At 40.2% G+C, this 144179-nt stretch overlaps 3 protein-coding genes and 2 long non-coding RNA genes across 5 annotated transcripts; 3 read left to right on the top strand and 2 right to left on the bottom strand.

Annotated features, from left to right (window-relative positions):
• The first annotated feature begins 14898 nt into the window (after nt 1-14898).
• LOC119905994 lies at nt 14899-16561 on the top strand. Its single transcript, XR_005444914.1, has 2 exons — nt 14899-15094; nt 16417-16561. It is a non-coding gene; the product is annotated as an uncharacterized LOC119905994 (long non-coding RNA).
• A 17449-nt stretch (nt 16562-34010) lies between these two features.
• Nucleotides 34011-64335, bottom strand: slc9a8 (solute carrier family 9 member 8). Its single transcript, XM_038722416.1, has 16 exons — nt 63988-64335; nt 63174-63355; nt 61718-61798; nt 60771-60829; nt 55619-55702; nt 54835-54936; nt 53726-53760; nt 52144-52287; nt 41332-41470; nt 41142-41247; nt 40909-41025; nt 40738-40820; nt 40515-40626; nt 37298-37518; nt 36415-36561; nt 34011-35287 (listed from the first exon to the last, which is right to left on the bottom strand). The coding sequence occupies exons 1-16, from the start codon at nt 64311-64313 to the stop codon at nt 35174-35176; spliced, it is 2052 nt and encodes a 683-aa protein (XP_038578344.1). The 5' UTR covers nt 64314-64335; the 3' UTR covers nt 34011-35173.
• Nucleotides 64336-66951: 2616 nt separating this feature from the next.
• Nucleotides 66952-103339, top strand: b4galt5 (UDP-Gal:betaGlcNAc beta 1,4- galactosyltransferase, polypeptide 5). The gene is made up of 9 exons (XM_038722415.1): nt 66952-67506; nt 91040-91159; nt 91502-91615; nt 95598-95725; nt 97062-97178; nt 97359-97546; nt 97635-97757; nt 98305-98406; nt 98885-103339. Exons 1-9 carry the CDS (start codon nt 67401-67403, stop codon nt 99030-99032), a joined length of 1146 nt encoding a protein of 381 aa, XP_038578343.1. The 5' UTR covers nt 66952-67400; the 3' UTR covers nt 99033-103339.
• A 6230-nt stretch (nt 103340-109569) lies between these two features.
• Nucleotides 109570-126201, bottom strand: LOC119906200 (EMILIN-3). The gene is made up of 6 exons (XM_038723755.1): nt 125514-126201; nt 114601-114723; nt 113101-113423; nt 112527-112873; nt 112062-112412; nt 109570-111407 (listed from the first exon to the last, which is right to left on the bottom strand). The coding sequence occupies exons 1-6, from the start codon at nt 125696-125698 to the stop codon at nt 110262-110264; spliced, it is 2475 nt and encodes an 824-aa protein (XP_038579683.1). The 5' UTR covers nt 125699-126201; the 3' UTR covers nt 109570-110261.
• Nucleotides 126202-127709: 1508 nt separating this feature from the next.
• Nucleotides 127710-128370, top strand: LOC119904931. Its single transcript, XR_005444758.1, has 2 exons — nt 127710-127815; nt 127976-128370. It is a non-coding gene; the product is annotated as an uncharacterized LOC119904931 (long non-coding RNA).
• The last annotated feature ends 15809 nt before the right edge of the window (nt 128371-144179 follow it).

Here is a 144179-nt window from a genome sequence, read left to right as displayed (position 1 = left end):
TAAAAAAAACATTTGTGTTGTTTTGTCCAAAAAATGAGTAACGGTCATCAAAGGAAATATGGCTAATAATAAAGAAGTCTGATTCATTTGTAAGCAAAAGCCCATAAGGCTTTTATCATCAAACAACATTTACAAACCACACTTTCTTTTACTTTGTGTGTTAATTGGTGTGATTTACAGTTCATGGTCAAGAGGTGCCAACAAACACAAAAATGTGAATATGTATGTATAGTTGTGCTCATACTATGAGTTAAAAATTCTGAAAGAGTGGGCGGCATGATGGGGATTTCTGGAACATCACTTACTTTCAGGGTGCATTTAAGTCAAAACCTTTTGCAATATTGCATGATAAATGTCCCTATGATGAACATGACCAAGTCCAAAAGATGAATTGCTTTGGTCTCACAATTAAGTCATTCCTTATACTACAATTGTTACTGGAGTTTTGTCCTCACAAGAACAGGAAAGCTCTCAGTCATGATAGTCTAAATGTGTTCATTTCAGCATTTACTTCAATCATGCTTCATAAGCTATAGCCTCACAGCAATTCAATTTTATTTATATAGCGCCAAATCACAATAACAGTAATTTCATAGCGCTTTTCATAAAAGAGCAGGTCTAGACTGTGAGACTCTGTGATATTATTTACAGAAACCCAACAATTCCCACCAAGAGCAAGCACTAGGCGACAGAGGCAAGATAATGTTAATGTTAATAAAAACAATAAAAATAACAATAGGACTAGTAATAATAATTGTAGCAGAGGGAGTCGAGCAGGAACATGGGGGGTAGCAGGTGACTTGCAACGACAGATCCAGACTCCACAGCTCCAGAAAGTGATATGAGGAGAGAGGAGAGGGACGAGAAAGCACAAGACTATGGGAAGGGAAGAGGTCAAGTTAGTAACATGTATTAATGGGATAAGTTTGCATACAGAGGGACATAAAAGAAGACATAAAGGGAAGGAAATATTTAATTTACATTCATGAGGTGGCGAAGAACCCAACTGCTGGATGATGATTGTTTGCTAACATTGTAGCCATCAGCACTTGGTAAAAAGCATACCCTGCATTTGTTGTGGAGATTTTTTTGTATGTGTAACAATGTATATGGAGAATCTCAGTCATCGAGGTCATAGTTATCCACTTGGTTGAAGATAACAGAAGACGTGCCAAAAGTCTTCTTCAGTTCTGACTGACTGGTAGGGAAACTCAGCTATTTAATCTCTGTGGAGTTGTTTGCCAAGATGATTGATACCGCTGGTTCGTTAGTGCTCCTGGCTGTTGTAATGACAGTCCTTATGATCATTAGAGCCTCAGCTCTAACAACCATAACAACTGTCATTTCAACTGTGTTGAGTTTCAGAACTGAAGAATTATATGGGATGAGGGAAAAAACTTCTTCTAGTACCTTCAACCAGGCTGCCACCAATGCAGCTTCACATTCCTTCTCTGATGCAATGCCCTGCTTGTTGACTGCACAGCATCTCTGCTCGTCTGTGCATGACTTATGACCATTCTCACAGCTGTCAATGTGAGCAAGAATATTAACTCCTACTTATCGTCACTTTGATTATGTTATTTGTCAGACACTGTAAAAAGACTATGCAATACCACAAAGTCCTGCCTCATGACGCTTGTCTTCTTGTATTAATGCCATCATTAGTTGTTGTGGCAGTGGCAGATACTGTATTAACAGTGACCATGCACGACAGTAAGCATGATCGGTACACGTAAAGTAAAGGCAATGAGGTACTTTATGAACGAAATCTATGCATTTTCTTGTTATTTCTGGCCATTTGAATATATTTACAGGTTACACTTTATTTGGATAATCTGCTTAGTCTATAGTTTATATAGTATATGTAACATTTAAACAGCTTATTAGTTAAAATTTCACAAATAAAACGTTTTTCTGATTTTACACCCCTGTGATTAAGCTTTGATTAGGGTTAATGTTAGTGTGTTTATTAGAATTTCAGATCATAGTATAGGCTACTATATAACTTACCACTACTATAATATTAATTCCAGTTGGGAAAAACAGCAGTTTCATTTTTGTGCATGAAAAATGCTCCACACGATGGTTAGTCTCTAATTTGTTAACGCTAAGTGCTAACTTATCAATAATCATAACCATTCATGCAGAACAACACGTTTGAAAGGTTTGATGTAGCACGTCAACTTTTGTTAATGTCCCGCCCCATCTCCGCTGTGATTAGTCGGTTCACAAAAAGTGACATTGACAAGCTACTTTATGCACACAGCAGCATGAAAGGCACCCCAGCCTCTCCCTCGTCTGTCTCCCCCGACAGAGTTTAGGTGCATTTTACTTCATGCGGCGCTACACAGTACTGACTTAACATGATGCATGCTGGACTTAAAATAAGGCATGCTGGTTAGAAATTGTGTCCGACTTTTGCTGGCGCTGCAAAACTTCACCATGTCACATGACATTAAAACCTCGCAGTTGCTTTTGCCTGATCTTGCAACATTTTTATTTGCCAGTGCCACTACAAGTAAATACATAAATAAATAAATGCTCAGTCTGAAGCAGTGGGTGGCTGTGGCTCAGGAGATAGAGCGGGTTGTCCATTAATCGGAAGGTCGGTGGTTCAGGCTGCATGTCGAAGTGTCCTTGGGCAAGATACTGAACCCTGTATTGCCCCTGGTGTATGAATGTGTGTGAATGTTAGTTTCTGTATAAGCACTTGTGAATGGTGTATGCAGATGTAGTGTAAAAGCGCTTTGAGTGGTTGAAAAGACTAGAAAGGCGCTATACAAATACGGAGCATTTACATTTCAATAAATAAATAGGCATCTGATGAAAAAATACAGTACAAAAATTAATGTAGGCAGTAATTAAATTATACAATGAGACATAAATGTATATCTCTCTTTTCTCTCTCTGTAATAATTACCTTAATTATTTATTGTCTGTTATAAATTTGCTAAACTTTGTTAATTAATTGCTTGTTTTGTTAATGTGTTTTCTTATGTGTGTTTTAATATTTTTGTTTTAGTTTTATTCTTCCTTTGCATTTCTACCCTATTTATTTCCACAATGGTTATATATTTCTGCCTCCTGTTTTTACATTTCTATGCATTTCTGCCTCACTATGCAAATGAGGAGGGGCTGTGTCTCAAGGGGTGAACTTCTCCCCTGTTGGTGGACCAGTCAGAGAGAGAGGTCAACCTTAAACTCACACATCAACAAGCCTTGCTCCTCACACAGTCACAAGAGATGGCTTCCTTTAGTGAATTGATGTGATTAGCAACTCTATCTGAGGACAATTCTACCAGCTATGTCTTCCTTCTTTTTTGTGTGGACGCTCTGACAGACAGTGTTTTCAGTTTGTGGCATGCACTGACACAGAACTGCGATAAATGGAACCGTTGGTCAACTAGTAGCAGCTAAATCTGGAATGCACACGTATTCGACTCTGTATGGTAAATTCAGTTTTAACGGAGCAGAGCGAGCTGACAGGCAGGTTAGAGACTTTGTTGTGTTAGTTTCTCTCTTTACAAAGACAAGTTACAAAGACAAGTGTTGCAGTCTGAGAGTCTTATCTGAAGAGACGCTATCAAATCTATAGTTTACTATAATAGTTTGCGATGCGTGCACCACATGCAACATAATTTATCAAATTACGTCGGACTTTGTGAAATTAGCACGAAGACACACATGTCACAACATCCGGCTTTCAAAATAAGGTGTTAACACAATGTATATAAAGTATGAAAATATGATTAACTGGATTATATTCACAGGAAGTATACTAAAAGTGAAATAACACTAAAATATCAGGGAAATTACTTTACTTAGATTGAAGTACTGCAGTTGTACACTGAAATACCTTTCTTTCTGATAGGAAGTGTTCTTGAGGTGGTATAAAACACATTTCTCCTTAAATTCTGATTTTAGTTGTGGACAACTAGGACCACATGAATTAAAAAATTAAACATTTCAATGCCCAAGTCATCTATAACACAAGGATTGTTCATTAGGCTACATACTGTACAGTATTTGTGGACAGTAAACAATGACATCATCTGGCAGGTATTAATTCATCATAGTGTTTTTCTAAATTGTTATGTGCTTCCAATAAATCCAAATGATTTTGTCCCAGGATTTATTATGCTTTTCTTCTACTTCATTGCATGATTTAGAATAATAAATTGAGACACAGGTCTATTTGTTATGAGTTAAGGATTCTGGTCTTGTTTTGGTTCCATATCTTGCACTCTACTGTTTTGCCCATGTTTGCTCTTTGTTCAGTTCAACTAAATATTTAATTAAACAAAAACTTAGTTGCACAGGCTTCCATTGCCATTGTGCCATTTTTTAAAAATTAGATTTTATGTGTGTATATAGATAATATACAATACAGGTAAACATATATTAATTATATTTATATATCCTGGTTGTATATATTATTGTGTCTCTATTTTTATGAGAACATTGTTTGTTTTAACCTGTTTTTGTCTTTTTTGTTCTTTCTTTTCTTGTTTTTATGGTGCAAGGGTGGCTCCGTGGGAGCACCCTAAATTTCGTTATACCTTCACAGTGCAATGACAATAAAGCCTATTCTATTCTCTATTCTATTCTATTTTTCTATTGAGCACAAGGCAAAGTTCAATCCAAAGTAAATCCAAATGAAAGGTAATCCAAAGTAACTGGTTAATCCAAAACACGGAACAATGAGCTGTGAACAAAGCAAGTCAGAACACTCAACATCAAACGAGGACGTCACAAAGACTGAACAGACCAAGCCAATATTTAACCAAACCAAACAAGGGGAACAGACAGGACCAAACCAAAATGCAGAAACATAACTGAACAACACAAGACAAACTAAACATAACAGGAAACAAGCACACAAGACTAAACACTGTCAAATAATCAATCACCAGACAGAGAACACAAACCAACAATTAGCAGACAGAAAACTTAAAGGGGCACTATGGAGTTTTCAGCGGCCACTAGTGGTGCGGTTCTAAGATTGCAACCAGCTGGTTGCACTCTACTCTTATTCCTAGTTTAATGTGACCCCCCCCCCTCCCGTTTCTGTATTTTTGAGAGGAATAAGGAGTGGGCTGTAGCCTTACCAATTCAAAATAATAGCCACATAATGACAAGACATCAAACTACTGTCATATTCTTTAATTATAATAAAAATATCAGAACTGCCGCTTCATAACATCATCCTATTATTGTGACAAACTTAATCTCAGATGTTTAGCGAAGTTTGCGGTGTTGCCAAAGTCTTTCACTGTCTTTGCACACACATCACACAGAGCAACATTATTACCTTCACAGCTAAAATACAGCCAGACGTCACTGTTTTTACAGTCAGCCAGTGTCAGTATTCAATCGCAGGAAATGTAAAGGGCTGCAGCGGCTCACTTCAAAGAAGCTCCGTCACAGAATGTAGCGCAAGCATGACTTTGACAGGCGGAAGGAAAAGTAGTTCCTATCAACCGAGTATAATTAGACCATCCTGGTGACAGTAAGATACTTATAATAAAACACACACTCACTCCAAATGACTGAGTTTAGATATCGATCCTTATATATGTATATCGATCCTAGAGCAGGAAACATTGGTATCAGAAATTTCGATACTTTAGGATCGATCCGCACATCACTAGCATGCAGTCTGTGGTTTTTCACAGACATATTCAGGTTCTTTTACTTCAACATTCTCGGCTCAGAGGCAGCTTAACGCCAGTTCTGTACCTTTCATACAGCACATCGAACAGCATATTGGCATAATACTCCCAGAAAAAAGGCAGTGTGACAGCAGCTAGAGACAAACGGAGAACAGATCAGAGTTGGAAACTCAGGTAAACTCCTACTTCAATTTTACAGAAATAGTTTTATCACCTGCAGGTTGAACTAATCCATGCTTGTTACATGATAATGGTACAATTACTGCATTTAGCCGATGTGCTACAGCGTTAGCTCGCATGCTGCTTTTCAGTAACTATCTTTACTGTCTGTGTATCTTTCACCGGAGGCTCAGCAATGTCTCAGCTACATGTATTGGATGATAATGAAATGGTTAGTGAGCTGGACTGAATATTATAATGAGATTGTGTCACAATTTCTAACAGTTAGACCGCATTAAGTAACTTTACTGTAGTGTTAGTGGATGGCTCTTCCTCTGTATTGTTGTCACCATGGTTCGAAGTAAGGGGGGGAATTTTTCATCAATAAAGAGTTTATTATTTCATTTGAAGTCTTTCGTGAATCCTTTCACAATAAACATGGCATTTGTTTAACTTTGGAATTCCCAAAAAAATTCCCCAACAACAGTGTATGACTACTGCTTTATTGGATGCAGATTACATTATTCAGTCAACATGAGCAAGAGGAGCGGACATATTTGATAAAAAAGATTAAGTTGAAACTTTAAACTTGATGGGAATGATAAGAATTAGGAATTAGAGATGATAATGCAGACTGTATTTTATGATAGTGTCTTTGGTTCTGGTTCAGCATTGTATGGGTCTGGTTTGAGCGGACATGATGGTCTATTGTTGTGTGTCTGACTTGCTGGCAGTTTTGCTCTTGAATACTTGGTGACCCCTAACTACAAAAGTTGTCATGTGTTATGGGGCACCCCTGAACTGGTGTAATGAATTTGATTTATCATCATCTACACACTGCAGACATAGTTAAATAAGCAAGGATATTGTAAGCTTTGTAAGATTTTAGTTCACTGAAGCATGCGCCTGCGCTGTACTAGGCTTCCTTTTTTGGCCTGGAAAAAAAGTTGAGTCACTGTGTTATTCGCATCCTGGTTGTTGCCGTTTTGTTGCAGTGTTGTAAATTATGTGGATCAAGTTACTTACAGAGACTGAGAGGTGGAGAAGCTGTGTACCTGAGTATTGGTGCAATAAATCTAAATTGAACGCTACGAAGCAAACAGCTGTGGATCTGTGTTAATGATAGCTGTCTGCCTCTGACCTGTATCACTATCACCTATATATATCACTACTGTACATTCATTCTTGCAAGCAAAAATCAACACTTTGACATAATACCGGTGGTACACAGGATAGTAATATGGTTCGTGTTAGCTGGTGAAGTTATGCGGAAAGTGATACATCTTTGCATGGGCTAGCAACTGCTCTGCTTAAGCTGGCGAGCTAACGTGACTCGTGACTTTCTGGTGTGACTATTTTTACCCAACATCATCTGAATCTTATTTGGCCAGACAGACTTCATCACATAAACCTTTGTTGTTTATGTTGGAGATAATGTTTTATGGTGTTAGTGGACTGCATGTCGTTAGCTGCAGTGTTGTTGCTGTAGTCAGAAAGAGGCTCGGGAGTGTGCACAGGGCTGAATCCGACCTGGTGTCCTCACATTAAAAGCAGAATAGTGGCTGATGTAAGCAACAGAGTAAACAGGCGTTTGCTTCATTTCTAAGTGAGTTTTGAGCCCATTGTCAATAAGGCAATGAAAATTTGATTCATTAATGAAGTTATTTCATTGAAAAACTTACATATAGCCCCCTTAATACAAATAAACTACAACCTAACAGACTAAGACTTAGGATAAACAGAACACAAAGCCAACAAGACCAAAATAATAAAACACCAAAGTACACAGACCAGGGCCCTGTTTCAGAAAGCAGGTTCAACAAACTCTTGAGTATAAACCTGAACTCTGGGTTGACGAACTCTGAGCTGTCAAACTCCGAGTTTTCGGTTTCAGAAAGGCCGATCAGAATAAGTTCAGTCAACTCTGAGTATGTTGAGCCTGATTGAAGCGTATGCGTGGGGATGAAGAAAAGCCATCATCAATGGAGCTCTGATACTACGATTCACCATGGCAACGGGTAAATGAAGACCTCCATTTTAATCGGGTGGAGCTAGAAATATGAATGCATGCCAACACAGACCATGATTGGCTCTAATACGCAGGAGTGGAGGATCAATACTTTAACGTTATTACTTTTATATAGCGCTGCTCATTCGTCATTTACCAGACTGGAATTTCCTTAATGAATGATAAAGTGCTGGGATTCTCCTACAGCCTGTTATTCATTTTAAATAGCTACAGGCCTGTTTATTCAGCTGTAACCTGACGGGACTAAATGCCGTTGGCAATAACAGATTAGTCACAGCCTGTGTCAGATTAGACACAGTTTAGGCTGCTCATGGACCTGTGATTGTAAAGTGACAGTCTGACTCAGTAGGCCTATGCCTCTTAATGATTTTTGCAATTTAAAATGTGTCTAGGTTCAAACTGACTGTGAAGTTTTAGACCATTTGCATTTTGCGCGAAAATCGCGTGCTGCTCCCAGTACCGGGGGCGTCGCTGCTCTGTCCAGCATGATTCTGACAGTGTTATATGAGTGTAATGTGAAACTGGCGGAGTACTCTTTTCATGTATACTAATAGTTCAGTATTCACAAAATATGTTTATATATAGCTATAGCTAATATGAGAAAGTATGCATTCTATACTAATCAAGCAGTGTTAATTCAGGCTGGCAACAAATTAAAGCTCACAAACCCAGCACATCAGCTGATAGCAACCATCTGAAAGCCAGCTATATCAGCTGACAGCTCACTTGAGTCCTCTCTTAGCATGCATTGACAAATTCCATAGAAGCTACCTTATTTAAGCTGCTATAGCCTGCCTGCCCTTGCTGCTTTCTCTGCAAGCAGCTTGTAACCTGCCGCCACCCCAGATCCTCCTGTCAGGCTGAATCTGATTAATCATGTCATTCTGTTATTAATACCTTCTCTGTTTTGTACTCGTTCGGTGTCTTTACTGCTGCTCTCTGCCTTGGGTGTTCCATGCATGCACATGGATGGGCAGGGAGGTGCTCTTCCTGCCTTATGGCGGGGAGATCCCAGAACAGAGATATACCACCAAACTTAACTTACTGCAGCATAAATATCAGTTTCTTTGAAGAAAGTTGCCTTGACTGAACTGTTACTTTTACATTTGTGTATATAAAAGAGCTTTGCATAGTAACATCACAACCTATTCTTCTACATCCTATGCTTACTCTCAGCATGGACCATATGTGACTTGAATTTAAACTATTCAATCACTCTCTGTGACAAACCCTTTTTAATGTAGGTCACTGGAGATAGAGGGAGGTAGTAATTAAGTGTGTGTATGATTTAGCCTAAGGTTTCAGCTTGGGCCAGTTTAATGAAATATGGTAATTTGATTAAAGGACAAAGGTGTTACTTTTAACCTTAACTCCAAACCTGAGGTTATTCACTTCCACTTTAAGCTGCAGATTTAATTTCAACAGTGAAGGTAGAGCAAATCTGCAGTCTTTGTGCTGGTGTTGGACCAAAAGACGTGAGGCATTTTAGCAGTCTTTGAAAGCTCTTTAGTGAGAGGAGAAACTGAATCAATCATGGAACCATATAGTAGGTGTCGGCTGGGGAATGCGTTTATGTGATAGGGACATATTTCATAGGCTTTGTCTTTCTCCATTAAAATAACTCCTTCAAATTCAAAACATACATACAAATGCATACAAATACAGGATACATGTTTATCACATGCATCTCCAGATGAATTCTGTTATGCAGACATAGCTTGGTGACATATCGCTGTAGGGCACCAGCTGCTGAAAAGTGTGCTTGAATTGCACCACAACCCCCTTGCAGCTCACAGACTTTTCACAGAGGATTTAATTATTGCATATTTTCCATAGTAACCCAACTAGCTGCATTATAGGAAAGTCACATATACATATACCACCACCACACCAACTCTGTATAGATACGTGAAAATGTGTGTTCATGTGGACTACTGTTTATTATTATTCAGTAAATGTATTGGTCTTTATTATTATTATTATTATAGTCTTTAATATTATTATGGCTGATTGAAGTGACAGACATTGTGACGTATCAGTAACCAGGCAACTCCTAGTATGTGATGATCTTTAATGCAATACAACAGACACACTATAAACCACAGATTGTGGGACTTTAATCAAAATGCAAGATGTTTAAACTGCTTTGGAGAATAATGTGCAATAATCCCTATCTCAATTGCCTCAATCACCTACCTACTGCTACGTAAAGCTGGTGTTGCGCTCCCAAAAAGTCAAAAAGCTTAAGGGATACAGGTTGAATGTTTGTGGTCATACTTAGTGTGTGCAAGAGTGTATACACAAGTGTATGTTTCAGTGTGTGTGTGTGTGTGTGTTTTCTGCTTGACTTGGAGATGAATTGCATGAATTGCATTATACGATACATTGCGTCGATGGGTCAGGTTTTGTGCCTGTTACTGGGATGAATATGATATAAATAGGCTTGATGACTGCACTGGAGTGTATTCAAAACAACCTTTGTCAGCTTGTAAATTGGTTCTGCTATTGCTGAAAGAATCCTGCAATCCTCTTCATATTTTGTGTGGAAATGTGCACATCTGTGAGTGTGCAAGATGGAGAGGTGCTTTGGTTGCAGACATTAAAATAGACATTTTATTTAGCATTTAATAAAGATTGCCTACGCCCGACACCACATTAATGGGCAGGGGCATCAACTTCATGCTGGCAGGTTGACAATCATACAGGCACCCAGAACTCAAATTTTAGAGTTCTATTACACAGGAAATTGAAATCTATTCCTCACAGTCAAACTCTTCTCTGGCCAATATAAATGCAGATGTATGCACATGTGCAAGAATAAGAAAAGATGGTAGCCTCAGTGTTGCACTCTCTGGTACTTTTTCGGTTTTTATTTATGTGTTCAGTTGCCAGCTCTCACTTTACAGAGCACTGTACCCCCAAGCAACCAGTCTCTCTGTTCATCGCTCTGATGTTTTAGCATCCTTATTCTTTTAGTGCTAATTTTAAAATTTGTTACTTTTAAAGCCAGACATGAGCACCTTTGTATATCTCTTTTATCCCCCTATGAGCCATGACACTGACTGAGATACTCTGGTAGGGCGTTGTTAACTGTTCTAAGGTCTAGGCTAAAAACCAAAGGAGACAGGGCCTTTGTTGTCAGGGCCCCTACACTTTGGAACAGACTACCAGAGGAGATCAGGCTCGCAGAGTCTGTTCCTAGTTTCATCTCACTTCTTAAGACTCATTTAGACAAAATAGCTTTCAGTGTGTGATGTGTAACACATTTCTCCATTATTTGTATTCTGACTTGTTTATGTTTTATTTGTTGAATTCAAGCCACTACTTGATGTGTAATTCATTTTTCCTTTATTGTACATTGACCTGTTTTATGTTTTATTCATTGCACACCACTGTGTGACAGAGTTTTTATTTGACTTGTGTTTTACTTGTGTTTTACATTGATTGCTGTAAAGCACTTTGTTACCTGTATTAAAAAGTGCTATACAAATAAAGCTGTTATTATGTATATGTTGTTTTTACACTTGCTGTTATCTATTCTGCAACAGCTCAGGGGCCATTTTTCTGCCTTATGCATATGTTTTACTTTTAATACTTTATGTACATTTTGTTCATAAATCTTTTACTTTAATTAACATTTTCAATGTAGGTTAAGTATTTTTATATTGTATTGGTACTTTTAATTAAGTGAAAGTTCTCAGTACTTTTGTCATCACTGGGAACCACTGAAGACTATGTGTTAAATATGCGTTTTTGCGTGTGGGTGTGAGTATGCTTACTTTACAGCAGGGGTATTCAATTAGAATTCCAGAGGTCCAGTTAGAGAAAATTTCCCGAAGCAAAGGTCCAGAACATCAAAATGACTAACTTGCGTTATCATTCAGTATCATAACTTATAGTTGTATCAACATATGTTTTTAGTCAACAACGGACTGTCAAATCAAATAATATTTCACATCAAACTGGAGGGATAATAAATAACTCCTCTAATAATAAATTCTAAATTTAAGTAAACTAAAATAAAGTGCCTAATTTTTTTAGAAAAAATGAAATAAAAAGTGTAGCTTGAAGTGATGAAGTGTAGTCTTAACCAATTTTTTAATAAACACTCAACACATCATAACAAATGAATAGCTGTAATGCCTCTTCTTCTTCTTCTCTTTCATTCCCTCTTACAGAGCTACCAATTTCTCGTGTTCAGTGAGAAACGTGAGCTCTAGTTTGTCCTCCCAGCTAGCATTGGAGTTCTATGAGATATTCTGGTATTGGACTGCCCGTGGGAGGAATGTACATGTCTGTACATTCTTGATTAAAAGCCATGTAAAATCTCTTTTCCCTTTCCTCTCCTCAATTCGTGTGTGTTTCCAAAACTTCTCTGGTGAATCTCGCGGACTGGACTCGCGAGCATCGGAATGCAACCGTTTCAACAAGATGTGAAATGAAAGCAGTCCTTATGATGCCAGACAGACATTAAAATATAGAAATTTGGTCAGCTGGTATGTAATGTAACGGAGTACTAAATAAAAAAATACATATTATTATAATACAATTATTATTTGTTGCCTATCTTTGTTATCTTTGTATAATGCCTGCAATGGTCTGTAGGTTTTTAACTTAATCCTTAAGCCTGCACCCCACCCACATAGCATATATTGTCAATGTGCCATGGCACAAGTTACGTTTTTCTGCAAGGGCAGACGGGCAATAGTTAGTACATGGAGTTTTCACAGTAGGCCGCTTGACAATTGGGCCGATAAATCATATAGTATTAAAACGGAGACAAAAAACTGCAGTTGAAAATCCATCAGCATGTGGCTTGCTCGACTGGCTCACAGTGTGTGGTTACTGGCCTAGAGGGGGTTAGGGCGGGGCTGTTGTAATGTGATAGGCCATGTCAATCAATCACACACAGTCCTGCTATTTGTGCTTCAAAAATCATGGATAAAGACATGCGACAAAATGCAAAGGTGGTGCTGAAAAGTTGAGGGAGAAAAAAAGAAGTCGCTCAAGTGCCTCAAAATGAAAGACTTTGTTTTTGGTGCTGCTGCCACTTCTACCGTTATGCCAGTCACAAATGAGGTGGCTAACAGTTATAGACACAAGTTTTGAAAATGCATTTTAATGGCTCATTTTGTGATGTGCTGTATTTAATTCTCAAGAATGTAGGAACAAAGGTCTCTAAAGACCCCGAGCACCCGACAAATGCTTTGTCTGACTAACACCTAAGTATCTTCTCTTGCCAGGTGTTGAAAGACAGGTAATATTTACGTATTTCATCTTTAATAATTTGTCTCTAATTCCAGACTGTCAGAGATCAATCTGCACTGTATTGCATTAGATAAGGCTGCAATTTAACAGTGACCTTATAATTATGATTTATAATCTTGTGCTTTCAACACATTACTGTAATTTTGTCATTCACAATAACAGTTTGATATTGATAAGATTAGCATGTGCCACAGAGGACTGTTTGTTTTGTTTTGTTTTAAGTTTATTTAAATAGGGACAGATACAAAAACAAAGATAAACTTTGACAGACATCTGATGTGTGTATCATAGTGTTTTTAGCTGAAGCTAATTCACGTCACTTGTCCCTAGTAGGGCTTTTTGATTAAAAAATACAGCTTAACAAAACAAAAAACAAAAATGAAGTACAATGGAAGAAAATAAAAAAGGATAAAATATATACAGATTGGGCAACGTGTAAAGACTAAATATGAGAGCAGTGTTTTTTTTGAAGGAGGCTAATGTCGGGATACATTTCAAGTGATCTGGTAGAGAGTTCCATAATTTTGCCCCTTTTACCGAAAAAGAAGCCTGGGCAAATGATGTTCTTCGAAAAGGGATACTACAATTGCCTTTTGTAGGACAACTTAATTGTAAGAACAGATTTCAGACAGAAAGGTTGCAACAACAAATTAGTATAGTATTCCATAGACGATATGTGTGCGATATTATGATATTAGATCGTGGACGATTATAATGTCTCAACAATCTGCCTTTTCGGAGAGATTGTTAGTATCGTGCTACAATGCACATCTGTCAGTTTAGTTCTGTGGCTCAAACACGCAGTTGACAGCTGCTCTGTCAACATCACAAGTAAGCTGTCCTCCGCTGTCTACAACAGAAACATTGTAACTGTTGGGCCTCATGACATTAGCATTTAAGTTTCCCATGTCCCCCGGCTGCTCTGCTCAACACTCTGTGATTTACAGAGGTTGCTGATGAACTGAAAGTGTTACTTCTTGCAGCCTCTATACATTAGTCACTGCAACTTAAACTGTACATTTAACATTACAGATAAACTGAGGCTAATTGTTGATCATTTCCTCTCTGATCTGCTCGTCTGCCATTCACGGTCTTCTGCAGAGTTTTGCGTGCTGCCGTTCGGCCGACAAATGCATGTCATGGTTCCTTGCGGGTCTATTTCAAGTACTATTTAAAAATAATATAATATTCTTTGTCTGGTTTATCAATGGTGATAAATAATACAAATGTTCCGCGAGGTGCGGACAACTCGGCACAACAGCAGTGAGGCTGGGGCTCCATCTCTCTGCCACTAGGCTACATCATAGACTGCAGGGCTAAACACATACATGCTACGCCTACACAAGCGCACTGACCCGCCCTCTTTAAGGGTCATTTTGGATTTATTCACACACTCAGGATTGTATTGTCTTTTAACTTGTCAGAACCAGACCAATACTGGAGATTATGAGGGCTGATACTGATCAAGGTTATTATTGTTAACGAAGACAAACGAAATAATGAAAATTAGATGTGAAAAAACAATGTCGTTAACTGAAATAAAACGATAACTAACTAAAACTGTAGTGAAGGTTTGCAAAACTAAAATGAAAGAGTAAATGTCCTTAATTTTCATTTATTTATTTATTTATTTATTTCATAGGACCTAAATAAGCCTACATTTTGGGTGGATATGAAGCCGAGGGAAGGGGCGTTGCAGGGCAGTTGGTCTGGCCAGACGAAGTTCAGTGGCGCGCGTGGTGATTAGCCGATAGGCACCTGTTGGTGAGTCATGGGTGTCTTATGCTTTTGTCCTCCACACGAAGAGCTGGCGTGCTGCGTTTCATGTAGCTGTCCTGCCACAATTGCTTTGTCCATCAGGACAACCCGGGTCAGGGCGGTGTCTGGCTGCAGCATAGCAGGTGGCGATCGCTGTCACGAGGAGAGCCCTGTGTAACGTTAGGGGTAGGCTAACTGGGAGACTCAGGTAGGGATCGGCTTAGTTGGTGGGGTTTGAACAAGTTTTCTATTATCTTTTATACATACATATGTACAAAATAATATGAATGCAACAACTGTATAGAGTTGTGTTTTGTTTAGTTTGGGTTGCAGATATTGAGTCACTGTCTTGGTGCTTTTCTTTTCCTTGTTTCGTTTTGTACTGTTCTGATGGTCTGGCTTAGTGCTCATCCTGCGTGTGGGATAAACTTGCCCCTTATCCATTGATTGTGAGCTCCCCTTGCACTGGGTTAACATGTCTGCTGGTCATTACATTTAGTGCATATAAGTTAGTGTGTGTTTTGTGGGGTCATTGATATCTCATTGATATCTATTTTTGATTAATAAAGGTTTAGATTTTAACATAACTTCTTACTTGCCTTCAGGGTGCTAGGGACCTGTTATTTGTGGCTCCAAGGTGACACTATCTTCAAATGTCTTAGCTGTCCATCAATTGTATTTCACCTCCATTTATTGTATTTCACATATTTAACCAAGAATGATAGAGTTAGAGACTGATGTAATTAATGTCTTGGGACCACTGGGTAGTAGGATTAGGATAGTTTGCTCTTTGGGTTTTCTGTATGTAGGATAGAAATTATACTGTAGATTGCATCTGCTTCATTTATTAAAGTGTTTATTTAGACAATGTGTTAGTACTTCAAATATATATATTTCCTTATTGTTTGGGCCCCTACGCACAAGCTTCACACAGCTTAAAAAATCACACATATCTGCATTATTTCTAATGATTGTACTTGTATTTTAATGTTTTGTGAAAAAACTAAACTGGACTGAATTAAACTGAACTGAACTTGGCATCCTGCAGCAATGAAGACTAAAACTAACACTAACACTAATAAAAACTAAACAAAAAGTCATAACGAATAATGCGCTCCATTATTGGAAGTCAGAGCTTAGGACTCGACAAGGAAACCCAAGTTGGATGCGTTTCATTTGCCACACAACACACAAGTCAAGGCAATATCAAACAGCGTTTGTAGCATCAGAAAACACTGTTGTTGTTAACATCAACCTAGCAAATTTTAGTAGCACCAGTTGATATACAACACATTACATGGTATTTCACGTGGTATGCAAGGCCAATCAGTGATTGTTTCTTTCTCACCTGTAGCCAATTCCACAATCAACCTTTACAGATAAAAACCCCGGCTCTTCACTTTAGTCCTTGCCAGATAGTCTTTTTAAACTCAGTGGTACATGTGTAATAGCTTCAGGTCTAAGATAAGTCTTGTGTAATTTTTTGATTGCTGCGCCTTTCTAACGTCCTGTATTTTTCTTGTGTCTCAGATTTTTGGTCCTCGAGTCTGGAGAGCTCTGCCTGACCTGCCTCATTTTGTTTTGTCCTGTTTCCCTCTGCCTGCCCTGCTTTCGTTGCCTGCCCCCTTGCATGTTCACAATTGTTATAAAAATAAAACCATTGTGATTCAATGGCTTTCGCTTCTGCATCTCTATCCAATAGTTGTTGAGACATTCTACTGGAGGAAAATTCAGGGGATCACCGAAATCAGTAGGATTCATCCTCTCAGAATCATGAATGTCAATACAAGATCTCATGACAAACCACCCAATAGTTAAGATATTACAGTCTAAACCAAAGTGGGAGATTTATCGTTAGCATGGCTAAACATTTTAAACATTGATGTTTCCCAGAGTAAGTACTGAAAAAAGTATAATTTTGGTTGGCCTATTGGTTCTTTCAATTCAAATTATTATCATTAGCGCCTGTATTGAAGAATTTTAAATATAAATTGCTCAGCCCTAAATATATATGGGATGAAAAATACTGTAAATCAATGGAATTAATGTGTGAGGCCAGTACTGGGGCACAGGAATAAACGGTATAGCCACAGACAGGAGAGAGGAATCACAGAGCAGAGCAGTCCTTGTTCTGCCTGATATCTTCCTCTGTGACACCTTCTCCCTCAGGGTATTGTGACATCCAGAGGACACGTCTAAGCAATTCTTATCAGGCTTTGCAACAAATACATTCACAGGATGATTCCCACTCAGGTCCCAGCTTGAGGAGAGTGTGCACTGTGTAGGTGTGTGATGACAAAACTGTTCTGAGTGATTTATTTTATGTTTTACCCTTTCAGTACTTTTCCATTACTATTATGGTCGTTGACACAAGCTCATGGTCCTTCAATTCCAACAGACAATTAAGTAAGAGAGATAATGACTTTGATGTGAGCCTTATACAATCCCTGTAGAATGCATATGTGCACTGCACCATAAGGAGGCCTCTCTATCTTCAGACCTCCAGTATGCCAGTCATAGCCCATTGTTCATTTAAAGAGGGACTATTTATGTCCTGCACACCATGCTGAAAGCCATTCACTACCATGTGCTCAATACATATGACACTTACAGAGCATGACACCATGGGGACTATAAGTGGCTGAAGCTGAAGTGCAGCAGAGTTTTAGGGTATGGGGCATGTAAGAGGTGAAGATGAGGTGATAAGTAATAGGAGGTGGGGTATTTTTTTTTCTTTGTCATTGAGTCATTGGACTGTTTTCGGTGCTAATCTGTGAGACCTTTAGCAGTAAGATGTTATTGCTGTGGTGCAAATAAGACGATTGCATTCTTCTGCCATGGCGAGCCTGATTCATGGTGGTTAGGTTAAGTACCCACTTGAGGCTATGGGGAGAAAAAAGAAGACTTGTCAAAAAAGTTGTCCATTGTCGCACCATCTCACCCTGTCCCAGTGCTTACACAGACAGGCTGGTTTAGGGTGAGGACTAGACAGGCTGGGTGCTGCAGGAGGCCAGGTCCCAGAAACCCGCTCAGCACGGACACTAATTAACACTGTGAGAAGTACTGCCGCCTACTGTGACTCCAGCTTACCTCACTAAAAATGTCCAGATCCTATGTCCTGTCTTGCTCCCTTGTGCTTTGTCTTTTTGATTTTTCCTCACCTCTATAATTATTTGCTCTGTCCATTGTTTGCGCAGGCGGAGGGGATGACCACAGGAATTTTCAACAGACTATTGATTTCTTTTCATCACACAACTTAACTATTGTCAAAGGCCAACTGTTCACAACCACTTTGAAGACACCATATGTCTAATCCATCATATACTCAAAAATATATATAATCTGCCAATGTTTTTCCCATTGCAAGTTGCCATCTTGTAGAGATGGGCGGAGCCATCTAACCTGATGTGCTAAATCTGGGCAGGACAGGCCTGGATTATTTAGGCTTCACCACATGTACATATAACAGTGTTGCAGGATTGGCGGTTCGCTCCTATAGTCTGCATGCCAAGGTGTAAGATACTGAGCCTCTGCCGTTGGTGTATATACATACAGTATATATGGGTGAATGTGAGGTAGTGTAAAAGCGCTTTCATCCGAATACTAGAAAGGCGCTACGCAAGTGCAGACCATTTACATACATTAAACATTGCAACCACCAGTGATTTGCAGATTCAATTATTACATTTATTTTGTCTTGGTTGTAAATATTGTTTAAATAACTTTAAACCTCATGTGGCCTTGCTCACTTAGCCTGGGCTATTCACAAATGTCTTTTCCAGGTTTTTGCATCCTGTGAGATCCAACGTTGCAACCACCTGACTTGTATCTCATTGTATGTCATGTCACACCTCATGGTACTTTAGACAGCCAACCCACTGCACTCATGGTCAATTATGATTCCTCTGTCGCTTTATGGCGTGCTGCTTGGTAGGAATGCAATGGATTTTAATGTTCAAGGGCAAGTCCCCATAGAGTAAATGACCACCCCACAAACACCACTACCCCCACTCATCCTTCCCTCTTTTAACTTCATTGATCCAGAGTGGAGACAGTAAATAGCCTTAACAATTTATCTGTGCAACATCACAGTATAATAAATCCCATGGAGAAAAATCTGACTTCAGTGCACATTTCTCATTTATTTTCTCATTTATTTATTTAAGGACAGTGCACATTAATCAACATTTCTGTAAATGTGCCAGTGTTAGCCAGCAGGCTAATTTTCAACTGTAGTCCATACATATGGGCTACTTCTAAACTGCCAGGGAAATTCGTGGCTCAGAACCCAGATGCAGACAAGAACACAGCTCAGGAGGATTTTCACACAGCTAATTAACACAAGATATGGGGAGATAGGCTTGATGCTGGAGGTAAGGTTCCTCAGGTGTGGTATGGTGTAGCAGGGAAGTGCGAGGCCTGGCAAGGCAGGTAAACAGGGCTGACGGTGAGTCTGCAATGGGGAAATCTCCAGCCAGGCATTCTCCGTAACAGAGCGGCATGAGAGCAGAGCAGGGGTCTTGAAGAACACTAAGCAGGGCACAGGAAAACAGAGTCAAAAACAGGCACAGAAGTAACAGGAGACAGGATTAAGTTGGTCATCGTATCACTCACAAACTAGACTTAATAATCCAGCAGGGAACTGAAGAGATGGCAGGGTATAAAAGCTAGTCCTGATGATGACAGGAGACAGGTGTGTGAGCAGCAGATTGCCTGCAGCTGGGGAGAACTGCCCAATGGTGCAGCCCACAAGTCCGCCCTGAGGGAGAGGGAGGAAAGGACAGGCTAGAGGGAGCGAGAGAGACAGAAACCACACACAGATGGACAAAACCAAAACCCACCCAGCGCCTCTCACAGCTCAAACACAAACACACAACACACCAACTGTCACCTCCCTGCTTGTGGCAGTGTGACATAAACAAGCTAAACAGTATATGGGTGATCCTTTCATTTCATTCAGAGCCCTTATGTTATGGAAACATTTCTGCCCCAAACTGTTACGGCTGGTCATTGTACATTTTTGTGTGAAACTGTCTGAACACAGCATCTGCTGACAAGAAATTTCCAAATGGAAGAGAGCAAGACGGACACATAATAGTGTGGTTTTAGGAAAGAGATGACAAAAACATAAACATTTCATGAGGGATATATATAAGCTGTGATAAATATTTTTTTTATGCCTTAAAGGATAACTGGCATATTGCAACCTGCGACTAATTGGTTTTAAATTGGTCCAGTATTGAGCGAGTGCGCTGCAGTCAGCAGCAGTGATATAGGCCTACTGAATACTTGTGGGCAATTGCACCCCGTCAAAGTATGTCCACTAAAGTGTTTTTCCACTGACAGGTACAGATTGTTATTACAAGTGTCTGACAACATTATGCAAATGATCCATGTTGACAGACCATTTTTAATAGAGTTAGATTCTGTTTGTTTAACCACAATCAGTCACTACTTGTTAAAGCCACTAGACTCTATTGATAAATCAATAATTTTAGTCTGGTGGCTTTGTGTTGGATTACACACCAACTCTGAAACTTTTGTCCGTCATTATAGTTTTCGGAACAGGTTCTATTTTCTGTGTTTTTTGCATCAAAGCACAGCATCATTTCATAACTCAGATAGCCTACTTTCAACAGGTCAGATAGTAATATTCGAGTGGATGGTGACGACAAGGAGGAGGATGAAGACAGCACAGATACAGAGAGGGAGAGCAACAGTGTGGAGATAGAGAGGCAGGACAGCGCAGCCCCTTCAGGTAGCCGTCATCCCAAATGCAAGACGCAGGCGGGGAGTGGCGAGAGCCTCGGGAGGTACCTCCAGTGGAGAGAAGCAAGGAAGGACATAAGAGAGGAGTGGGAGACAGAGCAAGAAACAGAGCGTGAGACAGAGCGACAGCAGCATCCTGACTTAAGGAAATGCTGACGGATGAGGTGTCCACATAATCATCCTCACAACTTGACGACTCCATTTTCTCTCATATTTTGAAAAACTGAATAAAAAAACAAAACCCATCAGACTCAGTGTGTTACGGAAGAGGATTAGGACCACAACTGAAAAATGTATTTGAGTTGTGAGTTTAAACTGATCTCGATAGCTGTGATCAATAGTGATAATTGATCGGATGGCAGTGATAGCTATTTGGGTTAGTGGCTGGCTTGACTTGTTTCCTTAGAGAAAATTCCTCTTCATTTTAGGGTCCCCTTGAGCGTTTTCTCTCCTCTTATCAGCAGACTGCCTGCCAGATAGATCCCTTCTCCGTGTGTCATCCAACATCAGGGAACAGGGCAGCAACAGCCGTGGGTGTTACCTCCTTCTTTCAAAAGAAAGTTTTTTCCAGAGTGTTTCAAGTGACCATATAACATGACATCATACAGTATGTATGTAACACTTATGTGAATTATAAAAGACAAGGGGCCATGACCTCAATTCAGTCTCAAATGCCTGATTTAGCTGCAGGATGATGGGGATAGGATTTATTCCTGATGACATGTGCACTGTATGCCACATGACCGTAAAAGAAAACACTAGCAGCTAATGTGGATCCCTAAATCATTGTTCAAAAAGAACAGCTTTATCTCAATAATGTATGCTGCAAATATGACCATGATGGCATGTGACATGTGGCCTTCGGATGGAGAATAAATCTCTCTCACACTTTCTCTCTCAATCTCATTGTGCTTTTCTTTATTCCTCATTCTGACACTCCTCATTCTGTCACTCCTCTCTTCACCACCTCTGCCTCCGACCGACTCAAATAGCTGTTCTGTGATGCACGCCATAGCACTTTGTCATCGTGTTAGGTAAACGCAGTTTGTTGATAACGCAATTTCCAAAGTTACTTTACCTCTGTGTACGCTTGTCAGAGGACATTTAAATATTCACCGGGGACATTGTTGTGGGACAAAGCCAAGGATGCACATACTGTATGTCTTAATTCACATGCAATCCCCAGCACTGTGAAACACTATCTCAGGGGTAAAGTTTAGCATGTATTGTAAATGTGTGTGTGTTGATTACAAATCTATGCTCAACCATACATGTATGGCACAGAAATTGACTCACTGCTGAAATTGTGCTCATTTATTTATGTGCAACCAAGTGAGCTGTGCAGCTTTTAGTCAGAAATAGGGGACACTGACCTTAGGCAAAACTATGCATGCCAATCATGGATAAAATTGCTGCCTTATAGTGTCTTACATGTCATGCTCTATACTCACAGAAGGTCACATTAAGGGAATTATAGTTGAGGCTGGAAATTATGTGGAAGCTGGATTTCAAAATAGGGAACTGATGAATATTGTATCACGATTTCTGTCTGTCTATATTGTTACAGCACCCCCCAGCACTTACCGTCTCTTACTGCTGACATGTGTTACTGTATCCATTCAGGTTTGTTGTACATGTTCTGGTTGACAATGCTAGTTAAGTCACACTGAAAGCAATGTGTCTCACATCATGTTTTTATTTTCATTAGTTACTCAGCTTAAGGGTCAGAATCCCATGAAGGCGTCACCTGGTAAGCAGATGTGGCGACAGGCACTTAAAATAGAGATGTATTTATGTTTATGATATGTAAGAATGAATCAAACACATTTAAAACATGGTCAATTCTATATAATCCCCCTGGAGTTCTTTCACTATTCCCAGCCAAAATAAAATACAAAACTATGGTTAAAAAACAACAATAACAAAAAACAAAACGCTGTCAGGATCATGAGAATTTTAGAACATAATAATTGGGCTCTGAGCCATAAAAGGTTTAGCTGGGACACAATTTTGCAATGGCGGGTTGAAATAAACTGTAGTTGTGTTCCAGTTATGCACTATCTTAAGATTCTTAACCATGTTGTATGTGTTGCAATCACTTACAAACATTCTTAGTAAAATTGCATTGCTTCGTTTTCTTTAATGCAAATGCAACACATTGTGTAAAATGGAGGAGATACTTATAGTAGTATCAGAATTTAGCTATATTTTCCTGTATAAGAAATATTTTAATGAATACACTATAGCTGTCAAGACAGTGTAGTGTATGCACTGTACGTACATACTGTGGTTTAAGACTGTGTATAAATGTGCTAGAGGATATTATCTTTCAGTATAAAGTGACAGACTAGGTTTAGCTGGCAAGAAGTGTGGTGACACTATGGCACTAAATATCTACCGTCCTACATCATAGTATCCCTGTATTGTTATTTTAAAGGTGCCATTGTAGTTTTCAGTGCCTCTAATGCTGACGTTTCAGATTGCAACCACTACCCTTTCAAGCCTGTTATTGTGCGCATGCTCGAACTAATGAGCAACGTTACAGTAATATATTTTATCAGCTTGACATTGAACTAATCCATGCTCATTACATGATGATGCTACACTGACTGCATTTAGCCAAAATGATATATGTGCATTACCTGCTTTTCAATAACTATTTGTGTGTCTTTCACTGAAAGGGCTCAGCAATGTCCCAGTGGAGCGCCGCACTTTGGGGCTGATGTAACTATATATATATATATATATATAGAACTGTTGTTTGTGATTCATTTTTATTATAAAACCACATATAGCCTCTTTAACATTAATATAACAGTGAGTTATTTTAGCATTTAACAAATTCATTTCCCATGAGCACATTGCCAGAAGCTGCCAGAAGCTGCCAGATTCTGTAATTGGACTGTGACAGCTCTCTTTATAGATTCATGTGTGGCATGTGTCATGTCTTACTGTATATACCGTAAAACTTTGATTAATAATAGCTCAGGCTTTTATTTGCTATAATCACTGAATTGACCCTGCCTATATTTGGGACAGACTTCCAATATGGGACAGGCCTTTAATTCCTTTTGCACAAAACTTAAACAACAGTGCAGGATGAGAGAAGTGTGGCAGAAGTTAGCAGACAGAGAGCAATGAACTTCATATGACAGGATTCAAAATTTGGATAAATTTTTATGAAAAGCTGTTTTGATTCTTTTAATCACTGGACCCTTACAGACTAAAGGAATGGACACATTCGGACTTAATGAGTGGACAAAGGTAATGGGAGTTGGCACTTTTTTCTCTTGCACCATGCCGCTTACACCGGTAAATCTATATGAATTAGACTTTGGGGCTTGTTGTTTCCATTAAATTAACTGAACAGTTGAATAGTTGAATTGTGGAGAATCTAACCGATCTAACAATGCGTAGCATGTCAATACTGACATATTGACCATATGTTTAAACATTAATATTTGTTTTAACGATCTAAGCAGCTTAGAAGCAGCTAACGCAGGTGACCCGGTGTGTTTTGAGAGGTTTTATACATTCAAAGAACCTCTATAAAAACCAGACCAGGCATCTAATGGAGACCTGCGTTTATTTGTCAAAATGTTTTCCCACACCAGGCCAGTAAACAGGGTAGGCAGCTATTTGGACTCAGCTAATAAGTTTTATGGTATACTTACATTGTTGCTAACAATATGCAGAACAGTCATTTGTGGCACTGTCCACCTTCCATCTCAATTCCCATTTTGTCTCCCATGAACATACATTATATTAAGTAAGCTACTGATTAGATAGCAGATTTATATATGAATGGGGTATGTGACCCCTACCTGTGAACGTGTACTTAAGAGACGAGCATCACATGTCTTATGCTTATGAGAAGGACATTTGTGCCTTATCTTATCCACATAAAACAAGCTTTTTTTTTTTTACTGTTTCTCTGTTGTTGAGTTCCTACTTTCTCTCTCCCACTCACCTTTCTGTCAAGTCTTCATTTATATATTTCATGTGATCAATCAACTCTCTTAACACCTACCAGTCAGTTGGCAAATGTTGTCTTTATATCATTGCAATTATGTCCCTTTTTTCAGACTCTCTGTCTCCTTTATACTCACCATGATCTTTTGATTGTCTCCGGAGATTTAATCAAAGTGGTTCCATCATTCATCCAATGTCTCTTCGAGACCAACAGCACAGTACATTGCGTGCTTTGAGTGTTCCAGCCTTAATGGGCCTGCATTATATGAAGACACTACATTCTCATCGCCAAATCTTGTCTCTGTATCTTGTCACAACCCAGCTCTTAAGTTATCACAAAATGAGGGAAATGCACACAGATGTACTAAGAAGAACAAACAATAATATTTAAATACAGAAATTGCAACAGAAAACATTAACTAAATGTATGAAGTGGGCAATAAGTAGTGTTAGTGAGCGGATGTGTGAAAGTGCAGTATTGTATGATGAAGGATACAGATAAGTACAACTTAACCAAACCAAACAAAAGAGACAATGTGGTGCAGGGGGGTGTACCAGCAATGGAGTGAGAGCCCAGAAGAATGAGGATGGCTCATACTTAATGCCTTCTGGATGGATTGGCCAGTTACCCTAATGTAAACTCCACCTACCAGGACCTGAAAGAGAGACACAAAACACAAGCAGCACCAAGGGCAATACACAACCCTACAGGCCATGGCAAAGCCAAAAGGCTGTCACAATCTCAATTGAGGTATTGTAATTACTTTCAATTTGACTAAAGTGGGTATTTAATGACATACTATGGCGCTCTCGCTCAGTCTGTCTCTTTGTGTCTCACCAGTAGGCCGAACCTACATAAATAAAAAATAATGTAAAAGGGTAGAAAATATCAGCAAATGGTTTTAGTTACTAAAACAGTCATTACACAGCACGCCGTGCAATACTGTTAACTGCATGGAATAGATAACTGTGAGAGTTTGAAATCAGACTGCTTAGAGGAAAGTACTCAGTATAAAGGCTGCCACACGTCATGATAGATGCAGATGCTCATAAGAATAAATCAGCTAAGAATTAATGAAAGGTGTGTTCGGAAGGGTCCTATTTTTTGCCTCTCATTTTTCTGTTTTTTCACCACAAGCATAAGGCAAAGGAAAGCAAAGTTAAATTGCGGGGTGGTTTAACCGACCACAACATGTCTTTTGTGCATTTCTCATGCTTAGTTAATTATGCAGACCTCACTCCAGGGAATGTGAGAGGCCCAGTTGAGCCTGTTGGTATATCATTCTGCTATTCAAACCAAAAAAGAAAGAAAGAAAATATCTTAGATGTCACTGCTGCTGCCTGCAACTCTGTTGGGTTAAGTAATGAATGAGTTACGACCTGCACTTCCTAGGCGGTGTCAACTAAATCCATGACATTTTAAAAAGGTATCAATGGTGTCCAAGGGATAAATCCTCTGGCGACCCCCTGACTTTTCTGGTAGTGACACCAGCAGGTCAATGGTTTTACTTATTCTGTGAAATATGTCAACATCCACTTCATAGATTGTCAAAAAATCTTTAAAGACACATTAATGGTTCCCAGACAATGAATAATGACTTTGGTGATCTGCTGACTTATCATCTAGCACCATCATCAGGTTTAAATTACAATTTATACCTGCAAAACTAGACATTCCCATCAGCCACAGCTGTACTTTGTGCTTAATAAGCATGTGCAAGCATACACAATACACTGTATGGACAGCCCTTTATTTTTCTTCCATATAGATAGATGTCTAATGAAATGTCAATGAAGCCTCTTAATCCTATCATCTAATTGCCACCAAATCGTTAATTATCCATCTGTGTATTATTGATTGCTTTCATTGTCACAATTGACTTTATGCCTCTTTCTCATGAGTGGTCAATTCAACCTGCTCACATCCACTCCACTCCACTCTCTCTCTCTCTCTCTCTCTCGCTCTCTCTCTCCAGAACACATCTGCAAACATGCTGACAGTTACACACTTGACAGGCTGTATCAGAAAAATGGCTGGTTGACAGAACAAACGTTCACACGTCACAAATGTGTCACCTCCAAGCCAAGGGGAATTACACTGCCACTCAGCAGTCTTATCAAGGTTTGTGTGAGACCCCTGTCTTACAATAATGCAATACATGTGTGTACAGTACATATACCTATCCCATTTACAACTGAACGTTTAGTGCGGAATTAAAATGCATTTATACTGCACCTTTTCATAACAAAGGTAAAAGGTCCATTAGTACCAGAAACACCCTTTAACATCAACAATTGAAACAATTTAAACACTACATCCACGCCAAAATGAAGCAGCACTAAAGAGTGGTTTGTCTGGCCTAAAGTTGTATGAAGCTGCTTCAGACCTACATGTATTGAAGACACTTTATAACAGGTCCGACCGGCTCTTTTATATGTTTGTATGTGTCTCTGTGTTCTGATGCTCCTGCAATGGCTTACTTCTAGCATTTAACTTGAATTTATCATATCACATCTTAGAAACACTGCTGAAACAGACAGATAGAGATAGTTTTCTGGTTAGCTGCAGTAGCTTATATTTGTAGGTACCAAATTCGTGCTGCCTGCCTGATCCTTATCTGCACATGCGCTAAAGTGGTCCTGTCTGTCAAAGAAGGTTACCACAGATGTGCCTTTTCATAATTACTTGTGTGTTGTTGTCTGTTCTCATACTGACTGCTTTCAGAAAGGCTGACAAAGCGTTATTTGATCATAGTATTTGATTCCAAAAGTACCCTTCAGCGTGTGTATGAGGCGCCCGCGGGCGCGTCTGCATGAGATGCCCTGTCTAGACCGGAAGCGCTAGTAGCTAACTAGATAGCTAGCTATGTTAGTATAAAGGGCGCTAACAGCTTCCCAAAGCCCCTTACCCCTACCCTAACCATCACAATGGTGTGTGCCTAAACCAAAGTCCACGACTGTATGCATGTCCACTGGCTAACCCTACAGCTGCTAGGGATAGCCTCCTTTGTGTTGCTACTTTGTTAGATTGTTGTCATTATTAGAAATTAAAAATGTACAGTTGAAGAAGGTTTTTCATATCTTAAGTATATTCCTATTACATCGTAGTAAACAGTTTAATCTCCAGTGATTAAAAAACATTTTGTTAACTTGATTTGAAAGATTTAGTTGGATCATTGTGAATAGGCAGATTTGCGGTAACCTTCTTTGACTGACAGAACCACTTTTCCGCATGTGCAGAACGTATCTGGCAAGCGGTACGGATTTGGCACTGACAATGTTTTCTGAACTGTTGAATAAGAGATTAACTGAAGATTTAAGCTGGCAAAGAGATGATAAAACAAACACCAGGTAGGTTTGTTTACCAAGCATGCATCTCTCTGCAGGGTAAAGGCAGTGAGAAAGACCCACTGTGGGGAAGTTTTTTAAAGACCTTTTTACTGTGACCTGAAGGTTGAATATGTAATTTCAGAAAATATTTCATGCATATATTTTGGGCTAATGTGAATTTATGTGTCAAAAATTGCTACATAATTTGACATTTTCAATTACATACATCAGTGTCCCCCAAGCAGTAAACATGGATCAAGCGTCGACCTTGCTGTCAGTCTGTACATTACTTATTTTTTGTAAATATATATATATTTTCTTAAGTTTGTTTATTGACGTTGAGGCCCTCTCATGCTGTACAATCTGTACCCTTAGGCTAAGCTAAGGTAAGACTGTCTGTGTTTAAATCAAAATCTCTCTGGGTTCTAATCGAGCAACACAGGGGTTCTGCCTTGGCTTCCCAGCTCCCTGGCTGTGCAGCCAGCCCCCTCTATCCTCTAAGAACATTCATTCAGCACTCCTCTGCCACAAACACTCTATGCCTCTATAGCTGTGATTATGGATACTTCTAACCAATATGCACATTTGGGAATATTATACTGTGACAACAGCATGTCTTAGCCCCACAAAGCACACATTATAGCATCACAAAACCCTGCTTGCTCCCCACAAAGCCTAGTGTAGAAAAATACACAATATTGTGAATGAAAGTGAGAACTCAACAATTCTGCCATTTGTCTGCTCTTTCTGGCTGTAGTTCTACTCTCCTCCACACTGAGAGAGTGGGAAAAGAGGATCACAGGAGGTAGCTAGAAACAGTGGGACGTTGGCTTTGCCCCATTAAGTTGAGTTTATTGTACCTTAGTGGAGAGGTAAAGGCCCAGCATTACTATGTTTTATAACTTTTGTTCTCACAGTAGAGATGACTTTTGTGCTCCAAAGGTGAGAAGTCTTACTGGAAAGCAATTGCTGTCTCTGAATAACTGCTAGCCTTATTACTGTCATGTTTTTCTTTAAAGGTGAACACTGATGAAACCTCTCCCCTTGAATTCCAGTGTATTACATAACATGGCACAAATCAAGGCACCAGTGGTAACCAATCTATTTAACAGAACTGCTTCAGTACAGTAGGTCAATTAGACTGAATCCAAAATGACTGGAAGTCTATGATCACTGCTCCCCAAGTTTACCCCCGGCATTCAGTTTTCCCATTTTACTTCCCTGTAATTAGTTCCCATTTAGCTTCAATGTAGAAAAAATCTGTTTATTCTATACTGCCTTACATTATTACATAATATATTCTTGCATCAGTGAATTCACATTTCTACACAATTCAGCCTGACATATTTGGTTTCTGTGGAAATTTTGGGATCTTCAGTAGAATTTGCAGTACAGCTGTTTGACTTGAAGCAAAGTTTGGCCACACAACGTGAATTTGTGTTGACTGAACCACTGGCAGGACAGAGGTGTTTCAGAGGTTAATGACAAATCAACATAAAGTATAAAAAGTAAGAAGAAGAAATGTTGTCATTATAAAAATAATCAGATGCATGCTTTGGCTAACTGTATTTCCAGAATTTTTCCTTTGATTTAAACACAAAGGGCCCCAGGTAGATACTTCTCTATTACACTGAACAAAATTATAAACGCAACACTTCTGTTTTTGCCCCCATTCATCATGAGCTGAACTCAAAGATCTAAGACTTTCTCTATGTACACAAAAGGCCTATTTCTCTCAAATATTGTTCACAAATCTGTCAAAATTGTTAGTGAGCACTTCTCCTTTGCTGAGATAATCCATCTAGCTCACAGGTGTGGCATATCAAGATTCTGGTCAGACAGCATTGGTATTGCACAGGTGTGCCTTAGGCTGGCCACAATGAAAGGCCACTAGACCATAGAGAAAGTCTTTGAGTTCAGCTCATGATGGATGAGGGCAAAAACAAAAGTGTTATAATTTTGTTCTGTGTAGAATGAGCAGTCATAATGACTGCTACTTTCTGCATATTTCACACAGCTTCAGGTTACAGCCAGCAAAGCAGCTTCAAATAACTTCCCAAACAAGGGATTGTACTAAAATCCTCCTCCAGTGCCTCAAGAGGAAATGGCGGTCGATGGTATGCCACTCAAAAAACTGACCCTAAGTCAGTTCCCATGGCAACCCACTGGACTGGAAGTGAAGTCTTTCACATCCCAAGTCTCTGTTGCCTGCTAGATATATAACTGCCTGCATCTGTCTGTGGACATGGTTTGTCCACAGACAGACACAGACACATTTGCAAAGACACATACAGCCTTATCAGATATACATACACTTAGGTGCTGTTCCTATGTTCCTCACTACTGATAATGAATACTTTAGCTGAGACACGTTGTGTTCTTTGTTTTGTGGAAGTACAGAAGAACAACTGAATAAGTGCGTACAAATGTCCGAAAGATGTTACTTCCTTAATGCTTAATAACTGCAAGTTTAGTAAAAACTCTTTAATCTCTTTATTTGGTTTGCGTCATAGACTCTAGTTCTTACAAATGATGATACACCCCCCTCACACAAACTACACACCCTTAAAAGAACATGCATTCCCACACCCTCTCACAATGGGCACAAGTTGAACAATCAGTAAAGGCATATTGTTCTCAGAAAGCCCTCCATCCCTCAGTGCTAACTTGATGCATTGTAGCTAAATACATTGTACAGATTAGATGGATTTCTTGAAGCATAGTCTTCAAAGGAAAACTTAAGACATTTTAGGAAATGCTCTTATTCTTATCGAGATTTCGATGAGAAGCTTAATACCACTTTCCTGTCTGTATGGTAAATATGAACCTACTATGAGCGACTGGTTTACTCAGCTTAGCGCAAAGATTGGAACCAGCTAGCCTGGCTCTGCTCAATGATAACAAAACATAACAAGAAATAGTCAGACTCATTATGTTCCCAGAGGTCCTATGTTACCCAGATTTATAAAGGGAACATGACAAAGGGTCCCATGTTCGCCAATTCTATGATAGAGATAGGGGTGAGGAGGGTTAGGGAATTTAGGGACATAGATATTTTCCTGTGACAATCCCTTGTTACCACATGCATGGAGGTCAAGCTTGTTTTCTCCATATTTAAACTCCTGCCGACAGAGCATTCACGAGAACATTAATGGAGTGAATCACTCAATCAGTAGCTAAAAGCAGAGCCTTTGGGAGGAGTGTGTAAAATAAAGACAGATGGCTTATAGAGAATAAAGAAATGTTGTTAGGAGGCGAGCAACTAAGTGAAAAAGAAAGAGAAAGAACTGGTATGGGCTGCCTACTCTGTTTTGTTGACTTATCCGGTGACAGTACTGGGTATGTCAATGGTCAAAGCAAACCACCCCAAGAAGACAGAAAAACGACTTACTTTTTGATTGAATGTTTGAAAGTCATCATGTCACACTGTGAGTCTGTGTGTGGTTGTTGTAGTTCTCTGACCCTCTCATCTCTCCTGCTGGGTGTTTCAGAAGGACACCTGGAGAGGAGGGAGAGCTGTTATATGTACAGTGTTTTTTTCTTTCCTAGAGTCTACACGCTGCCATTAAGACAAATATATTTGTATGGTTTGAGGTGCAGAACTACCACAGTAAATTAGTGTATGTCAACAAACAATGTGCCAAATGAATTCTCACCTTTTGGGATGAAGACGGATGTGCCATAGAGGGCAGAGAGTCTACAGGTGTTTTCATTTCAACTGATCAATAGCTTCTGATTTCACAGAGGAGTTACGAATCTCAGATTCAAGGCGTGTTAACCAGTGAAATCCCTTGCTGTCGTCCACAGGCCTGTAAAAATACACGATCAGAAGCTGTCAGAGTGCCGGTGTGAGATATTCATTCATCACCTGTGCAAACCAGGATGTTAATTACATTCTCTCATTAATCAACCAACATATTTTCATTTGCTATTTGGCAGGGGATTTGAGTAGATTCACTCACTATGTGCTTCTTAATTTATCTATCTAATCGAAAAAAGAACATTATAATTGTAGAACAAGCAATAGTATATTGAGTGATGATACTTATTCCATCCAGATTTGGATGATTTGGCTCAGGCGAAGGATAGTGGATGGATAGTTTAGGGGACTGGAAGAATTCCAAGCTAATATCCCAAGAACATGATTGTATATCTATACTGCTAAGGCCTCTTGACACTGATATGTCTGTATTTAAACAGAGAAAGAATAGATTTCTACACTCTGTACCTTGTGACACACTCTGTGAAAAGTGCTATAATAAACAAATTTTACTTACTTACTTACTTACTTACAGGGAGGACCATATTAACATGCCGTTGCTACAAGACAAAAAGCATTTCCATATTAAGCGTAAATTATTTTCATTTCCTCTTAATATGGAAATGCTGGGAGAGTGTGGAAGTGTAAGTAAGTAATGTATGTTTCATTAAAAAAGGTAATGATGATACACCACAGTATACTACGATGGCATATTAGGGCCATTGTAGATAAATATAATAAAATAAAAAGAACTTACGGAGCCGGATGAGGACGGTAATATTCTGAGGGGGAAAAAGTCGTACATTTACTAGAAAAAAACTCAAGAGAAAAAATGGAGTTTGTAGAGAGCTGACAGACTTCAAGTCAATTGAAAGCATGCATCATATTTTAGTCATTAATAAATCTGCAGTTTTTTTATGCTTTTGGTCTTTGAACAGAAGAAGAATCTCATAATACTGGTTAGTGAAAGTAGCTTATGTCGAAGTACATAGCCTTTTATAACACAAACACATCTGAAAAGTAGTATTTTTTTGTAAATTTTGAATACGTCTTTTGAATCTTGGAAATATTACCCCCCTCCCCGTGCTCTGTAATTTTTTAAAATCTACAATAGCACTAATACACCGTCATGCAATTTACTGATGAAGAAATATTTGTTTTAAAAGTGTATTACTAGGTGCCCATTTTATTAGAAACTCCAGATTGGGAAACAATACTTTCAGGAAAATTTTCAAGCTATATTGTTTGATGGAGGTACCACATAATATAAATTTATGTACAGTTACAAGTGAATGAAGGCTGAGCTATTAATATTTTATACAGAGTAGGTTGAGTTATGTTGCAGAGAATGCAACAGTGTCACATGCAGAAAATGACTGGAAAATGTAATTCCTCATTTACATGTATTTCAATCACTTACAGTGGAATTATATATAATGCACAGCAGAGGATTTATTGGGTCTAATTGGGTAATGAAAAGTAAATAATGAAGCACTGTTCTATGGGATTGTTACATTTTCATGGACCAATGTTGTGGATTTAGAGCCATCTAGTGGTTGTACATTACCATTACAAAAATACATTTTTCAGACAAATTTTATTTTCAATTCAATTCAGTGTTATTAATATTGTGCCAAATTGTAACAGAAGTCACAGGGCACTTTTCATACAGAGCAGGTCTAGACCCCTTTAAAATATTATTTCCAGAGACCCAACAAAAACCTTTTTAATCAATAAGGACAGCATCTAGTCAAATCATTGCACATATTTAGTATTTAGCACCAAGGGCTTTACAAAAACTAAACTATTGTATTGGCCTCTTTATGCATTTTGTTTTTAGATTGATTTCCATTCAGTATGGGCTGGTTAGTGTTGGCAACGTGACACCTCATTAAAGTGTAAACTGTGTTCATTTATTGCAACAGAATTGATCAGTTATCTGATTATAAAAGTGTTTTCATGTTCTTAAGCTGCCTTGCTGTCGACTCACCTTACATAGACTTGTGGACTTGTAGAGGAAAGTGGCATAATGACATTACTAAAAGTCATACTAAAATATGCAAGTGTTAGTCAAAACGTCTCAAGTTATCAAAGATCAAATTAAAGATCATACGGTCCTAACACCTTGTGTATGAAGGTGGAATTGAGGTTTACTGAGAGACTTTCATACAAAATGTAATCAGCTGGTAGTTTTTTAGTTCCCCTTAGAAGTACTTGCATTTCCAGGACGGTAGGGCACATAATAAACGTCTGTCTCCTTCAGAAGTATTTAAAAAAAATAGTAACTACTTTATTTTTTTCCCCACAAGGCATTTGTGGAAATTAGCAAAACACAAACTCTTTTGGGGGTGTAGCTCATCTTCGATTAAATTAGCATTGAATACAACATATAGGATGTCAATGTGTTTAATTATACACATTTTCTATAATTCTGCAGTGCTCATAGAGCTTGTATAAAAGCCTTCATTCCCAGAAAACAGCACATACACATTTGATAAATAAATAGGAAAAAAATACATTCACAAGTGTTCCCAGCTACCCACACATTCATTGGTGCCTTTCTTCATTAGATATCCATAGTGAAAATCACAAAAGCAACATTTCAAGTTCTACGTTATACACAATGCAGTGGCAAGAGGAGGAAAATAAACACAGAAAAGTGAAATCAGAGAAACAAAACTGGAACCATATTTGAAAATGAAAATCTGGTGCATAATTATTCTCTTATAAGACGCTAGTTGTTTAATGTTTCAAAAATTATTAGTTTTAACACTCTCCCGCATTTCTCTTTGCTGCCTCGTTGCTGGAGGGTGGAGTGGTAGCTCATGCAGGAATATGTGTTTTTTAAATAGACTAAGACCCAGAGAGAATTAAATGTAGTTCAACAGGAAGCTATTCAACGCAGCCACCTGTGGCTTATTACAAATCCCACTTTAGAAATTGAGCCTGTAGCGACATCACGATGTTTCCTTCCCCTGACACAAAGTAAAACTTCTACAAGAGTTTAAATAAGCTAACGCCATACAGCAATGAACAACACAAACGTGAGGAGACACAGTGAAAAAGTGCTCTAGTATTGCTTTATATGGAAGATTTCTCTCTCAGCTTCCCTTCAGACCAAACCTTTTATAAAAGAAACACCTGGGAAAAGGTTCACAGGATCAACTAAATTTCCCATGTGCTGTTCAGCAGATCAGTGAACTGGAGCGTGCACGTCTACATAATATGGCATTTACGAGGGACAGCATTTTCACAGATTTTTTTTGCTTCAACCAGTGTTAGAACTCAAAATGCACTGTGGGTACAGACGGAGACTCTTTTGTCACATAAAGTTGGTGGCAGGTGAACAACAGTGTGTCCTCAAACATACACATTCACACACGCAGAGACACATACACTCCCTCCGCTCAGAACACACAATGTCCATTTATCGTTTTCATATGAACGGCATTCAGTTCACAGAAGTTCTGCTTCATCATCCTCGTCCTCAGAGCCTGAAGGTCCCTGGCGAACTTCTTCGTACCACTTATTGGTCAGGGTCTTCATCTGGATACGGCCATGTAACAGGTCCTGTGACACACACATTGCACACACAGACACACAACAAGTCAGCACACATGCGAGAATAAATAATAAAGAAATACTGACATAAACAGGCCGAGGTGTAGACAAAATAACAGATAATTCAGTAGCCCTGCTGCAGTATAAATGTTCTGTTATTGATAATACTGTGAGAGGTTTGAATTAAACATTAAATATCGTTATACTGTCAAGAGTCAGAGTTTGAGATTTCACCCATTGTCAAATTAGATAATTTGCACTGTTTATCACTTCAAGAAGAAACAACAAATTATGTAAATCATAATTACAATGGCTGCTACACAGGTAAGTGATATTAAAGTAACTACCAAATGGCAGTATACAGTATGTCCTCTTTGGCAAAGGTTTGACAATCACCAGTTTACAGATTTGAAGGCAGCACTAGGAAAAGAACAGAGGTGGCTAAAAATACTTGCTAAATTTGCGAAACAACAAACTATAGGGAATATTTACTTAGCCTACAGCAAATTACCATCAGGGGCGCAAAGATTTGTATCACCGCAATGTTTGAATTTAATGAGGTATTTACTAAGATGTACTATGACTAGATCTAAATGACATGAGTTTCCACTACAGCCTTACAGCATGGGATTCACTCCTGATTTTCTGTCAAATATCAGCCTTATTTCTATCTAATGATCGCTTTCAGCTGTGTTAAGTTACTGATGATGCAAACCCCACTGTTCCTGCTGTTGCCACGTCACTTTACACTTGTTAGGAGGCTTTTACTGTGAAGAAGTTACAGGAAATGCGATGGGATTTCTCACCAAGTTAGTGGTGCTATCTTCTTCAAGTCTAATCAACCAGATATGGACATATTCTGTAATATTTGGTCAGCAGATCAGTTTTTAATATTACGGGGAGGAATAGCGCAAACAGACCATCAGCACACTAGCTGTGCGGTGCAGCATGGCTCGACTGCTTGCAACCCTTCACGTCGTGGCTCAGCAATTATGAGCTTCACCAACTTGATATTTACTGTGCAGTTGTTGTATTGCGAAGCATTTCTGTTTATTGTGCATCAATTGTAAGAACGGAGAGGAAACCAGTACAACTGGAAAACAATGAAATACGTTTAAGGGATCTCTTTCGCTTACCTCTTGAGTGAGCCTGCGAGTGAAGAAGGGGTTGAGGTATTTAGCATCAAGCCACATAAAGCCCTTTAGATCTTGTCTCTGGAAGATCTGAGCCTCGTACTCCTCCTCTGTCAGTTCTGATAGGTGCTCTGACTCAATGGTGTTACCCTGGAGAGAAAGGAAGAGGAGAGAGGGGAGTCAGATAAATAGAGAGAAAGAAAGAAAGAAAGAAATGAAAGGAGAGGAGCCAACTAATGAGGCAGAGGTGAAAGAGATGGAGGTAGAGGAAGGTAGGTGCAGGAAAGGAAAAATGACAGGACAGGGGTGAGAGAGGTGGAGTCGAGATCACACTCAGAAGGAGCAGAGATGAGGGGGAAAGAGCAGAGGGAGCAAGGAGAGGGAACTACATCAAAAACCCATAAGGAAGGGAGGAATGATAGATGAAGTTGCTGATACCCCGGGGTGTAAAACTAAGCTCTGTAAGACATCAAACATGCAACCACACGGCAGCAATGACCTCAGTGGTAGAATACTTCAAAAGATGACCCATTATCTAGAGTTAGAGTGAATGGGGTCAACTGAAATATTAAAAACAATTGCTTGTATTCTGGCGTGTCTGGGAAATTTTATTAATGCCAGTTGCTTGGGTTTATTTGTGCTCGTCTGAGTTGTGGTGCTTGTGGTGCATGTCTGTGATGAGTATTTTGCTCCCCGCTGATTCAGTGTTCTTCACACAAACCACAATCAACCCTTTGATGTTTTTCCCTCTGAAGAGGAGTCTGATGGCAGATGAGAGGATGGCACAGCAAGTATAGAGGAAGCCGACAAACTTTTTGTGTGTGTGTGTGTGTGTGTGTGTGTGTGTGTGCAGACTGAAGTGAAATGTAACTGCTTCATCCATTACCATTTTCTGTGTCTTGCTGAGATTGATGTCTTTCTTGTTCTTCCGCCGTGACTGGCTTTCCTCAATGTCCATGACGCGAATTAGTGGCATGGTCCCGCCCCCCATGAGGAGGATGGTAAAGAGCACGATGATGATGGTGGTTGTGCCAATCAGCTGCCGCTTCTCAATGGGCTCCAGGCCCAGATGGAGGCTCAACGCGTAAGGGATAGCACCTCGCAAACCTACCACACAAAGAAAAGGACAAATGAACGTGAATGTAAAATGGCTATGTGAGAGCATGTACAGTGGGTACGGAAAGTATTCAGACCCCTTTAAATTTTTCACTCTTTGTTTCATTGCAGCCATTTTCCAAAAATCAAAAAAGTTCTTTTTATTTCTCAGTAATGTACACTCAGCATGCCATCTTGACAGAAAAAAACAGAAATGTAGAAATTTTTGCAAATTTATTAAAAAAGAAAAACTGAACTATCACATGGTCATAAGTATTCAGACCCTTTGCCGTGACATTCATATTTAACTCAGGTGCTGTCTATTTCTTCTGATCATCCTTGAGATGGTTCTACACCTTCATTTGAGTCCAGCTGTGTTTGATTATACTGATTGGACTTGATTAGGAAAGCCACACACTTGTCTATATAAGACCTTACAGCTCACAGTGCATGTCAGAGCAAATGAGAATCATGAGGTCAAAGGAACTGCCTGAAGAGCTCAGAGACAGAATTGTGGCAAGGCACAGATCTGGCCATGGTTACAAAAAAATTTCTGCTGCACTTAAGGTTCCAAAGAGCACAGTGGCCTCCATAATCCTCAAATGGAAGACTTTTGGGACGACCAGAACCCTTCCTAGAGCTGGCCGTCCGGCCAAACTGAGCTATCGGGGGAGAAGAGCCTTGGTGAGAGAGGTAAAGAAGAACCCAAAGGTCACTGTGGCTGAGCTCCAGAGATGCAGTCGGGAGATGGGAGAAAGTTGTAGTAAGTCAACCATCACTGCAGCAATCCACCAGTCGGGGCTTTATGGCAGAGTGGCCCGAAGGAAGCCTCTCCTCAGTGCAAGACACATGAAAGCCCGCATGGAGTTTGCTAAAAAACACCTGAAGGACTCCAAGATGGTGATAAATAAGATCCTCTGGTCTGATGAGACCAAGATAGAACTTTTTGGCCTTAATTCTAAGCGGTATGTGTGGAGAAAACCAGGCACTGCTCATCACCTGTCCAATACAGTCTCAACAGTGAAGCATGGTGGTGGCAGCATCATGCTGTGGGGGTGTTTTTCAGCTGCAGGGACAGGACAACTGGTTGCAATCGAGGGAAAGATGAATGCGGCCAAGTACAGGGATATCCTGGACAAAAACCTTTTCCAGAGCGCTCTGGACCTCAGACTGGGCCGAAGGTTTACCTTCCAACAAGACAATGACCCTAAGCGCACCGCTAAAATAACAAAGGAGTGGCTTCACAACAACTCCGTGGCTGTTCTTGAATGGCCCAGCCAGAGCCCTGACTTAAACCCAATTGAGCATCTCTGGAGAGACCTGAAAATGGCTGTCCACCAACGTTTACCATCCAACCTGACAGAACTGGAGAGGATCTGCAAGGAGGAATGGCAGAGGATACCCAAATCCAGATGTGAAAAACTTGTTGCATCTTTCCCAAAACGACTCATGGCTGTATTAGATCAAAAGGGTGCTTCTACTAAATACTGAGCAAAGGGTCTGAATACTTATGACCATGTGATATTTCAGTTTTTCTTTTTTAATAAATTTGCAAAAATTTCTACATTTCTGTTTTTTTTCTGTCAAGATGGGGTGCTGAGTGTACATTACTGAGAAATAAAATGAACTTTTTTGATTTTTGGAAAATGGCTGCAATGAAACAAAGAGTGAAAAATTTAAAGGGGTCTGAATACTTTCCGTACCCACTGTAAATCTGGGTCTCAGAGCGTGTTAACATGGAAAGCAAATCCAGCGTTTTGCACGGCTTGATTACATACAAATTCAATGCAAAGATGCAAATTTGGTCCAGGCGGTGCAGAAGATGCGTTTGTTGCGGCATTCGCTGGTTCGCTCGGGTTAAAATTTTTCAACTTGTGCGAGAAATTCGCAAAACGTTATGTCGCAAAAGCCTATCAGCGGTGAGATTGTCCAGACATCACTGACGGCTTCAGAGGTTTGTTTGGAGGGGACCAGGCAGAGTGGGTGAGTGACATGCCGCTGGCCGACGGAGAGCTGCTAAACTGCGGGGAAGGGTAGAAGAAAGAGCCAGGAGCAGCACTGCAGCTTTTGGACAAATAAACAACAGTAGTCGGACTGGATTATGCTCTGAAAACTACGCCGTTTAAACGCGGAAGGACCTCAGAGATAACTGCTTTTATTCAATTATTTTTTTTACCTTAGTTTTTGGGATTAAAAATTTGACTTATCTTCACTCGAGCTTCTCAGCAACGGGCTTCCCTGTATTTCCAGTTCCACTGTTATTGTTAGCGTCGGTTGCCACCCAGAGTTCATATTTACATAAAAACCGGAAAGAACTGGACATTGCTTGAAGAAAAGAAAGCGTAGACGTTGAACTAGCTGGTGAGTTCAGAAAATGTGTGTCCATAACTTTATTCCAGCAATCGTTGTACTTTACTGTGAACAAGCTAGCAAAGCATAGCCCTGATCGATCCAAACTCCATTCAGAAAACAAACATTTTAAAAGTTGTTGTCCTGCTGGCTTGCTGACAGACCTGACGAAGCATGAATTCATAATACATGATAACAATATTGTTTTATTGCCCAGCCCTAAGTTGATGTATTTGAAAGAGGCATGTTTGTCCTCAGAAACAAATTCACTTATACTTAGTTATAATAAATAGTTATAATGTAAACTAAAATCTGGATAAGTTGTAGTTGTTTCACTCGTTTTATTTTATTTTACTTGGGACTGCAAATAACAATTATTTTCGATTTATATTCAGATTATTTTCTCTATTAATTGATTTATTCCTTTGTCTATAGCCTAAGGTGAGGTGACATTCAAATACCTTTTTTATCCGACCAGATGACCAAAGTTTTACCACGTCATTTTCAATGACATGACATTTTGACATTCAATGACATTTTCAATGACATGTGCATCTAGAGAGATGCGCATTATATTTGTGCAATTTTCACTCCTTAGACACTAACAAAGAGCCAAAAGCCTTGTCATTCTTTACTTAAGGGTCACTGTAGCATCTTACCACTAAACCACATGATGAACATCATTTTGGGTGTGATCTTGTGGTCTCTGAAAAAGTTCAGCAGGAATGACAGAGGGAAGATGTTCACTGCTCGCCCGAGAAGAACCAGGACCTACGGACAGAAGAACAAGCCACAATCATAAGAATTAACACAGACACCAGGAATTAGGTTGGAACGATGTCAGCATACAGACAACATTTTTAAAAATGCAGGAGCACTTACTATGCACCAGATGACAAAGGAAAATTCAAATTTATGAGGGAAGCTGAAGATGGAGAGACCAAGGAAGGCAAACACACATGTCTCTGTTGAGAAAAATAGAAAAATATTGTTGAGTACATTGTAAAATGAAAACAAAGCGGGACTTGGAGTGAAGAGAGGGAATTCACTGACCACACATGAAGGCCACTGTGCGCAGAGTCTGCTGCATGAGGATCTGGGTGACAGGAGACAAGTTGTGATGGGTGTAGTGAGACATCACAATTCCAGCAAACAGGATGGACATTATTCCTGTAGGTGGAGAGAAAGCATGGCATTGAAAAGGAAAGTCCTATGAAGTTGAACATAAAAAGATATATTCTTTGGCGTGCATGTCAGAGTAAGTGTCTGGGTATATGTGCACCCACCAGACAGTTTAATGCCTTCTGCCAGGCCATAGGGAAGGTACGCAAAGATGATCATCATACCAAACTCTAGTGAAGGAGTCTTCCTCAGGTCAAAATGTTTTAGAAACTGATCAGTAAATTAAGGAATTTAAATAAGACAGACACACACACACAGTTGTACATTTCTCCCACACATAATGAGTTTGGATACAATTGCAGAGATGAGTCCAGTGAGGGTTCCCAGAGCAGCAGAACCAAAAAACATTTGAAGGAAATAACTCAATGCTTGCAAAAAAGTCTCCCACCCTGTCACAGAGTTGTCTGAGCGAGAGAAGAATCCCTCCGCTGTGCTGAAAGATAAAAGAAAAGTTACTTATATTATACACATATTACTTACACATTCTGAGTTGTAATACCTCTATCTGACCCTAGAGGGCAGAAAAACTCCATGATTGAATCCTACAAACTCGAACAAGTGAGAGAAAATGTGCGTGGGGGTGTGCAGAGTTTGTAATCCGGCCATCAAAATCTGGAGCTCAGCTGTAACGTATCACCCCTAAGACCTAACAGTGACATAATTGGAAGTAATTAGGGCCCGAGCACAACCGTGCGAGGTCCCTATTGAATTTGCTCGGATTATATATATATATATATATATATATATATATTTTTTTTTTTTTTTTCTTTTTTCTGCAAAGTAGGCCCAAATGACATGGCCTAAACATACTCGAAAACTCACCAAAATTTGCAAACATGTCAGAACCGGTGAAAAATTTCGTATTCTACAAGTTTCGCACATGGGCGTGGCAAAATGACTCGCTAGCGCCACCTAGAAAATTGGAAAAGATTAGCCCCTCGTTCACGTTCAACCTACATGTACGAAATTTTCTGGGGACATGTATCGTATCAAGACGCACAAAAAAGCCTCAAGAACCCATAGCCGTCCAATGAAACAGGAAGTTGTTGTAACTTCAGTGTACATGCTCACATCTGGACCAAACTGTACATCTAGGATGAGAGTCCCGCCCTGAACACATGTACATGCCGACATTCACCCACAGTCATAGCGCCACCTGCTGGCAACAGAAAGTGACCTTTAACGAAGCAGCCCCCGCCGCACGTTTCACCTACGTGCACGAATTTTCTGTGGTACGTGTATCTTGTCCAGACGCACAAAAAGTCTCTTGGAGCTATGCCCTAAAACCAACAGGAAGTCAGCCATTTTGAATTTTACGTCAAATTTTGGATGGTTTACACACTTCGTACTTTAACGAACTCCTCCTAGGGATTTAGTCCGACCGACCTCAAATTTCTGCTGTGCCTTCTTTTTTTTTTTTTTTTTTTTTTTTTTTTTTCCTATTCTATGTTGTGGTGCATTAAAAACCCGTGAAGAGATAAGGGGGGAATTATTGCAGTAGTGATGATAATGACACTTAATTCCAATACAGCATTGACAACGGCAATATTGATGATTATAATAATAATGGTAATAATGATATTAATAATAAATGACAATGATGATGGCAGTGGTGACCGCAATGGTGAAAGCAAAAGACAGCAACATCAGCAATTACAACAATGAAAAAATAACAGTGAAAATAGCAACGATAACAATAACAGTAAAGATAGTAATAACAATGATGACATGAACAAGTTCAAACAACTAAATGCATTAATTTTCGTGGGTTGATTAAGAAGGTGGGAGGAGTTGGAGTTGAAAACCGAGAAAGGGTTCACAGCTGTAAGAGGTCAGAAAGTGTTGGGCGGCAGGAGTCAGTTTTAGATGCGTAATTATGAAGGGGAGATGCATATTCCATTGCAATGAAGTCTGTTATAAGATTTTTCCAAATGTTAATGTGTAATTTATTTCTAGTTTTCCAGTTCATGAGGATAGTTTTCTTGGCGATGGTTAGAGCTATGAGGAGTATTTTAGAGTTTATAGTTTTATCAGTGATTATTGTGAGGTCTCCCAGCAAGCAAAGAGAAGGCGACATTGGGATGTGGCAGCCAACTATAGTGGATAGTGACTGTGTGACCTCTTCCCAAAAGTGTTTGATTGGAGTGCAGTGCCAGGTTGCATGGATGTATGTATCTGTAGAATTTTGATTGCAATGTGTGCAAACTTCTGATGTGAAACCCATTTTAGCTAATCTATTGCCCGTGTAATGTGTTCTATGAAGTATTTTGTATTGTATTAACTGAAGATTTGCATTTTTGGACATGAGATGGATGTTTTTACAGATTTGGGTCCAGAAGCTGGCATCAGGAGCTATTGAAAGATCGTTTTCCCATTTTATTGTTGGTAAGTATATGGTCTGAAGTTGGTTTGAAATCATTTTGTATATTTTAGAGAGAAGTTTCTTTGGGGAGGAAATGTTGACCAAGTCTGATATTGCCGCTGGAAGTTCTAAAGTTGTGTCTCTGATGTTTATTTTTGTCAGAACAGAAGATTTGATTTGTAGGTATTTTAAGAATTCGTTGCTCCCGATGCCATACTCCTGGGCTAGTTGCGGAAATGGTCTAAATGTGTTAGATTTGAAAATGTGCTTAATGTGGGTAATACCCCTTTCTGCCCATGTGTGAAAATTCAATGTTTTTTTATTGCTTATAAAGTCACGGTTGTTCCACAGTGGTGTGAAGTTAGATGGAACTAATTTAGAATTTGTGATATGGTGAAATTTCCACCAGGCTGTCAGAGTGGAAGCTATAGTTACTGCATTAAAACATGTGTGTTGTTTGATTGATTTGGTGAGGAACGGTATGTCAGCTATATTTAATTCTTTGCATAGTGATTGTTCTATATCTAGCCATATAATATCGGATTGGGTGGGGTGAATCCATTTGTATATGTATTGCAGTTGGTTAGCCATTGAGTAATATTGGAAATTTGGTGCTTCTAGTCCTCCTTGAACCTTACTTTTTTGTAGTGTAGTGAGTTTTATCCTTGGCGTTTTATTTTTCCAGTAGAAGTGAGTGATAATGGAGTCTAGTGATTTAAACCAGGTCAGTGTAGGGTGGGTTGGAATCATTGAGAATAGATAATTAATTTTCGGTAAAATCGTCATTTTTATTGCTGCTATCCTGCCGATTATGGAGATTGGAAGGTTGAGCCATCGAAGCAAATCGTCTTTTATTTTTTTTAGCAGTGGTGTGAAGTTGAGTGTTACCAACTCTGACAGTCTGGAGGAGATCTTAATGCCTAAGTAAGTGATGTGATCATGACATATAGGTATAGGTGTTTGGTGGGGTGCCACATCCCATTTGGTTTTATGTAGAGGGAGGATGAAAGATTTGTTCCAGTTTATTGCATAATCTGATATTTTTGAGAAGGACTGGATTGTTTTAATTACTTCTTGAGTGGATGTTAGGGGTTCTTGTATATATAGTAGGATATCATCTGCATAAAGTGAGATTTTGTGTGTTTGTTGTGGTGTTTCAATACCTTTGATTGCTGGGTTTTGGCGGATAGCTGCTGCTAAAGGTTCAATAAAAATCGTGAATAGGGATGGAGAGAGTGGACATCCCTGCCTCGTCCCCCTGTGCAGTGTGAAGCTTTGTGATGTTAGTCCATTGGTTGTGACTGTGGCCGATGGTGATATGTATAAAATCTTGATCCAATTAATAAATGACTCTCCAAAGCCGAATTTTTGTAACACGGTGAATAGAAATTTCCAGTTGACCCTATCAAAAGCTTTTTCGGCGTCTAATGTGGCAATGAGAGTATCTTTCTTTTGTACTGATGAGTAATGCATTAGATTGAATAATCTGCGGGTGTTATTGGATGCATATCTACCTTTTATAAAGCCGGTCTGATCAGGATGGATTATAAACGGTATAATTTGTTCAATTCTATGGGCTAGTGTTTTGCTAATCATTTTTATGTCGACATTTATAAGTGAGATAGGGCGATAGTTAGATGCGAAGGTGTGGTCTTTGTTAGGTTTAGGAATGAGTGATATAAGTGCTGTATTCATGTGGGATGGGAACTTTGCGTTATGTTTTATTTCTGTTATTGTTCTGCTGAATAGTGGGTATACGGTTGACCAAAAATGTTCGTAGAACTCAGCAGGGAAGCCATCTGGACCTGGTGCTTTATTTTTTTGCATGCTTTTCAATGCGGAGTGAAGTTCTTTTTCTGTGATTGGTAATTCTAGTGTGTTTACTTGTTCCATGTTGAGTTTGGGTAGAATAGTGTTATCGAGGAATTGGGTTATGTCTTCTTGGTTTGGGTCCAGATCCGATGAGTATAATTTTATATAGTAATCTTGAAATATCTTGTTTATCTCAACTGGTGAATTGGTTAGCTTCCCTGCCGAGTTTCTGATGGAGGTTATAGCTGTTCTTTCTTTATTTCTTTTAATTTGACTGGCTAAATATTTTCCGGATTTATTGCTATGGTGAAAAGTTTCTTGACGGAGCCTGTGAATCAGAAACTGGTTTCTTTTGTTTATTATTTCATTAAGCAAAATTTTCTTCTCTCTAATTTCTATATAGATGCTTTCTGATTGATTATTAGCATGTAAAATTTCTAATTCTTTTATTCTTTCTTCCAGTTGGACTTCTTTTTCTTTGTCCTTTTTTTTTTTATGTACTGAATATGATATAATTTTACCCCGTAAAACTACTTTCCATGTTTCCCAGAGCAGTGATGCTGACGACTTTGGAGAGTCATTTATTTCAAGGAAGGATGTCCACTCTCTCTTGAAATAGCTGTCAAATTCTGGATCTTTCAAGAGTGATGTATTAAAACGCCATCTGGTGGGGTGCTTTGGTATTGCAGATGGATTCCATGTGAGAGTTACTGGAGAGTGGTCACTAATAATGATCGGATGTATTTTAGTTTCTAAGATATTAGGTAGGATTGAATTACTGGTTAGAAAGAAATCAAGGCGAGAGTAGGTTTGGTGGGCATTAGAATAAAAGGTGTATTCTCTGGCGAGTGGGTGTTGTAGCCTCCAACCATCACCAAGACCAAAATCACTCATGAACTGTTTTATTGTTTTAGAGGACTGCCAAGGTTTTCCTGTATGTTTTGACCTGTCAAATGATGGATTGATTACAGTGTTATAGTCTCCCCCTATAATTATTGGACCGTTGGAAATGTTTGAAAGAGAGGAAAAGAAATTTGCAAAGAAGGCGGAATCATCAGAGTTTGGTCCATAAATGTTGCCAATTGTAATTGGATTATTATTGATTGAAATGTTAATAATGATAAAACGGCCTTCAGGATCTGAAATGGTTGTATGGTGGTTAAACTGTATTTTTTTGTTTATTAAGATGCATACTCCTCTTTGTTTTGAATTATAGTGGGAGGAAAAACAGTGGTTAAAATGTGTAGTTTTTAAGCTGTTTTGTGTATATTGCGACAGGTGTGTTTCCTGTATTAGACATATATCTGCTTGTGTATTTTTTAGGTAATTTAAAACTTTATTTTTTTTGTTTGTGAACCAACTCCACGAATATTCCAAGTTAAGAATTTCAATTGCATGAACCTATAATGTACATTTCATATTTACCTTGTGTGAGTATATAAGTCTGTGTGTATGGATGTGTGTGCATGTGTGTGTGTGTGTGTGTGTGTGTGTAAATCTATTATACCAAGTGACAAATAAAACAGGGAAAACATAGATACCTAAAACCAGCAACAAAACATATAAACAGTGTGCAAGGCTATTTAGGTGCATTTAGAATACAATGTGCGTGCGTGATGCAATTGGTTTTATTAAAGAATATGAAGATTATGAATTGAATATAAATTGAGCATAAACGGATTGGAAATGTTACATTGCTAGTTTCCATAGTTAGTAAAGCCAGGGAGTAGTGTCTTTGTCTCTAAACAATTGTCCATCAATATATAATTTATCCACTGTGATGATTGCTTTTTTACCTTGATTGATCATTGTCTTACGGATGGGGAAAAGTAGCTTACGTCTGCGGATGATCTCTTGTGGATATTGGTCGTTGAGTCCGTAATGAGTCCCTTTGAGCTGCCGTCCTTGTCGCTGAACCAGTACTTTTTGCTTGAAATGTTCAAATTTGGCGATGATGGGCCGGGAACGGGTGGAGTTGATGGGTTTCTGTCCTAAACGGTGAACGCGATGGAAAGTGATGTGCTCTACAGTCTCTGGTGTAAGTTTGAGCTGGTTAACCATGAAGTCCTTAACAGATTTTTCGGGGTCTTCGGTGGATGATTCGGGAATGCCGGAGAAGATTAGATTGTCTCTCATACTTCGTGACTGTATATCCAGGATAGTTTCTTGCATGGCTTTGTTCTCAGCGATGACGGAGGTAAGTTGAGTGTTTACAGTGGAAAGTTTTGCAGTGAGTGTGTCCACGGAGCTTTTCAGTGATTTGTTTTCTTCTGTGAGCGAATCGACTTGTTGTTGACTGTATTCCAGGCTATGGCGGATGTTTTGAAATTCTTTGTGCAGTACTTCGATTAGTGAGAGTCTAGAATCCAGGTTAGATAAGCGCTCGTTGATTGATAAAAGTATGTCGGAACAGCAGTTTGTTTCGGTAGGAGTGGATGCTGGTGATGTTGGTGATAACGGTGAATCGGTTGATAAGGGAGAATCCGAAGTGCGTGGTTTTTTGGCTTTGCGTGATCGGCCCATTGTACAAAGTCTGTTGAAGTGATGGTCAATGTAATCCTCCAGTTGGTCCAGGTCCGAATTGAAATCCAGGTTTTTGAATTAGGATGTTACGGATAAGTTAATCTTTTTCTAGCAGCGGCGCGCTGCCATGTTTAATTTTCGCACCCAACGCACACACACACACTACGTCAATACGTCATACGTCCCAATACGTCAACTACATAGCTGTGCCTTCTAAAGGCATTGTAGATGAAAAGTTGTGCTATCTGCGAATTTCCGTCAATGGGCGTGTCCGTGGCGTGGCGTCAAAGATCAACTCTTCGCCATGACACAGGAAGTTGTTGTAACTTCAGTGTACATGCTCACATCTGGACCAAACTGTACATGTAGGATGAGAGTCCCGCCCTGAACACATGTACATGCTGACATTCACCCACAGTCATAGCGCCACCTGCTGGCAACAGGAAGTGACTTTTAACAAAGCAGCCCCCGCCGCACGTTTCACCTACGTGCACGAATTTTCTGTGCTACGTGTATCTTGTCCAGACGCACAAAAAAGTCTCTTGGAGCGATGCCCTAAAACCAACAGGAAGTCGGCCATTTTGAATTTTACGTCACATTTTGGATGATTTACACACTTCGTACTTTAACGAACTCCTCCTAGGGATTTAGTCCGACCGACTTCAAATTTGTGCTGTACCTTCTAAAGGCATTGAAGATGAAAAGTTGTGCTATCTGCGAATTTCCGTCAATGGGCGTGTCCGTGGCGTGGCGTCAAAGATCAACTCTTCGCCATGACACAGGAAGTTGTTGTAACTTCAGTGTACATGCTCACATCTGGACCAAACTGTACATGTAGGATGAGAGTCCCGCCCTGAACACATGTACATGCTGACATTCACCCACAGTCATAGCGCCACCTGCTGGCAACAGGAAGTGACTTTTAACGAAGCAGCCCCCGCCGCACGTTCACCTACGTGCACGAATTTTCTGTGCTACGTGTATCTTGTCCAGACGCACAAAAAAGTCTCTTGGAGCGATGCCCTAAAACCAACAGGAAGTCGGCCATTTTGAATTTTACGTCACATTTTGGATGATTTACACACTTCGTACTTTAACGAACTCCTCCTAGGGATTTAGTCCGACCGACTTCAAATTTGTGCTGTACCTTCTAAAGGCATTGAAGATGAAAAGTTGTGCTATTTGCGAGTTTTCGTCAATGGGTGTGTCCGTGGCGTGGCGTCAGAGATCAAGTCTTCGCCATGACACAGGAAGTTGTTGTAACTTACGTGTACATGCTCACATCTGAACCAAACTTTACGTGCTTGATAACTCAAGGGGTCATCTTCTCTGCTATTGGTGGACCAGTCAGACAGGAGAGCTCCTACTCTGCCTGCAGACATCAACGATCTTGCCCCTCACACAGTCAGATGGCTTCCTTCAGTGCACTGAGGTGTTTAACAACTCTGAAGACAATACTACCAGCAATGTATTCCTTCTCTTTTCATGTAGACGCTCCGACAGACAGTGCTTTCAGTTTGCTGCATGCATGGACACAGAACTGCGGTATAGAGAGAAGCACACGGTCAGCTGGCTGCCGCTAAATCTGGAGTGCACTCGTATTCAATTCTGTATGGTAAATTCAGTTTTAACGGAGCAGAGCGAGCTGACAGGCAGAGTTAGAGACTTTTTCTGTCCGTTTCTCTCTTTACAAAGACGCATGTTGCAGTCAGAGTCTTCTCTGAGATGCGAGCACGACATACAACACAATTTATCAAATTACACAACGGATATACAGTATGAAAATAAGATTGATTGGATTATACTCACAGGAAGTATAAAACCTGTTACATGCGTCTATTAAAAGTAAAGTAACACAAAAATGTCAGGGAAATTACTTTACTTAGATTTCAGGACTGCAGTTGTACATTTGAAATACCTTCCTACCTTTCTGATAGGAAGCCTTCTTGAGGTGGTATAAAACATTTCTTCTTATATTCTGATTTGAGTTGTGGACAACTATTACCACATGAATTAAAAAAATTAAACATTTCACTGCCCAAGTCTTGTTCATCAGACTACATGCTGTACAGTATTTGTGGACAGATTTTGTCCCAGGATTTTATTATGCATTTCTTCTTCTTCGTTGCATGATTTAGAATAATAAGGTGAGAAATGGGTCTATTCTGAGTTCATCCTGCACTGCAGCAGCTAATAAAGGTCATTTAATCCCAAAAACGCTTTTCTTTTAGGCAGGCTGGAGCAGAAAACAACTCACCTTTCTCAAGTTGTACAGTAATGTCACATGTGTATGAAGGTGGATCAAACAAGCTAATCTTAAATGTCAAAGTAGAGAGGAGCCTAGTAGGCCTATTTATTTTCACTCATTACACAATATGAATAACCTATGCAGACAGTTGTAAAGAAAGAACATCTTTTTCTTCTGTTCTCCACTTGTTATAGTTACACAGTATTAGGGGTGTGGGCTGTATTAAAAGTATCCACTGTTCTCCCATGCTCTAACACACAGTAACGATGAAATGTGCGCTGTTCTCACATTCTCTCCCACCCCGCAGACATCTACACACCAATACCGATTTATATTCATAGCGGCAAGTGCTATGTAGCTCCACATAGGGGACACAGGAAGTGACATATAACACCTTCATGCGGCGACATAACCGCGTAACAAATTCACAGCCGCACCGGCAGAGCTGCAGAATATGCAACTCGGCCGAGTCACGCTACGAGTGCGAGGGCCCCCCCAACGCTGCTTGCAGCTTTAATTTATTGTGAAATTTTGCCACACACAGAATTTAATTGAATACTATCTGATTGATAAATCATTTGTTTTTTGAATGCCAAATGCACATTTTATTAGATTTTAAAGAGAGTAACACGGCTTTTAAACACATCTAAAAAAAGAAACTAAACATCTGTGATATGTTTGCAAAGGCATTACCTGCGGGACTTTTATAAATGACTGGGCCAAACTGTAAAGCAGCTTTCTAGGAAAGTCTGTGAAGTGCTAACAACAAGCAAACTGCCAGGGCTGTTCAGTCTATCTATTATTCATGCACTCATTTGCTCTATGGGGGCATGCAGACACTGGAGATCACTTTGCACATTTAGCTGGTTGTGAGTAGGAGAGATAAGGCAGCAATAAAGTGAGTACAGAGACAACAGATAGGAAGATAGTGCTGAATAAAAACAAGGGAACCCTGCCAACTATTTCTGTCAAACTTGTTCGTCAAGAACGTGTTGGTGTGTTTCGTCACCAGTCTGCTGACAAACGAGAGTGACACTCCTATGTCCACAGCAAGTTTTGAGAGACTTAAACATATGGGTGTCAAAGGGAGTCGTTTGTCCTCATTACTCATTTCTGGACACGTACCACAAAAACATTCCATAACCATCTTCATCTTTGAATGTCACGAATGTCATCCACATTCATCAGATCACATATACATACACACAGGTCCCAGCATTGGACATCACACTTTTATGTACATCTGGATATGATACATGTGCTCCAGAAATTTCATACATGTAGGTGAAACATGCCACGGGGGCTGCTTCGTTAAAGGTCATATCCTGTGTCCAGCAGGGGGCGCTATGACTGTTGGTGAATGTCGGCATGTACATGTGTTCAGGGCGGGACTCTTATTAGTTACAAGTTACAACAACTTCCTGTGTCATGGCGAAGCGTGGGACTTCGCCGCCACGCCACGCCGTTAACCAAAAACTCACAACTTTTACATCATGGCCTCATCAATGTGTTAAGGGTTTTCTGGGACAGTTTTGAAGTTGATACGTCCAACCTGCTAGGAGTAGTACATTACAGCGTAAAATGTGTAATTTCCTGTTGCCAGCAGGTGGCGCTATGACTTCCAGTGGATATTAGCATAGGGATGTGTTCAGAGCAGCACTACTGTTATACTATAATTTGGTGCAGATGTGATTACGTGTACTGAAGTTATAACAACTTCCTGTTTCATAGCAAATCACCAATTTTTGAGCAAACTGGTCGACTTGTGAATAACTTTTAATCGTCAATGGGTTTAGAGTGCACAGCGAAAATTTGAAGTTGATCGAACTAAATCCCTAGGAGGAGTTCGCTAAAGTACAAAGTGTGTAAATCGCCAAAAAAAAAACCCCCATTAAATCCAAAATGGCCCCCAAAACTGAGTTTACTTCAGTTTCAATAGGGACCTTACATGTTTTGTGTTCGGGGCTTAAAAATCCTGGCCATGTGTCTTCATCATGCTACTTTCTATTGACTACAAGTACGGTTAAGTGTTGTTAAATGGAAGTTTTGACTTTTTGCACAATGTCCATAGGGTTGCTGGTGGTGTAAACGCATGGGCAAATGTAAATGTGCCAATGTGTGAGTATAAGTAAGTCATGAGGGACTGGCTAGAAACTCTTACTTAGTGAGGACAATGGAGACAGCGTCGTTGAGGATGCTCTCACCAAACACCAGCATGTTGAGGACAGGGTCCACGTTGAGGGCGTTAAAGATGGCGATGGTCGCTACAGGGTCCACAGCTGAGATGAGTGAGCCAAAGGCAAAGCTAAAGCAAAGGGAGAGAAGATGAGTGGTGGATAACGGTTAAGCAGTAACCACACTTTTACAAGCAGAAACATCCTTAAAAGAAACAAACACAACAAAATTGTGTATGTACTGTAAAAGAATGATGCAGACAGGAAATGCACATGCATTCCTGTCTTATACATTGCTACTTTAATAATTGCCATGATTTTGGATAATACATAAATCCTGTCCCAGAATGTCAGGGATTTGTACAAGGAAACTTCTAGATTGGACACAAAATTACACAATGCGTTACACCTACAACAACTTGGTAAATAATTCTGGGAAAGCAGTATGAAGAGTCATAAATAAAAATAGATGTTTTGATGAACTTTAATTTGATATGTATTGTTTTTTGTTGTTGAGATGTCTTTGTAAGGCACACTCCTTTTTACTCCTTCAATGCATTTGTGTCTTGTTACTTGTGCAACTAATTAAACTACAACTAAATGAATTAACATGTTTTCCAGGGTCATCTATATACTATAAGTCATGCGGAAAATTTGGTAGAGTTTGGATTATTAAATTACTCTAGGGGGAGGAGTGGCAAAAAATATTTTGCACAAAAAGTAAATAAATTAAAAATTGGTGCAAAATCTATCTGGGCGGAAATGGGTGGATAGACAGTACATGGGACTTTCCTTCCATAATCTAATCAGTGCTTCCCCACGAATATCATTAAAATCTGTTAAGCTCCTCCTGCTCTCACTTACACAAACTGAAAGACAAATCGGATTGAAAACATACTCTCCTTGGTGAAGTAAATTAAAAAGGCAAAAGCCCTGCTTGAACACACTTGACACAAGCTCATACTAAGACACACAAAACGTGTTTTGTGATATCAGTGACATTGACATTTGAGTCAAAAGTGTCACCAATTGCTCTCTGACCAACTGTGAAATATGGTAATCAATTGGCCAGTTATGGAATGTGTTTTGTGAGGTCACAGTGTACTTGACCTTAGACAACCCAATTGTAATGAGTTAATTTCTTAAGTATATGTGGATGTTGGTGCCAAATTTCAATAAATTCCCTCAAGGGCTTCCTGAGATATCATATTCATAAGAAAGGGATGGCCAGGCAACCTGAAAACATACTACCTCCGGCCAGGGCTGTCGCCAGTGAGGAGGCATAAAAATAAAAACATGGGTGTGGTGTAGCATACTGCTTTTCTGTCCGTCATCTCTGGCAGATAGCTTATCCTGCTGTCTGCGACTTACTGAAAGTTGTTTTTTTTTTTTTTTTGTTTCCCAGGTTTGGTTCATTCAAACTTTAAGGTAGACTGAAGGTGTCGCTAGTATGAAATAATAATATCCAATTCTAATCAATTCCACATTTTTTTGTATTCCCTTGTTAGTCTGATGAATGCAAGAAACATACAGTATAAAAGCTAGTTAGAGTGGAATACTAATACTCACCTATCGGTCATGGTCATCTTATAGATCACATCGGCCTGAAAAAAACAAACAAATAAAACAACAAAAAACATTCCATGACACAGGCACATTGTTAAGAGATCTGATAACATCAACATCTACATTCAATAATATTGATTCAATTATTTGATTCATATTTTCTCCTGAAATGAAAAGAAAATTACAGAATCTGAAAAGAAATGTAAATGAATTTCATAGAGCCCTACATCCATAGGAGAGAAAGATTTTGAAGAAGGAAAAGACAGCAATGCCTACTAGACACTAAGGTTGGGTTGGGCATTGTTTAAATTTTATCAATTGTGATTCCAATTCTTCTTATTAAATCTGGATCTTATCAAATCTCAGTTCTGATTGCAACCCCTTCACCACAATCATCCACTTTCTCTTTGCTCATCTTCACCTACATGGCTAAAGTGTAAGGAGTGGCTGTACTAGAGTACTGTCTCTGGGGACTCGTATTTAAGATAAATATATACTGGAATAATTTGTAGACATCAGTCGTTTACCTTCGATATAAAGGGTGAATGTCAGCTCGTCTGTGTTGACTGAGCGTAAGACGTCGCTACTCTTAGCGTTAGCTGTATCTGGGGTGTCACTGTAGCTGGGAGAACGCAACACATTGAACACGCTGCATTCCTTCAGATTCATTCTTCCTTCCTTGCAATATCCTTATCGCAGGTGTTGCATTTTGCTGTGTGATTATGTTTTGAGCATCTGCTGTGGTCCGCTATGATCCAGGAATGTAAATAGAAGCCTTTTCTCGCATGCTTTGTTAACTTACTGCCTAACAAATGATGTTAGCTCCACGTAGCAGGACCTGGCAGAGAAGTGCAATTATTATGGACTGTAAAATGCTCACTGCAGTTTAAATCGGTGGCGTGCCCGACATATGCAAAAAGTTAGGAATCGATAAGCAGAATTGAAATGCACGTGTCTACAGTCCACAGTTCTTGGAAGTTTTAGCTCTCGATACCTAACCTTTGTATTAACAAGCTGTTCCAGGAAAGTCAAAATATTTCAGTTCACACTCTTTCTCTGAACAGGCCCTGACGATGCCAGAGTCGCTGATAGATAACTACTACAATCCTCACCTGCCCAAGGAAATAGATGCCTCCTCCGACTATGAATGCAGAGATGGCTGTGCCGAACACAGCAAAGAGAGTAATGGAGCCAATGTTCTGGAAGAAGTTACCCTGAACATACATGGACACGCAGCTTAAGTATTCATGGGTTTAGCAGCATGACATTTGAAGTTACATAGTGTTACATAACATGTTGCCAGCATTAAAATGAAAAGTAGAGCACAGTACAGGAATAGAGAAAACTGTCATAATTTCACTGTGAGTAGGAATAGAGCAAAATGTATACAAACAAGCCTTTTTAACCCTGTTTGAGATAAAAGCAAATTGTTTCAGAAGAAAGGGAAGGCCATTAAGATCCTTCAAAATGACTAATAAAATGTAATGAGATATCTTTTTGCATTTGCCAATTCATTTTAAACCTTAGTGATAAAATATGACAAATGTTAACACAGGCTAGAATACAAACACAACAACAACAAAAAAAAACAATACAGGAAAAACATGACTGACAGAGAGCAGAGGTGCTTATGCTGTTATGCTTTCATGCCACTGCCTGCCTAAGGCATAAGCAAACTTAGAGCCTGGTTAGGTCCCTGTTTATTTATTTTTAAGTAAATAAAAGTAGCTGTGGCTACAATTCTTGCTCTGCACATATGGATCCTGTTCAATTTAGGCAACGGACTGATTGAACACATATACTGGTTTGCATTGTTACTTTAAAGTACATCACATTCATAATGTGCCTTATTTTTCAACTGAAGGTCTTGAACTGTGTAAATTAACCATGCTGTACCTTATGTAATGAGTATCCAGATTCGAAGATGATGGGCGGCAGAAGCAAAAGGAAGAACATGTTTGGTCGGAACATTTCTTCCTCCTTTGAGAGAAGGACAGAGATAAGGTTACATACAAGCCACAGTAAAAAAGCAGCACTGGCAATATAACAGACACATGATTGTAACCTTGGCTTGGAGTTGCGCATTGGCTAATAGTAACAAATTGTAGCGGTAAGGGAAAATGCCATGTTCAACTAGCTGGGAGCTTGGGGTAGCATAAGCATTCATCAATCCTTTCAAATTAAATCCATTACAAAGTACAGTGAACATTAAACATTTTTAATTGAACAAATTACATTTTTCTAAGAAAATGTGAACGTGGACTTCGTTAGTACACACTCTGTCACGTTTTGTCATCTTGAATGAGCCTACAATGATCTGTGATCCAAACACAAATCCTAATGCTTATCAGTACCGTAACATATGAGCAAATTATGTGTGTGTCACTGAATGATAAAACATGTGCTTGTGGCTGTTATGTAATCCTCTACAAATATTCCCCGCTATTCATCTGACCACTGAAGGTTGGTTCAGTGCTGATCAGCTGACTTAATACTAAGCGGGGAAGAGGGAAAAGGGTGACGAAGGAGGCCATGCCTGAGCTGTTACCAACAGTCCTTTATCTGACAAAACAAATTTGGATGTTGACTTCAGGATGACAAACACAAACACATCGGGTGCTGGTCGAGGCTAATGCCTGCCAGCCAATTTATGCACTCAGACACTACTACTGACATGCTCTTTTCTTGCATATAAGCTGTAAAAAGACACATGACTACCTGCTTTTTTTAATCTCTCATTCTCATAGTCTCTCATTCTCTCTCTCTCACACACACACACACACACACACACACACACACACACACACACAGAGTATCCCAGTGACCTTAGCTCTCTGATTATTTCAGCAATATAATGAAATCATTGTTGCTTCTCAGCTAAATGGGCCAGCCACCCAGATCAGGCATAGGCATCATGTGCCCATGCATTATGCTCTGGATGCCAATGCGTCTGTGCACGATGCACCATGCATTAGCCACTGTATGTGTGTGTGTGTGCGAGTTTGTTCTGTGCAGAATCTGTGTTAGTAATGTAAATGTCAAGATACAGCATGCATAAGAGAAATGTTCATCTGATCTAATTCTGGATCATGGTTAACACTACAGCAGTGTCTGTCAGAAGACGGAAGAGGGCAGGCCCATATTTACTGCATTCAGTCTACAAATTTTCTCATTGTAAGATGAGGTTTTGACAGCTGATAGAGCCTGACCCTCAACCCCACATGAAGACAATCACTACCACATTTCATGTGGGTTTCCTAGAATCCATTTCTGTGAAAACTGAAGAGATCTGATTTGCTGTAGATTAACAATGAACAAGTGCTGGGGGGTTAAGCTAGATATGAGATTACGTTCATCTGACAGTTTTAATCTACAATTAGTGCTTTTTGTAAAATACATTTTATTGCTACAAAATACACTCGAAGTCATGACAACCAAGTAAATAACAGAGTGAGTTCAGCATTTCCTCCTCAGGCAGAGACCAATCACAGCCTAGACGGATGCTGGACATTTTAAAAAACGGTTGACTTTCAAAGCATTGAACTCATTGTTATGCGTGAATGGTTATGATTATTGGCAAATTAGTACTTAGCATTAACAAATAAGAGCATAACCACCCAATTAAAACGAAACCGTTTCCCGCCGCTGCTGGGAAGAAAAAAAAACCTAGAGGAAACACTTCTTACTCAATTATCTATTATTATACATTCTGTGTCAAATTGAATTAACTGTTCTGGCAATGTATCAAAACATGATGACATGACTAGCTTCATAATCTTCTGAATTTATAATCTATTTCTCCCCATCAAACCAATTCTTCAGAACTAAGACCTAAAGCAGCATGATGCGATTTGCAAAGGAGATGAACACATCGATAAAATTAAAGACCTACAGCAACCTACACTACTCTGGCTACGAACTCTTAAAAATAGGTCAGGCATAGAGGATAGCCTATGCAGGATGTATGCTGAAGTAAAATGCTTTTCTCCTGCCTACTGTGTCTTATTATGCATTCAAATTTCAGGGAAAGTAGGCCAACAAGGAATGCTTCCAGGTTACCACTTTTTCTTGAGATTTAATCGCTGGCAGAATTCTACCCTTCATGGCAGGTTAAAGGTCAGGAATGAATGTAAACACCTGAGACAGAAGACGGTATGCCATGCATGCACTACAATCTGACAACCACAGCTGTACTTCTGCATGCATGCACACAAGCTACTGGAGTGGCTGAACTAGCAAACACTGACTTTGCTTACACATGTCTACACATATTTAAATAAGAAGGTGTCAGCAGGCTAGTGCTTTGCATTATTTGTATTATTTGTGATAGGCGATTAATTTTAGTTGGGTTTCATTTAAGGGTTACAATTATCATCTATAATCTGTCAAACACTCGATTCACTGAAAAAATCTCCATCACAATTCCCCAGAGCCCAAGGTGACGTCTTAAATTGGAGGTTGTGCCACACTCCACAGCCAAAAAGATATTTACTTTATGATGAAAGAAAACAAAGAAAAGCAGCAAATAATCACATCTGAAAAGTTGAAACCAGCCAATGGTTGGCATTTTTGCTTGATTAATAACTATTATCAAAAATGTTGATTTTTATAAATATACAGTCTATGCTTTTGGCTGATTAGATTTTAGGTCAGAATGCCCTAGATTGACCTCATCCTGAAACCGTGAGGAAAGATGTGGCCTGAGAGGGTGCAATGAGATTTTAGAAACACTGATTTTTGATAGAGAGCAGAGAAATACATGTTCTAAGAGAAGGGGAGATGAAATGGATACATAGGATGGGCATACTCAAGTGAAGTGCTGAGACAGGGCTTGAACTAACTGAGAAAGGATGAATGCCAAAGATGAAGGGAGCACAGTTAAAAGAGATAACAGAAAAATATGAGCAGGCGTGATAGAGAGACCTTCGTTCGGAGTACAGGCTCCCTGGAGGCTCAGCTTTGACACACAGTGACATCACCACATGGGGAAAAAGGCCCCTGAAACCACAATTAAAATAGCTCTCCCTGTAATGCTTTCTGTGTCCGTGGTGTGGGAGAGATTTATTAAAAGTATGTGCTGCCCTTTGGGGTTTAAAACACACCACTGCAACCACTGAAGAAAAACGATGAGCCCAGATAATACAGTAAAGAATAGAAATCGAAAACATGGGAAAAACTAAATTATTATCTGGAGTACACTGTGGATGCAAATATATTCACCTATGTATCTTTCTCTGCTTTGCCTAAGAGACAAATTGCTGCTAGCGTATTACTTCTTGCCAGCATGTTATTTCTTCTTCAATCTGTGTCACAGCACAGGGGAGAAATGGGCAGATGAGAGAAAAGGAAAAGCAGTTAACAGTACCAGAAAGGCACGTTAGGAAAAAAAGCTCCTCTTCACATGCTGGAAGAGGACTGGAGATAGAGGGGTTGGTAGCAGAAAGCTAAGAAAGCAGATTGGTGGTGAAAATCGAGGGCAACGCCAGTGATGACACAATGCTGCTGCCTGAGGGGTTTGTGTGTACACCCTTGGTGGTTTGTGGGGCAGTCCCCGAAGCGTTCTTGATCAGCAAAGTGGGTCAGCTTAGCTAGAAACATGCTAGCTGGAGGTGGTGCAACCTTAAAAAGGTAGCTACACTACAAGCATGAGGAGCTAGCACTTGAAAAGAAAGAAAGAAAGAAAGAAAGAAAGAGAGAGAGAGAGAGAGAGAGAGACCTTCCATTGGCTGTGGTGGTAAAGCACAAACCTGTAAGCACTGTATGCACAATTTCAAAAGACTTGTTGACACAGAATGACACTGACGGAATCACAGTTTTGCCACTGGCTGTTTTACTCACAACAGGTTACATGGTGCATCCTGCTCTTAGGGGCTCTCTCAAAAACAAATAGGTCAGACATAATGGATTTGCAACATTCCCTGGATCTCTTGAAATCTTCAGCTGACTGTTAACCACTTAGCATATCCACGCTTCTGCAAAGAAGCTGCTGCAAATCACAATGCAACTTCATTAACTTCTACTCAGACAGTTTGTTTTTATCAACCTGTATTTTCACAACAGGTCATGAAGCCACTGCCTACCATATATGGACAGGTGAGCAGGCCTGCTTGCTATAAGCTAAACACAAACACAGAGATAGCGGTTTAGAGATTCCCAATACATGGGTAAATGGGGGAAAGGGGCTCCAGGGGCTCTGGTTACTAGTGCTGATGACTCAGCAACATCGTGGGGCCCCCAGGCTAAAAAACAATGGGCCCCAGTGTGCAAGAAACATTGACACAACCTGTCCTCTTTTCCTCCCTCCCCCTCACTCTGCATCTGTTTCTCTCTCTCTCCTTCTCTTGCGCTCTCCATCTACCTCTCTTGTTCATTCGTTCTCCCACTCACTGGCAGAGAACAAGGAATGTTAATTAAAGGCTGTGAGAACCAGGAGAAAAAAAGGAGGGCTCACAGGGACACAGAGGGGAAAGATAGCCGGCAAACAATGGTGTGTGTCTCTATAGGTAACAGAGCGGAGATAGAGAGATTAGATTTGTGACAAAAACAGGGGCCAGGAAATGAAAGACAGCCACAGAAAGAGAGATGAAAAACTACAACACTGGGACAATAAATGTTTGAGTTGGGATGGGTGGGAGGGATGTCCCTGGAGAATTTGCTAAGGCAGAAAATGCATCATACAAGAACTAGGAAAGCTGGTTATATTCTCTAAGCTTTGACGTATTATGTTTTCAATAAACAAACATCTTTGATGCTGATTTTTGTCCCTGCCCTCTAAATGACAGTTAATATCAAGAATGCAGTGGGTGCATCCCTTTTGTTTATGGACTTAAAGCAAATCTGTCTCATATTTCAAGGGGTTACACTGAATGTGATGCAATATCTACATAGAACAAAACTTGTTCAAACATGTTCCCACATTGCATGTCATATGTTTGTGTATTTTGTGTGTGTGTGTAGTGAGTGGGGGTGGTGGAGCAACATTAATTGTGAATGCAGTGTTAACACAAGGAGCTGTAGAGCAGGGTGTGAACAAGGAGACGAACTATACCTTCCAGTTGGCCAGTTCCTGGAACTCAATGATCTTAATGAAGCCTCCCATTAGAATCCCTGGAAAGAGCAAGGAGACATGAAAAACAACACCACTGTTTAAATATTTTACTACTTCATATAAAAATTTCAATACAACCAGAATACAGATGGAGTGCAAACCTGAAGCGAGGAGTGATATTTTAGTAGTTAAAACAAATGGATGCCTGGGAAACGTCCACTATAGTTCAGGGATAAATGAGATACGAAGAGTGTAAAAGGACTATTGTCTTAATTTTGTCTTTGACAAAGTCCCCCTGGGCTTTCAGCTCTCTTGTTACACAGCCCAGCAGAACATTAATTAAAAGGGCGAGGAAAATACGAAGACGTATAAAGGGCAGAAAAAGAGAGAGAGGAAACGTAAAAGACATAAGTACAACCATCAAAGAATTGTTTAAGACCCAGATATATGGGCAGATAGAAAGGGATAGAGCAGGGGAAGACACATAATGAGTAGGTGAGAGAGAGGAAGTGATGAGGAAGGAAAAGGCGCGCTTCCTGATTTGTAAGCAGAGTGTTATCTCTCTTCAGCAGAGTCCCCTGCTCCAAACAGTGAGACAAGCCCACGTCTCATGTTCAATATGCACAGGGCATGAGAGGGAAAGGCCTTTAAGGTCAAGACAGATGTGTGTCACAAGTTTGAGTGAGTGTATCTGCACAAATGTGTAAAAAGGGAAACAATGGAAGGCACTGGAGGAAGTAGAATCAAGTGACCTCACACAAAAACCAAAGCTGTATCTTTGAAATAATTATTTTTTTTTTCCACAACAAACAACTTTCCTAAAAAGTATAAGTAGAGTATTGTGGCAAAGTCCCAAATCAGTCTAAACATTAGTTACTTAAATACAGAAACATCATAAAGCCTAACCCAGCCTTTGCAGAACAACATTTTAAATACACAGTACTCACCAAGGGACACAACAGCCACACTCTCTGGAAGAAAATGCAGCTTGAACTTGAAAAGCAGGTGCACCAATATGATGCAGATACCTGTGGAGAGCAGGGAGAGCAAAGACCACTGAATGAATATTCAGGACAAATACATCCATGTCCCGACCACGATGTCACACCAACTCAGATCAGCCCAAAAATAAGTCTCACATCATGAAAAGTTAAGATCTTTTCTCTGACAGCTTCCCTCTACATAACTTGTTGTATACTGAACAGGGATGTCTATGAAAACTGTATAATCCAGCTCTTACTTGATTTCCTCTCACTGACTGTTTGAACGGATACTTGAATTCATATCAAATTAGCCTAACTATAAAATAATTTTATACAAATTAGTTAAAATACACTTGCTTGATATAAACGACTACAAAGCAGTTGCTTGACATTTAAATAGTACATTTATAGACCTAGGATTGTACAATAAAAGATAATTGCTCCCAGTTAACACATACAATTAGCCTGTGATAGAACCATAGGAAACCACGTCTATCAATGTGCTAAGTCAGTGCGTACGCATAATTAAGATGACAAACCCCAAGGCCACAATAATGTAAACAACAATTCATACATGCTGGGGAAATGCAGTGCAACAAATGAGATAATCACAAGAAAGTTTCTGCAACACTGGTTCATCAAACTGGGCTGTTTTCTCATAAGGGAGATGTTAAATTCAGGCCTAATAAAAGCATGTACACTTGTGGAGGGAAATGGTACATAATGGTTTCCAGTAAGTGCTATTTATGACTCGTGTAATTTCTAGATTGTACTGAGGTGGCCTCTTATTTATTGACCTATGCCATCTCAGGCAAACCACTGATGAAATGGTGTTAACTTTAGAAGACAAATGACTGTGTTTTGCTTCTCGCAACCAATCAAACGTTTGTTACATTGAAATACTTGGTTCAAGAGAAAATAACATTTTTCTGTGTCTACAAAGTGAATGAGTTTAATTGGTTTCCTTATGCATGATTTATGCAGTTTCCTTGGTCCAAACCCTTACAGTGGTAAGCATGTTACTAAACCTGAAGTGAACTAAAAGTGCATAATGGGCACTTTGTGTCGGGAAAAAGCACTCTGTGACCTTACGCAAATTCATGTGTAACCGCATCCTTTCCTTTATCCACTTCCTTCACCCTAAAATCTGATTTACAGACACACTAAAGTGGCTGTACATTTGCCCTCCATCATTAGCTGTATGTCTAAGTTATGCATATTGTGTAAACCATAATGAACATATTTTCCAGTGTGGATTAATTTCCTTCTGTCTTCCTGTCCTGCACGCTCAGAAGAATGCTAGACTAGATTTCTCTTGGAAAACAATGTGGGTGAGGAGTTTATGCTGACCAACTGCAACGGAAAATAAGACTTGAGTCAGATAGATGTTCAGCAATGTAGAAACAGAGAGACAACTTACCAATAACCAAAAGGCTGAAGAATATGGTCAGCCCACTGGACTGCTCTTCTTCTTGGGCCTTCACCCCTGTCTGCACGGGAAGAATGGGCTTGAGGGTTGGGGGTGTTGGGGTCGTTGGCTTGACAGTAGGCGTTGTAGAGAGGAGGGTCTCATTACTGTAATTATCAGTGTCATTGGACTTGCTGCAAGGAGACAGTCAGGAGAAAAGGCATGTTGGTGTGAACCACAACATCAATCAGTCAATGAAATAGCTCTGGATTCCATATAAATTGCAAATTACAGAATTCAAATTGTTCAAATCATATTTTTTTTAAAGCTCTGTTAAATAATACAGAGATATAATTGGAGAGCAGAGAACCCTCCTAAACTTTTCCATATTAATATTTAGATGAATTTATTGTACTTTGGGATGTCACAACAACTTCATTTGAACTCACCATTCATAGGGCTATAAACACCTGACTAAACTAGAAAGATCCAAATGAAGGGACATTTTGGTGTGATTAAGGCAAGTTTTTTTTTTAACCTAAATTGTTTAAATTTGTACCATTTTTAAGTACTGCTTTTGGACTGTCTCCTATTATGTAACATTAATGCTGCTGAGAAACGACTAAATGTGTTACATAAGACTTATCTTAATACGAATTCAAAAATCTATCTCCTACTTAAGTTGTTAACGTCTACAATAAAGTAACACATTGGAAACCCATCTAATATCAAGATCCGAATGAAGCTATCGCTAGCTAGTTGGCTAACAACAATGGGCTAAGTTACTGCAAAGACAGTACTGAAATCAATATTTGTTGGCTCAAACCTGACAGACTGTCCATCCTTCTGTGGCTCGTTTGAATCGAGTCGACCCTGTTTTTCGTGTGTTATTAATGTTTGCTTGTTTTCAACTGGAGTATTTTCCTTTTGGTGCGCATCCCCTCCGCCGTCATCTCTCTCACGCAGGTCCGACGAGATTTCCCTCTCAACTCGCTCTGGCACACACGAATTTACGAATAAAAGCAAAAAGAACAGCAACAACACTTTATGGCTAACGCCTCTCATTCTCAAACCAGCAAATTTAAACCCGAAAGCAACGTTTTGTAGTAAAAAAAGACTGAAAGTTCCATGTCGACAGATATCTGTTGACATCACGACTCCACTTCCTGGTTATGGTTTGGGAATTGTAGTCCAAGATAAAGACTACAATTCCCTACCAAATAGCAAAGAATAGCAAAGGAACCATACAGTCTATGTAAGGAACAAACGGACACAGCTTGACGCAACTAAATTACTGTCAAATATTTGTCACAGTGGATAAAATTCTAACGTCAGTGGTACAAATAAAATTTCTATGGTTCACAGTAATTCTTGTGTACTCAACACTATATAAACATATCTAAAATTAATATAAAATAAAGACATTTGTGGGAAAGTGTAGCTAAAAGTGTGTCTATCATAAAGACACTCTTTTGTGGGTGTATAGGTATATGTATGTAAAAATCTGTATATATATATTTTATTCTATTCTAAATGTCAGTATTTGTATGTTCTCTGTCTGTGGCTCAAACTTACATTTAATTGTGCAACCCTGTGTTGTAATGACCTTGAGTCTTCAGTGAAGACATGCATTCATGAGATGGCCTACCCAGAATCATGATCATTGATTCAGCTTCATGATCATGTTGGAGGCTGAACCAGTCTACCCTAATGTAGGCCTGGACAAAATATCAGAAACATGCTTTCATACCCCTCAGTATAAAACAAAAATAAATAATAATAGAAGAATAAAACAGTTCCAACAAAATGGAACATTAGACTATAACCTTCATAATGATTTGTTACAGGATCCCTAGGAGTCTTCTCAGTTTAGATATGTATCTATTTATATATACATATACAAACACACAGTACCATATGTATATATATATATATATATATATATATATATATATATATATATGAGTAAAACGGATCCTGTTAAACTAAATAGATTTAAAAGTAATGTAGCTTGCTTACTTTTAGTTACTTTTGGATCACTTCAATACCAAATACGCAAATTTAAAGCAGAAGAGTATCAAAGATGCGTTGTCTGCTCAGTGTATTTTTAGAGAAAAATCCCATTCCCATGAAATCAAATGTTTTTATATGATGCCTTGCACTAGGCCTATGTCATATGGCAGGATCTGGCCCAAAATGTTGTTTTGTAGGTAGCCTATTCGTGATATTTTAGAGAGTGTCCTGGAAAACGTCCAATGAAAAGCTTTTTGTTTTTATCACGCTGCTGAAAAATAGTGTTTCTACCGGGCACCACTGATTACTGTAAGAAAGCACAACTTTATTCACTGATTTTGCTGAAACTGGATCATATTTGATGGAACATATTTTCTGGTTTTCTCTCTGCTGTTCCCCTGCTCCTCTACCTCAACTCTGTGACTGACGGTAGTTTCCAGGTGGATTTAACTTACTTGTTGCTGTAAAAATTCAGCTAACTGCTGAGAACTAGCTGCCGTTATGTAATTAATAGCTCAGTTAGCCTGCAGCTACTGGTCAACCTAGCTTACTCTGACCGTACTGGGAACTCAGAACACCGGAGTGTGGGTTTAGGTTTACACCTTTACTCAAGCACTGGAGGTTCTCCGGCCGGGGCGGGGGGACCCGGTGGGGAATGATTGCGTGGAGTGTCGCCGGGCGAGCGGGCAACGAAACTGCGCTCAGCAGCCTCCCAATGAACACGACATGAACAGGAACGAACACAGCCTCCTTAGTTTAGTCAGCCCCAGGGTGACAAGAGCCAAACCCGCAAGAAAAACACTTTCGTACTGTATTCCCAGTGCTCAAACTGGCCTCCGTCGGTCTCGGAGTCTGTGCGCGGGCCCGGTGTTGTGCCGAATTCTGCCTGCCTGCCGAGAATTGCATGCACCTCGCGGGTGATAACGGTCATTTATGCTTAGAAAAGAGGTGGATGCAAATCTCGGCAAGTAGCCTACAACATTTGATCTGCCGAATTATGCATCCACCTCTTTAGGTCCTTTCAGACACTTTGCTGTGCTCACTGATCAAACGGCGTTATCTCCACATATATTTACTGAATGTCAAGGAATGGTACTTCTGCTAAGTGTATTGAAATATTAAAGACTCTAAACGTTCATAAAATATATACTTCGAATCATTTAACACCATTGATCGACCCCACAAAGAATATTATAGCGTTTAAAAGCAGTATTTGGAGGTGCATGCAATTCTCGGCAGGCAAGCAAAACTCAGCATAACACCTGCTGCCGTGTGTTCACTCACTGAGCTGAGCTGGCGTCAATCCGCACAGACTCTGCATAACGGGAGGGGGCGTGAACACATTCAACTACTGGCTACACACCGATCAATAGACAGATACCTCATTGCTGTGTTTTTACAGGAAACACGTAAATAGCAAATAGCAGTCCGCTTTCCGTTTAACGGAAACTTTGTTCGTAAAGTAATCCCTATGTGTAATCCCCATTTTTACAAAATGTACCTGTAATCTGATTACGTCCTTATTTTCTGTACTGTAACGGAATACAGTTGCGTTATTTTTGTATCTTGATTACCTAACGCCGTTACACGTAATCCGTTACTCCCCAACCCTGCTTATCATTATGTTTTTTCCATATGCAGACGGTGTCGCGAAGGTTGTTAAAGTGGCTGTGTTGCTATGAATTTTTGGGTCGCCAGGTTACGTCATTGAACGTTTTGAGCACGTACTTGTTTGTTGAGCACAGTTAACGCCCACTTTAGGTATTGCTCATTTTGCGGAGGGGCTGCCCCATTCACAGGGCTAGTCGGCAGGCAGGCAAAGCGCAGGGGCGGCCAAACACCATCTACGACGTAGTGTGTGAGGCGAATTATGGTCTCTCACTGAAACTATCAGGCTACGTTTAAACTGCGCTATCATTGTCAGCCGTTTCGACATTCTCACCAAGTAAAAACCGAAATCATCCTCTCAGGAACAGGATTTGGGTGTCTCCTTCACTGAATACTGGAGGAACCCTTCTGTGCTCGACCTGCCGCGGAAACAGTCTGACTTCCTAGTCGCCTGGTTCCTCAACGCTACTGCAGACCCGGCCACCCTCCTCGGCTCATTTAACCCAATCTGTTCGCGGACTTCTGGATCTGGCATCTGGGCACATCGGAACTGGTCTATCGTCGTTGTAGACACACAAACGTGCCTGTGTGTGTGTGTGTGCTTCTGCTGCCTGTATAATGCCGACACATTTGCGGTTCCGGAGAAGGTCATTCCTTGGGCTTTTATTCCTCTTTTCACTGTCCACCTCCGCATTATATTTCATCTATTCCGCCCCCGGAATCGGTAAGTCAAAGGAAACAGATGCTATTGTTTTAAATACTCGGACTGTAGGATGAATTGAGGTTTTTTGTATCATGTGTGACAGCTCGGCTTGCGATTGGGAGTGTACTGTATTGGGAGTAGACAAGCGGAAGGGGGCCATGCGCCTCTGCTGAGCCTTGATCTCTCCCAATCGATGAGACTCAGCTGGATGCTGGAGCTAAATCCTATAATATCCGTGTACCTGCCTATGATGATGATAATAATAGTGCTACTGATAAGCATCATGGCTACTTTAATCGAGCTGATGTTAGCAGGCCTAACAACTATGATTACAATGCTTATAGTAACAACTGGGGCCACAGGCTAATATATTTTGGCGTTGATTTTGTCCATAGAATGGTCGAAGTTAACCCATGTGTATTTCACAGTTATCACCCTGTCTGACTTTTTTTTTGGGGGGGGAGGGTAAAGGTCAGGTTATGAGTCATGGATTCATAGGCCTAAATTGCATTTTGTGAAGTCAACCTGAGCATAGAGATCCCTGACAAACAAATCGTTCCTTACACCATTACCTGTCAGCAAGTCATGCAGCTGTGTAATATCACATGTCCTGAAAACCTTCAATCATTAATTCATTAATGTGTCTCATCATCCCCTCCCTTCTCCTTTTGTATGGCTCTCTCACTGAATGTGTGTGCGGACTTGTGTGTCTCAGTCTTTTTTAGTATCTGCGGTCTCACCCATCCCTCCTTGAAGGCCTTCTAGCTTAGGCCATGGTCCACTTATGCTATCAGCCTATTGGGCCAATCATGATTGCTGTTTAAAACATTATTACCCCCTGGGATTCCCTAACATCAGTCACTTTATTACAGGTAAATGGGCAGAGGTTATTGCGATGCATAGGACTTTAACCGGGCTCTGCCCTTGACTAGGCAGCTTCTGCTGCTGTTACTAAAAGCTACAGTTTAGTCCTTTAAACTTGGGGTGCCAACAGGATCTGTTATAACTTTCCACTGAGTGGATTTAAGTACACTAATGAATATGCCATACACTAACATGCCAGCACTAACATTGTTGCCTATAGTCTTCTATTTTGGGCAACAGAAGAGGTAAGATCATAAGCAAATGTTCGAAGAAACTAAGGCGCAATTAAAAGTTGGCTACTGCGGCCATTTCCTACTTACTGCTTAAGCCACCGTTGGTTGGATATCCTGTTGTGCTTGCTGAATAGGCATGCTCGGAAATGTTGGGCCTCCTTAAAACATCTGCTCCAATTCAAAATAATCCACACCAAGAAGCATAAGTCATTTATCTGAGCACAAATGCATCGACAAACCAATGTTATATGTGACAGACGAAAGTGAAAAACATTTTAATTTCCAACATATTTACAATCAGTAGGTGAGGGCCTTTCACTGCCAAACATTAGAGCCTGTCATAGTTGGAGTGGGGGGTAACTGGATGAGTGAAATGGTGTTTACGGCAAGTGTAGTTTTTCTAAAACATGAAAGAGAAAGCTGGTCTCCCTTATTCATCAAAATGGGTATTGATCCATTCACGCTTTTTATCTTCTGTGGACAACGGAATCTATAATGTAATCTATTTTCATTGGAGGACACATTACTGACAGGAATAGCCTGAATAGCGGAGAGCCATGATTCCTCTAATTGTGGAACAAATTCATTTTTGAACTACCAGGATAAAAAGAATCCTTCATTCACTTGTTCACTATTTTTACCTGCTCAAGTATTGATGGCGCCTGGTAACTGACTGAGAGCTGCACTTGGCCATATGCATCCTCCTGAGTGTTGACCATTGTAGGGCTGTTTTACTGGGGGTTAGCTCAGAAACAGAACAAGGACCAGCAGCACCAGTCCATTAATTATAGATGGTAACCAGGAGCTAGGCTGCTTCTGCTGCTGTTACTAAAAGCTACAGTTTAGTCCTTTACACTTGGGGTGCCTGTTGGTGGGAGTTGGGGGATGGTGCTTAATTGGAATTGTTCCAATTTTTTAGTACCACGCAAGGTGGTATGATTCCCTGGTAGTTATATTGATGCATGGAAATTAGGCTGAGGTTTCACATCCTGTGGTCAGAGATGCACCAGTGAGTCACATCTTGTCAGACCGAGATAAACAGCTCTGCAAATGTGGCCAGTTAACAAAAAACATTTTAAAACACTGTACAACATTAGCAGTCAATTTAGCCATCCCCAGCAGAATTCATCATCTTTAGTGTTGATCTCCTCTTGGACCCATCAGTGCTGTGGAGAACAGAGACTAAGAAGTACAGATAAGTTTGAGAGATAAAAAAAGCGTCAGACATGCAAGATGCTGTAGTCTGTTGGGATGTTTTGAGTATTGAGTGCTTTGTTGATGTTACTGCCTTTGTTGGCTACTCTTAATTGTTATCTGACAAACTGCAGCCTCACTGGGACATCTTCCACATGACCTTAGTCTGAGCTAATGTCCATACATCAATATAACACTGCCATAGGGTCTCCTATAGCATTGGACTATGCAGTACATCTTATCAAATGGGGAGTACTGGACACACGTGTTAAATATATCATTGTATTATGGCAGCTGCACTTTGCGGGTGAACGGACTTGCTGAAAGGGATCATATAGGAGGTGACACTGCAAAGAATTAGCATAATAATTCAGTGTAAAACGAAGAAACCGAAAGATGGAAAAGAGGGGCAAATGGAGAGGGAAGGATGAAAGAGATGAGCCGAGCTCCTTTCCTTCTGCTGATTTACACGTCGGGGAACCCATCCAGAACACCTGAGCAGGGCTTCCTGTGATACCCAGGTGGCTTCGGTGCAGAATGCCCCAATTTCACAGCTTAGTCCAGTTCTCTGTCTCTCTCTCTCTGTTGGTTTCTCTGTCTCTGTGTACTCGCATGCACTGACACCCCAGCCTCTATGTTGCCCCTGAGCATGGATGCTGACTGATGCAGGCTGGGAATGCAGGGCACAGCTGGGCCTGATTGCAGCAGTTTATTTAATTAAAACATGAGACGATCCCACTGGAGCGAGAGCTAGGGAAGACACAGGCTCTATTTATAGGTTTGAACACAGATGCGCGCACACACACACACACAAGAGAAAGGAAGACAGGTGCTTCCCTTTGTCTCTGGAGACCGGGCTCAGCCTCCCATCTGAATGGCAATGTGTGTGTATGTGTTTGGATGTAGGGCATGTGTATGTAATACTGTACAGATGGGTGACACATTAAAGGAAAAATCAACATAGAGTGTCTTACTATAGAATCAACCCACCACGAGCCTCCAGAGGGGCTTCAGTACTCTATTGGAGGGATGAACACCATTCTGCCACAAGATGTTCTCTCGTTTATATACAACCTTTATTTAATCAGGTGATCTCATTGAGAGGTAGCATCAGTAACATTTTTGTTACTCCCCCCGCCTAGGAGTGTCTAGGTGTGGCCTTCTGCAGCCAGCGCTGATAGCTGACAGTGTCTTTCAGGTTATTTCACAGTGTGTGCCAGTAAGTACATATCTTGGAAGCAAATGATAGCCAAAGTCTTTTGACGTGAACACACCTCCTGATCTTACAGTAAGGAAATAACTGTATATCTGCAGATTGCATGTCTTCAGGTTTCAGAGGATAACTAATAATATACATACTCTCTGCTGCCCAGTGCAATTATGTCTGGCTCTTATTTTGAGGCTTTTAAGAATATGACTGTCATGTAAACAGGGAATAATAAGCGCAGTGTGACTTCTGTCAATAAAATAATTGGTGTAGAGAGTATGTTATCATAAAATGAATATCACAAAATATAAAACTGCTGACAAATTTATATTTTCTAACTGTATACAGTATGTCCGTCTTTTGCTTTAAATTATGAAATATGATTTGTGAAGACTTTAAATGTGATGTAAATTAGAGGTGTGACAGAAATAAATAATTTGTGATTAAATAACTTATATTGAGGTGCACCTTGATACAGTCTCCTACAATACATTATGAACTCTCGCACTACTGTCGCAATAGGTTCTCTTGGGATAATGATTCAGAGGTGTGTTCTGCTTTTTGACAGGTCAGCCTTTTGACAGTTTATTATGTTAAGTTAATAGTTAATTATATTGTGTGTGTGTGTGTGTGTGTCGTATATTTTGGTACACAGTGCAACACACTAGTTGATTTTCTTTCAATATGTTGCAAATTGCAGACTACTTGTACAGTGATACTGTTATTATTAAGAGCAAAATATCAGTATATTTTTCCATTCAAATTTAGGATAGGTAATTGAATGTTGAATGCACCCTACCTTATTAATTTGTGGAGACTAGCAGGAGGAGCAGGTTTTTGCTTCTATGTCTATTAGTTTGTGGAGCCACTTCCTGCATAGCCGACTTACCAACATAACAAGTGGCTGCCTTTCCCCAGAAACATTTGAATCCTAATTTGGGTATAAAGTGCCACTTGGGTTGGAGTGGTATTAAAGAAGGTAGGAGCTTGTAAATATCAGACAGATTATGTTTGCTGCTATGCAGTTTAGTGTTTTGCATTAGCAGGAAATGGAGTCCACATGTTTCTAGATTTAGCCTAGATTATCATGCATGTGTGGCAGCATTGCTTAGATGCTAACCTGTTCCCCTTACCGGCTTAATGGGGCAAATCACTGGCTTTGAGGAGAAAGACGTGTTAAACTTATTACACATAGAACATTTGTTCATCAGTCTAGATGGATTAATTACGTCTGCATTGACTGATAAATGAATAACATTTTATCTCTGTTCTTTGCACCACTGGTAGGATAACCTCACTATTAACTACATGCCTCTCTTATAAAATTGGCTTTCTTCACAGGTTTATAGCTATCACAATTTATAACATTGGTGGTGTTTGGTGGCACCATCATGTGTTCGGAATTGTCCAAACTCAGACAACACAATCCCCTTGCTGTGGTAGCATTGGTGTCTGTACAATGCAGTGGGAAGTGAGTGTGTATATATGTGTATACTAGTGTCTGGAAAGTACAGGTTGGTGTCTGTGGTAGCAGTTGTGCCCATGTGTGCTTTGTGGTCATGCTGCTTCTGTGCTGACACTTCGCTTGTGTTAATGCAGTAGAGCTTCTCTGGCACTCTAAAAGCCATCCATCTCAAGTCCACTGTAATGCCCCCCCCCCCCCCCCCCCCCTTCTGCTGCTTAATTGATCCATCCATTTAGCTTATTCCAGCCAGCCCCTTAAGGCTAATTTCCAGAGGCTAAGGGGCAGGGTGAAATATTAACTTGGTGCCAGGCTGCCTCAGATAGAGCCCATTGTGAATAAACAAGAGTGCTTCATAGTGATAAATTATGCACCTTCTTCTAAGTTCTTCAGCCATTTCAAAATGGTCACATCTCTAGTTTAGTTTGGTAATAACGAATAGAAAACTGTATAAAATCAGAATGAAAGGAAAACATAGAAAACAGCACAGGAGTTCAGTCACTGAAATTCCTTTTGCTGGAGCGCTCAAGTCTGGCGTTTGACATTTTCACTGCAGTTGCCATGGTTCCCCGAGGGCTTGTTCCCATCCAGGACTGACTCTTTTTATTTTCATTGTCACAGCAACCACAGAAACATCCCATCCTTGTTCCTATGATGATTGGGGTGTCAACAAACCCCAAAGATACAGTTATTACAGTCAGTTGGGTCCGAGTCTCTGTCTGTGCACAACATATGTGCACTGTAAAGGGGACCCTTAAGTAAAAGTTATGTCTAGTCTAAATACCTTTTTAAAGAATGCCAGATTTTTCTTTCTCTTTACTGCTGACAGATCAAAACAGCTCTCGCCCCATTACTTAAATAAGCACGTCATAATTGTTATTCCTGCGTCCGTCTAGACCTTTAACACTTGTGTAAATCTTCCTGCTGTAGTAGTCTGTCACTTTCCTGTACAGTCCAAGGACATGTGACTCTAAATACTCTATTAACAAAGGAATTTAGTTAAACATCAATAGAGTGGGGAGTTCATTGCACCTTGTGAGTCAGTCAGAGGCATGAGCAATCCTTTTAGAACCTTTCATTGACCATGTGATACCCTACACACTATCCCCCATCTCACACACACACACACACACACACACCTTCTCTACAGTCCAAATATGTTTTACAAGAATATGCAGGAACACTGAGTATCACCCCAGAAAAGGACATGGATTACAGAACTGTTTTGATTGTGACACTGTCAAATCTAAAACATTCCTTTGCCTATGAATGCGGAAGACAAGAGACACAGAATCCCTGCTTTTGTCGGAACACCTAGCTTGTTGAAGAAATCACTTTTATTCAGTGTTTTCAAGACAGTTCAGTTTATATTTGTGGATATTCATAATCCTGCCGTAGGCAATACCTGTAAACAAGAGATTAGTCTGACCTAAAATGGGAAAACATGCTATCCACGCAGATCTATTGAGGTTCACTTCACTTCAACTCCATTGCGTGTTTAAGCAAACATCATACAAGTCTCCTGCTGACTGGATTGGCATCACTGTTGTCCATGACAGAATATAATTCAAACATTAAATTCCTTATAGCAACAACAGGAAACATTAAACACCTTCAACAAACAGTGACGTGAAGGCCCTAAATAACTGGATGAACTTAAGTTACCGTGTACACAATGTCTAGAATTTTATTTCATTCATTCATTCATTGAAGGCAGAATCAATTAATCGATCGTATTTAGGCCTACATGTGTATCAAAAAAAAAAAAGAAACCTGGGTATCAATCAACACACCCTGCCTCTTTAGTAAAGTTGGGTATACCCTCATACAAGTTCATAGAGTTTGTCTTGGTTCAATAAATATTTTGTGAAGGTGATCAACTATCTTCTAAGCTATATTTAAACAGTGATACAATCCGGGCACATTACTCTTGGTTTCTCAACTCTGCTAAAGTGATGACTGTCAGGAATTGATAGGCAAAGTTCAGTTAACAGTTAATCCACTTCCCCTCTTAGTTCAGTTAAATAATTATATCAGGACTTTTGGTTCCTAACTCCCAAGTTGAAAATTATAGCATTACTTTATTTCTTCTAACAATGATTGTTGTGTGCTCACCTACCTAACCTCATGCTTGATGGTGTTTAATCATCAGACACTGTGTTGCTGTAGTTTCACACAGAGCCAGCTTCCTCAATGTATATTTTACTAACACCAGCTTCCCTAAACCTGGTAAGTTCCTGTAATAACTGCACTTCAAGTCGGTTTGACCTACCTATAGAAAGATATAGCAATCGTTGGTGATCCCTGCCTACATAGCAACTAGGGTTGGGCCAATAGACAATGCCATAGGCCATCGGCGATAGCTGACAGACATCACTATGTTAAGCCGGCATCATGTTTGTAGCAATTTTGTAGACATCACCCAACCCTAATAGCAACTCTAGTCTTAATTTCTTATACTGTTGTCTGTAAGATGACACACGTCCAAACCCTGTAGTCTGGAAATTTGACCACGGACAGATGGTGGAGCTGTGTGCAGTAGAGGTGACGGGGGTGGAGGTGTACCAGTGTTTAGATGAAGACATGTGAGTCAGACTGAAGTCTTGTGTTCAGGCACTAATCATTTATGTAACCCAATCGCCCTGAGGAGAATCCCTGTCTTTGTTAACCGGGTCTGGGCCTCCCTTTTGTTATTGTGACTGTTACCGTGGATACATTGGTCATGTGTGTGAGGTCAGTTAAACTCTACCTTGTGACAAGCTGGTGAACAGAAGTGATGATGCCAGTGAGGCATAATCCAAACACAAACGTTGATAACAATGTTGATGACGAGTGGAGATGGATAATGGAAGCAAATACACGCTATCTAAACATTATTTCTGACAGGCACCGGGAACCATCTTATTTCCATATAGACCTTACACACCATTTTCAAGTGGACAGTTATTTGCAGAAAAATATATATATTCCCTTAAAGCACTTTTTAAATACTCTTAATTAAGGATATGTGTATTAGTAGCACAGCAGATTTAAGTTGCTGATGTTCAATGTGACCTTAAGAAAGGTACACTAGTTGACTGCACATGGGAATATTCAAAGAACCAAAGATGCTGGAATAAATAGATGCATATGTTTCTCCCCAATTGTTTCTTTGTGGATACCCTTGTTGCCTTCCCTGTGAGTCCTGGGATGCTTGTCTCAGACACCAAATCAATGCTGTCAAGTGCAAAAAAAAAGTTATAGCAACAACAGGAAACATTAAACACCTTCAACAAACACAGTGATGTGAAGGCCCTAAATAACTGGATGCACTTGAGTTTACCGTGTACACAATGTCTAGAATTGTATTTCATTCATTCATTAAAAGTTAGATTTTAAGTGAAGTGATTTTAATGTAAGTGATGGGGGTACAGTTTTTGTTCCATGGAAAAATACATTCTTATCTTAAGGTGCAGCTGATATGAGGGTCAGCAATCTATCTTTTTTTAGCTTGAAATTCCCTCTTCCTGAACAGTGTTTCCTTGCTAAGCCACTGAGGAGGGATAATAACACAAAGAGGAAATGTGCTACTAAAAAGACTGGATCTTTGTTAAATACCTGCTTGATTTGGCTAACTCGGTCTGCTGAAGCCTTATATTAGCTTAATTTTGACTGTGGATTTTGTCACCCATCTCTCACATCGGAATTGCATTCGGAAGGGGTCTCTTCAGGGCCAGTATAGAGGTAACTCTTTCAGTATACTACATAATTTGATGCAGTTGTCAGTCAACTGACAATGTTGATCTCATGACATCGCCTCCCAACACACACTTGCCTTATTCTCTCAGGAATCTGGATCAACACCTTAGGTTGTCCATGGCAGCAAAACAGTCCGCACAGAACCTACATAGCTTCATTATGTAGTTTTTAACACACTTTATGTTGAGAAACATAAATTAATTTCTAATGGATTGTAAAGACTTGACAAAAAAGTTTTTTCTTTTTACTTCTTCGTCACTGGGAAAGACCTTCCTGTTTACACTACATTCTTACAAGTGCATTCAGTGTTCCTCATCTGCATGATGCCATCTGCAACCGGTTCAAATTTTAAACTGCGCGTCAAGCCCTGCTGTCACCTCTTTTCTTGCATGCACGGTAAATTTAATTTACCGCCAGCCTGTCTTTTAAAACGTGTTTTTCCATTTCAAATTAATTAGTTTGTAGCTTAAATCTGAAATTTATTTATCAATTTACAACCACTTTGAGTTGTTTGCACAACCCTCAGTGCATTAAAGCAACAAATCCGGTCTTCCTCATGAAATATTCACTGCACCAACTGTAGCTACCAAGCCTGCACAAGTTCTAAGTTTGTTTTCCTATTAATACATAGACAAATATCTAATAGTGTAATACAATGCAGTACTGGGAGATGTATTACATAGCCTATACTATTCCTACTACTATATTTTGCCACAGGCACTTGAGAGCTATTTTTTTCTTAAGCAGAATAAGGTTTTATTTAGCAGTGGTGTGATTACCCAAGTTACCTAGTGTCTCACGGTGATTTTAGGTGTGGAAACCGTAATGCCATTTCTGTAATTACTGGAACAGTAGCATTAAGGCACAGCAGCCATACAGGTCCTTGCTTGCATGTGTGGGCTGTCTGCGTCTTGTTCAACTGTATGTAGCTTCTGTGGCAGTGTGGCAGACTAGCTGCCTGCTTTGGCCCATTTGTTCAGTCAACAGGAGTAACCTCCAGCTGTGAAAAGACTATCTTTCTCCTTGGGAGAGTGGGGGGTAGGACAATAGAGCGAGCTGGAGAAAATAGGCAAAGGCAGTATGGTGTGGTGTGTGTCTGAGAGTGGGGAGTATCATTAGGTACTCCCTGTACACTGCAATAACACAAGAATGTTCTGGACATCTGCCAAATATAAAAGCAAGCGGAAATGGGCTGGCAGAAAGGAGCGGTCGGGGTACTGCAGGGGTGAGTGAATTACTACTCACCGGCTCTGTGTGGCCCAACACCAACTGTCTCACCTCACTTACTGTAAGTCCTGAGATTGGAACGGGAAGTGTGTCCTAGCTTGTGGCGTATAAGGGGAGGGGGGGGGTTCAGGAACTTTAAACATGTATATACTCATATAGCAATTAACCCCATATGCTTTAAATCGAGACAAAATCTGAGAAGCTGTGGCGAGATTGGAAGCGGAGAGGGCAAGAGACTGAAATTAATCTTGAGTTGATTTAATGAACTGCAGTATGGTTGCATTTGGCAGGAGCCGAGTGATGAAACCTGCAGTTTCAGTTCTTCTCCACATACGTAAAAAATAAATGCAATCAAATGGGCACAGAGAGCAGCAGCAGCAGCAGCGGGGGAGCGGGGGTTATCACCACATGGAGGCACACTTACTAGAGCAGCCAAGAGCCACTGGAAAACCAATAGCAATACTCGATACCATACTGGCAATACTCGTTACCATGCCCAAACTCAATGCAATACCGAAACAGCCCAGTATCAAGTAGAATCGAAACGTCTTCAGTCAAACCAGTACTTCATTCGATACTTTTTGTAACCAGATTGCGGCATAAAAATACTATTTGTATGGTTTTGCTTGTAGCTAAACACGCAACCAACTCACCCAAAGAAAGAGAAGAGCATGCCTTTTTTCCATCTTATGTGCCTGCTCCATAAACTGTATTTTAAAAAAAAAAAAAGGCCTGCACCGCCGAGTCCATGGGTTATTTTAACAGCCGCTCACCTTGGCTGCGGTCTCAGGCATGTTTGTCACTGTGGAAAGTTTACTGAAGTCAAGCCAGCCTCCACTTCGAAAACGACAGTCAAGCCAGCCCTCGCGCTGTTTTATTGAATGAATAAATAAATAAATAAATAAATAAATGCTTAAGACACCACAAGAATCCAAAGAAAATATTAGTCTCACAGAAAGCTTACTACATTCAGCCAATATTCGAACTCATGTAAAAAGAAAACCTTCTGTTTCCACTAACCCATTTCACTTCGAGGTCACAGCAGACCACCTCAGGGAGACCCTCTGTCAATATCAAAGCAATCTGATGTAGTTATTTGAAATTACAGTTCAGATTCTTGTGGTGTCTTAAGCATTTATTTATTTATTCAATCGTTTCTGCCACATCAATTGCATTATGTTCAGCAGAAGCTCACTTTTATTTTGAAATGTGCTGCGACACGATGTTACCGTAATGCCTAGAAAAAACATGCATCGCAAAACAGCGAGAGGGCTGGCTTGACTGTCGTTTTCGAAGTGGAGGCTGGCTTGACTTCAGTGAAAGTTTATCACCACAAGCTTGGCTTTCCGTTGGTTTCATATTCTGGTATCATTTAACACTTCTCTGTACATTTTTATTTGCTATTCACATCACTTGTCACCGATCAGTCGCTGCAGTCCATCACATCAATTACATGCTTTTGTGGCTCAGTAGCGATTAGCTGATTTTACTCAGCTGGACGTGCAGCCTCACTTTTCCTACTACCTGTAGTTTAGTGACTTCAAACAGACTCCTTACTTGTTTTATATTATGAATGATGTTTTTGGAGGAGGTTTGTGACTCGCCAATGAAGAAAACTCACTGGCGGAGATCTTTCAATTCAGTTTATTGATCGAAAGTTAAAATAATTGTCCATTCTTTAGGCTACTTTCAACACATGTATCAAAAAATTACCTTAAATTTGTTTCCCACAAGTTATTTGGTCACTAAATTATTCGACTCCTCTCTCATTCAAATATAAAACAAATTGCAAGCTGTATTCTCTCACCATATAATATACCTGTGAGGATGAACTAATTAGGATGAGGAGCGATCTGATAAAATTTCGCAGTGCTTTAATGCAACAGTTATTTGAAACAAGAAAAAAACTAAATAGATAACCTTTCTCGTCAGTAACAACAATAAAAATAATAATAGGCTACCAATCAACTACTACGGCTTCAACAGGTGGCGTTTTATGAAAGGTATCGAATGAAGTACTCCTTATTGGTATCTGTATCACTTTAAAGGTACTGATTTTGGTACTGGTATAGTTAAATTTTAAACGATACCCAACTCTAGCGTCCTTGTGTGTATGTATCCTCTAAAGTTGATGCTGAAGATTTTCACATTTTCTTTTTTTTCCTCCAGTGGCTGCATATTATGCAAAAAATGCTACACTATGTTCATCCAGCTAGTTGCTAAGTGTCTGTCTGCCATTTGGTGTTCAGCAGGTAGTGTATAAATATTCTTAAGGCTTTTTCGCTCAAAATAGCTGCCTGCTGCGGCAGAGAGAGAGCACTAAGAGTGAACCAAAACAGTAAAGTTGCAGGCTGCACCGCTAAACAACTGCAACTCGCCATAAAGCCGATAGGAGCTGCAGATTCAGGTGATAATAATTATAAGGTGATAAGCAACTCCTTTCACATTGACAGTGTGTCCACGTTAAAAAATATTGAGTATAGCTACTTTAATTTTGAAAAACAAATTTTAATTTAGCAACACTTGCAACACTTATATGTGTATATATCATCTACTGTAGCAGCTGACGCCTTAATATCACACAGATAGCACCTCAGGCAGAACAGAGTTCTGTTTTTTTAAGGGCTTTCAGGCACTTTTTGCGATTGCAATTGACCATATTGATGGTCATGTAAATTGTAAACGGGAACACCTACAGGCAAATGTTTGTCTTTATTTGACAGCACAAACAAAAAATGGCCAAAACTTTGGCCAAATTATTGTAAAACAAAACTTAAAAAGTAATTGAATTTTATGTGCTTGACAAACTGAAAATTCAAATGACTCAAAAGTGTGCCTGTAGTAACTACACGTCGCAGACACGCAAAAACTGTGATTGGTCGGCTTTGTAGTATCGGATTTCCTCCGAGCTCCCAGGAACTGCTCCGTTCTTTGAAGCCGGTTTTAGTAGTGGCCAAACAAGCAATTATAAAACGGTGGATACTTAATTTTGAGCATCACAACCCTCACGAAACGACTCGTGTCATTTTCAGAATTTTATCCATTGTGACGATAAAATTTGGAAAGGCTAGAAGAGCCGCTCAGTTATTATTTCACCACCATTGAAGTTGGGGTAGGGCTAAACCAGAAGTTAGCTGGCTCACTGGCAGAAGTCAAGACAGTGGAACATAGAAACCCCACCGCTAATCGTTTTGGCCACTGTAACTGCAGAGCGCCACAGACGAGAAGAGTCTGGGCTGCGGACTGTAGCTCAGGGTGCGTGGCGTGAGCGGTGCTGCAGTCCGCAGCCGGACATTACTGTGCCCACAGACACCAACGCACAAGTATAAATAGGTACGTGCATTGCCAACGCCATAGTTATCACCATTAACTTAAGTCACCGCAGGAGTATAAATCCAGCACCACTTCTCTGCTTTTGATTGGTTCTCACCTTCTTCCGCGAATGAGTTTTTGGGAAAAACGCACATATACGGATGAACTGAAAAATTGTCCTGCGAAATGTTAGGTGCACCAGTATGACCAACAATTTTTGGGGGCGCACTTGACAGATTTGTGGTCACACTCTGGAGACCTGGCTATATCAGCTCTTTGCCAAATAAAGGAACTTTGCCTTCCCACAACTTCTCACCCTTGTTAATCTCTGTTGCCTCCCTAAAATTGTGTACCCCACGATATACCTCTTTCTTCTTTACCCTATATTCCCATAAAAGCACTAAGAATACCCCAAAGTTAGGGCCTATAGGATAAACTGACTTTTGATATTGGCTTGAATTAGTCCACAGTGAGAGAAATAACCCATCCACCTTCACATATTCTCTTATCCACCCAGAAAAGTATACAGGCAGCAGTAGAATAGAGGAAAAAATAAGCCAACACACACGTACAAATAAACAGTCTGTCTGTCTCCCACTCTCCTCCTCTCACTTTCACTCCCTCAGATCTGTTTTCCAGTATTTGCTTGCAGCAGAACGAAAACAAGGGGTCCTGGCATCGCTGTGTCGTTTATGTAATTCCCCTCATCACGTCTGGTCCCTGTGTTTCTCTGCCATGTAGTGGCTCGGCATACACTGTGACTCAGGGGAGGGTCACACATGCACACAAACGGACAGACAGACACACACACACACACACACACACACTTGGAACAGTAGAGCAGATGGAGGAGCAGAGTGACTAGTGCAAGACCAAAAATGAACTCGAACTAGACCCCATGCTGTACCTGCTGGAACGTGTCACTGTATACTGTGTCTGAGTGTGATGTTATTTGAGAGAGGTTTTGTTACCTCCCACGTTACATTTTCCATAGTTTCCCCTTACACTGAACATAATAGCGCATTATTAGATCTCTTCTAAATGAGTGTTATCAGCTCCGCTCCTTTTCTTCTATCTTTGGTATTTACGTGTATCAGACACTCCTTACACTGCTGCATTTCTCAGCTAAGATAGCAGTGCTGTTTTCTCTCTATCTGGAGGTTAATCAATCGATTAGCGTCATTGATTAACCAGGGCAGACCAAAACAGCCTTAAAGCTGAGAGGTTAAGAAAGAAGGAAATATCTGTAAGTAGAAGAGTTTGACACTAACAATATATGTAAACGGTAAAGAAGGTGTGAAAATGGCATGTGTAGTTGGGCCCTCTTCTTTTTTGAAATAGAAGCAGCTGTACCCATCGATTAAAAACAAACTAGTGATGTATAATTCTGAAAAGTGCAGGGCAGCAGTTAACTGTTCATGCATCACGGTCCGGGGCGGGTGGGGGGTGCTCACAAATGATAGTTTAGTATTTTACTCATCTTCTTTGACTCTGCATTGTTGCTGTTAATTATTGTTTTGGCTGATCTAAATAGGTACAAGTCTGTCACCTCCCTCTTTAGACTTTATACAGAGGGTTTAAACCTAGGTCAGTATTTTCATATGTGCTCTTTTCACATGGAATTTTTGGGTCTTGACTTGCTCTTACTCAGTCTATAAATGACTGTGTCAAAATGTCAACTTTTTAAATATAGCTCCCTTTTGTTCCCGTCAAAGAAATTGTGAAATACGGGTTTCATGATGTAACTTCAAAAAATCTCAGTATTTGTAAAGCCTTTAGACGATACTGTCTCAATATTTACAGGATATTTTTCTAACTTTTGTTCATCATTTTACTGTGTACAGAAATTGAAATTCTTATCTTACCTAAATCTTTACTTACCCAATGATGTGGAAGTTTGCTTGCTTTCTCAATGAACCGAAGCATTAATCACTTCAATCACTGTTACACCTACAGGTGCATGCTGACCTTTTGACAGTGAAATGTTTGGAGACGGTGGCCCTAGATTGTGTAATCACTCGAGTATAGATAGAGATAACCTAGAAAATGAAAATGTAGTGAACTGTGTGAGCACAATGTGCACATGTGTGTTTTGTGGATGTATGTGTGTAGATATGTGCAGAGTTGTTTTACTGTATATTTATATCCGTTTAGTTTGTGGATGAACAAAAAGCAGTGATTAAAGCAGCATCTCGCGTCATAAAGAGTGCAGGGAAGTACCTAAATTTCTCAAACCTGTTTTACCTGATTCGATTTGTTCAGTCTTTTCTCCAGTGACACAGGGATTTTAGAGAACATGCCCCTACGGTAGTTTCACCACTTTTGCAAGCCATACACAGGAAATTCATGCAAGAAGTTGGCATGAATTGCTAGAGTGAACGTTTTGCTCACAAAATTGTAGGTGTCATGAGCACAGGTGTTTAACCTTGATACAGAGTAGAGAGATGGCAAAGAAGAGCAAGATTTAGGAGATGGAGGATGAATGAATGAATGAAATTGACCGGCAAAGAGGAAGTGGAAGCAGAGAAGAGGGGGATGGGAATACAAGGGGCTGGATGCTCTCAGGAAGTGGGCAGGATGCCAGAGACTGTGAAAAGTGCGGACGTCATTTCTGCTGCAGTAAATGAAGATTACTCAGCCTGTCAAAGAGACATCTGCTCTGAGAATCTTATTATTAGTATTTCATTTTTTTTTTTTTTTTTTTTTTTTTTTTTTGCCGTCATGGACTCTTGCTTTCTCTTCTTTGTTTCCCGTCAGCCAGCCAGTCTGTTCATGTCCTACAGTCCATTTGGGGATTGGAGCTCTTGGGAAAATTTTTTTGAATTCCTGTACACATGACGAGGGTTCTTGTTAATGACGGCTGGGTGCATTCATCTTGGTTTTCCTGACATTGTAGTTCCCCACACAGTTATTTTCAGGCATCTTGGGTGTGGTGTGTGTGTGTGCAGTGCAGCTGTGGGTTTGGAGAAAAAGCCTCATGATTCACTTATGACAGAGCGTCATGTGACCATAACTAGCACTTGGACTAATATTGTCCTCTTGTGTTCATGTCGGTGTGTTTCTCTGAGTTGAGAAAACGGATTCACAAAGCAAAATTACATTTTTACATGCTCAGATGGTCCCAAAACTCCACTTGGCCAGTGTTAGTATGTCACCATTACAGGAGACCTATTATACTGCATTTCCAGCCCTATATTGTAATTATGTGACTCCTCTATGGCAGCTTTGCATGATTCAAAGTTCAAAAAAGAATTTTCTATCTTATACTGGCACTTCATGCAGGCCTTCATTTCAGCATCTGCCTGAAACAAGCTGTAGATGCTCCTGTCTCTTTGAGACCCCCCACCCCCAAAGCCCACTGTCTTCTGATTGACCATTGTCTTATGTGTTTACCAGGTTGCCGCAGGGATGGGGCTGCATGTTCCTTTGTGGGCGTGGGCCTGGAGCAAATGATCATATATGGAAATCTGGCTCAAAATGACATCATACCAAGCCGCTGGTAGAAAAAAATGCTTAAAATGGTGCATTCAGAACAGGGGCATATCTGAGATTTGGCTCACAGGGATTTCTTTTAAGTACTTTTACCTCCATTATTTATAGCTTTAGTCATGTTTAACAGGAACATCTGACTTTGTAACATTATAGATATGCCGTAAGATATGAAAAAGCACAGTAGGATCCCTTTAATACATCCATCCATCCATCTTCTTCCTTCCTGTGGTCAACTTTGGACCATGTACAGGTTTCGACAGCTGAGCTGATCCCTGACTGGAACACCAAGCTAATCCATAGAATGTGTGAGCGTGACCTTCCTATTAATAACTAATTGGGAGTATCACATGACAAACCGAGAGAAAGAGACTTTCCATGAAGTGTTACAATGGCAGGCTATACATGTACCATGCAAATTAAGCAAAGGTGTAGAACAGGGTTGTTTGTGTGACCCAACAAATGCAGTATATTATATGTTGATATAAGCAGTAAACAGCAGGTGGATAGTATTAGGTTATTATTGGGTTATGTGTATTAAGCCGTCTGCATTCTTCAAGTACCATAAGATTAGAGAAAACGAAGGTTTGGAGTTTGTGTTACAGTAACAAAACACGTATTTGATTACATTTCAATGCCGATTGTAGATGACATTACAATTAGCATTGAAATGATTACAGATCAATGGAAAAATAATGTATAGAAATTATTATAATTGATGAATTGTTAAAATTATTTATCAAGTAAAAGTAACCAACATTTGCTACTACGGCGTATCAGGCTATTGTGGGTTAAAAAAATTATTAAATTACAAGGAAGGGGGTAATATTCCGAGAAAAAACTCTGAGGTTAAAGTTGTACATTTCCGGGGGAAAAATTTAGAAATTACAATTTTGTCAGATGTGCTTGTATTATTAAAGGTTATGCGCTCTGTTAAAAACAAGGTATGCCGATGTTAATAACAATAGCCGTCGCATATATACTTTCACCAACTTGTATTGAGATGCTTCCTTCTGTTCAGTGACCACGAGCATAAAAATTGGGAAAGACCTGCAGACATGAGCAAGAATGAGAATGGATAATTCATCTTTTTGTCTTCTTATCTTTTAAGTTATTTTCCCAATCTGCTATGGGTAGTTGTGTCTTTTATGAGTATTAGTATTTAAATAATTGTTACAGGGCATCCATTTACAAAGTGAGCACAATGTGAGAACCAATGACAGAACACATTTTTGTAGCACAGTCACAACCAGTTGTTGCACTTTTACTTTTCCCTCCCTTTGATGTTCCCCAAAGAGGATGCAGCAACTTTCGGCCCTTGCATATGTCTCTATAGGTGTGCACAGAATGGCCATTCAGGAAAGCATTAAACACTGCTAATTACATAACCTGAAGTTACCCATGACAACAGGATTGGACAAGGAAGGGGAGGAGATGGCAAGTCACAAGGACGAGAAATACATAAATAAGGCCAAAGATAAGTGAAATCTAAATCAAATCTAAGTGAAACTGAACACAAATGTATCTGTTACCACATACAGCAGTAGTAGAAATGGCATCTAATCAGCAACTGATATACTTATAAATACCACAGCTGTGCAGACTTCCTGAGTAGGACAATATTCCCTGAAGAGATTTTTCACAAAATCAGATGAACTCAGCCAGCGGTCATTGTCCGGCTCTGAAATGCTACATAACAGCCCACAACCCAATACAACATCATATTGGAATTTAATGAGTCACACAAACACGAGGTAAAAGGAAACAAGTGTTTCTTGAAGGTGTGTGTGTCTGTCTGTGTGTGTATTTGTCGAGTGGTTTTGAGTGATTTGATGGTGGTGAACAAACAGGATGTGAGTTTAGTTATCTATGTGTGTCTGAGTGACATACTAACCCCCTCCCATGCAGGCATTGCGTTGTGAACCACTCACCAAAAAACCAGAACAGAAACGGCCAAGTCCCAAATAGCCACCTACCCTCTTTACTGGCCTGGTGTGGGAAGACATTTTGACAAATTAAACGCCTGGTCTGGTTTTTATAGAGGCTCTTTGGATGTATAAAACCTCTTAAACCCTGTAGGGTCACCTGCTTTAGCTGCTTCTAAGCTGCTTAGATAGTGCATACAAATATTAATGTTTAAAAGTATGATCAATATGTCAGTATGGACATGTTACACTTCATTAGATTGGTTAGATTCTCCACAATTCAATCATTCAGTTCATTTAATGGAAACAACCCAAAGTCTAATTCTTATAAATTTACTGGTGTAACCTGCATGGTACAAGAGGTGAAAAGGGAAGAAAAAAGTGCTTTTTGAAGCGCACGTTAAGTCAGCTTGTTAAGTCCGAATGTGTCCGTTCCTTGATTATTAATTTCCTTTACTTTGTAAGATCAAAAGAATCAGTATAAAATCAGCAATATACAATATACAAGCAATATTCTGTTTGAAATAAATAAACTGTTTCATAGTAGCATAGTGCAAGAGGAATTAAAGGCCTGTCCCATTTCTCACATAAAGGCAGGGTCAATTCAGTGATTTTAGAAAATAAAAGGCCAGGCTATTAATCAAAGTTTTATGGTAAATGTCTAATAATAGCAGGGCTTTTTTTTTATTCTCAAACTTATAAATAGGTCAGTATAAAGGACATATATAATTGCCATGGTAACACATGGCTTTGCCCACTGTGTATGTAAGTGTGTGTTTGTGTATTGACCGAGAGGCTGCTGCTGGTATTGGTCCACCACAGCCCCAGGGTTTCTCGGCATCGGGTGGTGTCGAAGGAGGTAATTCAGTCCCGTCATTGAGCTCCAGTAATGGTTAAAAAAAAACACACTTGTGCATAAACAAATCGGCCCACATCCAATCAGAAATATATAATCCATCACCATCTCATGTCAATCCAACACATCCTCAATAGATCAATAAACTCAAATTACAGTCGTCGTTCCTGTTAATTGTGAGGGATTTAGTGCTAATGTTTTGACTTACCAGCTGCTTGCTTTCCAGTAAGGTATTGAAATGGGCTGCTTAATCATGTATGGCCAATTTAGAGTGTTACACTACTGATGGTGTCATTAATTCAGCATTTACACTGACATAATACACATTCAGCATTCACTTAGGAATGATGTGTGTGCGCCCATAGTGCCCTACTTCCTGGGTGTCTTTTATGCATGCTGTGTAGGCGTCACTGATGCAGTGGCAGTAAAAATGATATAGATATATATATATATATATATATATATATATATATATATATATATATATATATATATATATATATATATATATATATATATATATATATATATATATATATATATATATATATAATATATAATTTTATATTTTAGTGTGTGCGCGCATGCATCAAACTATTACTGCTGGGAGAAAAAACAGCCTTTGTTTCAACTCTTATCAGGGAGCTACCAGAACGGGACCGATCACCTCCCACTGCTGAGCTATCAATGTGCAGTTAATTGCCTTTCAGAGACTAGGCAGGGTGGTGGTGGTGGGGTGGGGGGGTCTGTGTGCATTTCCTTTTTTGCTTGTTTGTTGGCTTTTTCTTTTTTTTATTATCCTCAGATACAGTACAATATGAGGCAAGGTTCTGTGCCTGGAATTTTCCCTCATTAGCCTGCAATCCATCATTCCGATTGTTTACTTAAACGATAGGAACAAACGGGCTTGACAGCAGCACAAAGAGATGAAGAGGGAAGATAGAGGGAAGGACAGATATGTGGGAAGAGAGGGGGAGAGAGTGAGTTGGACCAGGCTTGGCAAACGGACAGCGTGTTCTGTGAGCGCAATAGAGGACAAGGTCATTCAAGGTCTCCTGTCATGCCTGATAGGTTACAGTGGGGGGTTTTGTGGTGTGATAAGGAGCAGTGAGGGGATGGTTGAGGGGGGTCCATGTAGTCTACATGTTATCTGTATGCATGTGACGTCTCTTGCCAGTGACCCATCAGAATGCTATGTGTGTGTGCATCCCCTTGCTTAAACGTCCACCGCTTGTGTTGTAGCCCACAACGTTAACTTCCTCTAAACTCCAGATCGGTCGTGTCTAATTGCGTTTGTCACGGTTTGTGACCTCGAATACCTTGGCACTAACCAATACTCTAGTCTCCAGGGCGTATGTTCGATGACAAAGGAATTGTATGCCCACTGCATTGTATACAGTAGATCAAGTGTTCACACTCTCCATCTGTGTCTGGAAAGAGCCCAACAACTGACTTTTTGAACAGAGGTGTGTAGGTGTCGAAGCGGCTCAGCTCAGCGTGGTACTGCACAAGTACCGCGCCCTGGATTTGTCCCTGGATTTGTCCTGGTAGGGATAATGCATAGATAATATATCACAATACATTTGGCAGGCATGAGGAGGCGACACCATCATGTCAAAGTATATTGGTGCCTGCAGGACTGGACCACTCTCCAGAAGCCTCTTAGCATTTTTCCATCATATGGCACCTCTGAAGTCAGAGGGGCTGTGTGTGTGTGTGTGTGTGTGTGGATTTGTGTTTGCATGCGTGTACGTGTGTCTGTTCAGCCACTTCTCCACTGTGTTACAGTGAGTTTGAGCAGGATCTAGTCTGTGTTATTGTTTTCCTTTTTTATCATAATTATCCATTGCAAATTTGCTTTAGCTGAACTGTAATATTTGCGTGTTGCAGAGGTAAAATGAGAACATTGATTTCAGTTACCGCTTAGCCTCGAGTCTCTAGTCCTGCAAGCCAGGCAGTTTGTATAAAACAAGATGAATGTGATAGAAACTGTAATACAATTACTAATGACAAATTGCATCCCGTGGATTTCGAGTTCAGCACTATTACGCACGCGTACACCAGCATGTACACAGACACACATCTACGTGCGTTCATAGAAGGGTGTGGATCATATTGGGATTGCTTTAAGATAAACGCTGATTGGATTAATGGCCAGAGATTGTGCAGTCGGATACAGATTCACTAAGGCAGATTTCCATCAGTGTGGCAGCGTTGTGCTGGCTTGCTGCTCCAAATAAAGAAACTGGAATAGTGACCCTTGTGATGTTGTTCCAGGAGTTTTGTACAAATGGTCTATTCCTCTAGTGTCTGTTGACATCAGAAACTTGTATGTTACTGTTCTAGTAGATCAGCAACAAGCAGCCTTTTTAATGCACACATCCTCATGCAAGTGCACACTTATGGCTAGAATATAGGTGCGTGTGAATGAGTGTAGGCATCTCAAGCTTAGACCACATCCCCTATTCCACTGCATTTCACTGGTTCCACTGTGTTGCGGTGTCATGTAGGTCACAGTCAGCGAAGTATCTGGCAATGTTTCCGACAGTAACTGTCATGCAAATCCACTGCACAGTTGTAATAAGAGATTTCCAACATGGTATGAGGATGTAGTCAAGGGACAGACTTTTTTGGAGTTTGAAATTGCTGATCAATGTTTGAGATGGACAACATGTCCTCTAATCTCTGCTGGCATGGTCGTCAACAAGTGGGGAACTTTGATCCTGATGCTGCTGTGACACTGCCCTGCAGTCAAGTCCTTTTTAGACAGAAGTGTTTCATTCAGTTCCAGAAATTATTAGACTTCTCTGTCCTTGTTCTGTTGTTTGCTTGTTAGTGAATAGGGGTACACAGCTAAGGGAAAAGACAGGGAAATACTAGACTCGTGACAGATTTGTAAGCCAAAATGTTTCTCAATAGAAACATGGTTACTTAAATTTATTAATCTCACTGGTATGAAACGACTAGCTGACATGATGAGCAAAATTAAATAGAATTCTGTAATGAATTGGATTCAAGTCTGGAAATTAGTTTCATTACTGAGCAGCAAACCTTGGTTCCACCTATACAGGTTACAGGCAGTGATAATGAAACTATATATTCCCCTCCTATGTTATGTGTTTTCATATAATGTGCCATTGTACTTCTTGTTTTTTAGTTGTTTGTTTCCTTTGTGTATGTCTGGCTTGTATCAATGTAAATGTATAGATAAAAAAAATGTAAAGTACAACATGAAGCCATGCTCTTATGATGGGCATTGTGGTTATTGTGGTGTTTTGCAGACTCACAGAAGTGCACGTGTTTCCTCTTTGACTTTAACGTCTGCAATTTCTTCAGAACTTAAACGTTTTGTGCCCATGTTTTTTTTTTTTTTTTTCTCCCTGTGACAAACTAATACATCAAACAGTCCATGACTAACAGCGCTGTAGATAATGACTGAAAATGGTACAACATAATAAGGCAAAACATTTCAGTTATTATGCACAGAAGGTAGGCACCTACCAACCATTTCAAATGACTTTGCTCAGTTCTTAAATAAGTTTGAGTTGTGTCTTCCTCCCCCTCCCCCTCCATCATGTATCACTTGATGAGTGGTAGGAAAATCCCCCATATTAGGTCACAAAGGCAGAAAATCAGTTTGGTCCAGATCAGGTGGAAGAGTGTGCTTACACAAGAGCAGGTATTAACTTGCTTCCACTCCAAGTTTCTCTTACTCAGATCTGGGTATTGTTTCTAAAACAAGAAAGAACAAAGAAGAGAGGAGGATATTGATCATGAGTTTACAAATTGTAAACTCAGATAAGGACTTTCGTTTGGGGTTTTATTTTTATTTCTTTAAATGTTTGTATAGTATCCGCTATTGTGGGTTATTTTATGCCTGAGGAAGTACTGTTTTAAGCTGCTAACCCTCACTGCTTTAGTTCAGTTTTGTCTCTTTCAGTCTAAGCGCTTGTGACTTTTTACAGTGTGTCCAGGAATAAAATGTCTTGACTCTCTGCCACCCCCCCCCCCCCCCCCCCCCCCCCACACACACCCCCCCGTCTACAGTAAATGAGTACGTGTTCATGGTCCAAGCCAGAGGGATCCAGATCAGAGATAACGTGAAGAACATTGGGGCTCAGGTTCTGGAGCAGGTGGTGAGAGGGGCTTACAGCATCAATGGCACAGGTAAAAACATACACATTAAATGCAGAGCTCCATATGCAGTTTTTTTTTTCATAAATGCAGTTGTATGGACACGAATCCAGTTTCCACCCTGGTTAAATAAAGAAAGTCAATAAAAAGAGCTGCTGCTGTACAGTCTGCCCCAGTCTCACTGTTGGTGACTCATGCATGTGTATAGTGCACAGAGCTTAGGCAGCAGTGAAAGAGGTGAAAAGATAAAAAGCATTGATGCAAGACAATAGAGCGCATAGCTAGACTCATGCCGATAAAGATGGGATTAAGTTTACGCTGATGGGGTTGTTGATACGTGTGTGTGTGTGTGTGTGTGTGTGTGTGTGATTCCAGATTATCCCTATGACTTCAACATGAGCGAGAGTGATGCTCCTCCCACCACATACCTCCCTGAGGACTTCACTTACCTCCCCACGCAAGTTTGCCCCGAGAGGCTACCCTCAATGAGTAAGTACACTGTTACAGTTTTGATTTAAAGTCTGTCTGTTAATGGCCTTGGCCTTGTAAAATGTTCCCATTAAGTAAATTTTCACTGTGCTTAGCTACATATTTGTTCTAGTAATGAGTAGTGAAGTGTGTGTGTGTGTGTGTGTGTGTGTGTGTGTGTGTGTGTGTGTGTTTATTTCAGCTATAATTGATCATGCATGGAAATATGATGTAATGGCACAGAATAGCTTAACCCAGCAATTCAAAGGTTACAAGCTTTGACGAGCGTTGTTCTTTTACCCCCTCCTTCTTCCTTTCTCATACCTATTGGGGGGTGGGGGGGATAGGCTAGTGAACGTGTATAGCAGGGGTATTCAATTAGATTTCAAAGAGGTCTAGTTAGAGAAAATTTCCTGAAGCAAAGGTCCGGAACATCAAAACGACGAACTTGCGTTATCATTCAGTACTATAACCTATAGTTGTATCAACACATGTTTTTTAGTCAACAACGGACTGTCAAATCAAATAATATTTCAGTCAGTTTTCACATCAAACTGGAGGGATAATAAATAATAACTATTCAAATAATAAATTCTAAATTTAAGTAAACTAAAGTGCCTAATTTTTAGAAAAAATGTAATAAAAAGTGTAGCTTGAAGTGATGAAGTGTAGTCTTAACCAATTTTATAATAAACACTCAACTGAACAGCTGTAATAACTCCTCTTCTCTTTCATTTCCTCTTACAGAGCTACCACTTTCCTACTTTCTGTTGTTCAGTGAGAAACGTGAGCTCCAGCTAGCATATTGGAGATCTATGAGATATTCTGGTTTTGAACTGCCCGTGGGAGGAATGTACATGTAAAAATCTGTACATTCTTGATTAAAAGTCATGTGAAATCTCTTTTATCTTTCGTCTCCGGTCTCTGGTGAATCTCGCGGACTCAACTCGCAAGCATCAGTATGCACAGATTTGATTGGCTGAGCAGCGTCACATGAGATGATTGGAGCACATGCGATTGGTCTGTGAGTTTCCTGGTCCTCTAAACCAGTACAGTAAATGCTAGAAAAGCTGCGCGGGTTAAAATAGAAACGCTCCGTCACGAGGTAGTAAGTCTCAATAATAAATGGGCTGTAGGTCGGCGGTCCGGAGAGGACGGCGGCTGGGTCCGGATCCGGACCGCGGTCCGCCTATTAGTGACCTCTGGTGTATAGGAACAATTTTAAATGTCATCAAGTACGCTGTGATGAATTTAACTCCTTTGAAGTTCTTGCTCTTAAAGTTGAAGGGCTGCAACCTATCATATTTGTTATAATTTATTGCCCCCCAAAACCGCCTGGAGGATTTTTATCAGAACTTCCTGAATTTTTATCTACTCTGGTTTTGACAGAATTGTTCTTTGTGCCGATTTTAATATTCATTTTGATGACCCTACCAATGTAAATGTAACTGACTTTTTAAATATGGCTATTTCTTTTAACTTCAAGCAACATGTCAAAGAGCAAACCCATAACCGTGGTCATACACTGGACTTGGTTTTTGCCCTGGGTGTCAGCATTTCCTCTGTGGAATTAGTGGACATGACCATATCTGACCACAGATGTTCCAACACCAACAATCTGGTCGATCACTTCAATCATATCTGCTTGTTGTCACTAAATATTACTGCTCCTCTAAAGGTTAGGCCTACGTCTAAAGCTAGTAAGCAACCCTGGATAAATGACAGCATTCGCAGCCTAAAAAGGGAATGCAGGAAAGCAGAGCGCAGATGGAAAAAATACAGTCTCCATGTCCATTACCTCAGTCTGAAGGATTTATTAATTAACTACAATAACATGGTTAAGGATGCGAGAACACACTATTTTTCTGAACTCATTACTACACATAAACACAACCCCAGGTTTCTGTTTAAGACTGTGGATCAGCTGTGTAAACCCAGCCCCTCCTTGTGCCTCAGCTGGAAGTAATGATGACTGAATTGTTTTTATCTTATTTTACCAATAAGGTGGTGTCAATCAGAGCCTCTATTACCCCCGCGGCCTCTTACTCAGAGGTCCCTCCCTCACCAGCAACAAGAAAGTTTTAACCAGTTTTATCCCATCGACTTGTCTGAGCTTTTAAAAACAGTATCACAAATGAGAGTGTCCTCCAGCCCACTTGATGTAATACCTACAAAATTTTACCGGGGGAAAAAAATGGATTCTGTTGGGCCCCATTTGATCTCTGTTTTTAACAGCTCCCTATCTACTGGTTGTGTCCCTGATTATTTTAAAACTGCTTACGTGAACCCACTTTTAAAGAAACCTGGTTTAGATCCCTCCCTCCCACAAAATTTTAGGTTCAGGAAGTACCACAGCACTGAGACTGCCCTGCTTAAAGTCACCAATGACCTTTTAATGTCTGCTGATGAAGGCATGTGCTCAGTCCTGGTACTCCTGGACCTTAGTGCTGCTTTTGACACCATTGATCACAACATCATGTTAGACAGACTGAGGCACTGGGTGGGGATCTCTGGTACTGCCTTAGAATGGTTTTCATCCTACCTGTCAAATAGGAGGTTTTGCGTGTCTATAAACAACTATGTCTCTTCATTCTGTCCAGTTAAATATGGTGTGCCTCAGGGGTCGGTCTTAGGACCCATTTTGTTTTCCTTGTATCTGCTTCCCCTTGGACATATTATCCATAAACATGGTATTTCTTTTCATATTAATGCTGATGACACACAAATGTACTTGCCCGTCAGATCCACAGACCCTGGAATGCTGAGTTCACTTAACAACTGCCTTTGTGAAGTTAAAAAATGGATCTCAAATAATTTCCTCCAGTTGAACTCAGACAAAACAGAAATCCTCGTCATTGGGTCACAGGCTTAATGTGATTTACTAGGGAACCAGCAGATGGCAGTATTTGTTTTGCCATCTGCTGGTTCCCTAGTAAATCACATTAAGCCTGTTGCAAAGAACCTTGGTGTCTGGTTTGATAGTAATTTAAATTTCGAGCGGTACACCACAAAGCTTGTTCAATCATGTTTTTATCAACTTAGATCAAATTTTTGCTATATTTCTATGTTAACTTCTAAGGACACCGAGACCATTTTACACGCCTTCATCTCATCACGCCTGTATTATTGCAACAGCCTTTTCACTTGTTTAACCCAAAAATCTACTGATCAACTCCAGACTGTCCAGAACTCAGCTGCCAGGCTTTTAACCAGAAAGAAGAAATATGACCACATTACCCCTATTTTAGCTTCATTACACTGGCTTTAGAATTGACTTAAAAATTTTATTGATCACTTTTAAAGCTCTTCATGGCCTCTCGCCTTGTTATATTTCTGACCTTTTAGTCCCATACGCACCAGCACGTACCTTGAGATCCTCGGGCAGAGGTCTGTTGTCTGTTCCAGAGTCTCGACTGAAAACTAAAGGGGACAAAGCGTTTGCTGTCAGGGCCCCGAGGCTCTGGAACAGCCTGCCCGAGGAAATCATGTCGGCTGAGTCAGTGAACTCTTTTAAGTCCCTTCTTAAAACATACTTTTATAGGAGAGGCTTTCCCGATGTTATTTGACTTTATTTTATCCCTTTATTTTATTCTATTTTACTTATTTTATATTTATCTTAAACGTGTATTTTGGTCTTTTCAATGTTTTCTTGCTTGTATTGTTGTCTTTGCACTTGTTGAAGCACTTTGTAACTTGTTTTTGAAAAGTGCTCTACAAATAAAGATTATTATTATTTCATTGTCATTAACATTTTCCTCATCTTATTCCTGTTATCTTTTTTTCCCGTCATTCCTCTCTTTACTATTTTATCTTATTCAAATGCACATCATGGCTCTCTCTCTCTCTCTCTCTCTCTCACTCTCACACACACACACACACACACACACACACACACACACACACACTCTTTCTTCTTCACTCTTGTGGCTTTTTCTGGCTCACACAATCTGTTTCTGCTTTCTCTCCCTCTCTTTTTTCCCCCCGCACACACACACACACACAGAGGGCAGGTTGGAGGTGAATATGAGCGAGGTATCTTTGGAAGAGGTGGAGAGATCCTTACTGGAGGGAGAGCCCAACGTGGTCCCAGGAGGCTACTGGAAGCCCAAAGACTGTTTACCCCGCTGGAAGGTAAGTGCGGATGTGACATTGTCAAAAGAACCGTTCATTGTCAAATACACAGGCAGCTGCGTAGTGGAACATAGTGCAGATGCTTCCATTCCGATTGATGGTACTATTTGCTGCAGTATGGTGATATTAATTGTGGTTAATCCCATAAACAGCGCTCTGTTGCATTTGGCTTGTCAAAGCGTCAAAAATAACATAAAAAGCGACACAAATATTCTGTATTTTTAAGCCAATTCAAGTTGTGAACAGTTGCACTGAAAAGTACTGTCCCAACAACTCTGCCACTAATGAATCCATAAAGCCCAAAGATCTAGAAACTAGTGAGCTACAGCTGATGTATCCAAACCTCACAAGATCACATTTACAGAGATGAATACATCCCTGTGAGTAAGGTTTATAGTTTTACACTGGAAAAGAAACGTTGGGGGAGACTAATCAGTGTCTGATATTGGAGGTTTGAATCATTCACAGTGCAGCGATACAGTAACTGGCATGTCTAACACGTGTCCCATGCGCAGTATCTGTCATATACATGTTTTTACACCACGTGCTGGCTTATTCTGTTGCTCACTGCGCAATGCAGGATGATTCAGTTGTTCTGATCATCACTGAAAATGCAAAATTTGTACACATTCAGTCACATATCACCCAAGTACAAAGTGCAAGAAACAGACAGAACATGAATTCAACCCTTTGCTTTGCAGCACTGTTTCATTCTTGAATCAGCCTCCTCCTCTATGTGCTCTTTTTGTTATCGCTCTATTTAAAAATATATATATATTTTTTTGGTCCAACAGCACAATCTTGCCTGCCATCTGTCTGTCTCACACATTCATTTGCCCTGAGGGACTGTGTATGTTCTGACAACCAACTCTCTATCTCCCTCTCATTAGCCAGCAATCTCCTTCTCATCTACCTCAATAGTTTCTCTCTTAGCCTCTCACAGTTTTGCATTTCACTTTCTTTTTGTGACAGTTTTCTTTTTTTATTGAGCTTCAAAGCAAACTTAAAAACAGGGACTGTCATAGCTACCTCTCTATGGGGAAAAATAAACACCTTTCACAGACATTTAGTGCCTCGGTGCATTCATGATTGATGCCTGCCAGATCTCGTTGTGGAAATGAGGTCTTCATGGTAATTAGTTTTGTTGTTATGTTATTTTCTACACCCACACGTCCCCATTTCCTCACTGCTAAGAGATCACACCTCTCAGAAACATTTACTTTTTACATACAGTACACTTTACAGTTCAGGGTGCTATTTTCCTCTGCATGTTACCATACATTTATATGCACATCATTTCATATCTTTGAATTCTTATCCATTCTGTGTCCCTTAGGTGGCAATCCTAGTCCCCTTCAGGAACCGACATGAACACTTACCCATTCTCCTGAGACACCTGGTGCCAGTGCTGCAGAAACAGAGACTCCAGTTTGCCTTTTATGTCATAGAGCAGGTATGCACACACATTCACAATCATTGGCAGGATTGAAAGATTCACCTGTGTCTAAGTCCAAACACTTGCAGTAATTGAGTCTCCTTCTTAATAATGTCTTGTGTTTCACAGTAGATAGTAGGTTGAAATGGGTCTATCTCTTTTTTTTTTATTTTTATTATTTTTTTTCCTTTTCGTTAGGGGGGCACGGAGCCATTTAACCGAGCCATGTTGTTCAACGTGGGATACAAGGAGGCTATGAAAGACCTGGACTGGGACTGTCTGATCTTCCACGACGTGGACCATCTCATGGAGAATGACAGAAACTACTACGGCTGTACAGACATGCCCCGGCACTTTGCGGTCAAACTCGACAAGTACTCCTACATGTGAGTCCTGACTCTGTCTCTATGGGGATATACAGTAAATGTAGTCCTTACTTAAAATTAATTTAATATATGTAATTGTCCCCCAAAGGCTTCCTTATAATGAGTTCTTTGGTGGTGTCAGTGGCCTGACGGTGAAGCAGTTCAAAAAGATTAATGGATTTCCTAATGCATTCTGGGGCTGGGGAGGAGAGGACGATGACCTCTGGAACAGGTGAGGGGAACACACACACACACACACACACACACACACACACACACACACACACACACACACAGTCCTCTCTGACAGAGCTGCAGAGCTGTCAGTATAGTTGACATTAGGTGTGCTCAAGAGGTAGGTTTGACCAGTTTGCGCTTAGGATGCTTTTGTAGTAGTTTTGTGTGTGTGTGTTTTATTTTTTTTGTCCTCCATTTACCTTTGCCACACATCATTGTTGTCCCTCTCCCCACCTACACAGCTCACAGAAACCTGTACATACTCAGGGCTCTCAGTATAAACCGCCAATTCTGATTGTCTTGAGTATTTGTTTATGTATGTAATGATTCCTTTTGCATGCAGTTTCTGTGAAACCGTTCTCTATTATATTCTTATATGTCCATATCATGTTGCACACAGTGATTGTAATGTAGGCCTACGGCTGTCCATGATGGTATTATGCTTTTTCTGAAAAATACCACAATGAAAGTCCTCACTGCAATGCTTGCTCAGCCTGGCTGTGTGCATTATGGATTAATAAGCATTAAACCTGTTTGTGTAGGGTGCGGTTTGCCAATTACACAGTAAGTAGACCACAAGGGCAGCAGGGACGCTACATGTCAATTCCACATCACCATCGCGGGGAAGTCCAGTTCCTAGGAAGGTTAGTGTCTGTGTATGCAAAGGTCCTTCACAATCGCACACAAATTACACTCACATACCCTTTGGTTAAAAGTGGAAGCTGATAATTGGAATGAGGCTTAGGCTCATGTGGTGTAAGCCAGTCACATGAAACACCACAGCAGTGACTTTGAGAGAATTTTAACTCTTTTAAAGACTTTGCATGTGATATGCTTGTATGCTTCAGGGCTGAATTCCAATCGTGCTCTCTCTGCTCACATTCTAAGTTACTTAAAGTTACAGCCCAATGAATAAATGTTTCTTAATGTGTATATAAGATAGTTCAAGAAGTAGATACTAGGTAGACATAATACAAATAATTTCTCCAAAATACATTTGCCATTTTAAATCTTTTAGAAAATTGGCATAATGACTCTAACTGGAACATTAAACTTGCTTGGTACAGAACTGCTGCATGCTCTGTCTCCTCTCCTCTGATGTTTGATTGTTTGTTCTTGCAGATATAGTCTGCTACGCCACTCAAAGGAGAGACAGAAAGTGGATGGTCTTAACAACCTGAACTACTCCCCCCTAGTGTCCAGGAGGCCTCTATACACCAACATCACAGTCAGCTTGAGCAGAAAGCTTGCGCCCATAGCTGACTACTGACGTAGGCACAGCTGGACTGCAAAACACCTGGGAATCAAAGTCCTCTGGGACATCAGCCATATCTCACCAGTTGCAGCACTGCTTAGAACTTTTTAGTTGACTGATTCTTTGCTTCTTCTTTTGTTTTTTTGTATGCAAAAAAGGAGACTCAAATAAGTATGTTGGATAAATCATATAAGAAATTATTGATAAATGCTGCACTTGTTTGTGCCACAGTCCATCACTCCTCTCATCTGGGCTTTTCTAGTCTTCAGTCTCCACATGCCTTTCGCACCATTTTGGCCTTCAGCATCCATTCATTCATTTGTGTTCTTACTCAGTCAATGATCAGCGCAGCCCTACACTATTGTGCTTGTTTATTAAAATAGGCCATGATACACACACACGCACCCCCCCACACACACACAACATTTTGACTTACACGTGCTGACATGGTCCCTGAGGCTTTGATTTTTCTTTGCTCTTGCGCTTCTTATTTCAAAAAATGCAGTAAACCTGTGAAAACATTTTGCATGCACACACGACCACACAGCAACTATAGCCGAGTGGATTCTTGCAGCTGGTTCTGCAGAAGGTATGCCAAATCTACAAGTGAAGACAGCCAGAGAAAATAATAGAATGAGTGTATAGAGTGTGTATACTGTATGTGAAGTTTATCCTCAGTTTAGAGAATATTAATACCGTAAGCATCTCTTTCAAACATATATATATTTTGACCTGTGAACATACCATTTTTTTAAGACTGTGATGTTTGTGTTTGCATAGTTGCATTGGATGTTCTGGCTGCCTGCAAGTGGCTGTATGTTGGAGAGCAATGTTCATCCTGTTAGCAATAAGCTGTAATATCAGACAGCAGAACTTAGACCTGACTTCCTCACTATACAGATGCAATAGCGCGGGTGCTAGCATGCCCTTACTGGACTACAGAGAAGGAGTGACTGCGTATGCAAACTTCACATACAACACACCTTTGCTTAGGCAAACATGCCACCCTTTTCAGAACCTGTGTGTGCATATCTGTGCGTAAGTGAGGGAGAGCTATGCAAATGGCCTGCATGTATCCTGTTGTCAGTGAAAGGTCTTCAGGGTGACCTCCGGGAGCCTTCACCTCTGAAAACTGTGACAGACTGACTTTAGATCTCACTTTGTGTGTGGCGTGTGAAGTCCAGGCCAGAGAGAAAGAAACAGCTGCCGTTTTATTTTTAGATCCCACATCCTTAATGTTTACTCACCTTCATTTTTTTTATGGGGGGTAATTGTATTGTTTGCCGTCACTGTCACTGGTGTTTACAGAAGCTTTTCCTTTGTTATTTTTCAGATTGTCTTGTGTTTGTAATACTGTTAGCCAGCCCTCCGCCACTGTGGTGCTGTGAAAACTGTATCACTACAGCAACCAATCTGTGGCTGCTGTTATTTTTTTATGTAGACGTGGATAGGGAAGAGAAGATTTGAATGCTTACCTAAGATGATTCAAATGCTTTGTTAGCTTGTGGCCAGGCTTTGGCCAGTCAGTTTCTTTGCATATATCCAATTTTGGGGTGTTGGTCTAAGTTTTTTTTTGTTCTGTGGCATGCAGCTTAACACTGTGCATTGACACAACTGTCAGCACTCTGGCAGTACTCAGCATTTGCTAAAATGTCCCTTCCCTGATTTGTGTGTTTGACAGTGTTGATTTTGAGTATAATATCCCAATACTGTAAACGTAGTTCCTTTTTAAAGACAACAAAAATACATTCAGACACTTTCTCCTCACTGTCTGTCTTCTAGTCATGCAGCTACTTCATTGCACACAAATCGCCTTGTATGCATTTCTTAAGATGTATTTTTTGTGTGTGTGTGTGTGTGTGTGTGTGTGTGTAAAATGTAGGTGATGGACAAACTGTGTGTGTTCCCACAAAGAAATAAGAAGTAAAGAGGCTGGACCTCATTTTATTTATTTAATCTTTTATGGATTATTTTCTGTAATTCAGTTTTTATTTTTCTTGCGTTTGATGTGATGATTTAGTAGGTGACACATGACAGACTGTGTTATATGCACTGAAACTTGTAGTTATGCGTATTTGTGTGGGATTGTGAGGGTCAGGTCTGTGTAAACAGGGAGCTGTTCCATTTCGTTTTGACGCAGATTCCCTCTTCAGAAATGACATGAAAAAGCTGGTTTTGATGAAATGGAACGGACCCCCCCACCATAGCCTGGTGTGTATTAATCTGCTAAACGGACACGTTGGAGGAGGCCATTTTGTGTGACAACCACAGGAAGAGTTAGACACATGCTAATGGTCACTGTCTTTCACTGAGCACCTCCTTTATACTAATTGATAATCAATGGTGCTGACCTTCCAGAGCTCCCACTGAGGGAGTGTCTCTCTACGTGCTTACTGGAACCAATCCTAACATCATAAAAGGTAAAATCAAAAGGAAAAACATCCCTGTAACTTTTCACCTCTTGCATTTTATTCCAACCTGCATGTGGCATAGATATTCTACCGTTGTTGTATTTTTTATTTTTAACATCGATACATTTGTAAACCTGTTGCCTTTCCATCCTGCCAGGTGAAGGTAATTTGTGTATTTGTTGTTCTGGTTCATTGCCACACGCATAAGCACGTGTATACCTCCTAGCCAATCACACAGGAGGTGCCCAGTGGAGGTAATGGACAGTAGCAGCATTTGTGTTGAGTTTTCTTTTCCATGTGTGTTTGAGTGAAATGGCTAAACCTTTCAGAGGTCTAACTGTCCTCCATTTAAATTTCGGCGTTTTCGTTTTTTGTTTTCCAGCACTGATAAGAAAATGATTTATAGTGACCTGGTCGTGAACAACTCACAGGTTCTTTTCTAGTGTTTGACAATTACATGCTACACTGTATATTATCTTTTATTTTTTCATTGTTTTAAATTAAAAGCTAGATGGACATATAGCAAAAGCCAAATGGTTTTAGTTTAAGTGTTCAGGTGAAGATTCAGATCTTGAGGTACATGTCTATATAAAGAGGTCCTCTAGATGACATAGATGTTCCTAGAGTCAGTATAAGACTCTATTCTCCACAGTGTAGAATGAGCAGCTTCATTAGCCAACACCGTAATTGGCAAGATGGGTTTTCTGCGACCACTAGACAGCTTTGTCCACTAGATGGCTAAGTAACGAGGGTCAAATCAGTCATCAATTATTTTGTTTTTTATTTAAAACAGAAAATTGATTGTTTTAGTTGGTGATAAGAGCATGCTGGCTACTCATTTTCCTGAGATATATTAGTACATGGTCCAGACCAAGGCCAGGCCTGCTGCTCACTCAAGAGGCTTCATCGTACCATGTTCTCACCTGCTCTTATCCATTCTGTGCTAGTTTAAATGAAGGGACCATTCTTTTGGTATCTGACAAGACTGGCAGCCTTAAAGCTTCTTAATTTATTGCAGTTTTTTTTCACTCGAGTTTTTATTTTTTTTATAAGCAAAAATATTTAAATTGAAAAAATAGCATATCAAGAAAGTGATCATTGTAAATATTGTTGTGTGTAGTGTTTTAGAAATTCTATAAGGTCTTAAATCACTACAAATGCTAGCGTAAAGAACAAGGCTTTGGAGAGGATTGGCTGGGGGTTTATCCGGTGCCATTTACTATAAGTGCTAGTGAAGCTTACACAGTGACATCAATGTTTTTACATCACTGCTTCCCAGCACAGCTTTCTTTTAAAAAAAATTAAAATTATCATTATCCCCTGGATTTTAGATTCCTCTCACGATCTCTGAGGTTTTCTGCATTCCAGTGGCCTCCCTGTATGCTGTATCAGTTGAAGAGATGTATCATAGCAGACGCAGGCATCAGTCTTCAGATGAAGTTAAGTGTCCCTGTATCTGCATGGGATGTGTCTTTGATAGTGACAGCTGTTGGGGTAAGGTGCAGGTCAGAGAAAGGCACTGCAGGATGGGGATGTGTCAGCCAAAAACACCATATGCTTACAATGCAATGAAACCCGGGCACCCAAACCAGCGACACAATCCACTCTAAAATCTACACAGATAAATTTTTTTGTATGAAAGCTAACTATTAAAAATAGAAAAAAAGAAAAAGGATTCAAATTGCTAAATTTTAAAATATATATTCTCTGATTGTAAGGAGAGACATTCTCCTTGAATTGAAGCCATTTGAAGCCACTTGTCAAAACTTGATGTCAGCCTTATGTGGATCTGTTTGTGTATTGGCATATTATCTTTTGATTATTGAAATTTATATGATGGAGATTTTCTTTTATACCATCATTGTTATTGTCGAAGTACACCAATAAAATGAAACTTGTAAAGATACAGTACCCCGTCTCTCTCTGTGTTATCGTTCTGTGTGCGTGTTGAGATCCATCTGCTTTAAATGTGCTGACCAGCCCAAGCATTTCCTCACAGTGTGGTCAGTGGCTCTATTTTAAATGTTCAGAATAATAATGTGGTTATTCTGCATCCTAGCACTACGATTGTAAACATGCGCGCACACAAGCATGCTTCCTGTAAAGCGACATTTACTTCATGACCTACACAAAATGCAGAGCACAAACTATGAGTCTATATAGTATATAAATATCGGTGAGAATCCTGAAGTAAGATTCCTTGTTTGAAGACAAAAGGCCTACATGAGCACCGCAGGGCTCTACACTGTAAGCTCAGGATATAGACCGCATCGCCTCCCCTTAAACGCTCTTGCCCAAACAAGATTGTCTCGTGATCCACAGTTAACAACTGAATCCTAGGCATTTTGGGACCAGATTCCTTTGTTTTAGTACACTTCTTTTAATAGCCCCATTTCCACTCTTGTCACTCTGAGTGCTCTGCTGTGTGTTTGTGCGTGTGTGCGCACAATCACATGTACACATCCGGAGCCTGAGACAATGATTATGCTTGTTGGGCTTGACCAGCTTGTCACCCATAAATGAAAAACAGAGAGCAGAATGAGATGCTTTCACAAGAGATCACTTTAGATTCATTGAATCAGAGCAGCTCCGGCCCTGTGGCATTTAGCACATTAACTGCGCATCTCCTCTACTTAACAGAAGTGACAGCTGATAATTTAATTATGCTCTCGGAAAAGGAAATGATAAGTGGCAGGGATGAGATATCTACATGGGAGTGTAAATGTACTTCACAGTATTTTTTTTTCTCAGCATAACATAAAGGAAAAAGAAGGCTCTGGCAGTAATTAATAAAATGTAGGCTATTGCATTTTAAAATGTCCAAAAATACCCTGAGTTTGTCTGCACTGAAAATGCCCCTGCTTCTTGCCTGCTGGGTAACAGTAGTTGCAGTGTGTGTGAGAGGCTTGGCAGAGGCACTGAGCCCTGTTGGAGTAGCCACATCTTAATGGAGTCTGGGAAACACAAGGCTTTGGTATGCTAACACAAACGTCACTTAGCTGTCAGGCACACATAGAGGGCAGCTCTTAAGATCTCAAGAGTCGTCTTGGCATGTGTATAACACACGCCAGCACACACATACACATCCGTTATTAATTCATCCACACACGCCCCCTTGCCTTGAGTGTTGTGCCACTCAAAGGCTTTGATGTCATTTGTGGCGCCTTTGCCTTTGTATGCTACTTGTGTCTCTATTTCAGTGCACCTCTCCCTACAGAGTGTCTTAATCTGGAATTACTACGGATAACTACATTTGTGGCTTTCATTGGTGTCACACTCTTCATCCACACTTCCTCTGTTCTACTGTCTTTGCGCGCGCGTGTGTGTGTGTGTGTGTGTGTGTGTGTGTGCGCGCCTCCTGTACATACAGGCTCAGCACTAGAGAGACATGCCCTTCAGCTTTCCACAATTTTTAGCTTTGTGTGTATGTTATATATGATATATGAGCTGACATCATGCATTAAAGGGCCCATGCTCTCATATCTAATCAAATCAGATGTTTGAGTAACAGAGAACAACAGTGCCTTTTGTGTGTGTGTGTGTGTGTGTGTGTGTGTGTGTGTGTGTGTGTGTGCATGCATATGTGCATGAGTATGTGCTGTCTCAGAGAAGGAGAGCTCATGTGTGGATGTCACATGAATTTGTAATATCACTTGGTATTACATAACCATTTGTCATGGTCTCAGTCAGGTATGAGCATTAGCCAGCGTTGCCGCAGCCATGCTGCTCCCCCTTCTCTTTGGTTCTATTTTCTCTCGTCATGTTCTTTCTGCTTCCCTTCTGCTTTGTCGTCTCCAGGTAACCAACGGGAACAATCCTTTGTGTAGTGCTGCTTCCCAAAGGACAACAGAGCACCCAGCTGCTGTCGGGCCCTCGGGCTGTGTGCCCTGCTGTGTGCTCTAACTGTTTGTGTTTTAGTATATGCTTGTGCATTGAGTATCCGTGCAGGCAGGGATCCTCTCCAGCTCCTGTTGTGACTCCAGTTTGCTTTCCTGTCAGGATACAAGGGAGAGAACTGAGGGACGAGGTGGTTGTAAACACATCTGTTTCCGACTCAAACATTCCTCATCCTCATTGACACTGCTGTGCTCTCTTGACTCAATGTCCATCCTTTGCTCTCCTGCCTGCCTCACCCTTGTCAAATCAAGTCATTCAGCTTGAGTATTCCCTTTTCAGTGACCCGGGCACATGTCTCCTCCTTTCTTTGACTGTCACATGTATTGTATCTGCTCATTTTCCCCCTCTAATGCCATTTCATGTACATTTTTTAAAGTTTCTTATTACATACTGCTTTATTCCTCCTGACTCATGCTAAAAGATCTTCTCACTATCATCCCTCAGCCAGTTATGTTTCCCAATACAGCATATTCATATTTGTCTTTGCCTGTGCCCTCCATCCTCAACATCCACTCTGTATTGCCCCTCCAGTATTTTTGCCTCTGGTTTTCATTATGCTGTGATTGCTTTATCCTGTTCTGGTTACTAAGAGATGTTGTCTTTAAAACTATGTGCTGATGCTGTACTGAAGACCTGCTGACAGTGCGTCAGTGGTGCAAGGTCAACTAATTTTTTACAGCTCATTTCACTCGGCTTCATTCATTATCATTGAGTCTCACCTAACCTCTGGCTCTACAAACACTGTAATATCCTCCACACTTTCACCTAATGACCTCCCCTTATCACATGACCATGTCATTTGACCACAATCATGTGAACTAGTGTGGTTTGCAACTTTGCGCTCATGCTGTTTCAACGGCTTTTCTATCAAACAAGCACAGTTACCTTCATGTATCAATTTAGTAAAGTCAAGGGGTTGGAACAAAAATTGATTTCTCTAGCAGAACTTGCTTACTCTGTGCAGTCACGCATCAGATTCCTCCAGCCTGTATGTGGTGCAGCATATATTAATGATACATTTCTGGTCCCCATTACATGTTGACAGCCAGTTAATCAGTGAGAAATGTTGCTGTCTTAAACTATGTGCTAATATTTGGTGAAACCTGCAGAGAGTGCAATGTAATTTACAGGCTTAGTCATAATTCAAAATCTGTTTGCTGTTCTTAATCTGTGATTGCAGCTATTGAGAGAGAATAAATGTGATGCAGCTGTTCAGAAGTTCATTATTTTCAGGTTAACACTATGGCTTCTCATCTGTCATGTGGACTTCAACATGGGAACCTTAGTAGGTGTGGCAAGCCATTTTAACTTTTATTCCTTAAAACTTACGAGTCGCTATTTAAAAAGCTAATAGTACTTATTTATTAGTAACTATTCCATTAGGTACTATTAACTATTCCCGTTTTACTAGTAACAATTGATTAGATACTAGTACTTAATTTTTAGTTACTAGTAACTAATCCTTTATTTACTATTAACTCTTTCTTTAGTTACTAGTAACTTCTGAAATAGTTACTAGTAACCATTTCCATTTTACTATAGTAATATAGTATCTATTTTTTAGATACTAGTACCTATTCATTAGTTACTGGTACTTATTCCACTAGTAACCTGAATTCTTACTAGTAAATTCTCTTTGGTTACTAGCTCTTCATTAATGACTAGTAAAATGGCTTGTTAATAGTAACATTTTCATCGTTACTAGTAAGAATGGAATAATTACTAATACCTAAAAAGTAAGCACTAGTATCTACACAGTAGACACTAGTAAAATGGAAATGGTTACAAGTAACTATTCAAATAGTTAGAAGTCACCAATGAATAGGTGATATCGGAACTGCAGAGCCCACTGATTTAAATGGAAAAAATGTGCAATTTGTGACTAGTAAGTAAAAAAAATTGTTACTAGTAACTTACGGAATAGTCACTAGTGACAAAAATTAAGTACTAGTATCTAATCTATTGTTAATAGCAAAACGGGAATAGTTACTAGTGTAACAGTACTTTCTGGATTGGTAGCGTTCTCCTGATCTTCGGGCCTGTGGCTAATAAGCAGTTACAAGTTCCTCAATAATCTTCTTTAATTGACACCAAGATGCATGACAATAACAACACACACGTTTTCACAGTCCTGCGACTCTGTCACACTTCTCTGTCTCCCCCTGGAAACATGATGGTAGGAACCAAAATACTCTGCTCTGAATTAACAAATGTTAAGGAAACAATTACTGTGTACTAATAAACTTAACAAAATAATATTATATTTTCTCCTACTGTTTCATAGGCAACATAAATTATTAACAGAAATTAAGTAACCACAATCTATAATGTATAAAATAACTAAGGTTACGCTAGTAACTAATGGAATAGTTACTAACTATTCCATAACTAAAGTGTCAGCAGCACCTCTTTTTCTTGAGGAAGCTCCGCAGACTTCAGGTTCACCAGTCAGTCCTGATAGCTTTTTACAAATATTTCCTTGAATCTGTAATAACTTTCAATAAATCAGCCTGGTTTGGATCACTATCAGACATCCATCGCAACACACAAAACAAAATCATAACAATGAGCAGTAAGCATAGATAAGATGCTTGCCTTTGGTGTGGGAGACCTGGGTTCAATTCCCACTGTGTCCACCACTTAACCCCTAGTTGCTCCAGAGGCGTGCGACGTCTGACATGTATAGCAATTGTAAGTCGCTTTGGATAAAAGCGTCAGATAAATGTTAAAATGGCTTTCCATAAGTAGGTGTAGTTTTTGACCATGAATTACTTACTGTTAAGGGTGGCCAGCAAAGAGTTTACATTCCTCCAAAATGTTTTTTTTTCAGGTATTATTGGTCATTCTTGATCAACATTTTATTTGACCTTTTATTTTATTTGCTTGTTCCACAGTCTGTTGATATAGAGAAGAAACAGTCTGGACATGAAACAGAGACATTTGAGTTATTTTTGTGATCAACGAATTATAAGGAAATAGAGGAGCATATTCAACCCACCTGACCCACATATTGGCAAGTGAATTTTAATTGCCGCCTTTAGGATCTCGATATGCTGTCAGATTCATTGGGAATTCCAACTTCCCACTGCGGACATTTTTTACATACTTTATCACGTACTTTATTTTGTTAGCTGTTACGAAAACATGGTGCCTCCAAAGTATTCAGAAAGGGTCACAAATTATTTGGTTATTATCATTTGGTGTACTGAATGGTGTACTGAATATGTACTGTATGTGACACTAGAGAAACAATTGCATGAAAAATAGGCCAAGGGGCCAAAGGGTGGGCGCTAGTGCTCAACAGACAGACATAGACACCACTGTTTCTGCTATCACGGCCATTATTTGTGACACTCTCTGTATCTACAGTATGTGGTCAAATGTGTTTCTTTACTGCAATCGAAATTTGGGACCCTATCTAAATACTACAGAAGCACCATCTTTAGTAGCAGCTAAAGATAACACCGTGCACTTAACTTGTTTGAGTCCTAATGTACTATATAGAGTACATCCTTCTAGTGATGTTAAACAGATGGGGGTGTGGCCTACATAGCAAATGTTCTGTCTTTTCAAAATGGCTCACCACCAGCTTCTAAGGGATGCAAACAATCATATCTTTTAGATATTCACCCATTACAGCAAAATGTTTTTAAATGTTTTTTTTTTTTGTTAAAAAAAGGTTTCTTAAAATAAAATATGAAATTTTCCATGATGAATGTGTTTTAAATTAGTTTTGTATTGGTATATATAAGATAACTGTAAAATGTAAAGCAAATTAATGGCTAACAATGCTTTTTTTTTTTTTGCGTCAAATTAGACCTGCTGACCCCTACCAAGGACATGTGATAATCTCAATTACTGAAATTATGTAAATGAAATCGATATTTAAAAACATTATTTCTTCTGGGTCTCACTAAAAATTATGAAAAAAGAATGGTTGCAATGTGCTGTAGCTAAACTTGGGCCACAGAATCTGATGTGTCAGAGAATTTGGTGCAAAACCACCAAATTCATGTTTTCATACACAACATTTTGTGCTTTTGTATGGTTTAATTATTTGTGTGTTTTGATTTGTTGCCATTTGCACATAGTTTTGTTATTACATGTTTTTGTTGACATAATAAATAAATGACAATAACTCCATAATAAACCCCATATTAACTTAATAGTCTAGCTGCTGCATACAATTCCACTTACAGGGATAAATTAAGTTCTAGTGAACAAGAAATTTTAAAACATTCTACAAAACAATTCCAAGATTTTATTTCTTCAATCTTCCATGCCATGTTGTCACTGACTTTTGGAACTTCTCTGCAACTTGGAGCAATGCAGTAAGAAACAAACATCAACAGTCAGAGCAGAAACACTAAACATGTGTAAAACAGAAGTTTACAAAAATGTAAATAGCACCAAGATGACATTCAGTTTTTTTTCATAAAGACCAAACAAGTGTCCACACAAAGGATGTCAAGTGTGCTTGTCAGTGGAAACCCGTAGCAGCGTATTAGTCCCATATCATCCACCAGGATTTGTTATTGTCATTTTGCTAATACAAACAGTTTAACATCATAACAATGCAGTCACTTCATATAAGTTAAAAAAAAGTAAAATGTGAAAATGTAGCAATCACGAGCAGAGGAAAAAAACGAACAAATGCCCTATAGAATAACATCTCAAGGGAAAACATTGCCCAGCTATACAACCATAGGTGAGTCTTTGTATTCTGTGTCTTCTCTCCCCTCTTTACTAAACTAAATACCCAGGACATCTGGAGGCACTATGTTGGGGAGCTTATGGGAAATTACTTTCATCGGTTCAGTTAATTTGCATCTGTGCCGATGGGATTAGAAAAAGAGAGGAGAGAAGCAGAGGAAGTCACTTGAGCTAATGAGAAGCACACATAAGTCTCTTTTAAAATGTAGCTGTAGCTCAGGTGCTACTGGTCTCCTTTTTGGTTGGCTACTTCCTTGGCAACGCAGTCTTTGACCTCCCCTTTCAGCTCTGCTAGCTGCTCTGAATGGACGCCAAGAGTGCCATTCACTTGGGCCAGGTAGGAATCTGAGTGTCTCTCAAGCTCTGCCCTGATCCTCTCCAGGTGCTCTGCCAGTTCCCCCAGGCTGCTGCACTGGCCCTCTACCTGGCTCACCCTGCTATCAACGTTCTTCACCTCCTTCTGTACTTCTATCGCTGTGCTCCGGCATCCCTGCAGCTCCCCAGACAGCTGTCTCTTCAAGGCCAGTAGCTCTCCCTTCAGCTGAGCCAGCCGCCTCTCCCCGGCCCCCAGGAGAGAGGCCTGGTGGCCCACTAGTTTGGTGATTCCTTGCACCTGGTTGACTAGCTGGTGCTCTCTCTGCTCCCAGGTGGTGTTAGCGTGGCCCACTTCACTTGCAATGAAGCTAATAGAGTCCTTTAGGCCCTTCAGAGTGCGGTTCACAGAGTTGATGTTGACCTTCAGCAGGGTGATCTCTCCCTGGACGACTCCCTCTGTGTCCTCCTGAGCGACACGGAAGAGCAGGTTCTGTAGGGTGGTGTTTAGGCGGTCCAGCTGGTTAGAATGGGAGTTCAGGCGGTCAGTCATCTTCTTCTCCATCCCCTCACAATCTTCCTCTACTTCAGTGAGACTGACACCCCCTGCTGGCGGAGTGGAAGGTGAACAGGAAGAGGTGCAGAGGAGCTCCAGATCTATTAATTGTTTCTGAATGCCATCCAGGTCTCCCTCCACTCTCCTCCTCACAGACTCAATCTCTGTCTCCAGTGCCGGGACCACCTGACCCTCCAGGAGTGCCGGCGCAGTGGCATTACTCAGCTCCTCAACGGCCACAAAAACTCTCTCTTCCAGGGTCTTCAGCTTGTCCTCCAGCATAGTCTTGAAGCCATCCAGACCACCAGGGAGCCCTGCTACTCCATCAGGTCCTCCCTCTGTGGCATTGAGGCGACCCTCTATGTCCACTAGGCGGGTCTCGATCAGTGTCTCCACGTGTATGCTGTGATCAGTGATGGCGGTATGGAGCTGTCTCTGAGATTCTGTCAAACCTTTAACTGACTCCTCCAGCAGAAGCACACGCTGGGACAGACTGTTCACCTGCAATAATCAATAAATTAGTAGTTCATTAGTGATCAAATGTCCAGTCGTACATGATTACAATGTAGATATGTTGCTCTCTCTGTAGCATAGTCTGAAATGTAGGCATGTAGGAAATGTTTTTAGTAAATGGATTAGTTTCACATTTTGGGAAATATGACTTATTCGCTTTCTCACAGAGACATAGATGAGAAGGTTGACACCACTCTCGTATGAAGCTACAGCCAGGTGACTGGTTAACCTAGCTTAGCTTACAATGCAATGCTTCAGGTTTTGTATGGATTAAATAAAGGAGATATCATTTGTTTATTAATTAGCTTTAGAGGTGCTTGTAGGTGGATCTTGTTACCTTTGGATAGAGCCAGGCTAGCTGTTTCTCCCTGTTTCTGGCCTTTATGCTAAGCTAAGCTAAACATCTCCAGGCTGGCGCTTCATGTAGACATAGAGAGTGGTATCAGTCTTTTCATCTAACTCTCGGCAAGAAAGCAAATAAGCATACTGTGCAAAATGCCAAACTATTCCTTTAAACCTTCTCTCTAAAGTTTGGTGGTGTTCCTGAAGAAATTTCCATCCATCAAAACAAGTTATTTAAGGACTGTTCACTTGATGTGTTTACTGCATGCTTATAATATTATAATGACATCCATGGCATACCTGTCCACAGCAGCTCTCAGTGAGAGTTAGACCCTGGATCTGAGCCTGCAAAGAACCCAACTCCTCCCGCAGCCCAGTCTCTCTTCCATCAAGAGACTGCTGCATCTGCTCCTGGCCATCCATGTGGTCCCTGTGGCACTTCCTCTGAACCTCCCCAATCTTCGTGTCACAGTGGCTCTCTAGACTGGTCAGACGGCGCTCAAATCCATCCAGGATCTCAGCCCTCATGTCAGCCAGCTTGCCGTCTATGATCTCGTCCAGACGAGCAGCGGAGCTTGGGCCAAGGATGGGCGTGCCTCTAGCTCCTTCCAATAGCCTCTTCAGCTGGCCATCATGACCCAGGACCATCCCCTAAGGACAGAGAATTTTTTTTTGCATTCAATAAAGAAAAGAGAAGGGGAACTGAAGCCTGATCAGTCTGTGCAGATATTGTATCGACTATGTGCAAGCATTGTGGGACTGTACCTGAATCTCCTCTAAGATGTGTGTTTTGGCTCGCAGGTCATCCCTCACTTCTGTTACCCTCCCTGCTAAGTCTCCAAAACCAGTGAAGCTTTCTCCTCCTTCCAGTCCATCTGGAGTCCCATCTGGGATCACCCCAAATCCCACTGTAGAGTCGGGCACACGGGGAGCGTTGGGGAGCAGGGACACCAGGATTTTGTTGGTGTCTTCCCGGAGAGATGTGCGCAATCGCTGCTCGAGGCCAGCCACCACCCCGTTCAGAGTGTCTAGACCCTGGGTGAGGCGACGCAGGTCCTCCTCCATGTGGTCCAAACGTTCACCAGTCACTCCTGAAATCCCAAATTTGTTACCTGTATTTCCAAGAATCAAACACAAAGGAGAAAGGATGTTTTTGTTTTTATTTGTGAGAAAGTCTACCAGCACTGAAGATGGAATGATGCAGCATTTGAGGACATTTAAAAAGGAGAAAGAGAAAATATATGCTTACTGAGATGTGCATGCACATCCAACACAAACAATAGTTGTGCAAGTTTAAAGCCCAGGATTATACAACAAATTGGTTGCCATTTGTTCTCACCATAGTTTGGTTTTCCATTCCCAGCAGGAAGCTGTCCTGTGGGTATTGGTCTATGGTCAGGCACACTGGGGAAGGGTTTATCTGGCTCCAATTGGCCACCTCCAGGCTTCTTGTCCACAGGAGGTCTAGGACCATGGGGGAACCCCTTCATGCCTGGGCGATTGGGCCCACCCGTACCCTTGAAAGGTGGCATCATGACGTCAGGCAGCGATGTGGGTCCATCATAGCAGTTTTCTCCAGAGTAACCGGGACAACATCTCCATTCCAGCTCTGTGACTGTCTTAAAACCCACCTTGTACTTTGGTTTGTAGAATGTCCTGTACCTAAAGGAAACATGACAGAAAACTTGTTTACTATCAGAGGTTCTGAGTATGTTACAATTGTCATAAAACTTGTCATATCAAAAATTCTATCAGAAGTGCTGCATTTGTTTGTGCTAATTAAGAGCACAGAGCCAGGGCAGAGTATGAGAGGTGCAGAGCAGAGATAAAGGGATGAAGTTCTCTATGGGATTAAACACAGTTTAGAGGGAGATTAGGAGATTAGGTGTAATGTAAACGATGTGGCATCAAAGGATTGAACCAGGGTCAGCACCCAACTTCACTGTTATTTTGTTGAAGCTTAATTTCCTTTTGATTGCGGATCTCTTTCTCCGTCACATGCATGCACATACACGCACACACAGCCCTTTAAACTTTAATACAGCTGTCGGACAACAACAAATATATTCAAATATTCTGTCTCCATCTGGTGGGTGCACATGTGTTGGCCCATGCCTTGACTTTGGCTCTCCATTCCAAACCGTGGATTCATGAATATAGATTAGTACCTCTAATCTTAAACTAATTGTAACCTTATACCTCAAAAAGCAGTCTCTACTCATAGGGACCTTAATTGTTGTCCCCACAGAGACACATGCCCCCATGGTTTAATGTGCATTCAGGTTAAAATCTCCACCGGGATATAAAAAACATGACGCACGCACACACACACACACACACACACACACACAGAGTCATTCATCTGTATTTTTTTGGAAGAGAAAATCTCTCCCTCCTTAAATTACCCCTGTGTGGGGGCTTTTGAAAGGCACATTAAAAATAATCATGCTTCATGAGCATGTCTCCAAATATATGCACCACATAGGTGGTATATGTATCAAGCAAGACTACATCCAATTAACACCAATTCCCCCAAGTGCGATCTCTCTGTAGAGGAACTGCTGAGTTCTGAGCTGAGGACATTATTTATACTTTATTTTCTTTATTTGTACTTTATTATATGGACAGTACATCATGTGAACACTAGAGGGCAGCATTGACATATAGAGTATATTCTACCTTGTTCCACATGATGCAGTTTACTCAATATTAAGTTATACTTACATATTTTAAACTATACAACCAACCTCCTTATGACTCAGAAGGTGCTGTCAAGGTTTGAGGTGCAACATTGGCTGTTTCTTTTATTCCATTTTGTTGTTCTGTTGAAAAAACTTACATGACAACCGGACATTTCTGACCCCAGATGCACTTGGTGGTGTACTCAGCCTTCACATAGGTAGCCACTCCATCCTGCATTGTGCATGAGATGTTCTTCTGGACAACGTACGCACAGTGGTTTCTGTGGAGACAGTAGAGGGACATTAGAATCCTTTGCGCTGCACCATTGTATACTAAAGTCAGACTACATAGCTAACAGCAACTACTGTGTGCACAAGTGACAGTGATAAAGGTAAATTCTAAAATGTCATGTAACAGTAGCACAAGTAAAGAAAAGTCATCACATCGGTCCATCTCTCAGTAATATTAGTTACACAGCATATACATTAAGCAAACATCAGCCACTGGAGGATACTTGTCATAAAATTTTGTTTATCACTGGAACTTTAAACAAACAAATACTTGCTCAAACAACACTTCTCATCTCATTCAGTGATATTCCCCTTTTAAGCTCTGCAGCTGGGTGATGAGATTATTAATTCCTCACAAATAAGTATTTCAAATATGAAGCCTCCAGTTTGAAAGCTTTACTGTAGGCTACTGTTTACTTTAATTATTTTGTCTGTCCTCTATTCTGTTGTGAAGTGTTTTTTGTAACACTGGTTTTATAAAAAACACTTTCATTTCAAATTGCTTTTTTGATTTGCAACCCATAACCAGGTCTTACAAGGTTCAAATGGGTTTCCACAGGGTTTTATATTTCATATAGATAAATTGTAAGTGATGTTTCCCGGTTTAATCTAAAAAGCCACAAATTTATGGATGCCTCTGGCATTGTCAGTATGATGGCACAGGATGTTTGCTGAGTTTTGTCTGGATGGATTGTCTTTTGTTTCCTTCTAGTTAAAAATGATAAATCAGTAACTTTTATTGGCAAATTCATTTATTTACAGTTTTTAACACTGAGCTGAATTTCTTCATGCAGACACAAAACAAGAAATATCACCAAGACCATTTTCAGTCCCAGTCGTGCTCAGATGTGTCCAGAAATAATAAGTGCACTATTACTACTTTGAATAGTTGTTGCATCATCCTGGAGCTGGACCTTCTCTCACTTTCTCTCGCTTCATTGCCAGTGCAGCTACAGCAACTGCTAAATGTTACCCTGGCCCCCATGCAACACAGGAAATGATGATCTGCGCTCTTTAGGCTCACATGTGAAGCATTTCTTACATTCAGTGGGGAGCATTTAGCAACACATGCTGTATTTAACGTCACTCCACAGCTGTTTCAGGACAAATAGAAGTGTTTGGAAGAGCAGGGAGGGACACAGGGGCCGAGGAGGGTCCACATGCCAAGTTAACAGCTTCAGAGGGCTAACTTCGAATCTGTGAGAAACCACTGCACTCCGGCTGCTTTCTTCAAATCGTTGAGTGTGTTGACAGCGTTTATGTGGGTTTGTGTCTGTGTGTGTGTCACCACTCTCCCTGTGTTGACATAATGTTAATAGCGGTGGAAGGAAAGGGGCAGGAGTGAGAATGACAGAGCTCCTTTCATACCAGCCTGACAACCTGCTGCCAGGTCATGCGTTGTTAAGGAAGTGGTGGTTATGACCTGAACTGAGGTGGTGCGATGGGAGTTCTAAATGGGAGAATTTACTGGTTGCTGCAGATTATTATTTTTTTGTGTGTAAAAATCTGGCTGGAAACATTGTTTTTGTATCAGATGGTACTTAGGTGTATGAAATGAAGACAGTAAGCTTAATTTCACAATGCAAGTGGTGCTGCATCATAATGTCATAGACATTTTCCCTCTCATTAAAACTCCTGACAAACTCTTGTAAGATAAGATAAGATAAGATAAATCTTTATTATCCATTTCTAGAAACTTGTCTTTGGCTTCACCAGGTTCGTTAAAAACATTAAAAACATCAAATGCACATCACAGGACACATACGACCAATACATTTAAACACAGAAACCAATAGGAGCTTCAAGTAGACCGGTTATCTCTTATGAATTCATCAAAGCAACTGCACAAGGGATAAAAGAATTTTTAAAAAGTTTTTTGTTGCCCTGGGTAGCCTGTAACGCCTTCCTGAGGGGAGCTTGTCAAATTCAGCAAACAGGGGATGTGAAGGATCCCCCACAATTAGTTGTGCTTTTTGCCCCTATATACCACTCAGTATCAACAAATACATATGTTGCATAACCTTTTTATAGATATAGTCAGAGTTTGCTGTAAAACTCAATCTACTATCAAGTAGGGTGCCTAAGTATTTAAAGTCCATAATGTCAACAGGACGGTCATTATTGTTTACTGTTTTTAGGCTAAGTGGGATGTTATTACTGCAGATCACCAACTCCTTAGTTTTACAGGTATTTATGACTAGAGCACTGTTTGAACACCAGCTAATTAATTTGCCAATGAGATTAAAATATGCTCTCTCCCCACCCCTTCATGCATTAAACCAACCAAGCCATATCATCCGCGTACTTGGGAAGTGGAGTGGTTCTGTTTCCCTGCTCAGTCTGCTGGTGCTGCTGTTACAATTCTGCTAATAATTTGCTTTCATGCTACTTCTTTTTTTCACCACCACCCCACCTGCAGGCTCTTTTCTTTACGATCCCTGAGCGGTGTTAACACTGGTCTCTCCCTCTACTCTCATCTGCTGCTAACAGAATACACAGAGCCTTTGGCGCCAAAATAAATCTTAGTTTTCTAACATGTGAGAAGTCTGGCACAAATATATTTGTACAAGATCATATTCACATGTTGATGGCAGTAGAGATTCTTAAATTTAAGAAAAACTGACGATACTTTCATCCACTGAATGCGAGAATTATAGTGAGAGGAATTGAGTATTATATATAGTATTATTATATAGTAGTAAGTATTATATAGGAAAACCCTTAATAGTGTTCAAGGAGTAAGGTTTCCTCCCAATAAGTGGCATTTTCAACTGCAACAAGAAGCTTTATGGATTAGCTTTTTTGTGTATGTGAGATTTGGGAAAAGGTACTGTAAGCGTACAAGGATTTTGGACAGCTGATGGAGAGCAGACTCAGTACATGTGTATGTCTGTGTATACAGTTCTGTAAGTGTGTGACCCTTCTTACATTACGCACAGAGCTGATCAGTGGGGTGAAAAGTGACCATGTTCAACAATTTGTTTGTCAATTGCACATCTGCGGGGAGCCAATGACCTTCAAACTCACACACAATGCCTGAAAAGTGCAGGAATCCAGATGTAGATGGGATGAAAAGAACCCCCCAACTTTCTCTTGGTCTCTGTTTCTTCCTCAGTCTGCTCTTTGCCTGTTTTCACAGATCTGTCAATGTCATTTGGGTCTGTGAGTGATATTTTATCCTCAGCGTCTTACAGACAGAGGGGCTCTGGCTTTGTGAGAATCAAAGTCAACTGCTGAGATAAATCCTGTCCCTCTGCACCACAGTGTCAGTCAGGGCAACTGCAGGTCACCCTCTCTGCTGTGTAAAAACAGATCTCTATAGGACGAATGGTGAGTTTCAACTTGAGAGATAGTGATAGTGTGTGTGAGCTGCACACTCTCACACACACGTGTGCACATATTATACTCGCACAATGAAGCTCTTTGCCCTTTTATCTCACATCCACAGAGACCACACATCTCTGCAGGATGAGGATTACTCAAGCTTTATTACCAGAAATACAAACCAATGATGGGTTAGTGGTCATGTGTGAGAAATGCCTTCTCTCAGCTATTTTCACACCTCATCTCTCAACCAATGTGGCACAAGGAGACTTTAAAACAAGTACAAATACATTCTGATGTTTGTTTTAGCACTCGCTGGTGACAGATGGGAAGGCTTGGCCACACTAGATAACCCAGTAAGTGCCAGACAGTAAAAGTCACTAAGGTCAAGTCCAATGTATTTGTGACTCACATTTAAAAACAACAAGCATTGGGCAACATCTAGTTAATAAATAATTATAATTAACAGTAATAGCAAAAACATAATCTTGATCTGACTAATTGGTCATGGAGAAATGAGTGGTTTTCAAACCAGACTCATGGAAATCCATCCAGTAGTTTGTGAGATATTTATGTCCAGACCAAAGTGGACTGACCAACAGATCTACTGACATTGCCATCCACAGAGCCACGCCGCCAGCATTGCTAAAAATGTCTAACTGCAGCTGATTAGTATGCTCTCTTTGTCTGAACTTACCAACCTTATCTAATGTATCTAATGTGATTACATTCCACTCGTCTGGTATGCAGTTTAGAACACAATTAGGCCTTGAAGAATTCTCCTACTAATTGACCCAGGTCTTAGTCAAATGTTACTCATTGCCTGTTTGAATCTTTCACAGTACAGCTCTACACCGAGGCGTTTTTGAGCCAAAAAGGCAAATTGGCTTCCTGCATATTATCTACAGCTGTGTTTGAGGTATTTCTATTTATTAATATAATAAAGAGCAATGTTTCTCTTGTGAATAAGAAATCTACAAGTTGAACCCTACTTTAACCAACATGAACCTCCCACAAAATATATACAACAGTAAATGTCTCCAGTTGAACCTCCCAACCCCAAATGACTCAACACTGATTCAAATTCATCTGTGTATTAAACTCTTGTACACCTCCCACCCTCACCTGACCTTATTCCCCATTCAACACCAAAACAATCTTCACCTCCTCTTGCCATGACTGTTTCCCTCGCCTCACTTTCCTCTCTCTCCTAACCCACATTGCCCTTTTAATGTAAAAATATTGTCTTTTTTGCTGTCATTATAGCGTGTCATTTTTTGACTGCTAGTCTGGTCCCACTGTAAATATTTCCAGTATAGCATTACAGTTCCTAAATCGCTTCACAGCCTCCCAGGGGGAAAGCAGAATTCCCATCTCAGATTCTCATGTGGAGCGTTTTCGGCAAATATTATTGCTGCTGGTCCTCCACCCTCTGCTGGGCCCAAAACAACTCACCTTTCAATCCCCCCTTTTCCCATAACCTCCCTTTCCTTTTTTTTTTCTCCTGCAAAATCTGCAAACTGCAGGTAATCTCTGTTTACTTATCTTGGCATACCAGTCCTGCTCTTGCCTCTGTTTCTAATATTGTGTTTTCCCCTCCCTCTGTGTTGCCTCATCATGACTCTGACATCTCTAACCTGCTACTTTTCCCTCCATTGCCTCCATTGTTTTGACGCTGTGCCACTAAAGAGCTCACCTTCCTCATTACTAACTGCTCTCTCACCTGTGGGGTTCCTGACTGTTTGAACCCAGGCTCTGACAGATTTATGACCAGAGCGGGCCAGATAGAAAACCATGCAATCTTTAATAGGACTTTTAACAACCATGTCTATGGGCTAACAACTCTCCTCCAGGGCCCATCTCTTTCCATATATGCTCTTAATGAAACCTATTTCTAGTCAACTGGCAGGTCTTGAAGGCCCCATGGGGCAGGGTTGATTGACGGTGCTCTTGTGGCTACTGATTAGGGTTAAAGGAAAGACGGGATACTACAAGCTGTAGGACCAAGGGGATCACACTGTCCTCCACTGCTAGCTCTGGCTATTATAGGTTAAAGGCAGACCATAACTTTTACATGTGCTTTAAATATCTATCAGCCTGTACTCCTCATTACAGCAATAAAACAGCAATGGAAACAATTTTCTGTTGTTAGTTTCAATTAATTATAGATAATTTTTAGTTGTTGAAATTGTATAACTTCATAAGTTGTTTTATTGGACAGTCATGTATTCTTTATGTTGTTTTGTGGTGTTGTATTTTTCTGTTGGAGTACAGAAAGTGGCTCAAACACAGGTAGCGAAGAAACACACCAGTAACTTATCCTCAGGCATTTCCCAAAGCGCATAATCTTCTTTGAGCAAGAATAGGTCTCTGTTTTTGAAATAAAAGGGTATTCAGACAGAATTGTTAGATTTGTTAGGCTCACTGTACTGTTTATGCTTTGGAATTAAATCACCAGCAATGTGTTGCACAGGAGCGTGATACAAACCAAACCAAAGCAACACTGTGAAAAGTATCAGGTTAATTACAATACCAGGGTGCTGCTAAATAATGATAGGTATCTTGAAACTAGGGAACTAGAACTATTAAACTACAATAAAAATACAGAAAAGATTTCAGATAATGATGGGCCTTACATAATATTTATAAAGAGCCGTAGTGAAACCAGTTGTTCCAGCTCTTCCTTAAATAAGAAATCCAATTGACATTTGTAACATCTCTAATAACTAAAAATTCAGACTTGGAATAGAGCCTTTCTCAACAGTATGTGGTGTGATATGTTTAGATTAGGACAGTCATGTTTTTTAGCTGCCTTTAACAAACACTATTTTCCATAAGACCTAGACTTTCAAGGGTTAAATGTTGCGGCTTGACAAAAGAGGCAAGTTGAGGTCTCAGACATGCTGTATCAACAGCAGGACTGAGAGGACTGAAAGGTTTTAGACACATTACCGCTATAAAAATTACCTCAGAAGAGGAGTTTGGATGGATATGGCCGAAACCAAGTTACGATGACAAACGGCGCTGCCTTAGTAAAAGGCGTATTTCCCCAAATGTCAAACAATACCTTTAAAAATATGATTTTGATGGTTTTCAAAAACTATTTGCTTGGAGTCATCAATGTGGACAACACAATTTGGTGCATCGATAACATTGTACAGTGCATTAGCCTATTAAATGGTTTAGCTCCACATTCGCTGTGTGTAAAAAAACCCCATAAAAATCACAAATGTTTTGTCAGAAAGGTTAGTGAAAGCAACAAGTTAAATACATATGTGTTGGTGAGGAGCTTGGGAATTTACTGCCCAGTCTCTGTGACCCTTAGCAGGAGACTGGCTCCATTCTTGACCTCCACTGGACACTCAACACAAACTTACAACAGCAGCCCATAACCCCTAACCTCTACCGACTCACTGACCTTTCCCCCTTGATCTTGGGCCAATCCATCGTTGAAAAGGCCCTTGATATGTCTCTAATCTGATCAGTAAGGACTTGTGGCATGTGATGCACCTATTTCACATTGACGGGTTCATGGGTCTTGGATTATGTTGTGCATTTTCATGTTTGCTCTTTTACTTTGTGACTTATACAATTATGTTAGGAGTGTGTTACACAGAACAAATACACTATATACAGCATCACTTGACAAGCATACCAATTAATAACCACAGTTTCTCAATTTTGTTTAAATAATTTGCTCTTGCAGATGAAGATGTAATGTCAATTACCCATGCACAGTTTTAGCCACGGCCCAATATAAGCTTCTGCACAATAAAACCGTGACAGGTACATTATTGTAACACAGTATTGTGTATTGGCACAGTCAGTGACTAGAGGGTTGTAGCAAGTGGTTGCAATAAGTGAAAGGAATGGCTGTCAAATCAAATCACTTGCTTTGCTGCCAAAACAAGAAAAGCCTGTGGTGCACCAACAGCTGTGAATTTTTAAATATCTCACTAAAAAACAGACGTGTTTTGTCCACTAGTGTGGTCAGTCAGAGTTTGCATTTACTGTACAAGCTGTAAAAGAGTGAAATCCTTCACAAAAATACACACTCACTCACGCACCCATACATAGTATATGCACACACACACACACACACACACACACACACACACACACACACACACACACACACACAGTATATGCACGCACACACACACACCCATACATAGTATATGCACGCACACACACGCACGCAAGTCTCTAATTCCACTGACCAGTGAGGCTGACAACAACTGAGCTCATATATCTGTAGTGGTGGTCTGAAACTGACACGTCCCCGGGGCCCACTGTGTCCAAGGTGTGTCAGCAGCCCTTACATAATAAACACTATAGTTGGACACTGACACATGTACGGGAATATTACTGGCTACCAGCAACAAGCAATTACTGACCATCTGTTATTACTGATCAGTTAGTTTTGAATAGAACCATCTATAACGTCTGTTTAATCTATCAATGTTGGGATTCAGGCTTGGAAAAGTAATAAAATAAAATAAACCTCTTTGGCACCAATGTCAAAAAGTAAATGGATGCCACTGTCATATGCCACGAGCATGCAGTAGACATGAATAACAAACTTTAAAGTATCAGATATGGGGAAACCTTTGATGCAGGGCATATAGTAAAGGCAAGGCAAATTTATTTGTAGAGCACCTTCCAACAACAAGGCAAAACAAAGTAGGCTACTTTACATAATAATAATAATAATAATCTTTATTTGTAGAGCACTTTTCAAAAACAAGTTACAAAGTGCTTTAACAAGTGTAAAGACAATAATACCCAAAAGACAATAATACAAAAATCAATACAAGATAAAAGCAAGAAAACATTGAAAAGACTAAAATACACATTTAAGATAAATACAAAATAAGTAAAATAGAATAAAATAAAGGGATAAAATACAGTCAAATAAGATCGGGAAAGCCTCTCCTATAAAAGTATGTTTTAAGAAGGGACTTAAAAGAGTTCACTGACTCAGCCGACCTGATTTCCTCGGGCAGGCTGTTCCAGAGCCTCGGGGCCCTGACAGCAAACGCTCTGTCCCCTTTAGTTTTCAGTCGAGACTCTGGAACAGACAACAGACCTCTGCCCGAGGATCTCAAGGTACGTGCTGGTGCGTATGGGACTAAAAGGTCAGAAATATAACAAGGCGAGAGGCCATGAAGAGCTTTAAAAGTGATCAATAAAATTTTTAAGTCAATTCTAAAACATACTGGGAGCCAGTGTAATGAAGCTAAAATAGGGGTGATGTGGTCATATTTCTTTGATCTGGTTAAAAGCCTGGCAGCTGAGTTCTGGATAGTCTGGAGTCGATCAGTAGATTTTTTTAAGACCATAGGCCATAGGATAGGTCGCCACCATGTCAATTTTTTGCAACCAGCAGCACCGGACGTGACCATATTTGGATGACACGGTAGAGCTAATGGCTGTGTGCGGCGCTAGCTAGCTTGCTTAGCTAGGTGCATCTGTAATAGACGTTAACTGTCATTTTAACAGGGCTGACATCTTTGTCTAGCTAATAACAGGCTTAAAACTAAATCCCGCCCTGAAGCATACTCTGCTTTATGGTCTATTTTCCTCTAAATGGGACCATAGTTTAATAAATGAACATCATGTTCTATCGAAGAAGAAATTAAACTACTGATTGAGTCCATTATCTCATTATCAAAGTGTTTAATGAGGTAATAAATCAGCTTCTTTTTGCAACCAGAAGAGTCGCCCCCTGTTGGCCGTTCGATAGAGGCAGTTTAAGGGACTTCCGTCTTCACCTCAGTTCTGACTGGAAGCGTCTAGTTTGCACAAGACAAACAAGGCATTAAGAAAAGAAACGCAAGGCAAAAATACGTAAATATGATTTAAAAAGAGTAAAATAAAATTGAAAATAAAAACAAGCTTAAAAGACTAATACAGATTATTAAGTAGAATAAAGTAAAGTACTGAGAACACTGAAATTATATTGATTTAAAGTGTGGCAGCAGAAATGTGATCATGAGCAGTGTTGGGCATTACTTGTGGTGGTGCCTTACAGTATAATGTAATTACATTTGTCAGTAACGAATTGTGTATTTATTACAATTCGATATTCAGTAACAAAATATGTGACTGATTGTTGATTGTTTAAAGGCACCTTTGACGGGGCTTTGTAGAGTGACGAAACTATAGTAACGGGTAAAGTTGCTTATTACTATAAGGTAAACAGCAATGTAATCTCATTATGTTTGTGTGTGTAATGACAAATTAAGTTTTGACTGAAAGTGATGATTTTTGGGTAAGAACAAGTACCGGAAGAGTAAAAATGAGATCTGACAGGAAATTAAGGTAAGGTGAGGGATGGGTGAAGGTTATATTGTTAGGTGAGAAAGTCAAAATTATAGACTGAATATAGACGTTGCACTCAGCGTGAGGGATGCTGAAGGTACATGGCAGACTAAGGAGGGCTGGGCGATCGGCAGTGTTCTGTGGCAGTTTGAGTGAAGCAGCAGGTAGCTGGGGAGCTGTCCAAAGACATTACAGCTCTCAGGGGAAGCCAAGCAAAAGAGAAGAGGAAAGGGAAAAAAAACCAAAAGAGCCCTGCAGGCCAAACATCAGCCATCTCTATCCAGGCAAAATATATCCACATATATCCAATATATCCATCTAACAGCTTCATGGGTTTCAAATAGCATGCATAGTGTGGGATTTTTATTCCTCTACTGTGGTTTGACTGTCCTGACAATATCAGTCCAGCGTATTTACATACATCATACATCACTGATTTAAAACAGAAGAACCATCACCTCTTCCTTTTGATCCTGGATTAGTAAGGTACGTGAAAAACCAAGCTTTCAATAGCAATCTCAATGCAAGCTCAGTTGAGACCACAATGTTATTGCTTTAATATTGATTGGAGATTAGTTGTACCACTCCCTTCTGGCAGCGGGTGCCCAGCTATACTGTACAGTTTTGCCTCAAACTGAGCACCTCCTCCCAACACACACACACACACACACACACACACACACACACACACACACACACACACACACACACACACACACACACACACACACTGTGATGGATCAATACTCTTGTCATCAACTCTGCGCCCCACTCGCTGCACCATAAAGACAATAATGTCGGCTTTGTTTTCATAACGCAGCATGTCATTGTTGATCTATAATGTTTATCCCCAGCCACAGATGGTTTTAGGTGTGAACCACAGAAAAGGGTTGATGGTGAGAAACAGAGAGTCAATTCAGGGATCTGTTACCAAGCCGATACCCTAACTAAAACCATATTTCTGCAACTTGCTGGTGACATGTGTTTCTCAGGGGACATACAGTATGAGGTGGACCCTGCTTGCAAGCACTCTGGCTACTTGGAATGCTTATTGAATTCAATACCTTGCAGCATGGGAAGGGAAATAAAACATGCACCAGCGCTTGTGACATGTCCAAAACAATACACTTACTTGTGACGGGTCATGGGCTTGTTTGGTGAATGATGAGGGTTGAGTCCAGCCTTGTACAGGTTGTATCTGCTTCCATAGAAAGGGTTGACATGGCCTCCATAGAAAGTCCCTTTGCTGTCCACCACAGATAGCAACTCTCCTAAGAGAAAGACTTGTGCAAACAGTTGACAGAACTTGGTCCTCATTGTTTTTTCTTTTTTCAGTAAGTCTTTAAAAGCTTAATTAATTCCTTAGAGTCTTGAGTTGAGTTGCAGGTTTCTCAGAGTGTTGTGTTGAAGTTCCCCAGCTCACGTGCAGTCTTGTCTTCTTCAGTGGGCCCTGAAGGAGACATGGAGCCCAAACAGCTGTAGCATCAGCAGCATCTCGCTCTGTATGCCTTCAGTTCGCACACTCACCACAGTCTGAGCACATAGGACAGAGGAGCAGAGGGAAAAGTTGTGAGGCTGAAGAGGGAGGGAAGAGGAAGAGGGGCAAGGACAACAACACAAAGGTGTGCTGAAAGAAGGGAAAGGAGAAAGAGGAGAGCAGGACAGAGGCAAGAAGGCGGGAGCGTGTGAGTGTGTCTCTAGGAAAGTTTCAGCTCCATACACACACACACAAACACACACACAAGCGTGTGTGAGACCTGCTGACTAGGCTCGACCCTCCAAGTCCTCTGCACTCTGCGTGAGTGACGTTGTGTGTGCAAGAAGCAGCGTGCTGCTCTGCTGCCTCTGAAGGGGCAGGCAGACAGACTGCCTGTATTTGCATATCCCACCCCAACTCCATCCTTGCTGCTCTGTACAAGGGAGTGGGGGTGATTTGGCTATTTCCCTCTTTCTTGCACACATAAACACAAACATATAAACACACACCTTCAAATTCAGACCTTCAGATTCAAAGAAAAAAAGAAAGCTCTGCTCTACTTAATGCTGCTTTAGTTGTTTGTCATCCCCTCTTCTGGCCTATCCGCTTTCTCTCCGATCTCCTGCAATCTCCTGCAAAGTTTTTGTCTCTTTAATCCTTTAACAATTTTATTTCTTTACCCTCTTCTTTTCTTTCTCCATCTGCCCTGGGAGCAGCTGTACATCAAAGTGCAGCCCCAGTGCTCAGTGCCATGTGCGTGGCTGCGGCTGCAGCCAGCTAAGACGCTGTAGATCTGGACACAATGGACCTCCTCCTTGCCTCACCGCGGTCAGTCATTAAAAATCCCAGCCACAGCTTCATTTGCGTTCCACACACCAACCCCCTGCTTATGTCTTTCCGCACTTCCATGTAGTTCTTGAATTCATGCATAACTGCCTCCTGTGTCTTTCAGAAGGTTTGTCCCCGGGGATTACGCAAATCAATTCAATTTCTATAATAAGAGAGCGTCAGTGTTTGATCAGTATCTGAATTAATGTTTGTTGAGCCTGAAAAAATGTCTCTAAACCGTTAGTGAAAGGGAGGCTAGATTGTTGGCAATCGAAGGCGAAGACTTAAAATTTTGTCCCTCCATGGCTTGTCTCAGACACACAAAATCACAAAGGCAAATTATAATTATAATAACGTTCACCTCCTTCAGCAACATACTTGTCATACTCCAAAAATCTATTGGCATTTCTGGTGTTAGTGTCACCAAAGAGTGGAACAGTGAAATTCATTTGCACGTTCTCAATAGGTTGCAAGTAGCTGGTGCTGGATGCTAGCTGACGTAGTGACTACTTTCATATTGCGCCGTGATGTTGGTTGTAGCTAGTTTTGTCTGTGGCAAAATGGAAACAAAAGGAACACTTGGATGGTGCAACAGATCTAATCTGACACCTCCCCCCATTTTGGATTCAAGTGGCATTCTCAAGACAGTTTAAAACTGGTCGTTTATGTAAATTTGTGTTTTAACATTCCCCAAAGTTGAACAGTATGGAAATGCACTGTGTAACTGTGCGAGCACTGATCGCTGAGTTTCTGTTGAAATTATTATAGATAATAAAAATTTGCTGCTACAACCAAGCCACCAAATTAACCTCTGGCTGGATAAAAAAACTTTTTTTCTAGTCGACTAGATGGGTAGCCCCAGCGTGACTCTTCAGTACTTGTGGCTGATTTTAGACTTGAAGGAAGAGGCCGGTCTCTGAAATGGCTTCTTTGTTTGGATGGTTGGTTGCCAGTGTGCTTCTCACCTGTGTGTGGAATATGCAGCATTTATTCTGCTTTATTTACTCTTCATTTACAGGTCAGTGTGAAAGAAAACACGCAGCTTCACGGTATGGAAAGGCACATTTGTGGAAGACTTTCCAAATATGTGTGTTTCAGACATGAGAGAGCTTCAACAGCCACAGAGATGGTAGGTCTATCAACCAATGTGTGTTGTAGCTGGCAAAAGGATGAACAAAACCTTTGAAAAACACCTTAGTCTTTCTCGTTATATCTTCATCTTATTCCATTGTTTGCATAATATGGAATTTAACCTTGTGTTGTTCCTTTCGTCCGCTCATGCTGCACAGCTGAGGATTCATCCTTTCGCTCCAGAAACTGTCACCTCAGAAAAGCAGGAAGAAAGTGAAAAGGAAACTATTTCTAAATCTTTGTCTATTCTGGCATACAGCTCTGAACTGAAATACCGTTTTTCACAGAAATGACTGGCACATTTTTAAACAGATGTCTGCTCCAGCACAGTATCCAGATGCTAAGGAAAAATGGGAGTTATCTGTGAATCTCTCACTCACCTCTCACAGTTTGTGATAATTTAGAACATTAAATAGAATCACATTGGTGTGATGAAAGAACAATTCAACCAAAACAAATACTAAAATAATCAACATCTTCTTATTCTATTGATATATTTGCTTTAAGCCAGAAATGTAATTTTCAGTTTCAATGATTAAACAGTGAGCCAAAACAGTTTCTTGTGGTTGTAATTCACATGAGTCTGGGTTTGTTCTCTTCTTATTTAGAATAGATTTTCATTCTGCAAATATTGGATTTTATATCTCTTGTGCTACATCTGTGAGCAGTTTCAGATACGTGTCCTTACCTGCAGCCTAACTTTTTCTATACTCTGAATGGATATCTGAGATGAAATTCATGTGACATGTTAAAAGTCTGTAGCCTTTTGAGCATTGGCCAATATAATACCTTGGCATTTACACTGAATACGAGGCAGTGAAAGTGACCAAAAATATTGTACAACAAATTCCTTATCTTTATATGGTTTTGGACTCCGGATATTGTATTCCTGATCCAAGTGAAATACATCCTGTGTCTAGTTTGTTCCCCCCCCCTTTAGCCAAGAGTGCCTGATAGGATCCATCAGTATGTAGTCTCTGTGCACAGGCCTGCATGTTGAGCGACAAATTTAATGAATCCACTTCAACGAAACAGGACACCACTCAATTAGTTTCATTGCCCTAACCAGTCCATGAACTGTCCCATCATTTGTCTTCTCCGGGACTACACAACACACCCTTTTTTTAAATCAGATTTAGACACAGGGGCATCAGCTACTTAGCAATGAGAAGGACACTTGATGCTTTCTTAAAGTAGTGACCTGGGAAGCAACCCTTTCTTGATAAAGAAGTATAGACGAGGAGAATAGAGAACAGTCATTTATTTCCCCATTCCCAAGGTGGGACAGAGAGAGTTGGTGCACATGTGTAGAAAGAAAAATCATTCCAAGTGTCAAAGATATGCTAGCACCAGAGAGCTAGGCAATTCAGCTGTGTGATGTGAATAAGCAAAAACATTTTCTTTGTGCATTTTACTGAACACAAAAAACAAACTTCTACTAGAAGAAAATCAATTAGCAGCTAAGCCACTTGGTATATTCATTTCTAGGTGGTGTGACCCTCCATTACTTCAATCATAAAATCTGCTCGTTAACATGTGACACCAGCTGTAAAATCAGGCCTCCATCTATAACAGTTCAAGATGGACGGTGATAAATTACCCACTCTCTCCACTCTGCGGGCATTAAAGACTCACTGGTGGTTTTCAACCAAAGGGAGTATTCTGTATTGGTTTGGGGGATAGCAAGATTTCTCAGGGAGTGTACAGAAACATTGACGTTCATAGGAAACCCACTATCAAGAGAACGAGGCAATGGTAAGTTTGATTTAAATTTCTGAGTGATGACTTCTTACACAGAAAGATTACCATTTAAACAATTTTGGTTATTTCACATAGAAGATGATATCTCCCCCTGAATATCCATTAAATAGAGAAAAAAAAACAAACAAAAAAAACAAATACACAACCCTCTACTGTTTTTGAACAATACACCAAAAAGTAACCATTGTTGATTGAGCCATTATAGACCCCCAAAAAGGGGGACAAACACAGGATTTTCAGAGGGGTCACGAGGTCCTTCCTGTGATGAGACAATAGGACCAGGAGGATATGCACTTAAAGATGTAGGTGTGGGAATGGAATAGCATTTCAGAGTGTACACATGAATGCATCCTTCTTATCTTTTCAACACCACATGTCCTGGAGCACTTCTAGATGTTGTCACTCCATGTCAGGTACGCCAGCGTTTACCGCCTGAATCATTTTCCAGTGTAATGTAGTTTTGATCAATACTGGAATGCAGTTACAGTAAAGCAAAACAGTAGTGTGTTACACAGGAAAAGCTTACAAAAAATAATCATTTCAGCTGCTTCTGCTATCAGCACATCCTGAATGTGTCAGGGTTTGGTGATGGGAAAAGGTAGAGGACCAAAAATGCAGGACACCGAAGCAGAGCAACTACAGTTCTTCAGGTAACACTCAGGCTTACCTGAAGCAGAAGTCCAAAACAAAGGCAGAAATCCAAACATGAAAAACATTAAATCCAGGTAGAGTACAAGCAGGAAACTCCACGACACAACATTACACAAGACAGGGCACTACAAGCTACAATGATCCCGCAAGGGCAGACTAGAACAGCAGACATTATATACAGGGATAACGAGCAGGGATTGAATCAACAGAACAGAGAACAAGCTGGATGCAAACAACAGACGCAGACAACTTCAAATTAAAACAGGAATCAGCGCATAACACTGAGACACGGACCAAACTGACAGAGCTCTCACAGACAAAACCATAAACAGACAAACTTAAGACGAACACCTGACCGTTCAATTCAGAATGTGTTTGTGCTTGTGACAAAGTCAGTAAACAAGGCTGCTTTTATTCAGGGTTTTAATGCTCTCCCACAGATGCTTGCTTGTGAGCAAAGCAATGGCCTGCTGACTGCAAATTTCTGCTCCTTTTAGACCGTTGCATCTTCTCTGTGCAACCATTTGCAGCGGTATTAAGTTAGTAGTAGCCATTTAGAGTACCAGAAAATTTCAGAGAGAACAATTCAAGTTGAGTGAGCTGCTGCTGATCAGTTTTCATTTCATGGGTCCTATTGGCTCTCTCAGTAATGGCTTAGCTGCTACTGACTCTAGTAGAGGCTATTACTATGTATTGGAAATGTTAGTGATTATAAATAGATAAATACAGCGCAGTATTTAATGCTTCTCTTACTAGTATCTATTATCACTTGTAGATCTCCTGCTGTATTGATGCTTTGTTGATGCTTGTATGTTGTTCCTCAAACATAAGTTGCTTTGGATAAAAGCGTCTGCCAAATGAAAATATAAGTATATGTATAAAAACATAACTGTTGTCTTGCACACAGCCCAGTAAAATAATTACTTTCTCGTCTGCTTCATCACACTCAGGATAGATTTACATTTACATTTCCTTTACACACTTTCTATTCAGCCATCCATTAGAGAAGTCATTTAAAAGCCTCTATGTGACTGTCATGATTAGATCTAAATTGCCAATGTGCCTGATCTACAGATCATGCTGCTGCTATAATACAGCTCCACTCATCACTAAACTTAAGCCCAAATCAATGTGCCGCTGTTCATCTGCCTATTATTAATGATACATAAGACTTAAGAAGTGACTAATCCTATATGCATAAGTTAATCATTAATGGTGTATAGTGTGTCCCAGCCAGGTTTGGCATGTAGGTGGATTGCTGAGTTTAGATGTATTCTTCTTAATTCTCCATACAGATAATTGTCCTCAGTGGTTGGAGGCGCCCAGTAGAAGAATAGCCACACAACAGCTGGTGCCCGGCCCACACAGAGAAGATTGCTTTGGCGGGGAGTGATGAGGTCAAAGCATGGACTCCAAATATAAGCTGTACATATACACTGCACACACTACACTTCTTTATCTGTCCCAGTTCATTCATGCCATCCTTGAATGTGTCTATTGTTTCTCCTCCAACAGTGTTTTCTGAAAATGTAACCTAAGACAAGATACATCACTTAGCAAAGATTGGATTAGTGCTCATACACATGTAGCATTGTACACACCAATGTCTGTACTGCCACAATGAACCCAGATTTTCAATCTGATCAATTTTTCTAATTCAGAAGCTCTGCAAAGAATTTCAGCTCATTCTTAATAGTTGGCTCACAGGTGGCCTTCCTGATAAAAGTGGTTTTAAAATAAATCTCATGATCATTCCTCCTTGTAAATCTCTACATCAACTGAAACATAATACATGTTGCTCTGGGAGATTAACAGGTTAAACAGAATCATCCTGATTTATCTTATACTGCTTTTAAATGGCAGTAATAATATCAGTTTTCTCCAACTACTGAGCCTTGTGACAGCACTGACTGTATGCAGTCTATGTGATTTATGGGTCATTCATATGACGCATGAGCTCATTCCAGCCAGCACAGTATCTTCACTTTGCCAAATGTGGTTTGTGCAATGCAAAATTACATTGCATCTGTAATCATTGCTGGCGCTCTGCATGTACCAACATACACACACGCACAGGCTTCATTATCCTTCCAGTTGGTACAATAGTCTGCATCCAGTACACATCTGGTTTACATCATAGCCAGACCACCACCACCACCCAACCCAGATCTATCATGAGACACACACATGCACACATATTTCAACCTCACTCATTTTTAATACCTCATCATGCACAGCTCTTTCAGAGTGAAACACAGAAGCACTATGTTGTAGTTCATCCACCAGCAAGCAAACTGACTTCACATTAATCCTCAGTACTCAAACACTGTAACAGCATCTCCTGCTGTTGGAATAGATCAGCATATAGAAGCGCAGACACACATGTTAAGAGTGTCTGCATGTGAGCGTGCATGCAAACACTTACTTACTTTAATTGCTGGCTTTGTGTTGTATTGTAAATGTAGAGCTGGTGGGGGTCATTGTTCTGCAGAAAATATGAGGTGCGTTGAGATGAACACGCACTCACAATGAGCCCCTTGTTTCCTCAGCAATGTGTTCTCAGTTGTAAAAGCAATTAAAGACTAGTTTACTGGGCAGGACTGCTCTTTTCTCTGCCTGTGATGCAATCCTGCAGGTTTGCCCAGCTGAAGGCTGAGTGATGGGCATGCACATGCACTGGCAAACACAAACACAGGCACAGGCACATGTGCATGCAGAGGGAGAGGGCACATGCACAAACATACACACGTCATTTAATAAGCTTAGCCGGAGTTGGCCGAAGGTAAATAGTCTACATTACTGCAGCACAAGGCATGCCCTGTGTGGGGCTCTTACTTTACCAACGATAAATGTAGTTGAGTGACAGAAACTTTACTGTGAAGTCACAGTCATTAATGGGTTGACTCAACATAGATTTGTTGAACACAGACCCCAGTGTTAACCTCTTATTTGTGTAGCAAAAGATATAAACGCAATATGAACTACTCCACATAGTAGTGATGTCAGCGTCCACCTGTTTAAACTTTTTCATAGATAAAGAAAAAAGGGAGCAGAAAAGGATTGCACTTACTGAGTCAAACGTCTCCCCCACTTCCTCTACAATGTTTCGTGAATGAACTCATTGTTCAAACTATTTTTTTTTTCATTTTACTCTGCCCTGTGAGATGAAAACTCTTCTTGTGTTTTCTCTCTTTTTCATAAAGTCTAAAAAAGACAGAAATGTGTGCCCTCAAGTAGTGATTGATCATTGATCAAATTTAGCAAAGTGCTGCATATATGTAAGGCTTCACTGCTTTCCTTGGATGGATATAATTCAAGCGAAATAGTAACCAGGGTTCATTTTTAATTACTATCCTTCAACAAGAAAATATTCAACTGTGATCATTGTTACAACAAAAGCAAATCTTTGAGTATGAGTATGTTGTGCAGCGAAATATTATTGGTTCTCAATCTGACACTGTCCACCTCTCAGACTGGTATGTACTGTACAAGTTGTCTTTTTTCACAGAGACTACCACAGCAGGCCGATGTGTCTTATGATATCACTGCAGGGTGTGTGAACGGGCATAACTTTCTCCATGTGTGGGACATTCCCCCCCTCTCAAACCTCTCCAGCAGCAAAATAGACACACATGATGAAAAAGGATTATTGTTATTTGGATAGACTTGAAACAGGGTTCCACAGTATTTGGCCCACTCAGGGTCAACGGGTTTAGGATATTTGCTGTGGCTTAAGTGGGTGATGGGGTGGAAGAAGTCTTTGACATTTTTTTTCTCCCTTTATTTTCATAGTATGTAATGAGAAGTATGCAAGAAACTTAGCATTGCTTGTGCTGTACTGTACTGTTGAGTCTCTCATATCAGTCCAGGGTTATTACACTAAAAAGGAAATAAATCAATCCTATAAGTAGGCTTTAGTTATTTTCGTCTGATAACTGCTCATGTTATCCTTTCCTTATCTGTGGCAGAGGCTCGAGAACACAATAGCAGCCTTGTGTTCTAGTGTTTGTTCTCTTTCCTGTGGCTTGTGGTAAAAACAACAGGAATGAGCCAATCACTCTTACAACTTTGTGTGGTGTGTGTGAAGATATATTTGTATGTGTGTGAGTGAGTGTGCTTTTCCCACACACTGGGGGGTTGTTAATGGTTCACATGAGGTCACACTTTAAAGGGTCATAAACTCCCAATACTAAAGCCATCATTGCCTTTCCTTGCCCATATCCTTGAATATCAGTCATCTATCTGAATAACTTGTCATGTCTCATTTCTCAATCCCTTCTTTTCATCCACCCCTGAATACACATGGCGTAACATTAACAGTGGTCTTTCTCTCTATCCCATCCTTCAGATGCCTACTGACTCCCCCGCCCCTTCCTCTATCATCGCTCCATCATAATGGAGGAATTTAATTCTTGAGGCTGACCAGGGTACTTCTCCAGCTGCAGCTTGGCCCCCTTTCTAAGCTGATTCTGTAGTGTGTTAACTGCGATTGGTGCCAGTGTCACCACCCTCTGAAACACTCGGACACGGTCCAAAACCTCTTTTTACAATGAGACCAGGCACCAGGAATTACAATAAGCTTACACTTTTCCACAGCATCAATGACTGGTGCCAACTGGTTTCCCCTAGCTCGCCTGTGTAAAAAATCTTTGACTGAAAAGCCATTTGAAGTGTCAGTCAAAAACAACAAAACTCCAAACACTCAACCACTTACTTTCAGTCTATAAAAGTTTTCAATTAGTTAAGGGTAATGGTCTCTTAATGCGAGTGAGAGAAACAAGCTCCAAAACTGAAAACAGAAATACTTTTAATATATTTCATGTAAAAAGCAGGACAATGAGTCTTACATAGTTAAAGATAAAACATACTCACACCAGAGATGGGAACTCATTGGCTCAGCATTGGCCATCTAACGTTAGCTTGCTTCTTGCTTCTAGCTACAACCTACAGGAGGTTAACTCCGACTGTCATTCGTTATGAAAAGACGATTGAGCGTTTGGTTACTTTCCAAACCAACTCATCTTAGTGCGTCATTATTATTATTATTATTACACTTTATTGTCCACCTTAGTGGAAATTTGTCTTTGAATTCTCCGAACAGATATGCAACAGTAACACCACAGTTAAAATTACAATAAAAAAAATAAAAAATACACACAGTTAAGAGTACGACACTGTGCCACCATCAACAAACAACAACAGAAAATGGAAAGCAGCGCAGCAGATGGAAATAAGGTAGGTTACGACCTACACATTTAAAAGTGCTTTCAGTTTATATTCAGTGCCTGTATGGCATGGGGAATAAAAGATCTCTTATAAATGTTCCGGCTCGCCTTGGGACCCTGAATCGACGGCCAGATGGGAGCAACTCAAAATCTGAGTTTAGTGGGTGTAGGACAGAGGTCACTAATAGGCGGACCGCGGTCCGGATCCGGACCCAGCCGCCGTCCTCTCCGGACCGCCGACCTACAGCACATTTATTATTGAGACTTACTACCTCGTGACGGAGCGTTTCTATTTTAACCCACGCAGCTTTTCTAGCATTTACTGTACTGGTTTAGAGGACCAGGAAACTCACAGACCAATCGCATGTGCTCCAATCGTCTCATGTGACGCTGCTCAGCCAATCAAATCTGTGCATACCGATGCTTGCGAGTCGAGTCCGCGAGATTTACCAGAGACGTTTTGGAAACACACGCGAATTGAGGAGACGAAAGATAAGAGATTTCACATGACTTTTAATCAAGAATGTACAGATTTTTACATGTACATTCCTCCCACGGGCAGTTCAAAACCAGAATATCTCATAGATCTCCAATATGCTAGCTGGAGCTCACGTTTCTCACTGAACAACAGAAAGTAGGAAAGTGGTAGCTCTGTAAGAGGAAATGAAAGAGAAGAGGAGGCATTACAGCTGTTCAGTTGTTATGATGTGTTGAGTGTTTATTATAAAATTGGTTAAGACTACACTTCATCACTTCAAGCTACACTTTTTATTAAATTTTTCTAAAAATTAGGCACTTTAGTTTACTTAAATTTAGAATTTATTATTTGAATAGTTATTATTTATTATCCCTCCAGTTTGATGTGAAAACTGACTGAAATATTATTTGATTTGACAGTCCGTTGTTGACTAAAAACATGTGTTGATACAACTATACGTTATGGTACTGAATGATAACGCAAGTTCGTCGTTTTGATGTTCCGGACCTTTGCTTCAGGAAATTTTCTCTAACTAGACCTCTTTGAAATCTAATTGAATACCCCTGGTGTAGGATGTCTGCTGATATCTGTATGGCCTTCCTGAGTACCGCCCTATCTACATCACCAAGCTGCCTTTGTGACTTGCCAATCACCTTCCCTGCAATATTAACAATTTTGGAAAGCTTGTTTTTTTCTTTCACATTCAGGTTGCCATACCAAGCTGTCATATTAAACTGTAAAATGCCTGCTACCAGGCTCCTATATGCCATCTCAAGAATGTGTTGACTGACCATGAAACTCCTCATCTTTCTAATTAATAACAATTGCATGGTTAGCTCTCTTAAAAATACTCTCAACTGAGAGTTTACTCAACTTAAAGTGCAATCAATGATTGTACCCAAGTACAGACGCTTTCAGACAGCATGACAAAGCATAATTATTTTATGCTAAAGGTACCCTTCAGTGTCCGTATGAAACGCCACTGTTTGCTATGTTGCAGCAACACAAAGGAGGAAAGCAACAGTTTTATTTAGTTATGTTGAACTTTGTTCAAGAGTCTGGGGGGAGGGTGTTGACTTACAGGTGTTAATAAGCTGTCATTAGTTGCATTGCATATCTATTGAACGCAGGTTGTTTCACCTGTGTCTTATTAGTTGCTGCCTCACCTGTTCTATTTAAGTGGTTTGCCCCTTCACTCTGCCTGGTCATTGTTGTTACAGTAGATCCTCATGTGTTCAAAACTAGTGTTTTCCATCCCAGTGTTCTCTAGTGTTTTCTCTGCCTCCTGTGTTTCATGGATTATTTTGAACTACTTTCAGTTGGATTTTTTGGATTTACTCACCCTTTGTGTGTTATGGATTACTCTCATCAACTGTAAGTTTCACTGTTTGCAATAAACTTCACTATCATTCTACCAACTCCTTCTCTGTGTCTGCGTTTGGGTCCACAGCCTCTGTTCACCCCGGAGGCTGAACGCGACAGTACGTTGTGTTTCGAAATATAGAGGCCCAGACCAGGATATCTTTAGAGACGATCTCCGTTTATTCTGACAAAAGAGTTAAATAACAAGTTCTGCCTAATTTTGGCATTTGATTATAAACAAAAGCACTTGATTTTATTTGAGGAAGGCTCTGCACAACGTCTGTTGTATGTGGATTGACATGGTTTTGCATTTTACAGATGTTTAGTGTGGTCACAGTGCATCCCTGGCCACTTGTGGAGGTAGTTTGGTTGATTGGTTCACAAGCTGTCCTCAGTGTATCTTGTGTGCATTTACACCTGTCTAATTGAAATCTGATGGCCCAAAATGCATTTTAATGCCAGGTGTAAAATGGGCCTGTGTGTATTAAATTTCGTGATCCATCCAACAGTTTTTGAGACATTTAACTCAAAACTCAACACACTCAAATGTCAACGTTATTTTTTATTTATTTATTTATATATTTTTTTAATTTTACTTAATGAAAGCTGCAGTCTCAAGGGGCTTCATAACAGCCACATTATGAAACCATAAATAACCCCCCCTAAACTTAGATGAGAACAAAAAAACAGAAAGAAGCCTGATTAAAGAAGATAATAGAGGAAATCTTGACTAGGATCCTTTTTGATGGCCACCAAGCCTACAGTGCTGTCCCTGTATGTAAGTGTTTAAGTCATCCAGTGGTGAAATTAAGTGTTTTATTGCCAACTCCAGCAACATTAACTGGAACAGGGTTTTAGGTAGTTTAACGCCGGTTTAAGTTTTGGCCACTATTTACATTCATTAAGGTTTACGATAAGCTTTGATCCTCGATAAATAAGAAAAAAGAAACCACACTCACAATGGTATGAGTCAGAAACTGAAAAGAGGTTGTTGGTTGAAGAAACAGGCTATTTTTGCCAAGCTGTTTCATGCTCTGGGCATAAAAAAGCTTCCATTTAGGACACTGAGATACTTCGGGAACATTCAGGAGAGTGAATTTGTTACTTCCATATGTAGGCACACATGGAGCACAGTGGATGCATGTCCATAGAGCACAGCAGTCCTGCTTCTCTGCCAGTGTGGGAGTTTATGATATATAAACACCACCGACATGGAAGAAGAAAGAAGAAAAGATTGCTTGGCAGGAGCAGGAGGCCAAAGGGGACAATTTACTGTGCTGTTGCGTCAATACTTGCATTCTGTTTCTCTTTTTTGACCTGCACCATCGACCCAGCACTCTGAAAACACACACACATACAAATATTTGCTAGCATTGTTTAACAGAAAATACAGCAGCCTGTTTATTTACTGTACCAAATATCAGCTTCTCTTTAGACTCCTCATACCTTCAGTATTCCCTATTTTCCAATGTTTTTGTGTCTGTGACTAATTGGGACAACATTTTTAGAAATTGGACCAGTATTGAGCAAGCGTGCGGCAGTCGATAGCAGGCCTGCAGCCCTGTCTCGCTGATCTGGACGTTTTGACCGGAGTGATATAGCGACAGTTTCTCGTTTAACAAAAAGATGTCTATCTCTGTTGGAATCCTTTCCACAAGTCACATAGACAAACAAAATTAAGGTTGAGGTTGAAAAATACTGAAGTTAACCTTTAAACGGTACATTTACTGCATTTAGCCAACGTGCTATACCGTTAGCTCGCCTGCTGCTTTCAGTAACTATCTTTACTATCTGTGTATCTTTCACCGGAGGCTCAGCAATGTCAACACAGCTACATGTATTGGATGATAATGAAACGGTTAGTGAGCTGGACTAATATTATAATGAGATTGTGTCACACTTTATAATAATAAGGCTGCAGTAAGTAACTTTACTGTAGTGTTAGTGCATGGCTCATCCTCTGGGTTGTAGTCGCTGTGAATTTGCAGTATTGTATATTATGTGGGTCACGTTTGTTACAGTGATGGAGAGGTGGAGAAGCTGTGTACCTGAGTATTGGTAAAACCACCATAAACCTAAACTGAACGTTACGAAGCAAACAGCGGCAGGTCCGAGCTACTTTAGCGTTAGCTGGCTGCTCCTGGCTGCATCACTATAGGCTAACGTTAGTAAACAAATGCTTTTTACCGTTACATTCTTTCTCATAGGCTAAATCAACAGTGGTACACAGGATAGCAACATGGGTCGCGTTTGTTGGTGAAGTAATGTGGAAAGTGATATAACCAAGCGGCAACCTCCGGCTCTCACTTCCGATACCAACACGGAAGTATCTGAAACTGCAATTCATCGACTGGCCACTTAAGGCTGGCTGCAGAAGGGATTCAATCTCCATTGACCCCCATGTTAAAATGCCCAACTTTACAGCAGAATAAAACATGTTTACAGCCTGGTTCAAAAAATGGTTTTAGTGCATATTGCTAATTTTGCCCTTTCTGACAACTGTGAGGGGGGTGGATTTTTTTTTATAACTCACCTGTTTAAATTATATTAAGCCTTAAAGTTCTGTATTATTAGGGGCGTGGCTGCTTTGATTGACAGGCACCTTTAGCCGCTGCCCCTGCTAGCACTCGATCCGCTGTCTGTTAGCCTCACTCAGCTACACAGAGCTCTGAGGCTCAGCCTGTCAGAGCCTTTTGGACATTTCTACATGCAGATAACGGATGAATAATGGCAGGCTGTGCAGTTTATTGGAGAGAGAACCTCCAGGAAATTCGTGTTCTACTTGGTGAGTGGAATTCCTGTAGTTTATTTGTGTTAACATTTAACAGGTATCGCTGTCGGCATGTATCTTGTTAGCTTAAGGTTAGCTCGTTGCGCTAATTAGCCAGATACGAGCAGCCCCAAGCTGCTAAGTTAGTGTAAGTAGTGTGTTCTAAACGCAGCTTTTAATGAGTCGAAGACAAGTCAGCAAGAAGAGAGAAGCCAAAATGTAACGTTAGGGTGATAATGCTTTAAAGAAAAGGCTTCTGTGTGAAGTTGTAAGTAAAGGCTCAGTTCTCAGTTAGCTGACGTTATGTTAACGGTAAGTTTTACTAACGGGTGATTTGAGATTTAGCTACGTCCTGTAACGGAATCACTGTTCAATTAGATACTAGTCAGATACTATTATAGGTGGCTGCACCTGATCCCGATGGACACAAAGGGTTTAAAGGCAGAGAGCCGGGGGGGGGGGGGGGGGGGGGGTTCTGCCTGAAACTGTCACACCGAGGAGCACCAATGCCACTATTTGAGCTAGCTGTCTCTCCCGAGGAGAGCCGTGCACCTCCGTTACTGTTTCCCTTAAGAGTTCCTGGCGACATTTTGTGCCATTCCATTTTTTTTTCTAGCCATTTTGGCTCAAATTTGCCAGAAGATAGTCTTTTTAGAGAAAATTTTCTAAGTGTCGTGTCAGTTCCTTAAATTAGCTTAAAATGGCTAAGCAACGCAAAAACCGACACATTCGTCCCTAAGGACAAATATGCCCCATTGAAAACCATTGAAAATGCCTTTTTTGATCACGCATTTATCCTAACCTAAACTGGACTCATTCCTTTATGTTAATATTTAATTTTGCACTACTAGCTTTCAATTTTTTATTTTTATATCTGTCCAACAGTTTGTGCTGCTTTTTTCCCTTTTTAAAGCATGCAGCAAAATTTCACACTTTGTAACTGTTTTCTGCAAGGGTGCCTTGCCCCTGAAATGATATGTGTGTGTCATTGTTGGATAATGGTGTCTGTGTAAAAAAAAACAAAAAAACAACAACAATAAAGTCTGTGTGTACGTGTGTGTCCAACTTCATCTTCAAAGTCTTTTCTCTTAGAAGGCCACACTCTGCATTATGAACTAATTCAGGAATGAAAACGATGAGCAGCGAGAACCAAAACAAAATTGGGACATTGTTTTTGTTCTCATTCAGGTTGTTTATGCAGATACACTGCAGCAATGGTTATACACTCACCGGCCACTTTATTAGGTACACCTTGCTAGTACCGGGTTGGACCCCCTTTTTCCTACAGAACTGCCTTAGGCCTAGTCCACACGTACACAGATATTTTGAGTTTTCCTCCTTTGTAAAAAAAAAAATCGGTCTACATGAAAATGCAAAAACAAGCTATCAAGCGCTGCCAAGAGCACACCAAACCACCAGGCGTCAATATGACCCTAACCGTGAAGCCATGTTGGCCAATCAGAGCCTAATAATATTGTAAACAAAGCAGGCAGTAGCACACAATCTGACATCAAACACAGCAGATAATGGTGCACGCACGTTTACGTCGTAAGGCAAAAACTCCGGTTTTACTGTCAACACAACAACACTGCAACCAGCATTTCTTAAATTCTTCACCCTGGCAGGGGTTTTGAAAAATGTTTGGGTTCAGTGACCTGATACTAAGCTTCCATGTGTACGGTACGAACGGCCAAACCGCATAGAAAAAGTCACGGTTTTGCAAATACCCGTGTTTGTGTAGACAGGGCCTTAATTCTTCGTGGCATATTTTCAACAAGGTGTAGGACACATTCCTAAGAGACTTCGGTCCGTATTGACATAGCATCATGTAGTAGTAGTAGTAGTTGCTGCAGATTTGTTGGCTGCAGATTCATGATGAGAATCTCCCGTTCCAACACATCCTAAAGGTGCTCTATTGGATTGAGATCTGGTGACTGTGGAGGTGACACTAGAGTACAGTGAACTCATTGTCATGTTTGGGAAAGCAGTTTGAGATGATTTGAGCTTTGTCACATGGTCCATTATCCTGCTGGAAGTAGCCATCAGAAGATGTGTTCACTGTGATAAATGGATGGACATGGTCTGATGCCTTTCTGTCATCTCGAACCAGTCTGCCCATTCTCCTCTAACCTCTGACATCAACAAGGCATATTCGTTCACACAACTGTATATTCTCTCTTTTTCAGACCATTCTCTGTAAACCCTAGAGATGATGTAAATCCCAATAGATCAGCAGTTTCTGAAATAGTCAGACCAGCCTGGCTGGCACCAACAACCATGCCACATTGAAAGTCACTTCTTCCCCGTTCTGATGTTTGAACTCCATGTTACGTAAACATAATGGCATTTAAAGGGTTAAAATCTCCCAAACATAATTAATGTTTGTTATGTATATTTTAGGCTTAAGTAGCTTTGAAAGATTGAGTCATTTAAAATGGAAAAAAATATTAATTTATGATATTTTTACAGCAGTTTTTGGGAAGGAGACATTTTTTGTCCCTAGCTACAAATGTGAGTTTTTTAAAGGAACTCTTAAGGGTTAAAAACAATAACGTTATACTATTCTTTGTGGGGTTCATCAGTGGGGATGATTGATTCGAAGTACATGTTAAAGGCAGTTTAGAGTCATCAATAAATTATTACACTTAGTAGACGTAGCATTCCTTGAGATTCAGCAAACAATCTGAGGTGATAACTGCGTTTGATCAGTGACGTTTCTGATAAGGAGCTAAGAGGTGGATGCATAATTCGGCAGAACAGCTGTTGTAGGCTACCTGCAGAGATTTTCATCCACCTTTTTTGACAGCATATAATTCGTGTTATGCCTGCAGACAGGTAGCTGGGCTGTAACTAGGGCAATGGTTTAGTTAAGGCGAGAAATTAGGTGTGTTTGGTGGATTAGAATTTGACAAAAAAGGTAGTACAGTTCAATAAGAAATATAAAATAAGATCCTTATAATAAATGTTCAATAAGATCTGACTTGAGTAGTCATCAGGTGTCTTGCAGCATGGATTATTATTGCACAGTGTCCAGCAGAAAACCGTATATTGCACATACTGTATTAGGAAACAGTGTATTTCACATTATCACCCCTAATTACTGTCACATGCCAGAGAGGTTATCATGCTGAGGCGATCTCAGAGTTCAGTAGCTTTATGGCTCTTTGGAAGAAGCTGCTTAACTGTCTACCAGTGGCGGTTCCTGCCAAATCTCTCAGGGGGGGCAATTAATATATGATAACTACCAATATTTTTTTTACAGTCACAGTTATTAGCTTAGCCTCTGGCATTTTATGGAGCATAAGTTAGCCTAGTGGCTAGCGGACTTTTCCTCTCCTCATAGCTTAACAAATTACATGTATTATTTATACTGTCTTACTCACCGCTGGTAAAGTCACTGCATCTCCCGACACAACACCACGGTTAAATTTTCAGCCTGAACGTACATTTTCTACAGCTGCTGGTCGTAGCGAGAGCAACTAGCTGGAGGATGAAAATATTAAGATGTTATTTATAGGCTAACATTTTACATATGTTAGTAGAAAGTAAAAAATGAAAGATTGATGTTATATATTGTTTTATTTTGACATTTCTTTAAGAGACAAATGTGACATTGACTGAGAAGTTACTCTGTAGTGAAAAACAAAGAATTATCTGCACACTGAATAGTTTTGAAGCACTGTAGGAGGTGTCATTTATTGTGACCTCCGAGAAGGTCTTGTGTGGTTTACATTGTATAGACTCACCTATTTACTACATGTGCATTCGGTCAGCTCTGAGACCTCGGAGTTTGCAAGGTCACAATAAAAACCACCTAGTGGGATTCATAATTACTCTGTGCAGATCATTCTTTGTTTCAACCACATTATTCTGTGTTTAAACTAGACTTGTATCAGAGGAGCAAACAAGGCACTCTACAGAAACTTCAGGCTCTGTTATACAGTACATGGGTACTGGGTGTATGCCTCCTTATTTATCTTAAAGTATAATGTAGAAAGTAAAAACACTCCTGCACACACAGAAATACACTGCATAATTACTTTTCAACATTTCATTTGAAACATGTTTGGGAGTATTTTCACTTTTTAACTTATACTAGACTGTTCTTTAGCAAG

The sequence above is a fragment of the Micropterus salmoides genome, unplaced genomic scaffold, assembly GCF_014851395.1.
Source record: "Micropterus salmoides isolate LMB-PRFRI ecotype aquatic unplaced genomic scaffold, ASM1485139v1 Ms_hic_scaffold_16, whole genome shotgun sequence".
Classification (NCBI taxonomy): Eukaryota; Metazoa; Chordata; class Actinopteri; order Centrarchiformes; family Centrarchidae; genus Micropterus; species Micropterus salmoides.
The sequence above is the reverse complement of the archived record's forward strand: the minus strand, read 5'-3'. Positions and strand labels throughout refer to the sequence as shown.

Excerpts from the sequence above, each read along its gene's own strand:
- slc9a8 (XM_038722416.1), bottom strand. The coding sequence starts at position 64,313 with ATGTCAACAGATATCTGTCGACATGGAACTTTCAGTCTTTTTTTACTA. Across the intron at positions 54,937-55,618 it reads CTGGATACTCATTACATAAG|GGTAACTTCTTCCAGAACAT; the intron begins GTACAGCATGGT and ends ATGTATGTTCAG. Across the intron at positions 40,821-40,908 it reads CACAGTGGCCTTCATGTGTG|AGACATGTGTGTTTGCCTTC; the intron begins GTCAGTGAATTC and ends TTTTCTCAACAG.
- b4galt5 (XM_038722415.1), top strand. The coding sequence starts at position 67,401 with ATGCCGACACATTTGCGGTTCCGGAGAAGGTCATTCCTTGGGCTTTTA. Across the intron at positions 67,507-91,039 it reads CTATTCCGCCCCCGGAATCG|TAAATGAGTACGTGTTCATG; the intron begins GTAAGTCAAAGG and ends CCCCGTCTACAG. Across the intron at positions 95,726-97,061 it reads ACTGTTTACCCCGCTGGAAG|GTGGCAATCCTAGTCCCCTT; the intron begins GTAAGTGCGGAT and ends TGTGTCCCTTAG.
- LOC119906200 (XM_038723755.1), bottom strand. The coding sequence starts at position 125,698 with ATGAGGACCAAGTTCTGTCAACTGTTTGCACAAGTCTTTCTCTTAGGA. Across the intron at positions 113,424-114,600 it reads CAGAAATGTCCGGTTGTCAT|GTACAGGACATTCTACAAAC; the intron begins GTAAGTTTTTTC and ends TGTTTCCTTTAG. Across the intron at positions 112,874-113,100 it reads GAATGGAAAACCAAACTATG|GTAACAAATTTGGGATTTCA; the intron begins GTGAGAACAAAT and ends TTGGAAATACAG.